Here is a 117,968-nt window from a genome sequence, read left to right on the forward strand (position 1 = left end):
AGCGAACTTTGAAAACCAGCTTGGACAAGGCTAAATGTTGTTGGCCAGAATTTGTACCCCAAATTCTTTGGTCATACCGCACTTCGTATCGAACATCAACAGGAGAACCCCATTCTCACTTACCTTTGGTACAGAGGTAGTTGTCCCAGTTGAGCTTGAGCAAGCAACATTCCGAGTCCAGAACTACGTGCAAAGCGAAAATGACAAACAACTTACCCTCAACTTAGATCTAGTCGAGGAACACAAAAACCAGACTCACTTGAGGAATGTCGCCTACAAGCAGCGCATCTCCAACTACTATGACTCAATAGTCAAACCTCGTTCTTTCAAAGTGGGGACTGGGTATTGAAGAAATGATTACTCTGCGACAGAGTCCCAAGTGAAGGAACACTTAGTCTAAACTGGAATAGACCGTTTGAAGTTGTTGGCATCAGTCGCCCTGGCTCCTACAAGCTTATAAGCTTCGATGGCAAGACCCTTGGCCATCTATGGAACGCTGATCACTTGAAGTACTATTACAAGTAAACTCACATTGTACAAGTGTTAAGCTTCAGCCATTCGGCATCCTATGTAATAAAGACTATTTGGCATGAATTCAATAAATAGGTGATTTAGACAACTCGGTCCTAATCCTCTTACATTCCTAGCAATGAAACACTTGGGTTCAAAGCTTCAACATGAATGCTTCCAACATGAAACAAAGTCTATGTCAACAAGACTATACAAATAAACGAACAGCTTCACATGTATATTCGTTCAATCATACATTCTAACACATTCATACATAAGCCAACTGTGCTTCGAAATGGTTCAACATACTTTGTGTCATTCGACACTTGCTACAATGTGCCTCGACACCTTGCCCTTATTCTCACTAACCAGGCGATGAAATGTGAAGAAGGAACTCATCTTCATGCCACCAACCAGGTGATGAAATGTACAACCTGTACTCTCCTTCAAGCCACCAACCAGGTGATGAAATGTACAACCAAGTGATGAAATGTACAACCCGTACTCTAATATCATTTGGCAACTTGCCATTCATGCCACCAATCAGATGAAGAAGGAACTCATCCTCGTGCCACCAACCAGATGATGAAATATGATGAAGAAACTCACCTTCATACCACCAACCAAGTGATGAAAGCAACTCACCATTCATTCCACCTACCAGAAAACAAGTGGTACAACTTGTACATGTGAACTCCTAGCATTCACAAATAATCAAAAACCCTCAAGCTTAACAACTCAACTAGGAGAACACTTATGCCCAACAAGAGTTATAGTCACCAACAAAGTCTTATTGCAAGCCAACAACAACTTCAGTGCATGGCATACGAAGATCAAGCTATTCAGCCCTCTTGCATTTGCTTCAGACATTTCCCCTCTATAACAATGCAAACACTACAACTCATAGAAAGCTTCACACACTTTTGATCAAGACAGTGTGAAGCAAAACCAATTTATGGTACCAACAAGAGCTTCATCAAAAGAGTTCAACCACAATTCTCAAAAGCTTCACACACTTTTGATCAAGACAGTGTGAAGCAAAACCAATTTATGGTGCCAACAAGAGCTTCATCAATGGAGGACAACCACAATTCTCAAAAGCTTCACACACTCTTGATCAAGACAGTGTGAAGCAAAACCAATTTATGGTGCCAACAAAAGCTTCATCAATGAAGGGCAACTATAACTCGTAGAAAGCTTCACACACTCTTGATCAAGACTATTCGAAACAAATTCAATTTATATGGTTTGTCCAAACCTTCGACTACTACAAGGTGTGGCTTGCATCACAATCTCTTGCTCAACAGTGTGGAAGCAAAATTTGTATATGTTGTCTCTCCCACATTTTCAAATTTCTAGTTTCCAAAAAAAAATAATAATAAATTGGGAAATTCAACAAATTTCTAGTTTTCCAAAAAAAAAAAAAAGGAAATTCAACAAAGCTTCATCAATGGAGGACAACTACAAATTCTCAAAAGCTTCACACTATCTTGATCAAGATAGTGTGAAACAAAATCAATTCATGGTACCCAACAAAGCTTCACCACAAAAGCTTCACCAACAAAAGCTTCATCAATGGAGGACAACTACAAATTCTCAAAAGCTTCAACTCCAAAGTTTCACCTACAAAGCTTCAACTTCAAAGCTTCACCAACAAAAGCTTCATTTACAAAGCTTCACCTCCAAAGCTTCACCTACAAAGCTTCAACACAAAAGCTTCACCCATAAAAGCTTCACCAACAAAAGCTTCACCCACAAAAGCTTCACCCACCACAAAAGCTTCACCCACAAAAACTTCACCCACCACAAAAGCTTCACCTACAAAAGGTTCACCCACCACAAAAGCTTTACCTACAAAATCTTCACTCACAAAAGCTTCACCTACAAAAGCTTCACCTACAAAGTTTCAACACAAAAGCTTCACCTATAAAAGCTTCACACTATCTTGATCAAGATAGTGTGAAGCAAAATCAAGTCATGGTACTCAACAAAGCTTCAACCTCAAAGCTTCACCTATAAAGCTTAAATATATATATTTCGAAAATTAAAAAATTCGAAAAAAAAAAATTGCCTAGGCCTCCTCTTCTTTGGGCCTAACAACTTTCATAACAAATATATATGAATGAGGAGTTTTGGGTTACCACTCAGAAAGGAAATGCCTCATTTGTCAACTCCCTTGACCGAAGACTTGGGGGACTCCTACCATATGCTCTGCATCTTGATACTTTGAAGTCTCACGACCACTCAGTGACTTGGATTTTTCAAGTCTCCAACCGAGAAGTTTTCCTCACTCGGGAAATTAAGGGAGCATTACCTCAACATACATGCTTCACTCACAAAGTTTCAACATACAAGCTTCAACAAAAGAAAAAACTTAAAGAACTTAGTGAAGAAGGCCTTGATGTATTTAACACAATACGTTGAAATGAAGCAAAGCTTGTTTATTGATATCTCCGCTAAGTTACAAATATGTACACATACATGAATCAAAATAAACAAACAAGAGGGAGCCTTCACAAAGGTTGCTCAGAAGAAATCTTATCAGTCTGCAGAGCTCCAGAAATAGGAGGCACCGGAGGGTGATTATTCGGAGCCTCAGTACTAGGCAGAACCCCAGAAGAATGAGGCACCGAAGGTTCATCATTTGGAGCTTCATTATGCGGTACAGCCCCAAAAGACGAAATGAATAAATGCCTTTGGAACAAACCCACAAACCTCTGATGATCAAGTAAAATCTGACCATCAGATTCCTGTAGCTGGTCAAGCTTCCTCTTCATGTTTGTAGCATAGTCATGTGCAAGCATGTGCAACTGTTTATTCTCATGCTTGAGCCATCTGATCTCCTGTTTGAGACTTATCACTTCAGCCACCAATGATTCAACTTGTTATGTTCGAGCAAATAGTCGTTAGGCCATATTAGACACAGAACCTGCATACTGAACACTGAGAGCCAGATAATCCTTAACAGCCAACTCATCAGACCGTTTGGAAAATAGTTTATTATCTTTGAAAGTGAGAAGGTTTCTGGCCACCACCGCAACTGTCATATCATTCTTTATCACAGAGTCCCCAACGGTAAGAGGACCAGTAGAGGATAAGAAGGATGAGCGTCATATGTTGTCTTGAGAGGGCATGGCTGCCTCTTCACCAAAGTTCAAGTCAAAACGACGGTCGGATGGGCCAGACATTCTCAAAAATGATGAAGGAGAAATGAGGTGTAATAAATCTCTGAAGTACAAAAATAAGGGGAAAATTCCTACAAGCAATAACTCTCTGAATGTACTTCTTACACACAATTGGTGCCCCTATAAAAGAAAGGGCAACAGGGCCGTTGGTTCAAAAATCAAAGAGGCACCACTCTCCAGATTTCGAGAAGCAGATTTTCCTAAGTAAAATATGTCGACAATCCTCACACGTAACATCAGCTCCTTGGGTACCACATATAACTTTGCCAAAGATCTTTGATAATGTTTAGACACATAAATTTTGAAGATCCAACTACCCTACTATTACCCACAAGGGTAAAGGAACAGCACCACTGCATGATAACTAAAAAGTCCCAATGTGTGTCAACCTCCGTGCTCCGTGGCAAGGCAGATTGGCAAAAATGCCCAACCTTTACTCACATTCGAGAAAACACTCCCAACATGATTACTTGCTCAAAAATCGAAGAGGCACCGCCCTCCGAATCTCAAGAGCCAAACTCCCAACAGGATTACTTGCTCAAAAATCGAAGAGGCACATCTTTCCGAATCTCGAGAGCCAGACTCCCAATAGTATTACTTGCTCAAAAATCGAAGAGGCACCACTTTCCGAATCTCAAGAGCCAGACTCCCAACATGATTGCTTTCTCAAAAATCGAAGAGGCAGCGTTCTTCGAATCTTGAGAGCCAGATCCCTGATATGATTGCTTGTTCGAAAATCAAAAAGGCACCGCTCTCCGAACTTCGAAAGCTAGATTTCCTTGGATAAAGCTTGTCTGCAATCTTCACACACAACATTAGCTTTTCAGATACCGCAGACCACTTTTTCAAAGTGCTCTGACAAAGTTAAAACACGTGAATCTTGCAGCTCCCATTACATTGCTATGACCGAGAAGGGTAAAGGAATATCGTTACCACTCGCTGTTGAGACAATTCCTATATATGTCGATCTTCATCCTCCACAGCCAGGCAGACCTGCAAATAAAAAAAATGCTCAACTTTTCTTCACATCCGAGATGACACTCTCAGCAGAGTCTCTCGAAATACTCAGCTTTTTTCCCCCCCAATAATACCTCTACAAACAAGCCACACCAGAGCAAGAGTATCTCATATCATCAGGGTTAAAAGCAATAGTATCCTATATCATGTTTTTTCCTTGTCTTTTCTTTTAGCCTTGTTCTTACTAGCAAGACAATGAGAAAGAGAGTAATCAGTCAGCACTTGGAATCAAGCTTCCAGTCAGGAACTGACTGTCTAGAACCTCTTGCCTGATTACTTACCTAACATTGTTCTCGAGTACTCATCTTCAACATCTTATGCTTCTAGATAAGATACCACATCTGCCTGAAGAACAAATAGGGCAAGTAAGAATGATATAAGGAAGCATGTGGAGACAAGCGTAACAGAACACGTGCCGATACATCCACTACTTTGTCAACAGTAAAAGTATCACATATCATCAGGGTCGAACGTACTCTAGATTTGATAGACTTGTTATGACCCTCAAATTCTTAAGTCGGCCTTATACTCTAGATGAAACCAGAAAACCCTCCAGCCCAGTTTAAGAATAAGCATGTGGAAAGTTACTTCTTCAAAAGCAAAAGTATCTCATATCATCTCTTCTCCATATCCTTGTTGCTGTTTACGACACAAGGAGAATGAGAACAATCAACCGGGAGCTAAAGTCGAACATCCGATCCAGGTTGCTTGCTTGGAAGTCTGATTGCTTACCTTATCTATTACCTCATTCAGCAAATCTCCTAACTCGACGACTTGGGGGACTCCTACTATAGGGTTTGTATCGCACTTGACCAAGACCAAAACTACAAGTAAGCTTCAAGTGAAATTGATACATTACCTTGTGCATCTTCATCGGTTAAAGATACCACCCCTGGATGGAGAAAAAGTACTTCCAGAGAAGATGCCACATCTACATATGAGACAGATAAGGCAAGTGAAAATGATACCACACTTCGGTACTTAGAAGTTTCGTGATTACTCAATGGCTTGGATCTTGCAAGTCCCCAATCGATGAGCTTCCCTCACTCAGGAACTTAGGAGAGCACTGTTTGTACCATACTTGACCAATCCCGAAACTACTGAGCACCGATCAACGTTATACCATCAAGGACTCAGAAGAGTTTCCTTCCAACCAGGAGGCCAATCACAGTGCGACACGTATCGACATCAGAAGTCAATCATAGCGCGACACATGTCAACATCATAAGCTAATCACAACACGACATGTGTCAATGTCAGAATGAAACTAGAAACTCTATTCTATAAATATAGATCATTCTCTCACAATATTTCTAAATGTCATTTGTACTAAATCATTCACTAGTACTCACTAAAGGAGAGCTTGAACCTATGTACTTGTGTAAACCCTTCACAATTAATGAGAAATCTTCTACTCCGTAGACGTAGCCAATCTGGGTGAACCACGTACATCTTGTGTTTGCTTCCTTGTCTTTATCCATTTACATACTTATCCACACTAGTGACCGGAGCAATTTAGCGAATGTCACAAACTTAACACTTTCTGTTATACCAAAGTCCTCACTGATTTTGTACATCAACACCTTTAATGAAAACATATCCATTAAACTAACTGGATCCAGATGCAAATGAGACTCTTTAAAATAGAAAAATAAGTGAAATGACTTGAATACATGCTGGAGAAAACATTAAGCAATAGATCTACTAATTTAGAAAACAAACAAAGAGTTTTGGGCAAGATTTCACATTGTCTGGCAAGGTTGAACTTCTTGCAGTCACTTCTCTTTGTATTTACAAGGTTTATATGCTAAAAAGGGATGGATGGTAAACAAGTTTACACAAGGGAATCGATACTACACCATTGAGGGAGATACCAGAGCTTTTATCCTAGATAAGAGATAGCTTTTTCAGAGAACTATCGCTAAAAAAGATTGAATATGGGTTGATTTCAGCTTTTAGATGCAAATTTGGTTTGAAAGCGGAGTTTGTATGTTTGTTTGTTTGATTGATTGGGTGTGTTTGTCCCCGTTGTCCCTTCTTCCTTTTATAGCTCGATTGCTGTAGCTTTTGTTCTTGCCCGAAAGTACTTGGAGGGTAGTGAGTCATCAGCTTTTTACTAGAAATGTCACTGGAAAGTGTTTTTTGGCTGATAGTAGATTAGTCTCCATCACTTGTCACTTCAATTATAGACACGTGGCATGTGTCTCTTAGCTGAGAAAGCCTCAATTTGCTTATGGGTTTGATGCTGGACTTCGGGCAAGTCCTCTTTTAATTGCCATATTTGGGCTTTCCCTCATTCAAGTCCAATGTTCAAATATTAACCCAAACATATATATCTCAAAATTTAAATTTATTTAACAGTAATAAATAGAGTGGTAAATATCACCATCACTTAAAGATGATGAGTAAAAATATTCTCTTAAATATAAAGCACATGGCAATCGTACCCTTGATTCACTTGTCAGTCACTAGCACCTTTTTAGCTTTTTAACTTTTTTATTTTAAATACGAGATAAACAGAAGAAAATGGTAAACGAACACAAAATCACGGGCTGAAAACCGAGCTTTTGTCATCTTTCTCTTTCTTGATAGCACTGATGCTGCTGATCGTGCCTTCGAGAATCTCTCACTCACTCACTCACTCACTCACTCACTCTCTCTCTCTCTCTCTCATCATCTCTACATATCACGAGCCTGAATAGTCACAATTCTCCGCCTCTTTCTTTGCTCAAAACAAAACTTACCCCCACCCCCCATTATATCATCCTCTAAGTTCCCAAGTTCCAGGCATGGATGAGAAGATGCAGAACAACTCTAAACCCTCCTCGGGGCAAGATGCAGAAGCAGAGTCTAAGGACGTTCCAAACATGGAGGAGAAGATGCAGAACATCTCTAAACCCTCCTCAGGGCAAGATGTAGAAGCAAAGTCTAAGGACATTGGAAGCTTTCATAACTCTCTTCAGGTACGTTTTCTGAACTCAACTTTAAAACTATAACCATTTTGTATTTTGTTTCAAGTTTTTAGTGGCGGAGGAAGAATGATGTCAGGGATGTGGAAGAAATGTTTGTGAAATAGTACACAAAACAAAAACTAAAAACCGAAAACAATTTTAAGTATATTCACTCCCAAGTTTTTCTTTAATGCATTCTCTTTATTTTTTTTTTTCAGACGAAAAACAAAATGTTTATCAAATATAACCTATAATTATTGTCTATATTTCTTGTTTGCTTTTGTATTATTTTAACATGGAGGACAAAATGTTTGTCGCATGTAAGCTTTTGATAACATTGAACTTCAAAGATAAACACGTCAAACTCTATACTTTAGAAAATAAAAAACCAACATTGTAACGAGAGAAGGGCACCAACTTATAGTTGTCGGGGTGTTTTTTCAAATTTACTGAATTGTTTTTGTTTGTGTGTTGAAGGAACTGAGAGACCTGCGCTCTCAACTTCACTATGCTGCTGACTACTGTGAATCAACCTTCTTGAACACCAAAGAAAAGAAAGTGTGAGTCCTCTAAACAAACCTAATTTCCAAATACCTCCACATAATGACCATTTTAGCCCTCACCCCATGAACAAGAATCCAACATTTGATCTATTTATTTTAATTTTTCAGAGTGATGGAAAACACCAAAGAGTATATCTGCAGAGCTGTGGTGACTGTTGTTGATCATCTCGGATGCGTTTCCGCCAACATCAACGGCATCGTTTCCGAAGCTAACGCATTTTCGGAGGCTGAGATTCGAATTGATTGCCTCAAACAAGTTGTCACCACCTTATTACATTAATCTAGCTAGCTTATGTTAGTTAATACATTTATTTCGTAATTGCATTAACCACTAACAGTAAACTTTGCTTTGTGGTCAGAGGATGTTCTTATGTGAACAATACAGCCACAAGTTTGCCCTGCCTAGAGTCCGATGGAGGGAGATTATCCCGCGGCATAATGCACGTTTTTTATCTGCACGTAAAATCCGAAACTGCTGTACTACTTGCAAACATGTTCATAAACTCCACTTTTCCCACTTTCTAATTCTTTGTTTTGCGATCAGCTACCAGAGAAGCTGAGAAACCCAATGATACCAGAGAAGCTGAGAAACCCAATGAAGATTCGAGGTAAAGTTTTTTGTCTTTATAATTTCATTGAATTTTTTTTAGATTATTTGGCTGCAGGATATTGTGCATTCAAAAGAAATTTTGAATTTGATGAATTTGATCTATGCAGGGATATTCCTAGAAACGCAGCCTCTCATAAAACCATTGACAAGCAAGAATCTGACCGAGATGTAGCAATGCCGCTTTTCTTGTACACACCGTCTCACAAACCGTCTTTGTCCAAGGGCGAAAACAATTCAGCTTTAGGTAACATGATCTCTATAGTTTTATGAACTATATATATTTAACATAAATTAGCATATATAATGACCCATTCTCAATGTTTAACATCGATTTGTTTTACTGCAGCTCCGGTTCGTGATGGCCTCTCAATCCTGTCTAGAGGCCCAAATCTTACCTTTCATTTCCAGGTGAGTTTTGCACACACGTAAAAGTGTGTTACATTACAATTTCTACAATTAATTCGTCTCCTACTTCTTCCATTATAGCATGTCTCTTGTGTTGTCTTGCAGGAAGCTCGGAAGAATAATGGACGCCTCAAGAAATCTGGGCACGGTAATGACATCTTGTCGCTCATCAGACGAGCGAAAAGAATGGTATGAAAAAAGAGAAGCAGCTATTTGTACCACAGTGTAGATCTGATCTCTTGCTAATAGCAATAGATTATCCCGAAGCTTCTTTCTTCTTTTTCAGTAGTTAAGGATGATTGTTATGGTTGTGTAAATGAAATTGCATTTTACATAGTGAGTTGTATCTGCAAAGTTTATGTTCTTTCGGTTGCATAAAATTTAAACTGAGTGCAAACCAAGCACCAATATCCGGAAGCACGTTTTCAATACGGGATTAACTCCAACATTGCCAATTTCGCATAGAAGAGTGCATTGGTTGGTAAGTATTCGGCATTTCGATCTCACAAGGTTTTAATTTCACTGGGAGACTCTGTCTGACTCTTGCCACCAACCGGAAAAGGGTTGGCAGCAAAGCAGGGGCGGTTCTTGTGGTGATGTTTTATTTTTATGGTCTAGTTGTGACATTTTTAGTTTTATTCGAGTGATAGTCTAATTTAAACTACGGGAGTGAGGATTCAAACTTGGTTGCAGAGGGGGAGGCACATGCTTTAGCCAACTAAAACTACAATCTAGTTGAGATCCGAGAACAGAACTTATCGGACGAAAAATAGGAAACAAAATCATAGAGCCTTTGAGAAAAACTAGAATACATTTATTGTTGTTCTAAAAACCAGCAAAGATCAGAAAAAGCACATCCCAAATCTCAAATGCATCAAAACCCTACTAATTACAAACACTCCAAGAGACTTCCCAATCCTTCAATAGGATGGAAGCACAAGCACACTACTTAGAAATACTAACAAGTTAGCATCCTAGGAAGTATTTCTGTATTTCTCTCTGTCTATCTGCCCCTCTCTCTCCTTTGTCGTCTCTACATTCTTCAATATTTTCCGATCAATGCCGAGCCGTTGGACTTCTTAGACCACTCAACTTCTCAAGCTTCTCCAAGTATGAAAATCTCTTGGTGTTTATGCTAGCAGGAGGTTTGCTCATAATCTTTTCACTGTCTTCTTTGAAGTAGCTCTCCTTGTTGCCCGCCGAGCTATCCTTCTCCATGTCATTCTCTTCGGTTTCAGCATTCCACCCCATGAACTCAAACAGTGTCTTTGTTGGTGTTTCGTCTCCGTCTTCCCTTGAATCCATTGAATGTGTCATGTTTGATAATGATTTTCGAGCTTGAGTATCAGCGTAAAGCACATCTTCAATCATGGACATGATTTTGAAGGCCAAGCTTTCGATCACCCTCGAATAGCTCTCTAGGATAGCGTACCCTACATCCTGCATAGAAATGAAAGAATCGCGGTTATCAGATCTGAAAACAAGTTAACAAACACAAGAAGCAAATATATGTTTGGAGTTTAGCTCTTTACCATATTGAATTGAATTTTGCTTATGTCAAGTGCAGATTGTGGGATTCCTGGGAATTTCTGTTTCAACAGGAGCAAGATGGTCTCTACTCTCTCTTCAAAGAGCTCCCTCTTCTCGAAGCTTACGGCTGAACTCCACGAAGACTTTCCACTCTTGTGGTTCATCTTTTGCTTCCAAATCACAATAGAGGCCTCGATCCTGTCTTTTAGGTCGAGAACTTTGTGCTCTGTGGACAAGTCCATGGAGTCAAAGAACTCCACAGGATCAAAGTGGTCCACTGTTATGCTCTTATAGATCGAATCACCGAGGCTAGCCCTACCGTTCTGTCAAAAGAAAATAAAGTCAACCGCTCTGTTCATAACGAAAACAAAATCTTCGAGACTAATTAGTAAGAGTGCTATGTGCAATACCTTGGGAAGGGATTCAATGTAGTTTTCGGGGATATCCATTTCGGCTAGCACTTGCGCATTGATGGCCATCGCTGCTTTTAGTACTTGGTTCACAGCGTCCTTCTGAGATTGCATCCACCTTCGGCATTCATCTGAAAGCCCTTCGGGGGGAACTTTAACATTGGGTTTCCACCATTTCTCATCATTTCTCTGGGAATTATCCTTTTCAGAATCTTGGGCACCTTTTTTCACATACCAGAACTCACTTGGGGTTCCAAAGCTATCCAGGTGACCCTGTTTTGTATAACCGATTAGCAAAAGGTGTATAATTCTGATATTCTCTAGCTAAACCAGGAAGTCCGTAAGGAATGAAGGTACTTACAACAAGCATTGCATCAAGCTTGCGCAGGGCAGGAACGTTCATGTGCAGATCATTTCTTTGCCGGGTCACCATTATCTATCAGATTAGAAAGAAAGAAAAATTAGAATCTGCAAGTTTTGGAATTTTGAACTACGAGAAAATATATGGCACAGACAAAAGTGAGAGGGAGTTAAAACCTCCATGTTTGTTCCATTCTGCTGCGAAGGGACAAATTCAACGATATGATCTGTCACAGACAAAAGCCAGCCTATTTCATTCATCCACCGTGCTTTTGCATCCGAAGACATAGGCTCTAGTTTCCTTTGTTCTCCGAAAACAGATGCTGCATTGTCATGGAAACAAAGGAGAAAGCAAAGAACACGGAATCAGAATTACCCTCAATCGGATTTCGTATTTTAATTTGTAAATATATTAATGCAATTGCTGTGAGGCATAAATTTATACCTGCTAGATTGGTTATGGCATTTGATAAAGCCAACGCCGAAGAGACGCCCTTTCCACCACCCGACATATCTTCCCCCAAAAGCAACTTAGAGAACCTTTCCTTCATCATTTCCATATCTAAACACACAAAAATATTCATACAAATTATTCAGATGATCTTTCATCTAGCTAGCATTTTGACAACTGACAAGAAATATATATAGCATGTAAAAAGTATATATGCAGCAAAATATTTACCTGAAGGCCTCTTGGATTTAGGACTCTTCATCTTTTCGCCTTCATCTGCACCGGAAGCTACACCCTTATCGCGATTAGGTCCCCACATTCCTTGTGTCTCCACCGGGCCGCCTTCTGGTGTGGTCTTGGGACTCAGTAACTGAGCGGTATCCCTATCTCCCTCGCCGTCCTGCCCATTCTCAAAGGTCGAATTCTGAAGGTGTCTCGGAATCTCAAACATTCGTTTCAACTGGAAAGATCTTGTCTTCTGCATTGTTTGTTGTTGGGATGTAAAAGCTCGGACCATTGTGGAACTCGAAGACCTTAGATTATCCAATCTAAAGTTACAGCAACAATCTTAAAAGTCCGATGAGATTATTGGGAAGAAGAAATAAAAAAGTTCGAAATATTTCTTCACCTTCCTTTCTTGGGAAACAAACAACAACAACGGTGTTGTTGTGTGGGAGAAAGGAGGAGAGGTTTTGAGGGGAGATAGTTTGTTTTTCTTCTCTCCCAACAGAGAGGGATTGAGAGATGTTAGAAGATATGAAAAGGGTTTTTTGGAACTTTTGTTTTTCGACTTCGAAAAGTTTGTTGAGATTGGGAAAAAGAAGCAGAGGTGATTAGTGCAGTTTTCTGTTTCTGCAGCTAAAGAACGTGGGGTGCATAAGTTTTGGAGAAACAAAAACAAAATGTAGGGTTGACGTAATTAAGGTGAATTAATAAGATTAATGGTGTTTGTGTTTCTTGGGGTTGACTTAATTAAGATTAGTGATTTTTTGGGGGGGCTGATTGTGTTTCTTGGATGAATGGTGGTTAATTAATTTTTTTTGTTTTTTTTAAAGTTTGTTTTTATAGAGGGATTGGTTACCCTTTTGATTAACAGTTTCTATACTCTCAATCTACGCGTTTTGACGGTAAAAATGGACAGCCAGTGGTTGTACATTACTATTTTTGACAAGCAATGATCATCGCTAATTCTAAGCTAATTTGACTGGTTTTTGCTAATAATGATTAGTTTACTCCCAAGTATCAAGTCTTAGGGCAAATCCCTTATGTGCTGTTTGGTATTTTCCAATCACCCCATGGCAAAATGGTGTAACGCTAATGTCACGTGATGTTATTAATTGACGGGTTGTTAATATAGGTGGACAAGTTTATATTGTAGAACATGGTATAGCTAAATAAATAAATTAATAATATGTTACAATATTTGTGAATTGATAATACAATGCACAAGAGTGACAGTTACATTAAAAAAAATCTCATTTGTGTCATCCCATATGGTTTGGAAATCATCTTTTTAAGTTCGCTCTAACTTACATATGATTATTTGATCTAGCGGCATTTAGTCTCTACTTTGTTGAAGTATATTCTAAGTTTAAAAATCACGAATGACATTTACCTTAAAAGAAAAACAAAACGCTCAACTTCACTTCTTTAAAGCCTACGACCAAGGGAATCAAGTGGGCATCGATTTGCACCTTGTTGGAAAAAAGTACCGAGTTCAAATCTCACGAACCATTAATCTTTAGTAAAAGAAAACCTTGCAGTTATGGTATCATGATTCATGTGTAAGTAAACACATGATTATTGCTTCATTTGCTTCTTGTAATCATTTGGTTCTGCAGTGCTTTACACGCAAAGATTAGTGTGTGTAAAATTATGGAAGTGTTCCGACTGTTTCTTTCTGGCTTTTTTTATTTAAAAGTTGAAAGACGTGATGGCCACAACACGAACCACCATTTTAATTTCGATGTCTAAAGGAGCTTCACCAGAAGAACAACTGGCGGCAGGCTTCTAAGCTAACAAAGTCAACCATTAGGACTCTTCTGGGTCGCCAAAGTTGATGCCAAGGAATTAAAATTTGTTTAAATAATGGTGAAACTCTGTTCCAATTGCTCCACCAAATAATTAAGCATTCTATATTCCATTAACTAAGAACGTGAATACAAGAAAAACATTCCACTAATTAAGTCCAATTATCAAAAAATTAAAAATTAAAAAAAAATTCCAGAATCATGCCCAACAAACCCTAACAAAGGGCAAAAAAATTGGGCGTAACATCCAAATTTAATCTTCGGACGCCTTTTGTTTTTTGCGAGCCTTCACCTGAATTTCAAGTTTCTTTGGACACCCAACTGAAATTTAAAATATTCCTAAATAACCTAAAGCTACAAATTATTTAGGGAAAAGGAAAAATAATCAAAGCTAAACGATCTTCAGTAACTCAATCAGACTCTGGGAGGAAGAGGGGAAGGAAGGGAAAATTGGATGTTGCAGTGGTAGTGTAATTAAGAGAAAAAAATTATAGGTGAAACTTGATATGAGTTCAATTTTTTGAGTCAATGGTAGGAATAGTGTTACATTTCGGCCCAAGCCCCCACCACATCTCGGACTCGACTCCACCGTAGCACGATATTGTCCGCTTTGAGCCCCGACCACACCCTTACAATTTTGTTTCTGAGAACTCACACGAGAACTTCCCAGTGGGTCACCTATCATGGGATTGCTCTCGAGTGAACTCGTTTAACTTCGGAGTTCCGATGGAACCCGAAGCCAGTGAGCTCCCAAAAAGCCTCATGCTAAATAGAGATGGGAATATACATATAAGGTTTACATGATCCACTCCCTTGACCGATGTGGGATGTAACAATCCATCCCCCTTAGGGGCCCAACGTCCTCGTCGGCACACTTCCGTCCAGGGCTTAGCTCTGATACCAAATTGTCACATCCTGGCCCGGACCCCCACCACATCCTGAGCTTGACTCCGCCGTAGCACGATATTGTCCGCTTTCGGCCCCGACCATGCCCTCACGGTTTTGTTTCTGGGAACTCACACGAGAACTTCACAGTGGATCACAAATCATGGGATTGCTCTCGCGCGAACTCGCATAACTTTGGAGTTCCGATGGAACCCGAAGCCAGTGAGCTCCCAAAAGGCTTCATGCTAGGTAGAAATAGGAATATACATCTAAGGTTTACATGATCCACTCCCCTAGGCGATGTGAGATGTAACAAATAGTCCAGATTATTAAAATAAGTCCAATTTCTTAAATTTAATTATTTTATTATCAATAATTATCTCTTCAATGAAAAAATTTATTGTAAAAATCAAATTTCTTCCTAATTATCTCTTTGATTGTTTCTTTTTATTTATTTATTTGTTATTTCCTGCTCTTCCTTCTACTTTAACCCATTTATAGATTTTATTTTAATTTTTATAATCAACCTATATCACAGGTTAATTGTATTTATCTACCTATATGACAGATTTAATGTGTCATGCTTGTAGGTATATTATGTTTATTCTACCTTTTAGTTAGGTTTCATATCTCATTTATAGGTATAATATACATTCATATATTTGCTACTTAAGTTAGGGTAGAATGTTTTGCATATAGATTTATGTTAGTATATTAGTTTTTTTGTTATAAGATATTAATTAGATATTTTGGAGTTGGAAAATGCATAATATTAAAATATTTTAATTGATTTTTAATATTTTTAGAAAATATTAAATAAGTATAAAAGAAATAAAAACATATAATTAGATAACTGGATACACTCCTAAAAACACTATGTTTTTAGACCTGAATCTAAAAGCCCCAAAAAATTATAGATGTAAACAAAATTTCTCGCAATTAACTAATCCAAACCCAAGCAAAGGAGCCCAACAAAGACAACCCATTTTTCAGTTAGGGCCTTTTTTCATGTACCTGAAATTTGCCAAATACCCCAGCTTAAGAAGGAAATGCAAGTACTTTTATGGCGCGAAGCACAAATGTTGCTGTATATATGTGCCATAAAAGACAAGCAAATGACTCTGGCATCTATAAGATTCATGTTCGACACATAACGTAATCTGAAGAGAATTGCATAATAACTATTTTGAAGTATCAATAATAGCTCTCTTAATTAATTGAAGGGCAGTCGAAACCCACTTAGAGACAAGGTTTTGTGTCACTTCCATTCTTTTATGGCAGCAATATCACGTCGAACTTGAAAATGTTGAGTTGGCTTGCTTGCTTCATGTGAAGGTACTTGGGTTGAAGGGTTCTAATCACTATAAAATTAGGGGTGTGTGGAAGGGTTCTAATCACTATAAAATTAGGAGTGTGCTATCCACACATTTCTTGTTAATTTCTGTCCGTTGATCTTTTTCAATTCATCTGATTCGACGGTCGAAAACCTAAAAGGCGTGAAAAAAGTAAAAAGAAGTGTGTGGATATTACACCCTTAAAATTAATTGGAACTATACTATGAATTTAAAATCCATCTCCCTATTAAATTCTCGAAAGTCTTCATGTATTACACTGTCACACGAAAGTATTGTGCAGTACTAAAACATAATAAACGCAATGCAACCATCGATCTATAGCTAACTCTTTTCAAAAACTTTGGATGGAAAGCTGACTTTAACTTGACTTTTCAATTTTGCCCAATGAAAGTGCCAGTGATGCCTATTTAAAAACTTTGACATAATGTTCAATTTCCCAGAAAGTGAAGAGTACCTGAGTGGTGGGTTAAAATTTAAATTTTCAAAGTTCAAACTATATAACAAGTACTATAAATATTTCAGTGTACTGAGAACATGGTTCAGTACATTAAGTGTTATAATACAAGTGGTTGGATACTTAAAAAAAAATTCAACCACTTATATTATGACATTTAGTGTACCAGACTATATTCTCAGCATATTGAAAAATTTCTCGAAAACATGCATTCTTTATGATATCTCTAAAAAAGGAAACAAAGTTGGTGAAGATTTATTAATTTCATTTATTGGTACAGTACTTTTGCCAATTTGCAGGACTCCTGTGACTGCATTCAAAATCTCTCATTTGGCTACTTTTTGCCACCCACTAATCAATTAGACTATGACTCATGTAACCCTTGGTGGTAATTAAAGGGGATATAATTTAATTGTTCATGTTAACTATCGATTAATGATTATAAGAGGAATGATGGTAATCAATTTATGTCCTTTTTCCAGGTTGTATTCTAAATTATTATAATTTACAAAAGGAAAACTCTCCTGATCAAATAGTTTGTTTTTAAATATTATTTGGTGCCACTTAATTTTACGATTTAGTGATATTTTTCTTCACTAGTAAATGAGAGGTTTTAGGTTCGATTCTCGTTAAAGACGAATTTGAACCACATTACTGTTAGCTCATTGTGAGGCTAAACCCACATTCTTTCCTTAGTATACATAATATCGTTTGTAAAAATAAAATTAAAAAATTGGTAATTTATGGAAAGAAAACCGTCCTAATCAAATAATTTGTTTTTAAATATCTTTTGAATTTAGACTCTAGTGATTATTTTTAGAATTTAGCTCATTTGTTGTCCAAAAACAAAAGAGAGTTGCCTGATTACATTCCCGTGACCTTTCATGTTAAAGGGAGGCTTTCTAAACCCTAATTAATACAAAATAGTCCTATAGTTTTTAGATGCATTGGCTATTTGTGAAATTTGAACTGAACCAATCAACCAACGGTACAAACTCCAAACCCAAGTAATTAGGCTGATGATTATTGTTTTTAATGGTGGAATTCTGATAGAGTAATCAGCAACTAGTTATCTATGTGAAGCTATATAGTTTATTCTTTTTGTCAACTGGAATGACGGTTTGAACTCGAGATATTTTTCAGTATTAAAAAGAAAAGTATCGGTGAATCAGTTAGATAATATGGAACGAGATGGAACATGGTGTTTTAGGAAATGGCCAAACAATAGAAGTTGTTGTGTCATGTATGATTGGTTTTGTTTTTGGGGTTTTCTACTTGTGATGGTTCAAAACTTGTACATTCTTCTGCAGAAGACGCCAAACTGGAATAATTCCGAATTGTTAGGTCATACCTTTACTGAATATACCAAATTTTAAAGAGTGTTTAGTGCATAGCCTTTGAAGAAACTTTCTGGCTTTTGCTTGGATGAATATCTTCCATGGAAGTTGTTAATAGCACTTTAACACGTCACGCTTTACTAATTTGGTATACAAAAAGGGAAGAAATTGGACTTTGAGGATAGCCATGATAATGGGGGCACGTTAAAGACGCTCTTACAAAGAAAAATCTTAAAAAACATTTCATCAAACACCTTACATTTATTCTTCGACAAAAAAAACTCAAATATTAGCGTCAAATTATGTATATTAACCCTATTGTAGCTTCACCACTGTTTCAAAATTGCACTGTGATCATTTTGGAGTTCCACTAACATTTTATTTTTTGTATAATTACTAATTACCTCTTGTTGAAAGTTTCAAGCCGGCCATGGACATGAGAATTAATAACTAAAAAAATATGGATAAAAGTTGAAAGTCGAGACAAATGGATCCCAAAATTAAATGGACACAAACCCCAAACCATACGCAACAAGTTTGAAATGTTACAACACATGCATATATATATATATATATATATATATAGAAATAAAATCTACTACTACTAGTTCGTTTAATTTCATTCACAACCCAAAAACAGAAAAATAAAAAAATACTAATTTCTAATATTCTCCTCCTCCCTCATCAGATCCAAAATTAATGAGTTGGCCGCCCCCGTCTTAATTATATGTTAATCTCACCAACTGAAATCTCTGCATATCTGGGCAAGACTTCAAATCCCAGTTAGGAATTTTCTTTAACATATAATTATGCAAAACATTCCCTAATTAATACAAGTAAACACAAAATTAATGTAAAAATGAGTAAAATGAACAAGTAAGACTAGCACTACGACTAGTAGTTGACATGCACAAAATTAGAACTAGAAAGAGGGTAAATCTTCAAAGAAGATGTCAAATTTTAAACATATATTTTAAGTTTAAAAGCTTATGGCACTTTTAATTTATTTATTTTTTCAAAGTTTTGTTTTCCATATGCCAATTTTAAACTATTTGTTACATTATTTATATTTCATAGTTGTAATAAATATTTTTAGAATAAAAAACAATAAAAATGATAAAAAAATCATTTATTAATCAATTAAAAATGGATTTGATGTTGTTGTAAAATTTGACAACAACCACCTTTACTGCGGTTAAAAAAAAAATGTTGTCTAATTTTTATTGTTATTAATGATGTAGACATTTTGACATCTCTTTGGAGATGCTCTAAATACTAAATCATAGTTTACATACCGTTTATTGTCGGTTTTGTATCTCTATAGTAAGAGAAATATTAAGGAGGCTCTCTCAACAGTGAGACCTTTTATGAACTTCATGTCACTTCATAGTTTAATATCAATTATTATATCAATATTAAACATTATGCATAAAAATAAAATGACAAAGAGTTCATAAAGAAGATAATCCTCTTAGCATTTCTTCCTCCTATAGGAATTGTGTGATTTGGATTTATGTAGGACAAAGGAGTAAAACCAAATGCACCGATTACTGACACCCACAATCTCCTAAACGATTTTCTTGTCTAATAAACAAAAGAAAAAAAAGCACCAAATCTTAGAAACTTGCTTTTGCTGTGAACTTTCAAGCGTGTACACTTTCCACTCAACTTCCTTAAAGTCAAAGCACCAACTGCTCACCTCTGCTCCTGTAATTTGGATCTGAGTCGAGTCACTGCTAGCTAAAGCTCACTTGCAGTTTCTGGGATTTTCAGACAGGTTTTGAATTTGATCAATGCTGAGAAATCAAAGCCTCATAATTCAGGTAAAACAAAAAAATCAGATGTGCATGGATTTTTTCTGGTATTTTGTTTGTTTTTTTATTAGAGCAGTTGTTTCAGGATAGAGTGAATGCTCATAGCCAACTGAGTTACAAGCGGCTTCCAGGTTTTTTTGGGTGATTTGTGCTAATTGGATCATGACATTTGTGCTTTTGTCGATGTTGATATTCTAGTATCTGTCATTATGCAAGATATAGAATTGGGTGGGTGATATATTTTTTATTCAAAACTTCAGTTGATTTTTTATGCTCAGATCTTTCACCTCCAAATTTCAGTAACAGCCTCTCTCTCTCTCTCTCTCTCTCTCTCTCTCTCTGTATGCATGGTTTCTTAGTATCTTCAAGCATCAACGAGAACAATCCAGCATCACATTTGAAATTTTCAAAAACAGAATCTGCCATCTATTGTTTATGCTGGCAGCACCTAATTGTTTATATGGCCTGTCTCAATCCGCAAAACAGAACCAACCAAGTGTAATTCATGTCCGCTACCGGCGATTTTCGGAACAATTGAATAGAATATCCCAGACCACGTACGTTCATGCTCTCTCACATGACGATTTATTTGTAATTTTGAGGGTTTTTAATTGGATTTTAGAGTTCTTGGCAGCATCTGACATGTTCTGACTTTTAGTGACTGTCATTTTGTGTCACAGGATATGCCTCAAGACGGCCTGAGATCCGCTGTGTACAGATCATTTGTCACATGTGACGATCCAAAAGGAGTTGTTGATTGTGGGATGATTAGAAAATCGAAAAGTGGATCCCCGAAAACAGAGCAGAAGAAGATGGAAAGTCGAAGAAAATCGAAGAACTCGAAAACAAGTTTGGATCACAAGGCTGAGAAGGATGTTGTGATCACAGGGGAGTATCAGAGCCCTTCGTCTTTTCAGCTCATGGAAGTGTCCAGAGGAGCTCAGAAGCTGAACCGCACGATTGATTCCTGGTCGAATGGGATTAGGTTTGAAGGGCAGCAGCCGAAAGACATTGCGAAAGACTTGTTGAAAGGAGCTCTTGATCTGCAGGATTCTCTTGTCATGCTCGGCAAGTTGCAAGAAGCTTCACAGTACATGTCTCGCTTGAAACAAAAACACAATTCTGTGACGGAATTCGAAAAACCGCGGTGTTCTGCTGATGGGTTTTCGAGGAGTGGAAATGAAGAGCTTAAGAAGGTGATCAGAGACAGCCTTGCGAGGCAGCAACTGGTGGAAAATACAGAATCTGTCGAAAGGGGGTATAATTTTTTCCCTCGAAGATATATGGATTCGTGTTTGGATACTCCATCCAGTAGCTCAAGCCAGAGTTCTATGTTTCACACCACTAGTGATTCCACCATTGCAACCTCAGCTGCTCCGCAGAAGATGGGGAAAGGCCCGAGTCTGATTGCCAAGCTCATGGGAATAGAAGAGTACCCCTCAAGACCTTCGCAGGCAGCTCGGAGAAAACAGATTGACGAGGGTGAGAAGATTCTTTCAAGTCAGCAGAGACCTACGTTTGACATCGATAGGCCTAAGGTTATGAAGCCTCAAACTTCAGCTCAAAACGTTGATCACGAAAATAGGACTTTGAGGGAAGTTCTTGAAACGATGCGATTTAAAGGACTTTTGAAAGGCAGTTCTGTGGAAGAGCATAGGCCTGATTTCCTTCATTCCAATCACTCGGATTCCGCCCAAAGATTTGCTCGTGATAGCCCTCCCATTGTGCTTATAAGGCCTCTTTCTGTTTCATCGATGGAACTGGAGAAGCCTCGTGCGCCATTGGTTCGGGGAGAGGAAGCTTTCTACACCAAAGAGATGCTAAAAAGTTTGGGAACAAAAGAAGGAGCTTTGAAGTCTGAAAAAATGCACCGAAAGATGAAAGCAGACGGTGCTCCAAGCAAAAGGCTTGACCAGGAAGAAAGAGCTAAAAACCAGAAAGTGGCAGCACAGAAACCCGAAGAAAGAGAGGCCAAGACGAAAGAAAAGGCTTCGAGAAAGTTGAAAGCTTCTCATCCTGCAGATCACAAACCACAGAGGAAGGAGGCAATTGACAAGAAGGTTGATAAGATCCAAAGGGTGACTGCTGTTAGCAGGAATTCACCAGAGAAAGATATAGAGAAATCTAAAAATGTGTTGAGATCTCAAGATCTAGATAAATTGACATCTGCAAAGGCAAGAAAGCATGAATCTGGATCAAACATCCCAAAGAATTCAATTTCTCGGCAACCAAATACTGCCACAATCACAATCTCGAAACGTTCAACTCAGAATGTGGCGTCGAACTCAAACGAGCGGAAAAGGAATCACTTGAGGAAGGAAAAGTCTGCCAAAGAGCCTACAGTACCTAAATCAGTTGTAAGTATTCCTTGTTTCAAAATCTTTTTAGAAAATTTCTTCTTTTTTTATTCAAACAAATATAATTAACTTTTTAGATACTAATGTAGTAATGTTCTATATTGCAGACCAAAAATGTTGTGAGTGAAGAAAGTGAAAAGAGAATTATTATGGACGATAAAAATGACGCTTCTCCGATCAGGTCAAACGCTGATCTTGCAGATGAAAACCCTAAGGAAGAAGAAACAGATGCCTATGGATCTCAAAGTGGAGGTATGGCCTTCTTTAAAAACAAGTAACTGGATTATATAACGTCCAATGTTGACTATCAAGTATGGTTAAAAATTAGAGCGTGCATTGACAAGAAAACGTTGAGTTTTACCGCACCATTTCTTGCTCGTTAGCGCTTTTATAAGGACGTGCATTGACAAGAAAATTAGAGAGTAACATCTCTTATTCGTAAGCAAAACTAGCTAAGGAGTTGCTTAAATTACAAAATCATGAAGAGTAACATTTTTTTTTACAACTCCAAATGTCTAGATGCACACATTAGCTAAATAGTCCTGTAACCTCAATGCGACTAGGAAGAAGATAAATTCATCGTCAGTTTGAGAACATAATCCAGTTTATAAGTTTCTGCTCTAGTATCCACATGGTGATTTCGAGCCTGCATTATCCAGTTTATGAACACATATTTCTTTTCAGGTAACCAAAATTTCAGATTAGTTTTATGTTCATAATATTGATTTTAGTTAACCTGTTTCCTATTTTAACCACAGGACATTGCAGTAATTTCGAAAGTTCTGTATGTGATGCCACACCACTGAGCCCTAAACAAGAAATAGAAACCAAAACTGCAGAAGAAGCTTCAGAACACATGAGTCGGAGTGCAGAGAATGGCAAATCATTTGAAAGTGGAGAAAATTTCCGACATTTTCTATTGAGCAATCCCTCATTTCTTAGTCTTGCGGAGGAGCTTTTTGATCTTAACATGAACAGCCCTACAATCTTACAGACATCTTCCATGTATAATTTTGAGGAATCCGACAGAAGACTATTTCTAGATTGCGCAAACGAGCTCATCGAGTGCAAAAGCGTTCATGATTCGCAAACAGTCAATCTTCTGCTACTAACATGTCAAGGCAAGCCGAGAATTTGCATATCTGTGGACCAATTGGTGGAGGAAGTGTGTTATGGGATTGAGAAGATGCGAAACTACAGCAAGCTTGCCGGTGAGAGGCTTCTTGCGGACAGTCTGTATTTGATGTTGGAGAGCGACATTATGTGCAGAGGAGTAGTGAACGGGGCATGGGATTCGGGTTGGAGAAACGGATTTTCGAGATACGAAGTGGAGCAATTAGTGAGTGACATCGAGAAACTGGTTTTAGATGGATTGATTGAGGAGGTATTTGCATAATTTGTGGTCTACCAATATCATACACTTGCATAGTGTATTTCTGTACATAAAAAGAGTGCTCAGATTACTGAAAAGGGAGTAGAAACTATTGACTGGAATCTTGAAGCTATCAATATCATTGATTTCTAACCTAAAAAGTAAATTTTCCTGGAATATGTAGTGGAAGTAGGGAAAATATTTATGCAAATTCGAGTTGTATCTCTCGCATGTATTGATTTTTGTAATGCTATATCAAAGTTGAAATATTTCTAGATACAATTTATCGTCAAAATTCAATACTACTTCCTTAATAAATCATAAGAATATAAAAGTACGAAATATCGACGTGTCATTACGAACTGGGAAAGCAAAAAACGAAAGAGGCCGATGGCGAAGCTGACGGTGATATGTAGTCCGCTGAGACAGATATGTGATGATGACGATGCATCACCACCTTGATCGTACCTCGCCATAGAACCGAGCAGGATGTGGGTCAAAAGCATAGCCTGCTTGGTTAGCCGGACGGTCCTGTTTTCGTCCAGTGGAATAACGTCCAACGTTTATGAAATATTGCTCCGTATCACCCTGCTGAACATTCGAGAACGAGTTCGTCTGGTGTTGGTTCGGTCAAATAGACGATAAGTGATGCTTCTGCCAATCATGTCAAACGTTGATCATGCAGATGAAAAATCTACGGCAAGGAAACAGAAACCTATGTATCTCAGTGTGGAGGTATGGCCTTCTTGAGTTTTAAGCAACGTGTTATGCAATGTCCAATGTTGACTATTAAATATACATGGTCACATTGATAAAATGAGAACAAGCTATGTTAAAAGAGAATATGGTACCTGATCGATAAGCTGGTTTTGCATATTTTACGCATCCGATTGTCCTAATTATAAACAGCGTTCTGTGTTAGCGCAGAGGGTTTTTTGGTGAACAAGGCAGTTTAACTACTCTGTCCAAAGCATAACCGAGGGTTTTTCGGCTTCAAGTTATAATCGAAACAGAGTTCGGTTTCAAGTTGTAAAAGAATACTCGAAAGCAGGAAGAAGGATAAATTGCACGCAGGTTTGGGTGAATTTCTTTGATGATTTGCCACTAATCAGCACATGATTCTTTTACAGATTACATGGGGTGTACAAAGCAAGGTTTGACCTTTGTCGTCGTCTCTTCCACCAAGTTGAAGGCAAAAAAACCCAAACAGAAGCAAAGGTCCAGCCGTTGGAGAAATGGTGAAAATTGGCAAGGCCGAGAGGATCATGGTGTCAAATATTCAGAAAGACGAGACATTAGCCCACTCCTAACCACACCGATATTGTCCCAACTTAACCACACATTGCTAGGTGGTGTGTTTTATCACAAAAAATCTCGGTGTTATTAGGAGTGGAATCATACGCATATATTGTACTTTATTTTCTCAATTTCCCATTGTAGCACTGCTAACTGTTCACCTTCATCTTTAGTACCACTCATATGATTACTGGGATGAGTCATTGCTTGCTCCTGCCTCGTCGTACAACCAAACTAAATGTGGGTCAAAATGATACAAACGAAGATGCGAATCATGCATATTCATTCATAAATTTGTTTAACCCCTATTTTCTTCACTCTCACGGATTTTTCTGCAGTGTCAACAAAAATACCAACTTTGTCCGCCCTCGGCAAATTGAGCTTGTCATTCGATAACTGTCTCTGCCAGAGGTAACTGTCTTCAAGTGATTCCCTGGATGTTGGTATCGAGGCCCATGTTATCCAGGTGTCCAAAGCAGTACGCTTGGTATAGTTTATAACAGCTCAAGAACACGTCGTACTTCCAGAGTTTTGATTTGGAGGTGAATGAAGATGAAGAGGAGGATTCATGAGCTGTCATCATATTCACTAATGGTTCCAGTCACGACTTTTGAATGGCAGTGCGTTGTTGCAACGCTGGTAATTCTGAAACACCCTACCCAAGTCAAGCTCCTTCAACAAGATACAATCTTATAATCTAGGCGTGAAGATGAGTAACGACATACTGCCGGCCGGAAAGGTGAAAGGAAAGAGAGAAAAAAGGAAAAAAACGAACACGAAACTACAAAGACCATCAAATATCTTATAACAACGACTTCTTAGACTAATAATTCGATGTTTAACGTAAAACCTCTCACTTATATAAGTAGAGAGGAATACAATCTACCGTAATATTAGGTGGTGCTCAACCATAATTCTTAGGAACCGCAAGGAGGCATATGGGGGTGGACTGGGAAGCCCACTGCTAAAAACTATTGCAAAATGCGCATTAGGATTAAACTTCTATTAGCTATCTTTCCTTTAACAGTTTTCATATATAATTGGAAGTGAAATAAAAAAATCTAAAAAGTAAATTGCAAAATGGGTATCAAACAGGCTCTGAGGAAATCTCCTGGTTTTGCCACTAGAGGCAAATGAACCATACAATACACCCAAATGGATGCCATATATACATATATATACAATATTTTGAAAGGACAATGGAGCTAATTTACAGTGTCTTTTTATACGATTTGGACCTGGGTACTGGCTGCAAATTTGCATGCAATGACTTTCTTGGCAGTGATTAGCTAGTACAGCTATTCAACTCTCTCAGTTTCACTCTCTCCAAATGGTAAAGGCCAACAGAGTCAGGCGTCTGGCTGAATGTGGGCTGAGAAAGTAGATGATGAATGATCAGAAGACAAAGAAAGATGTGCAAAAGATTTGCAAAGGTGCGCAAGAGGATCATCGTCCACTGGGTCGGATATCTGCTCTCCAATTTCACGGAGCGCTGGACCCTGTGGCTGGAACAGTACTGGGAGATTCTCAGGACGAGTTTGAGGCTGAGAGTGAGAGTGAGGCTGTCGCAAACGAGGCTGAATATGACGGCCTGCAGGAAGGGTATCAAGAGACAAGGAAAGACGTAAATGCGCAAGGCCAAGAGGATCATGATCATGCACTGCTACTGCTAGTTGTTCTTCTGTACTACTCATAATTTGATTAGTGCTCCGATCACATGCGCCCATTGAGTCAGATATCTGCTCTTCATCTTCATCTTCATCTTCATCTTCATTTAAGTCTTCATCTTCATCTTCATCTTCATCTTCGTCTTCATCTTCATTTAAGTCTTCATCTTCATCTTCATCGGATAGGTAGTCGCGTGGTTCTGCCTCGTCGTCAGTTTCCGACAACCATTCCTCATCTGTATGTGGGTCAGAATCATACATTTCATCACTGGGATCAGAATAATCGTCACCAGATGCGTCATCCCTTGATCCTGCCTCAACATCAGCACCCAACCACCCAAACCAATCTGGATGTGGATCATATTCATACAAATGGGAATGCCAATCATGCATATTTTCCGTCATAAGTTTGTCCCATACTACATTAACCCCAGTTTTCTTCACTCCCACATAAGTGTGAGTAGGTTGTATGTAAATACTAACTCTGTCCCCACCTTGCAAATCGAGAACATCTTGCGACAATTGTCCCTGCCAGAGATATTCGTCTTTACCATCACAGTAATCTGGTACTGAGACATACGTTATGGAGGCCCGCAACTCAGTACGCTTGGTTTTATTCATAACGATAACAGCAAAATGAAATTTAAATTTATAGATTGGCGAGTAAATGAAGAACAAAGTCAACCCTTTAAAATTACGGCCGTCACTTTGAGGAACAGCAAACTCAACTTCCTCGCCCTCATCGACAAACTCGAACCAGTCAGGAACACAATTCCCTTTGAGAAAAATGCCACCATAACCGCAAGAAGTCCATCCCTATACAATGTAATGTAAGTGTCACATAGACGTACATGTGCGTTTGTGGGATAGAAACAAAAAAAGAAGAGTATGTAGAAGATAGAGAAAGGTACCTGCAGGATGCTCCTCCTAAACTCCGCAGTGAGATTGATGCACCCTTCCATGTGAATCCCTACCATGGAGTTCAATGACTTGTCCAAACCTGGCACTTCGGTGAGTTTGGGAGAATCATTGAGAACAAAGTCTATCATAGAAATCTCCGAAAAATCAGGCATGGTTTCCAATGCAGTGCAGTTACGTGCATACAAGAATCTCAAATTTGTTGGTAAATCAGGGATTTCACAAAGATTTCGGCAATTATGTAAGCACAACATTTGAAGCTTTGAAAGACCACTGAGGCTAGGTAGTCTACGAAAACTATTGTCTTGAAGATCCAAATTTTCCAAGGAAATCAGACTCCCAAGATCCTCAGGAACTGCACCATCAACTAAATTGTAGTTTGACAAATGTAGTTGTCTTAAAGAGTTTAAGCCAAGTAAACTCTTCGGTGACACTCTCAGACCACATAGATTTAAATTCACGAGGTTCTTCAATCTTACTATAGAAGATGGTATCTGTCTTATGTCTGTATATTTTGCATTAAGTTTTTTCAATGATACCATCTCCCCTAATCCCTCAGGTAGTTCTCTAAATCTTAAGCAGTGGCTAAGAAGAAGAATCTCAATGGATTTCGACTTATAGAAATCTCCTGGAAGATACATTAGCGCATCGCAGTATTTAAGATTTACCAAAGAAAGCCTTTTAAGATGACCAATGGATGGATGAATCTCGGACAAACTCTTACAGAATTCGAGTATCAATTCTTCAAGATTTGGGAGCCTTGAAAAGTCCGGTGAATTTTTTAGGTCACTGGAAAAACTGAGATCAAGGATTCTCAACTTCTCAAGTGACTGTTACACAAAACAAAAAAATGTGGAAATTAAATCCAAAATGAAGATCTCATCAAACCAAAAAAAAAGTCCAAAAGGAATAGAAACGGAACAAGAAGTGTACCATGGAACCCTCCGAAACTTGTACGAGGTTGCTATACTTGAGGTCTATAGCAACCAGTTTTGGTTGATCAAAAAGGCCGTCTGGTATGGACTTCAAAGGGAATCCAAGCCAACACAACCATACCAACTTTTTGGGGAAACATGTGTACTCTCCCGTAAGCTCTACGTCATTAAGCTGGAGCAATCTCAGTTTCTTCATATTGGTAAATGCTTCTGTACTGAAACTGTCCTTATCAGAACTTCGCAAATCTAGAGTGAGTCCTTCAATTTCTCCGGTTCCCTGTTAAACGAAGGGTTATTAAGTGAAAAAGGTTATTTTATTTGCATGTGAAAAATGCTTACACACATAGAGGGACATATTTGTTAGCCATGTGAAAAATGATTACACACATAGAAGGACATATTTGTTAGACAAATTTTTATAAATGTTTTTGTTAAAAAACAATTGTATGCATTGATAGACCAAAAAAGAAAAAATTGTAATGCAATAAAAAAGTTGTATTGGGAATGTACTTACAGATTTATCTGTCAACACATTTGTTACTTGTTCAAAATCCCACAATCTACTCCATTGTTTAGGGTGACCAGGAAATTCTTCAGAAATTATTCTTCTGCCCATTTCTCGGAGCAAATCATGCATCTTCAATTTGTTATCTTCAACAGTTACAAGGCACCGTTCCCAAAGAATAGTGATTCCTATTCTTGCAAAATAGCCACATCCATCTAATATTTTTGTGACATATATCAAGTCCATTCCAATAAAGAAACAAGATATATCAAGGAATATAGCCTTCTGTGTAACATCTAACTCGTCAAAGCTTATTCTGAGCGTTTTCAGAATTTCTTCTTCAGGTATTTTTTTCAATTTCTCCGATTGGCTTTCCCACTCTTCTTGTGTCCTGTCAATCAATAAAGAACCTAAAACTTTAAGTGCTAATGGCAAACCTCCACAGTAAGAAACAACCTTTTTTGAGAGTTCAAGATATTCTTCGTGAGGATAACAATTTTCGAAGGCATGCCAACTAAAGAGCTCGAGAGCTTCTTCTTCATTCATTTTCTGAGCCAAAAATGTCTTGTCTGCTCGCTTTAGTAAATGTTCATCTCTTGTTGTTATGATAATTCTACTTCCTGGTCCAAACCAATCATGATTTCCAGCTATTGCATTTAGTTGGTCCACTTTATCAATATCATCGATAACAAGAAGTACCTTTCTACGTCGAAGATGTTGTTTTATTACACTGATCCCTGCATTGACACTGTTTATCTGGAACTTTGTGGTTTCTTGCAAGATGTCAGAAACAAGTTTTTCTTGCACATAAACCAGACCAAATTTACGTGCAGTATCGCGAACGTCAGCGAGGAAACTTTTGAACTGGAACTTGTGATGAATTTTGTTATAAATGGCATTGGCAGCTGTTGTTTTACCCAATCCACCCATCCCCCAAATTCCAACAATGACAACGTCATCTGGGCTACCACCATGAATAAGATGACATATAATATCTTGAATGCGATAATCAATTCCAATCGGGTGCTTGGCTACATCTAATTGGGTTATTCTGGGCAGCCATTCTCTGATATTCTCGTCAACAATTTTCTTGATAAGCTTTGCTTCATGCCTGAAAATTCAATTCATAATCATTAGTAACTCAATGAAGGCTCAACTGGAGCTATGTCCATGGGTTAGATTTGTCACATTCTAGCCCGGGCCTCCACCACATCCCGGGTTCGACTCTATCGTAGCACGATATTGTCCGCTTTGAGCCCCAACCACGCCCTCACGGTTTTGTTTATGGGAACTCACACGAAAACTTTCCAGTTGATCACCCATCATGGGATTGCTCTTGCGCGAACTCGCTTAACTTCAGAGTTCTGATGGAATCCAAAGCCAGTGAACTCCCAAAATGCCTCATGCTAGGTAAAAATGGGAATATACATATAAGGCTTACATGATCCACTTCCCTGGGCGATGTGGGATGTTACAAGATTAATTTAATTTAGAATAATCATATCGTTTGTTCATAGAAATCTTAGGTTTGAATCTCATGAATGAAGAGTTCAATACCAATTTATTTCCCTATTCCTTGCATGTCCTCCAAGTATGAAATATTTTGTGACGACGTTGATTTGAGATAAATACAAATGGCCATGCAATTCCCCATTATCAGAAATAACTATCATTTTACCTTTCCAAAATTCTATACATCGCATGTAGCGCGACGTGATGTAAAAAAGATATTTCGCACACGTATGTACAATTAATATATATTTCGTGCAGGAAGGTACTAAGGTTAATTTGTGCCATGGCCAAGGAAAAAAAATACAGTTAATATATATTTGGTTTTACCTACGTTTGTCATTGATATAATATAGGGCCTAAATAAGATCATTCTTTTATTATAATCTAGATGAATTTAAAAATCTGATTTAAGTCCAAAATTCAACATTTATTACCACATCATATAAAATACCTTTGCCTACATTTATTATTTTTGAATTTTTCCATCTAGAATTTCGTACTTAATCAAATCGAATTTAGCAATTTAAAATGAAAGATGTTAAAACCATTATTAATGAATATAAGCTATAAGCTTATTAATTGAATTGCCTCTGAAACTGTTATTTAGTCGCAATTTACCCTCTGAAACTAGTTTTGCCTCATTTTCCTCATAAAACTATCATTTTCAACTCATTTGGTCTCATTTTGCCCAATCCCGTTAAAGAAACATTAAAGTCAAACCTGTAAATCATTAAATTTATTTCTCTTCTTTCATGAACCTTAATTTGTTTTGCCTAGAAGATCAGTCAACTACACTGAAGGGCAAGATGAAGGCAAGACAAAGAGACGTGTAAAAAGTGAAATAACCAAAATACCCTTGCATTCAACGTTTCTTTAACAAAATGGGTTGAAGTGGGACAAAATAGTTGAAAAAAAAAACAATTTCAAGGGACAAAGTGAGACAAAACCAATTTTAGGGGTAAATTAAGATCAAATGGCTGTTTCAAGGGTAAATTCAATTAATAAGCCTAAACTAGTATAACACACATACACAATACACTAAAAAATATTTATAAGCACATAAATATATATAGGGTCATATGTATAGGTGCACAAAATATATACATAGGTGCATATATGTCATTATATATTTTTATGTCAGTATATATTTATATATAGGTTCATATGTATAAGTACACAAAATATGTGCGGGAGCGCGCGCACATATTTGAACGAAAAGAAGTGTTATTGAATGAGATGCAATCTATTGTAACGTGATACTAACTAATAAAACAATGTAATCATTTATCAGTATTGAATACAAATTAAATTAAAAATATTCTATTTTTCATACTCAAAATAAAACAAAACAAAAGTCAATAACTGCTAGCTAGATATGAGATGATATATGAAAAAATGTTGAGGTGATAACCAAAATCAAAATTTAATCTCATACCCAACTTTTGTGAAAAGTCGATCTTATTTAAGGATTATAATCTAATTTCCTTTATAATACGAACCCGATTAAACTAACAATGATATAGAAGGAGATGTATAGTCTGATGAAATAAGCTTACCCATTAGCCGAGTTTTGAAGATGGTGGCCAGACAAATTTGCAGCTTGAGTAAGAGCCTCTCTCCACTGCTTTACTCTTTCTTCCTTAGCTTCACGTTGTTTGTCATCTTTCTCTTCATGGATGCCATCTTCGTGCTTTTGAAATGCTTCGGCTAGACAACCCTCCTGCTTCCTCACAAGTGAAGGGTCGACATCATAGAAGATTGGCAAAACCTCTCGCCCGAGTTTTTCTCTACACTCCATGATCTTCACCAGCTCGTCAAGACACCAACTCGAATCCGCATACCTCTTTGAGAAGACAATGATAGAGATCCTCGCCTCTTCGATTGCCCGGAACAGTTCCTCTTTTATTTGTTCTCCTCTTTTTAGATCGTCCTCGTCAATATAAGCCTGGTATCCCCTGTCTTTTAGTGCAGCATAAAGGTGGCTTGTGAAGCCTTTGCGTGTGTCTTCGCCTCTGAAGCTCAAGAACACGTCGTACTTCCAAAGTTTTGAAGAGGATGAAGAGGAGGCTTGATTGGCTGTCATGGTATGGACTTTTTGGCAATGCAGTGGTTCTATCACAACATAAAAATGGCAGTGCGGGTTGTCTTGCCGAACGGATGATACTGAAATACCCAAGCCAAGTCAACCTTTCTGCAGTCCACAAAAACAGAAAGCCGTCCATAATAATATAATAACTTCGCGTCTAAACTTGGTAAACGACAGCGTCCCGGCCGGTATGGGGGGAAAGAGGAAAGAAACTAGCAGGAAACTTCAGACTACGCATCAATTACAATGAAATAATAATCTTCACTTATAAAATTGATATTAATTATATATATATGTAAGTCTTGTCCAAAAAAAAAAAATATATATATATATATATATATGTAATGTTTGAGAGATATCGTTCAGAGAAACTGGTTTTAGATGAAGTTGAGAAAGTAGTGAATGATATAGAGAAAATTGGTTTTAGATGAACTGATTGAGGAGGCATACATTTGCATAATTTGTTTAGCAATATCAAACAAATATAGTGTATTTGAAGAATGTAAAGTTGCAACTTACAAGATGAGCCCTTAACTTATGTACTAGTCATCATTAGTTAGTAAAAATCACTATACAAGCAAGGGCGCATTTTTGCTCACTACTCGTAAGGTTATCTTTAATTGAGAGGGCTAAAGGTCCAAAAGTTCAAAAATGGCTTGATTTGTCGAAAAATTCATTTCCAACCGATGGTTGTGCTATAATTCTATGGAGCTCACCAAACCAGTATTTGGTCAAATGGGCATCGGGTTGGCCAAATGTAGCCCTCCACTTAGCCTCTCATTTGGGGCCCCTTATACCTCGGAAATAATAGTCACTCAAATCAAATATTTTAAACATACTTAAATGTAGGGTGTATTTTTCTAACCATCCTCAAATGTTGGTAATGGTCACCATCTTATTTATTATCGTTGAATGAATTTAAATTTTGAAATTTATGTATGTTCACAACACAGATTTTGAAATCTAAGCTCATATGACAATGAAAAATAGAATGGTGAGTATTATCATATCTTGAGGGTGATGAGTAAAATTATTCCCTACAAACAAGCCACCAAAGTCTATGCATGTGCTATACAATATATATAATAAATAAAAGTGGTCTAATGAAAAAGCACTTTAGAAACCACTTCTATAGTATTTATCGCTTTTGTTATCTAGAAGCCACTTTTCTCTATAAGCGTTTTACTTGAAAAACACTTCATTAATTAGAAGCCAGTCAAATTTTTTAGTAAAATTCTAAATGCTTTAAAAACGCTTATAACTTTTTCTACCAATATCACCACAAACATTTTCAAGTTTTAATTATCTGAAAGCACTATTAACCACCCTAAAACACTTCAATGAATTAGCCAAATCAGGAGACAAATTAAGTTTTAAAATCGTGAACCTCTCTCTAGTCCAATATTTGACTCAACCAACCAGGGGCATATAAAGTACATCCAACAGTGTCTTTTTATATGACTTGGCCAGTTGGACTGGCTGCAAATTCCAATGCCTTTCTTGGCGGTACAGCTAGCTATAATTCAACTCTATAGTGCATTCTGTAACTTGGGTCGGCATTTGTAAGCATATACTAATACAACCACAGATTAAAAAAAACAAACTATTAACAAAGAAAAAAAGGAGGTAGGAATTTACAAAGAGGCATATGAGAAGCATGCCTATGAGGCTCCACTGATTGAGATAGGGACTCTTAAACTACTTCACTACCATTTTATACAAAAACTCCTCTCTCTCTCTCTCTCTCTCTCTCTCTAGAGTGAAAGTGGTGGAAATAATTCAAGAAGAGGCAGCCTTAAAGACAAGGAAATTGAGGGTCTCCAGAGCAAAATATATGAAAGTTCCAGGTGAATGAGTGAAGAAACAACCGAAGTTAGAGCCCACCACACACTGCCACCCACTCCCATACATCTTGTCAAACTCCTGAAAACGCAAATACTATTAAATAAAAGGAAAATTAATGAAAAATAATTTGGAATTATCAGGATTGAGCTTTTAGTGTAAAAATATGATTTCTCGTTAAAATAAACAGTAGGAAGAGCTTTTCGTTAAAATTCACTTAAATAAAAAAAAAACTAACTATTATTGTAAAATGAAAAAAGATTCGACTTATTTTAGCTATATTTCCTTAATTGATTTTCAAGTAAAATTGAAAAACGAAATAGTTATCGAACCAACCCTAAAGAAAAATCAGTAGTCGCGAAGTATATACCTTCTTGATGTGGGCGGCTATGGATTTGCAATCAAAAACGTCATGGAGATCAAGGGCTTGAGAAGCACAAGCCATGGCTTGCATCTGCATCTTTTCTGGCATGTCTGCTTCCCTTATCGTAGCCTTCCCTTCCAACATCTTTCTTCTTCTTCCGCTTCTTTCTCTCTACCTTTATTAGAATCCCAGATAGATAGATATATAGATTCCTTTGTGCAAGCTAGTGCTTCCACAAATGTTAGAAACTAATTATATGGAAGTCAAGAATCTATGGCTGGCTGCGATTGCGGAGCGCAAGTTATAGAGGGTCCGAGATTGACTAATTTTGTGTGCCCGAACTCGGTAGAAGTTTCAAGCTGGCACGTAGCTCAAGTTTTCTGTACACGTTTTTGTTTGTTTCCACTTCTTTCCCAATCCAACTATTTTTCCGTCCATCTAAATTTTCTTGATTGCTTATTCCTCCAATTATTAGTTTACAACGCCTAGGCTCTAATCTCTACTTGATCATAGAGTCGTGGATGTAGAGAAATACTTTTATGCCCTTCGATCATGACGGTGGTAATATTCAACGGCGGATTCAGCAAAAATTATTCGGAGGATCATGTGTATAAAAAATTACAAACTAAAAAAATAATAACTCAAAAATTATAGTTCCATCGTTTATAATTTATAGAACAAATAATAATACAAGTTATGATTGTTCACGACGCGCTTTTATCATATTTGAAAAAGCTGCATTATGGCTTTATCAATGAAAAAACATTGCTCTCAATTAAACCATCACGCTATCATTCAACCATTGATCTTACATTCGGTTACGCAATGAACTTTTTACAATAAGAAGGCAACTCCTCTTTGAGGCATTTTATCAAGTTGTTGGAGGACACATAAGAAGGGCAACTCCAACCTTCAAAAGAGCAGCATCCAAGTCATCCATACAGATTCATCGAAATTCGGAGTATCAGCTGACCCCCCCTTGTCCCTAGTAGTATCACACATAAATTACGTATTAGATGTCACGATAATATTATTACATGTTAATCATGCATTCTTAAGTACTTTCAATTATCTAACATCTTAAAAAGTATGCACTGAAATATTTATCTGTTAGATACTTAGTCATTAATCTTTGACTACACATACAATCTTTCATTTACGTATTTCGTCGCCAGTCTATTCTAGAGTTTTCACTCAAAATCAATTGTTATATGATTTAAACATGGTATGCACTGAAGTAATGTTATGTAGTCACGTGTGGAAGAACTACAGTCTACAGGACGGTCTGTCATCTAGACCCACTTACGTTACGTGCATGGCTCTGGTAGAAAGGGCGGTCACTAGCAACCTAATCGGCGGAAACTAGCCATCAAATTCGCCTTGGACTCTGACTTCATCCACATCCATTTCAAGCCTGCAGCCTGCATTTCTTACATATTATGAAATCTCCATTGGGCCCATTGGGCCAATGGTGCTAGTTTCATGTCCAAAATCCTCCTTTCTAGGGTTCCTCTTTTCTTGCCCTTTATTTTGGGCCTCATTTCTAAACTTGTTTTTTATTTGAGAAAAGCTTTTACGCTAAAATGGTAATTGAGATTTGCATAACATATCATTTTGATTCATGAGATTGTAAATCAATAGAAATGGTCCCTGAGATTGTCCACCATCCATTATTTTTGTCATTCCGTTAAAAACTTCATTAAGTGTCCCGGAGCTCTTGGCTGAAAGTTTGAGCAATTTTTAAAGCTTCTTAACTCAATCGTTTCTTAACCAAATTCGATCCATAACATATCAAAATGAAGATAGGAAAGTGTAGAACAAGATTAGAGTACCACTAAATACTCTATAGTTGCAAAAATCTCTCAACGAGGAGGGATTTTCAATACTGAGAAGAAAATTATAACTTGGCGAATAAAAGGTCATTTGGAAATACTTATCAATAAAGTATTTGTGTCCGTAACACTTTTATGAAAAAACAATTTGTTGTTTGACAGACAACTAAATAGATGTTTTTACACCATTAAAAATGCTTTTGATATTCGGTAGAGTGTTTGGTGTTAGTATTGCTAGCTTAGTCCATGATGCCCAATTATGTTATATGATGTTCAAAATTCAACACACAAATTTTCAAACATACTTTTCAACTGCTTTAGACTTTAAAAAATGTAACAATCACAAGAAAATGAAATGACCAAGTCCAAGTCCCAAGCCAATTTATGTCTTTCCTTCCTCTACCAAAAATACCAACTTAAGTTCATTTATTTTTGCTTCCCTTCGTTCTTGTACTAATGACATCCCCTATAAGATAAGATCTTTTAATTTGGAAAAGTTATTCATGTATCTACATTGAGCTCCACTTTAATTTAATTGTAGAAATAGGGGTATCAAACTCATAATGTCGAAATTGGTAACACATAGTGAAGACACTATTTCACGTGAACTACAACTTTTTCAGACGCTAATGATACCATTATAAATTCGACATCTCTTTTTACGTCCTTATCGATTTTCAATTCAAGCTCGTTATGAACTCATCCATCCTCTTCGAGTCCGAAATTGAGGTTGAATTTAAAGACCATCCAAATTACACTCCTAATTCAACAACGCTCTTATCTCAATACTTCATTACCAAAAAAGAACACCAAATTGAGGGGCAAAAAATGCTGCCATCCAATCATCAGAAGACACAGCTCATCAAACATCAACATACAGCAAAATTGAGAAACAAATAGAGATTAAGCATTAATTAATCCGCCCATTTTCAAATTAGCGGTACAAACAAATTCCTTGAAGTCCTCGCCTAATTAGAAAAAATGGATTAACTATTTTATTCCTTCATAATCCTCACCCAATTAAAAATTAATTAAATTAATTAATAAAAACAAAATATTTGAAATGCCAAAAATACAAACGAAGCAAAACGAGGATCAGGAGAGCTTCTCTCTAATCAGAGTCCTTCGCTCTTCTGGAATTTCACTGGCAAAAAAGGCCCCGCGTTGCGGCGTTGGAACGGCGTCGTATATTAATTTGGGGTCTGCTGGTGATGGGCGATGAGAAGTCGTCGTCATCGATTGTAATGGCGAGCAGAGACAGAGAACCGCGAGATCGCGAGCTTCTCATTCCCGTGGCGGACTCCGGCGACGAGGATGCATCGTCCAAACCCTCCTCTTCGTCCTCCTCCTCCCACCACACCGGCCGCGAGGTGATTTTAGATTGCTGTTTTATGGGCCTAGGGTTTAGCTTTTTGTTTCACATTATGTTTGGTTGCTGAGAAAATGGAGGAAAATTGGAGGGAAAATCTGAAATTCTTTCATAGGTTGCGAATTGAAGTTAGTGGGTTTGTGTTAATTGTGATTCATGGGTTGATTCTTGTGATTAAATTTCTAATTTTGTGTTTGACTTAGTTTGATGTACTGTATCATGAGGCTAATGCAGAAGCAAACTCAGATTTGGGTCTTGGTTTGTTTGTCAAATTTTCATCAGTTAATTTGGACTTGAAATGTGCTAATTTGGATTTTCAGTGTTACTTTCCGCTCATTGGTTCGAAATTTTGGTACGAGTACGGCTTTATTTCTATCCTCCAGCTTCCAAGTAATTGATTGGGGTATATCTAGACATTTCGATAAGAAATTGAGTGACATCGTTGCGTTTAATTTTAATCAGTTTAAAGGTGTCTCGCAGTAATTTATCAAGAACCGGTTAGTGAGTCAAAAGTTTGTTATTTTTTATGGCCTAAGTTGCCACATAAGTTTGCCCACGTTTTGTGCGTTTGTGCGTTTTTTCTTAATCTTCAGTAAAATCGTTCTGATTTCTAATTATGTCTGTGCAGACGTTTTCCAAAGTTGTTAGAAGTTGGGCATCAAAAAAGTTCATGACAGGATGGTGAATATTTCTTTCTTGTGGCTCCTGTTTTCGTTCAAATCACGTGCATATGCTATTGCATTTGAACCTGTGTGTAAACCATCAATTCTATGTTGTGGGGAGGGTAAATTTCTTTAATGGTCAAAATGTGACGTTAATTTTTTGCACCTGTACAAGTTCTTGGATTTCTGATTACTGTTAAGATTTAGATCTCAGGGTACTTTTTAAGTTTATTAGCTTGAGCCATGAGGTATTCTGAAAGAATGAAGGCTTTGGTAGTGATACGAATTTAAACTTAGAATGTTGGCATGTATCTATAATCTATTTTTCCCTCTTTCTGAACGTAGAAGTATATCATTTGTTTGAGCTCTAGGAGTTTTGTTACAGGCAAAGTAATAGTTGGATAAGATAGAGAACTACCCTCTCGCATGAATTCAAGAAATGCACAACTTAGCTTCTTGACTGAGACCATTTCATGTAAATTTATGCTAATCCTGTATGTTTTGATTTATCTTGGTGCATCCATTTGATGCAGTAGTAACGAGATCATGTATATTATATCATACTAGCTTTGATGTCAACATTTTCTTTGTTCAAGATTGCTTTTTTCTCGTATATATATTATATTGGCTGCTCACTATTTGTTCTTTTACAGTGTGATCCTATTTCCAATAGCGATCACTTTCTATATCACATGGTGGTTCATTCACTTTGTGGATGGCTTCTTCTCTCCAATCTATGCTCAACTTGGAATCAACATTTTTGGTAAGTAGTATTTAGAAATGTACTCCCTTTGTCCCCGTTATTTCGTTGTTATTATTCGAACTTGCATTAGTTATTTGGTAATTGGATTTGACCTTGCTGAGCTAAGTAACTAGTTTATTGTCTCTCTCAATCTAACCTTAGAGACACAAATTTCATTGTGAGAATCTGACTTCAGGAAAGACAGTTCATATCCTTTAGATAAATGAAAACAAGATGCTGTGAAGCTAGAGTTTGACTTTCTTTAACATGCATGCTTTATTGGCCTATTCTTAGAAACAGGTGCTTAATTGCCCTGGTGATCATATATGAGATCTAGAGTATGTAAGCAAAGGAATCAAAGGATGTTGCCATATGATGTAGGACAATAAGAAGAGATGGGAATAAAAGAGAAATCCAGACTAATTCTGGCCTTTGGCATCACAACAAAGGTGTATTGGAATCATCTCAGAAGAGAAGTTAGGAAAAATCTGGCATCACACCGAATATTCCTTGGATTCACTCCAAGTCAACATGTGCTTCACACACAAGCAGAAATTCCAGAACTTCTTTTCGCTAAATCTGATTTTAAAAGCTTTCAAAGTAGATCCTTTTATAGGCTAATTGGTAAATGAATTTGGAAAGATCCACATGAATATACTTTAGGAATTCTAAAGACTAATTTATGACACATTGTATTAATCTTGTAACATAGAGAGTACATGTGTAAAGACTAACTTATAACCTGCAGAGTACGTGTAAACTGCATTTATTACGTAAGAAACTATGACTCTAATGTGTTAACTTGGATCCTGCATCACATATGGTATGGTCAATGTTGATGCACCATATAACACACAACACGTTTTTTTCAGATTCATTATATAATGCCTAGTTTACAGTCAACACATCCTTTTTCAGTGATTCTGTTTTGGTTTGGTTTTACAATGTATAATTGACCTTTCAACTTCCATATACATGTTAGGTCTTGGATTTGTAACTTCCATAACATTCATATTTCTCGTTGGGGTGTTCATGTCATCATGGTTGGGTGCATCTGTCCTGGGCCTTGGTGAGTGGTTTATCAAAAGAATGCCGTTTGTTCGTCATATCTACAATGCCTCCAAGCAGATTAGTTCTGCCATATCCCCGGGTGAGTTCTATAGAAATTTTCGTCCTCTTTGTTTGAATGAATGAATTACGTGGGGCCAATCTATAATCTTTATCCCTATAATTTTAGATCAAAACACACAAGCTTTCAAGGAAGTGGCTATAATAAGGCATCCACGTATTGGTGAATATGCATTCGGGTTCATCACTTCATCCGTTGTCCTACAGGTATGGTAATAATTTTTCATTGTAAAAAACGAGAACACAACGGATGAAATGATGTTGTGCAGCTTGTGCTTTTAAATATAATTGGTTTTTCAGACTGTAATGGTGACTTTATTTCTCCTTGGCTCCAAAATTATTTTGCAGAGTTATTCTGGAGATGAGGAGTTGTGCTGTGTTTATGTTCCCACGAACCATCTTTACATTGGTGATGTATTCCTGGTCAACACCAAGGATGTTATCAGACCAAATTTATCCGTACGGGAGGGAATTGGTGAGTAAGCTTATATCTTCAACTTCATATAGAAATAAAACGGCAGGGATGAATAGACTTGAGCCCTTAGCTTGAATTTACCTACCACATCCGGAAAGTGAAGGGTTAAACCAGAGAGGGAAAATAGTTGCTTTTATCTCCATGAAGTTGTACTTATCATCGATGTGGTATCTTATTTGTTTATCTTTGAATGCAGAAATCGTTGTGTCTGGAGGCATGTCAATGCCCCAGATCCTGTCAACGCTTGATTCGCGGATCGTGCCACTGGAAAGATGAGGGAAGGCATTAGCTTTAGCTAAGTTGCTTCTTTAATTTGATTACCTTTGGTTCTTGAATGTCATCAGACTGGCCTTGCAATCAATGTGGTGCTAGATTATCAGGTGTTAGATTCTGGTGACATTTGTAACATCGGTTTTTTTCCAGTCAAATTTGTTACATCGGTTGTGATGTTAGAATGTAGAATTTGTAGTGTTTGCTTTAAATATAGCTTGATGGATGAAGTGAGGCATATTATAGCCTTTATTTATTTATTTTTGTATTTCAAATTTATAGGTTAATTTATAGCCATGTCGTTTTTAATTTAAATCTTTTGATTCTTGTCATACTAAAGCAATGTTGTAGATTGAAAACAGCAGGTTCTTTGGTTTGTTGAGGAAACTTGATCATTGTTGTGCCACTATATATATAACGGGTCATGGTACATATAATCCAGGACGGACTCAGCCAAACCCAAATAAAATTTTGTTGTAGGGACTTCTGGTTCGATCAGTTGTATTCACCCATGCTCTTGAAATTTAGCGTTCGATTACCCCCAAACTCCCAATCTAGTTTGTGTCAAGGAGCTTGGTCTGATTTGGTGTAATGGTTAACCAAGAATCAACTTTGATGAATTCTCGGGCAAAATCGATGGATATCACTGCATGCTAAATACTTTTGAGCATAAGCACTTCCAAGAAAAGCCCCCCAAAATGGCCTAAAACTTATAATTCCTCTTCTATTCCCAACCCCCACAAAAAAAACCAAAAAAAAAATTCCGTTCCAACCCAAGTTCTAATTTGAACCTAAAACCTAAAAAAAAGCCATATTTAGGCCAAGATTAGTTGTGGAGCCCCTACCCACATTGGTGTGTCTCCCACTTGTCTGCCAATAAAATTGAGCTCACTGGCTCTTTTGGTTGATCAACAACTCACATTCAAATGGGTTGTTAGACCATCTCCAATGGTGGCTTATAACCTAAATTTTCCCCCTTTCCCCCCCCCCCCAAATCCACTCCAACCCAAAACCTAAACCAAACCTAAAGCCTAAAACTTAAAATGAAGGTAAATATAGGTCACAAATTTAGCCCACAAAAACTGCTGGGACCCATGGATGAGAGTGAAAAGTGGACCTTGTCCTGTAGCCAACGGTTACTTTTCTTCATCCGGTGGTGGTGGTAATTGGACCGTTGGTTAATCCAACGGTCCACATTCAATTTTTTTTATTTATATTTATATATTTATTGAATCCAACGGCTTAAATCGAATATAATCAAATCTAATGGTAAAAAAAAAAAATCTAACGGTCCAAATTTAAATCCAAGGGCTAGAATAATCTTAAAATTTATCGGAATTTAAATATTTTTTTCCAATGGCTAGAATAATTTTTTTTTTTAAGTTTATATGGTTTATCATGATTTTCATGTATTGATTTAGTGATTTTTCAAAATTTATCGGAATTTAAATATTTTTAGGTTAAAATGTTCATAAAATTAATTTAGGATAGTCTACATAATTTTTTTTTTAAATTAATTTAAAAAAAATAGCCTTAATTCATTTTTTGATAATCTGGGGCTAAAATTTTAGGCCAAAAGGGTTGAAGTAGAAAATCTGTTTCTGGGCTAAAACCTAAATTTTATGGGCTAAATATTTTTAGGTTTTAGGTCAGGATTGGAGATGGTCTTAGTTATCCAACGGTCCACATTTAATTTAGTTAATATTTTTGTTTTATATTTATAAATTTATTGAATCCAACGACTGAGATCGAATATGATCAAATCTAACTGTAAAAAAAAAATTAACAGCCTAAATTTAAATTCAACGATTAAAATAATTATAAAAAATCATTTAACTCAAAATTCACCCAAAAACTATATAAATACCTATATACTTGTTGAAACATCCATACAAAACTCACTTTTCTCGTACAATTCTTCCAATTTTTCTTTATACCATCTTCCAAAACCATGTGTTTGCTCATGTATCTTGTGTTTATACATCTTTATCATGTGTTTCATATTCCTATAGTGTTTCATGTGTCAGTTTAGTGATTTTTCAATGTTTATCGAAATTTAAATATTTTTAGGTTAAAATGTTCATAAAATTAATTTATGATAGTCTACATAATTTTTTTTAAAAGTTAATTTTTAAAAAAAATGCCTAAATTAATTCTTTAATAATCTGGGGCTAAAATTTTAGGCCAGAAAGGTTAAAGCAGAAAAGTTGTTTCTAGGTTAAATAGGTTAAAACCTAAATTTTTTGGACTAAAAATTTTAGATTTTAGGCCAAGGGTCGGAGATGGTCTAAGAGCTAGTTGGTGGTATATTTTTCTTATTTTCAACAACTCATGATCTCAGTGGAAACTAGATGCCAGAAGACCAAGTTCTCCCTCCAAAATAAAAATCTTTTCAAAAACTCATTCAGGTAAGTTGACGACTTTCTTTCCAAGGTGAGAGATTTTCTCTCTACGCTGAGAGTCCTTCTCAGGGTTTGTGTGAGACTTTTAAACCTAAGCATGTCCTCTTCTCTCCCCTTTCCTTCTTTTCTCCTCGCTCTATTGTTATTTCTCACAAATTTTAACTCCGGTCTGTCCAATTCCTCTATCCCCAAAGGTATTCCTCATCCTGGCTATCCTTTGGTTCGATCTTCAGCCATGTTTCCTATTGAGATCTGTGTAGACTTCCGGTGTTTACACCGACTCGGGTGTTTCCAACACCACCACAAACACCACAACTTTCTCTTTGTTATGTGCCGGTTTCGGCAGCATCGTTCGTGGGTTTCCACAAGCTTCATACTGGTAGTTGGCTTTTCCCACTCAATTGTCGACTATCCCCTGCTTATGGCTATGCTCATGTAGCTTTCGGGGTTGGAGGTGGCATCTGGTGAGGTATTTCTCGGCGACGGTGGACTGGGATTCACTTGGATGGATTGGAAAGCTGATGGTGGAGATGACGGTCAGTTTCTCGACCACTGGGCAGTTCTTTAGGCCTCTGTTTTCATGGGCTCTTTTTCTGTTTGTTTTTAGTCTTAGGCCCTTCTTTGTTTGTTAATAGGTGTTTCTTGGGCCTCATTTTGCTTGTAAATTTGTGGTGATTGTTTAATAAATTCTCCTTTTGACCTAAAAATAAAAAAAACTCATTCAGGCCTCTTCTGTTGCAAGGGCTTTATCATAGGCTGGCCTTTTGTGGAACAGTTGATGTTGGAGCCCAACTTCAACGGTCATAGGATGAGGCGCGCATGTTATAACAAAACACCCACTTGTAGCGTACAATAATCCCAACTCAAAAGCCCCGCCCAAACGCAAAACCCTAGCCCCCAAGGCCTCCGCCACACGTCTTTATAAACACACGAACTCTTCCACTCCAAAGCACACAAAAATATCCACTCGGCCGATTAGGGTTTTCAGCTACTCTGCAATTAAGGTTTCCAGCTTCTCTGCAGTTAGGGTTTTCAGCTATTTCCATCGCCATTTATTCTCTATTTTCTATTTTGTTCCCAATTTTTGTAGATTTGGATTCAAATTTTTGGGGCAATGACGATTCATTGATATAAGGTCTCGTTCGTCGTAACGGCCGTTAAGGCCTTGCCGACCATCCTGCTATATCACCACCCATATTCTGAGTCCCTTTCGTTCCAAAACTCAAAAAATTTAAATCTTTTGTTCTTGATTTTCTTCAAATTAGGGTTTAATTTTAGCTAATCTCTTTTTGTTATACAAAAGATTTGTTTTTCTTGTCAGCTGATGATTAAATTAAATATTTAGACAAGCATATGTCTGAATTTCTCTATGTGGAACAACCTAATCTTCTCTATGAGGCTGATCAAAGGTTTTTTTTTTCCAAATTTTAGGAAGATGAATTTTGTAGTCTTTTTATTTTGTTTGAATTTTTTCTGGGGCATCTTCTTTGTTGGTTTTGGATTTATAAAAATACCCACCAAATTATTTCCAAAAAAAGAAGTGAACAGGGTTTAGGATTTGAGCTCGGCTGCCAATGATGATAGTACGGTTTTCGTGTAATTTATGAAAATTTGTGATTACATATATACCTACTGCCTTCCTTCTGAGGCTGATCTCTTTTTCGAAAACAATAACATACGTTTTTATGAATTTAGCCTAGATTATTTTATCGTTTGTCAATTATGAGTAGTAGGGTCGCGTGATGATTTGACGCATAGTTCAACTGAATCTCTGTGATTAAGCAAATTTCATGTCTTTCGCTCCTATCTGACGACCCTTGTGATTTTTTTCTCTAGTTTTGAATATAAACTTGATATTCGTGTCAAAATTGCGCTTATTTTTTCATCCAATCGATTTTTCCCTTTTGTTTTTCCCTGTTTGCCGAGTGTGGATACGGATTATGCAAATGTTCTCCTGCAACTATCCCGTATTTTGTTGAACCCCTGAGATTATCATGGTACCAAGTGCCATTGTTGTGCATTGTCCTTCATCATTGTGCTCTCATTTGTTTGTTGTGATCTTTTAATTGTATTTGTAAATGCTAGCATGTCTGAGATTGTTGGTGCCGGTATTGTTTACCACTAAATGTCAATCCGTTTCTTCTGCGTGGATTGCTTATCTGATCCCTCCCAAGGCCGAACTGGGTTTTGACCTATGGCAGTAAGATTAATGCTATATCTTGCAACATCAACATTGCTTAATTGTTCGGAATTTGTTCTCTCGAGTATCTCACACTACCTATGGCAGCATCAATCGTTATTCTAATCCTCTGCAACTTGGAGAATTATCGAATTTTCAATAACAAAGCTAACCCCCAATCAAAACCCAGAAAACAGAGATCCAAATTTCCAATAACGAAGAGAAAATTTTGATTATTACGAATAAAAAATACCCTAAAAAGACCCAACTAATTACTAGTGCTCCTCTCCAAGCTCGGGGGTTGTTGAATCCGATCTGAAACCCAGATACAAATTCCAATCTTGTCTGCAACTTAAAAAATGAGACAGAGAAGATGCTCGACTGCAAATCCGCGTCGGACTTGGCCAAAATCAAGGCCTCCAACAATTAATTTCATACTGTGTTCAAGCTGAATCGGTAATTTTGAATTAAAAACCTTTGTAGGTTCAGGTTGTTCTGGGCCGTTTCAATTTGCAGAGGTTCATATCATCTGTGAAGAATAGTGGGACGAAGGAGGCGTAATCAGAGTTTCAGAGAGAGGTTAATTTCCACGACTAATGGAGAAGTGAGAAGAGAGAGAGAAACAGGGAGAAGAGAGAGAGAAACAGGGAGAAGAGATTAATCGATAGTCCAAGCTAATCCTCTACTTCAACAGGGGACTGTCTAAGGCCAGTTAAGGAGGTCCGTTGTCCGAGCGAGTCTGGGTTAATCCGATTTATTGTTAATCATAGATGCACCAAACGTAAGACATTAGTCCGACTTAAGCCAATCCTAGCTAACAAGTTCAATCAAACGCACCCTAAGAGTCTAAGAAATCTCGGACTTCGAAATAAAAAGACAAAAGAGGGTCATCTAAATCGGAATTGGATCCTCGCCGGATGTAATTGTTGGGGATCATAGGGATCAATCCACGTGGATCGTTGATAAAAAATCGTACGGTCACAATTAAATATTTTAAAAATAAAATAATCTCGTTTTACGTGAAAAATATAAAAAAAAATTATGACCGCACGATTTTTGATCAACGGTCTATATGAGTTATCCCTAGGATCCCCATGAATTAGATCCGGCGGATCCAATTCCATCTAAATCTGATAGGGACATCGCATATTAATGGCGTCAATCAGTACCAACCACCCGGACAGCGTCACTTCGTGCGCGCCAAACGTAACACTGTCATAATACTAACCCTGTCAAAAATTCACATGGTTAACGCAGTTAATTAGAGTAATGGATGACTAAAAAATGGAGGCAGATTTTCCGCCCTCCCACTTCTTCTTGTACCCTCTTATTTGTGTGATCACGGTTAAACTACGTTAACTTTTTATATTATTATTTCTTTTTATCTTATTATCTCTATAAAATATATATATATAATGTTGACGTGGCTTAACCGTGACCATACAAAATAGGAGGGCACGGAAAGTGGAGGGCAGAGAATCTACCACGCAGACACTTGATTACCGAAGCTGCAGCTTCGGCACCTCTGAACCTAAATCCAAACCTCACTATATATGCTAACATTCCTCTGACTCCTCCCTCCACCCCAACTCTGTATGTAGCTCTCACTAGAGAGATTTTTCAATGTGATCGATACACGGAATGGTACACTACATGTCATTATACAAATAATGAGATACTGTGCTAAAAAGTTAATAACTTAAAAATTAAAAATTTTCACTATTTCTATTAAAATACGTGATGTATTATTCGTGTAATCAAAATTTTCTCCACTCTCTAACCAACAAAAATATGTGGTTATTCAACTTATTCTGCGGTAGTGGAAGTGCTCCGCTTTACTCAGTGTGCCCACTTCACTAAAACGCCACGCTCTAGAGATAGAGAGAGAGAGAGAGAGAGAGGAGAAAAACACACCGAAAGTCCCTTGAGATCCCTCAGTTTCTGAACCCCCAAAGGCACAAACTTTTCTGTTCATTTTTTGTTCTTTCGTCTTCTTTCTAATTCTGCCATTTCAGTCTGTTTTTCCACCAACCCAGTTGAATTCCGAGCAACCTGACGAAAACCCAGATCAAATTTCATGAAAAGGTTTTGAATTTCCATCTGGGCCTAATCGAATTCAGTTTCTGAGCCGAAAGATACTAGTTTTCTGTTTGACTTGATCAGTTTGCTATTCGTCTTCTTTCCAATTCAAATTTCCGATTAGCTTCCAAATTTCCACCTGGGTCTAATCAAATTTAACATTTTCCACCAAAATCTCTGTTTTTTCTGAGCCAAAAGGCTTACTTTTTCTGTTCCATTTGCTCAGTTGTTCTTCATCTTCTTACCAATTCTGGCATTTTTCTCAGCTTTACAAGTGCCGTTTAATTAACCCAGTCAATTCACAAAACCCAAATCTAATTTCCAATAAATATTCAAAATTTCCAGCTGGGTCTGATTCATCATCTTTCACCAGTTCTGGCATTTTCATCTGTTTAATCAAAATCCAAGCAATCTCATAAAACCCAAATAAAATTACCAAAAAAGCTTTAAAGTTTCCAACTGCGTTCTAAGCAAAATCAGTATCTTCACACATTAAATACCGCACACCCGCTGTAATTATGACGCACGCGAAATCTGACTCAGACGTGACGAGCCTATCCCCATCATCACCCAGATCACCCAAGCGCCCGGTGTACTACGTTCAAAGCCCCTCCAGGGACTCCAACGATGGCGATAAATCCTCCACAGTGCAAGCCACCCCCGCCTTCAACAGCCCCATGGAGTCCCCCTCCCACCCCTCCTACGGCCACCACTCCCGGGCCTCCTCCTCCAGTCGGGTCTCGGGCCCTTTCCGGTCCTCCAATTCCGGTCAGAAGGGTGCCCGGAAGCGCAACGACAAGGGGTGGCCGGAGTGCAATGTGATCGAGGAGGATGGAGATTATGGAGGGCTTTATGGGAATAAAGGGATTCCGAGAAGGTGCCAGATTTGTGTTGCTCTGTTCGGATTTGTTGTGATTTTCTCTGTTTTTTGCTTAATTCTTTGGGGAGCTAGCAGGCCGTACAAGGCAAGGGTTTCTGTTAAGGTATGTTCGGTTGATTATTTTAATGATTTTTGGGTAAAGTAATCTTTTGGGAATGTGTGTTATTAGTTAGGTTAGTGAACTTGGGACCTGGCAAGAACTAGGGAACTCTCCCCGTTGGGGTTCTTTTATGTTGTATATTATCTTGTGTCTATCTCACTCAATATTCGACTGAAGACGATTGAGATGGGAAAAGATTTAGAGATATAGATACAATGGAAATTATTCTCTCGATTTAGAGAGGTAACCAACCCTTTTATTAGGAAATTATTTCCGCGCAACCTTTTTCTTCTCGTGTGCACAATTGTTTATTTGTACCTTGATTTATTTAATTCAGTGGTCAAAATCAAATAGGGGCGGGCATGAAGAGAAAAGGGATATGCCGAGATCACTTTTATTTTTCTTTTGCTGATTTTACTGTCTAATGGTAACTACTTATGTTTCAAATAATCTTCAATGTAAGTGTTTTCAAAACCCTTTTCCTACAGAGCTTGGCTGTCCATAATTTTTATTTCGGGGAAGGATCGGACATGACTGGTGTGCCTACAAAGATGCTGACAATGAACTGTTCAGTGAGGATGACTGTGTACAACCCAGCTACGTTCTTCGGTATCCATGTCAGCTCCACGCCGATTAAACTGATGTATTCAGAGATCGCAGTTGCAACTGGTCAGGTAAGAATTCATACATTTGGGGTGTGATTTGATAACCTGCGCTAATTTCTTCACCTTGTGCTTATTGGTTGCAAATTCGATGCAGTTGAAGAAATACTACCAACCAAGAAAGAGTTACCGGAATGTGACTGTGAACCTCCAAGGGATCAAGGTTCCTTTATACGGGGCTGGGGCAAGCTTAGCAGTATCTGATAACAACGGAGGAGTTCCCATGATGCTCGTGTTTGAAGTCCGGTCGCAAGGGAATGTGGTGGGGAGGCTGGTGAGATCAAAGCACCGAAGGCACGTATCTTGCACCATGGAAGTCGGCTCTCATAGTAGCACACCCATCAACTTAAAAACGAGTTCATGTACTTATAAATGAGCACTGAAGGCGAACCTCTCCGTCTTGTTTGCGCAGTTTCTTCATGGAACGAGCACAGTTTATTACAGTTATAATGGTTATCGGAGTGTGATGGAAGTTAAATTATATGACTGTTGGATCGACGATATCCATCTTATATGACAGTTGATAAGTTAAAAAGAATTTTGCTTTTTGTGTCCAAGTTATTCGTTTATGTATTTTGAAAGTAAAGCTGGAGTGACAGAGCAGATTTTGAAATGAGATTAAGTTACGTAAATCAAGCGTCGATTAACAATGTACACTAATTATAATGAACTAGGGCCTTCCAAAAATTTGCCCGTATGCGTGTTTCTTTAGAACAGAGATGTTACCTGAGATCCAAGGCAAAAAATGAAACAATTTCAAGTGACGAGCCAGAAGAAACTTTGTACGGTTACTAATTCAATGATACACCTTCCATTAGCTGAGACGCTGGAATGCCTTCCTGACCTTCCTTTAGCTGAGACGTTGGAATACTCTCCGGCTTGTCAGCAGCACAGCCCGTCTCATGAACTGTTGCACCGATCCTCTTTGGTGGCCAATACCGAAACAGGGATCTTCCTAAAATATTCTTGGTTGGCAATGGACCCCTAAACATTTTCAAAACTTGAACAAGCAATCAACCGGAGGAACTAAAAGATAAGAGGTAAATCAAGGGTCTTAAAACTAAACATATCTCGCATTTCTGCACTTGGGTTTTAGAAACATTACCATACGTGTGAGTCGTAGCTGTTGTTTCGATTGTCACCCATCACGAAAACTGAGTTCTCTGGCACACGCTGTGCAACATAAACACGAATAAAAAGATGCAAAGGTTACATTCTTTTATAAAAGATCTAAAACATGGAAACCACCATATCACCTCACAACAACAACAACAACAACAACAACAACAAAGCCTTTTCCCACTAAGTGGGGTCGGCTATATGAATCCTAGAACGCCATTGCGCTCGGTTTTGTGTCATGTCCTCCGTTAGAACCAAGTACTCTAAGTCTTTTCTTAGAGTCTCTTCCAAAGTTTTCCTAGGTCTTCCTCTACCCCTTTGGCCCTGAACCTCTGTCCCGTAGTCACATCTTCGAACCGGAGCGTCAGTAGGCCTTCTTTGCACATGTCCAAATCACCGGAACCGATTTTCTCTCATCTTTCCTTCAATTTCGGCCACTCCTACTTTACCTCGAATATCCTCATTTCCAATCTTATCATTTCTTGTGTGCCCACACATCCCACGAAGCATCCTCGTCTCCGCCACACCCATTTTGTGTACGTGTTGATGCTTCACCGCCCAACATTCTGTGCCATACAACATCGCTGGCCTTATTGCCGTCCTATAAAATTTTCCCTTGAGCTTCAGTGGCCTACGACGGTTACACAACCCGCCGGATGCACTCTTACACTTCATCTATCCAACTTCTATTCTATGGTTGAGATCTCTCTAATTCTCCGTTCTCTTGCACGATATATCCTAGGTAGCGAAAACGGTCTCTTTTTGTGATCTTCGCTAGATTGCTCCGATCATTAGTGTGGATAAGTATATAAATGGATATAGATAGGAAAGCAAACACAAGATGTACGTGGTTCACCCAGATTGGCTACGTCCACGGAATAGAGGAGTTCTCATTAATTGTGAAGGGTTTACACAAGTACATAGGTTCAAGCTTTCCTTTAGTGAGTACAGGTGAATGATTTAGTACAAATGACATTAGGAAATATTGTGGGAGAATGATCTCGTAATCACGAAACTTCTAAGTATCGGAATGTGGTATCGTCTTGACTTGCCTTATCTGTCTCACAGGTAGATGTGGCATCTTCTCTGGAAGTACTCTTCCTCCATCCAGGGGTGGTATCTGTAACTGGTGGAGATGCACAAGGTAATGTATCAATTTCACTTGAAGCTTACTTGTAGTTTCAGGCTTGGTCAAGCGCGATACAAACCATGTAGTAGGAGTCCCTCAAGTTGCCGAGCTAGGGGATTTGCTGAAAGAGGTGACAGACAAGGTAAGCAATCAGAGCTCCGGCTGATTGTTCACATTCTCCCTATCTTGCAGGCAGCATGAAGGATAAAGAGAAGAAAAATGAGAAGAGATGATATGGGATACTTTTGCTTTTGAAGAAGTAACTTTCCACAGGCTTATTCTTGAACTGAGCTGGAGGGTTTTCTGGTTTCCTCCAGAGTATAAGGCCGACTGAAGAATTTGAGGGTCAAAACAAGTCCATCAAATCTAGAGTACGTTCGACCCTACTGATATGGGATACTTTTGCTTTGACAGAGTAATGGATGTATCGGCACGTGTGCTGTTACGCTTGTCTCCACATGCTTCCTTGTATCCTTCTCACTTGCCCTATCTGTTCCTCAGGCAGATGCGGTATCTTCCCTGGAAGCATAAGATGTTGAAGATGAGTACTCGAGAGCAATGCCAGGTAAGTAAGTTCCAGGCAGTCAGTTCCTGGCTGGAAGCTTGATTCCAAGTGCTGACTGATTGCTCTCTTTCTCCTTGTCTTGCAGGTAAGAACAAGGCCAAAGGAAAAGACAGGGAAAAAGCATGATATGGGATACTCTTGCTTTTAACCCTGATGATATGAGATATTCTTGCTCTAGTATAACTTGTTTGCAGAGGTATTATCGGGGGGAAAGAAAGCTGAATATTTCGAAAGGCTTCGTTGAGAGTGCCCTCTCATATATGAGGAAGGGTTGAGCATTTTTGCAGGTCTGTCTGTCCGTTGGGGATGGAGGTTGACATATATAGGAGTCTCCTTAACAACAAGTAGTAATGCTATTCCTTTACCCTGTCAGAGCACTTTGAAAAAGTGGTCTGTGGTATGTGGAAAGCTGATGTTGCGTGTGAAGATTACAGACAGCTTTATCCAAGGAGATCCGGCTCTTGTAGTTGGGAAAGTGTTGCCTCTTCGGTTTTCGAACAAGCAATCCTATCAGGGATCTGGCTCTCGAGATTCGGAGAACGATGTCTCTTCGATTTTTGAGAAAGCAATCCTGCTGGGGGTCTGGCTCTCGAGATTCGGAGAGCGGTGTCTCTTCGATTTTTGAGAAGGTAATCATGTTGGGAGTCTGGCTCTCGAGATTCGGGGGGCGGTGCCTCTTCGATTTTGGAGCAAGCAATCTTGTTGGGAGTGTTTTCTCGAATGTGAGTAAAGGTTGGGCATGTTTGCTAGTCTACCTTGCCACGAAGCACAGAGGTTGACACACAGGGACTTTCCAATTATCCAGCAATGGTACTGTTCCTTTACCCTCTCTTCGATTTTTGAGAAAGTAGTCATGTTGGGAGTCTGGCTCTCGAGATTCGGAGGACGGTGCCTCTTCGATTTTGGAGCAAGCAATCTTGTTGGGAGTGTTTTCTCGAATGTGAGTAAAGGTTGGGCATGTTTACTAGTCTACCTTGCCACGAAGCACAGAGGTTGACACACAGGGACTTTCCAATTATCCAGCAGTGATACTGTTCCTTTACCCTTGTGGGTAATAATATGGGGTAGCTAGACCTTCAAAATTTATGTGTCTAAACTTTGTTAGTGCTGTTTCTTTGCTATTCTTTTACCCGTCTTGGTCAGAGCGATGTAGTGGAAGCTGCAAGCTTCACGTGCTCAACTTTGGCAGAGAACTTTGGCAAAGTTATCTGTGATACACATGAGCTACTATTGCGTGTGGGAAGTGGGTGATTGAACAGTAAGACTCATGTGCTTTCTACTTCACCAGAAGTCTTCGACAGAATGCCCATAATTTCCGCAAAGCTGAGTGTGCGTGTGACAGGTGCTGCCAAGGCTGGAAAAGTAGGTGCCTCTTCGATTTCTGAGATCGGCCCTCGTGGTCTCTGAGCAGCCCAACTTTTGAGAAAGCAAGCGCCTCTTCGATTTCTGAGATCGGCCTTCGTGGTCTTTGAGCAGCCCAACTTTTGAGAAAGCAGACGCCTCTTCGATTTCTGAGATCGACCCTCGTGGTCTCTGAGCAGCCCAGCTTTTGAGAAAGCAAACGCCTCTTCGATTTCTGAGCAGGCGCCTCTTCGATTTCTGAAGCTCCGTCGAGTGCAGATTTTTATAGGGGCTGGCATTAAGTTCCAAAGCACACTTGAATCTCCACCAGTAGAAGCTCCATTCTTACACTTCTAAGATCTTGATTTGTTCGACCTCTTCTCTCTTCAACACCTTTGAAAATGTCTGGCCCCTCCGACCGTCGTTTTGACTTGAACCTTGTTGAAGAGGCAGCCCCGCCTTCTCCAGACAACATATGGCGCCCATTCTTCGTCTCCCCTACTGGTCCTCTTACCGTTGGGGATTCCGTTATGAAGAATGATATGACCGCTGCGGTGGTGGCCAGGAACCTTCTCACTCCCAAAGATAACAAACTACTTTCCAAACGATCTGATGAGTTAGCTGTTAAGGATTCTCTGGCTCTCAGTGTTCAGTGTGCAGGTTCTGTGTCTAATATGGCCCAACGCCTATTTGCTCGAACCCGCCAAGTTGAATCATTGGCGGCTGAAGTGATGAGTCTCAAACAGGAGATTAGAGGGCTCAAGCATGAGAATAAACAGTTGCACCGTCTCGCACATGACTATGCTACAAACATGAAGAGGAAGCTGGACCAGATGAAGGAATCTGATGGTCAGGTTTTACTTGATCATCAGAGATTTGTGGGTTTGTTCCAAAGGCATTTATTGCCTTCGTCTTCTGGGGCTGTACCGCGTAATGAAGCTCCAAATGATCAACCTCTGATGCCTCATCCTTCTAGGGTTCTGTCCAGTACTGAGGCTCCGAATGATCCCCCTCCGGTGCCTTCTCTTTCTGGGGCTCTACCGACTGCTGCGACTTCTCCTAAGCAACCTTTGTGAAGGCTCTCTCTTGTTTGTTTATTTTGACTCATGTATATGTACATATTTGTAGCTTATCGGGGATATCAATAAATAAGCTTTCCTTCATTTCAACGTATTGTGTTAAATACACCAAAGCCTTCTTCTCTAAGTTCTTTGAATTTTCTTTTGTTGGAGCTTTGTGAGTGGAGCATGTAGGTTGAGGTAGTGTTCCCTTAATTTCCTGAGTGAGGAAAACTTCTCGGTTGGAGACTTGGAAAATCCAAGTCACTGAGTGGGATCGGCTACATGAATCTTAGAACGCCATTGTGCTCGGTCCTGTGTCATGTCCTTCGTTAGATCCAAGTACTCTAAGTCTTTTCTTAGAGTCTCTTCCAAAGTTTTCTTAGGTCTTCCTCTACCCCTTCGGCCCTGAACCTCTGTCCCATAGTCGCATCTTCTAATCGGAGCGTCAGTAGGCCTTCTTTGCACATGTCCAAACCACCGTAACCGATTTTCTCTCATCTTTCCTTCAATTTCGGCTACTCCTACTTTACCCCGGATATCCTCATTCCTAATCTTATCCTTTCTCGTGTGCCCACACATCCAACGAAGCATCCTCATCTCCGCTACACCCATTTTGTGTACGTGTTGATGCTTCACCGCCCAACATTCTGTGCCATACAGCATCGCCGGCCTTATTGCCGTCCTATAAAATTTTCCCTTGAGCTTCAGTGGCATACGGCGGTCACACAACACGCCGGATGCACTCTTCCACTTCATCCATCCAGCTTGTATTATATGGTTGAGATCTCCATCTAATTCTCCGTTCTTTTGCAAGATAGATCCTAGGTAACGAAAACGATCGCTCTTTGGTATTTCTTGATCACCGATCCTCACCCCTAACTCGTTTTGGCCTCCATTTGCACTGAACTTGCACTCCATATATTCTGTCTTTGATCGGCTTAGGCGAAGACCTTTAGATTCCAACACTTCTTTCCAAAGGTTAAGCTTTGCATTTACCCCTTCCTGAGTTTCATCTATCAACACTATATCGTCTGCGAAAAGCATACACCAAGGAATATCATCTTGAATATGTCCTGTTAACTCATCCATTACCAACGCAAAAAGGTAAGGACTTAAGGATGAGCCTTGATGTAATCCTACAGTTATGGGAAAGCTTTCAGTTTGTCCTTCATGAGTTCTTACGGCAGTCTTTGCTCCTTCATACATATCCTTTATAGCTTGGATATATGCTACTCGTACTCCTTTCTTCTCTAAAATCCTCCAAAGAATGTCTCTTGGGACCCTATCGTACGCTTTCTCCAAATCTATAAAGACCATGTGTAAATCCTTTTTCCCATCTCTATATCTTTCCATCAATCTTCGTAAGAGATAGATTGCCTCCATGGTTGAGCGCCCTGGCATGAACCCGAATTGGTTGTCCGAAACCCGTGTCTCTTGCCTCAATCTATGCTCAATGACTCTCTCCCAAAGCTTCATTGTATGACTCATTAGCTTAATACCCCTATAGTTCATGCAATTTTGTACGTCGCCCTTATTCTTGTAGATAGGCACTAAAGTGCTTGTTCGCCACTCATTTGGCATCTTCTTCGTTTTCAAAATCCTATTGAAAAGGTCAGTGAGCCATGTTATACCTGTCTCTCCCAAAACTTTCCACACTTCGATTGGTATCTCGTCTGGGCCTATTGCTTTTCTTTGCTTCATCTTCTTCAAAGCTACAACCACTTCTTCCTTCCGGATTCGACGATAAAAAGAGTAGTTTCTACACTCTTCTGAGTTACTCAACTCCCCTAAAGAAGCACTCCTTTCATGTCCTTCATTGAAAAGATTATGAAAATAACCTCTCCATCTGTCTTTAACCGCATTCTCTGTAGCAAGAACTTTTCCATCCTCATCCTTGATGCACCTCACTTGGTTTAGGTCCCTTGTCTTCTTTTCCCTTGCTCTAGCTAGTTTATAGATATCCAACTCTCCTTCTTTGGTATCTAGTCGTTTATACATATCGTCGTAAGCCGCTAACTTAGCTTCTCTCACAGCTTTCTTCGCCTCTTGCTTCGCTTTTCTATACCTTTCACCATTTTCATCAGTCCTATCCTTGTATAAGGCTTTACAACATTCCTTCTTAGCCTTCACCTTTGTTTGTACCTCCTCATTCCACCACCAAGATTCCTTTTAAACCACCATATCACCTCAAATAAATAAAATTAAAAGGTATGGGTAGATAAAATGTCATAACATATTTCTTACAATAGGAGTCATATTATATGCAGGTGGTTCAAGGATGAATTTTTCATTTCTCTCCACTCCATTTACTATGAGCTTCCCATTGCGCACCTGCAAACAGTCATCGGTTTTTGTAGTTAGGTTCCTAAAATTTAGATATCAACGACAGATAAAAGACAACTTTCTAGACAGACATACAGAAACCGTCACTGTATATTATAAATCTACTAACTTTCAAAGCAAATCGGAATTAAATTTGCATATCTAGATTGCATAGCACTCGTTCTTAACAAAATCTTAATTTAGATTTCTCGTCATACAGTAGAGAATGTATACTGGTCTCATAAACCTCTTGGTCGACATAGGGAAAACAGAAAGTACCACCACCATATTATGACATGCAAAAATGCCAGTCTCACCTCTACAGTATCACCTTCCTTGGCAACAATTCGTTTAATGAAGACATCGTCTTCAGTATATCCTACTTGCTGGAGAACTGGTGGACTTTTAAAGATAGCTACATCATTGGCACATGGCTTTCTGAGATAATATGAAACCTGACAATTTTAAGCAGAAGATACGTTATCATTGATGAACAAACAAAATCGCATACATGTTGGATATCCCACATCGGTGAGTGAAAAAAGAAAGAAAGAGTTTAAGTATGATCACCCCATTCTAACTAATACCGAGGCCTTTTTATGATAAAACCCCACACCTGATGGATTAGGCAGGTGGTAATTATCAAGTTGGGGACAATATCGGTGTTGTTGGAGTGGGCCAAAAATCTAACAATACAAGTGCACACAAATCTGATCAATCTAGCTTGAAATTAGCTTTATGAGAAATCTGTCACTGTGTATAAAATGCCTTTCCACTATGTTCTCAATTGCCTATGTGCCCCGGAAGCATTTTTTCTTGCTAAACCTCGCGCCCCTGAAAGTTTAACCCTCATGTGTCATCCCCTTCTTTATCATCCTGCTTATGTAACCTCACCCTCTCAACATTGCATGTCAAGAAAATGGCAACTCCGTTTTTCCCCGGGTAGTACAAGGCCCCTGAAAGTTTAACCCTCATCTGTCATCCCCTTCTTTATCATCCTTCTTATGTAACCTCACCCTCTCAAACATGGCATATCAAGAAAATGGTAACTCCGTTTTTCCCCGGGTAGTACAAGACCGATGCATAAACTGGTCATCCAAATTCAATGACTCCATCCAAATTCTAATTTCCGAAATCCTAATTGTAATCACTAATTAAGTTCAAACTCAAGCTTCATCTAAATATGCAGCTAAGTAGCAATGTTGCCATTACAATTCAGACTTCTAAAGCGAAACCAATAGGTTTAAAACCTCAGCAAAAAGAAACCATACAGCATAAGCAATACATTCACCAGAAAAATAAATAAAAATCTGACCTTTTCTGCTACAATTCGATCTCCCACGTCCAAAGTAGGATACATTGACAACGAAGGAATGAACCTCGGCTCAGCTATGAAACTCCGAAACGCCAGGGACACTGCAATCGCCGCAAACACCGTTTTTGCATCGCCGGAAGTGATACTGATCCATTCCGGAAAAGGCCCACTCTTCTTCTCCACCTGCTCATCATCCCCTCCGCCATCACCACCGCCTCCTCCGCCACCATCACCACCCCCACTGCCCAAAACCGCCTTCGTTTCGTCGCCGGAGTCCTCCAGAGCATTGCAAGCAAGTTTTCTGAGATGGGTTTTACAATTTGGGAGCTTAAATCGTCGAAAGTTAAGGGCTTTGAAGTTGGTTTTTGAAATTGGGTGGAGATTGAGGACTTTGAAATTAGGGGTTTGGATTGGGGTGGATGAATGGGTAGGGTTGAAGTTAGGGTTTTGGAGGGAAGGTGACGGAGGGAAGACGTGTAGAGAGAGCATCTCTCTTTTTGTTTCAAAGCTAGCTACTCATTCAAACCAATCTCTGCAGATTTCGTAGCTTTTGGGTAATCTTCTCTTCTTTTTTCTTTTTTTTTTTCTTTTGGAATTTTAATTTTTGTTTTGGGTTTGGAAAAGTTTGATCCTGCTACTTGTACATAATTTGCCCCTTTCTTGTTTGTGGGTCCTACGGCAGTGTAAAACGAGTTTTTGACCCTAACTAGTATTGTCAGAGATGCTCTAAAGCCGTACCTGTTATTTTTTCGTTTGTTACATGGGTTAATTTGTTTTTGTAATAGCTTCTGTCCGTGCAGTATGTTACTAGGTTGCATTTAGATATCCAGATGTAGATTTTTTTGCCTTGAATTATGAACACATATGGTATATGTTACACATCTCATGTAGCAAATTACACAATTTCAGAACAAATTCATCAGCAACACCAGTAGGAATGGAAGTATAAATGTGCTGTAACACAATCAGCAGCTCTGATTAGCAAAAGAAGCATCCCCACTCTTGAATTCAAGAGTCAGAACCAAGGAATCCTCCCGATCACCTCGACCGCCTTTGTTTCCTCGTTTATATATTTACACCACCGGACATGTATGTACGAAATGCCTGAACATCCCAACTTGACACTGAAACTGCCTTCTACATATAATCAGTGGCTGCTGGACTTTAAGCGCGGGCGATGTAGTATGCGTAAGACACATGGTTTTGGTAGCACTGTGCTGCATACTTTCAGCTGAAAACTCAAACCCTCTCACAAGCATATGACCTCGTATGTTGGCAGCAGAACCGCCGCTATCAGAAACTACTACTCCAGGTATCTGCAAAACATTAGGATAAGAAGTACTTAAGTTTTGTTTCCTACTAATGATCTCCAAGCTCTGATCAGGTATCTTGTCCCTCCTATTTTCTTTGCCCGAATCATTTAAGACTCTCATGGCTTCGGTCACTAAGCCTATCGCACGCCAAGCTTCAGCCACGAGCTGGATAGTCCTCTTAGTAGGATGAACTCCCTTCTCTTCCATTATATCGAGTAAATCTTCTGCTAGCCATGGTTGCCTAGCCTCTCCATATCCCCATATAAGGGTTTCAAAAGTTTTCAAATTCGGGGTGATTCCCATTTCGCACATTTTCTCATAGACACTCCAAGCATGCTCCATTTTTCCAGCAGTGCACCACCCGCTTATGATGGTTGTGAAGATTACAACATTTGGGTACACGCCATATTTTCCCATGGATGTCATAAGTGACTCGGCCTTCTCAGGCTCACCGGCACGCACATAGCCTTTTGCAAGAATGCTGAATGCATGGATGTCAGGTTCTATGTCGGATTTTATCATGTCATTGAAGACCTCCTGGCATTTTTCCATGAGTCCTGCTGAGCTCCATCCATCCATTATGGTGCTAAATGTTATTACATCTGGTTTTATTCCAAATTCTTCCATCGACGTTAGTACCTGTGAAGTTAAGGTCTTTATGTAAGTAAAATTTCTGTGAGAAAGTGAGAAACTGAGTGCTAAAGCATCAAAGGTAAAAACTCACCTCGTCAACTCCATCAGTATCGGTAATGTCCAGAAATCCCTTGATAAGAGAGTTAAAAACAACAAGATTCGGCTGCACGCCGAGATCCTTCATTCTGTATACAAACCTCAAGGCATCTGTCATGCTACCTTCTTTACAGTAGCCATTTACAATGATGCCACAAGTTCGCTCGTTGGGGTTAACATTGTTGTTCTGCATCTCGAACATCAGCCTTTCAGCCATATATGTCTCTCCATTCTCGGCATAAGCCCTTGCCAACGTGTTGTAAGTGACCACATCGGGTTGAATACCAGATGCAACCATCTTATACACCACATTCCAGGCTTGATTCATTTTCCCCTCGCTACACCAGGCTCTAACAATAATATTATACGTCCTGTCATTCGGTTTTGTATTCTCATCCTGCAACATAAGCTCTAGCAGTTTTAAGGCTTCTTCAGGCTTACCGACAATTCCATACCCTTTGATAAGAGTGTTAAAAGTGCTGGTTGTGGGCTTACATCCACTCTCCTCCATTTTCTGAAAGATTTTCATGGCATCGTCGATATTTCCAGACTCAGAGGAAGCATTGATCATGGCATTAAAAAGTATTGAATCGGGCTTCATACCATTCTCCTCCACTTGAGAGAGGAGCGAGGGAATAGACTTGAAACGCCTCAGGCGCGTCAAGGCAGCTACAAGAGTTGTGTATGTTATAAGAGTTGGCCTGTGTCCTTCTTCTACTAAACTCTTGAAAACGGAATGGGCCTCATGAGGCTTCCTTTTTGCAATCAAAGCATTCATCAATTTCGTTCTTGAACGAACAACTTGGCAACTACTCTTGCCCAAACATACAAGGCAGCAGGATTGGATCCCTGAATCTACCGGAGTTGATCCCTTCTGGAAGGAATGTGGCTCCTAGGTAGTTCACATTTGATCAGAATTAGATCATTTACCATATTTAATTAACCACACACACGCATAAACTACGCCTAATGTACATCAACAAAGGTCTACGAAAGAACAACGCATTGTCAGCCTAATTAGTAGTGCAGATTAAGGAAGAAACAGAATGCACATTGATTGAACCATAAACTTACATAAGCTGCAACATATCAAGCAAACATACTACATTCAAGCAAACTGACTACTACGCTAATACGATATGATACCGCGAGTAAAGATGGTTCGTTGCCTCCAACGGAATCGTTACCTCTTGGAGTCTACCCATGAGCTGAGCCCCTAACAGCTCCAAACTCTCCCAGTTCTTTTCTCCACCGCTTCCTCAATTTCGCAAGTAACTTCCTTGATCAAATTCAGATTTTGATTTCCAGTCCATACCTGTAAAGGCCAAGTTTAAGGCATGAACATTCACTGTATCGGAAATTTCCATAGATTTTGAGACATCCACTTTCTAATCGATATATACCACTGCAGGCAGGGAAGAGGGAACAGTAACCAAAAATTCAGTTAACAAGAACCATTTTCATGAAATGAAAGTCCTAAATTCGAAATCCCAAACGCAACAGGCTTGTAGTTCAATTGATTAAGAACAATCATTTCTGTAGTCGAGGTCTCAAGTTCAATTTCCGCTCCCAAAAAACGCTTATATATAAAATAAAATAAACCCAATCAATCCAACGAAAGAGAAACAAAAAATGGGTAAAAGAATCCAGCCCAAACATCCAAACCCACATCTTTCAAAAATCAAATATTCATGCAATTAAAAGGGTTTCTGAAAACCATCATAGTTATCTTAACCAATGCTTAAGGACATTAATAGTTCAATTTGAGCTCTCCACACAGCAACTAAGTAAAACTCAAAGCTACAAACTTTAAAACAAAAAATTAAACATATTATAAATCCAATTAACTTAAATAATTAAGCATTTACCTATTGAGCTGACAGTGGCAGAGGTTGGAGAGGGAGGTGGAGCTGCATGGTTGGCTGCTAAATGTGCATGTAAGCCTGTGTAAAAGTGGAAGGGCTGGAATTGTAGTCTAGCGGTGTGAGTGTTGTGGCATCCATTGCAGATTCTTATCCACAAATATTAGTGAGAAATTCTGGATAAAATTTTGAGGATGTTAAAGCATGGACAAATATATTAGAAATTTATAATTTATTTATTTAGTGGTTGAAATTACAAGGACCACAATATTGGAGGCAGATTCTCTGTCCTCCCACTTTCCGTGCCTTCTGTTTGTGTGATCACACTTAAGCCACGTCAACATTTTATATTACTATTCATTTTTATCTTATTATCTTTATAAAAAATATATAAAATGTTGACGTGGCTTAACCGCGACCACACAAAATAGAAGGGCATAGGAAGTTGGAGGGCAGATAATCTGCCTCCCACAATATTATTTTCCTTTTGTGGTTTTTTCTTTTTCATTTTGGACATTATTTTGTACCACTTGAGTTCAAACCTACGTGGTCATTTCCCGTTGTCTATTTTCTAAGACTTCCTTGTTGTCTGCAAGATTTTTAGGGGAAGAGAGATTGATTGACAATTAACTCAAGTATACCCATCTAACTCTTAACAAATATCAAATCAAAATCAATACCTATAACCAAAGAGAAAAGGTGAAAACTTACGTGTGTTTGATTTTTTCTCGTTAATTAGAGTAGTTTCGAATATCATATTATTGTTCATTACTATTAAAAGGACTTATAGTAATTTAGACAAGAATGTGAAGTTAAAGTAGAATATCAAAATTTTCACAACATATATTATTTTTCTCGTAGATGGATATATTGATTCAATGATAGTATATTTATATATTATTTTTCCTTCAATTTTGATCAAAATTCGATTTTAATATTGGCAAGTCAAAGAAATCACTATTAGCAAAAATAAATCAAACCCCAAACAAAAGACTCTCCCTCGCTCCAAGGTTTACAAAATCAAGAACACGAGATTAGATTATATATTTATATAATATATATATATATATATATATATATATACATTTTTAGAATAAAAGATATTATCTCATAATAATTGTAAGAAATTGATATGCAATAGATTGTATTTACTCAAGAGGTGGAGTCACCAATTTATAGTTACAGAAGCATCCCAATATGGTTCCTACAATCAAGCTAAGTCAACTGCAAATAAGGAAACAAATCATTTACAATATTTGACAGATTCTACATTCCATTCTTAGCTCGATCTTCTTCAACACTCCCCCTCAAGTTGGAGTGTATGTTTATAACACCCAACTTGCTAAGAAGCACTTCAAACTGTGTCGAGCTTAATGGCTTGGTGAACAAATCAGCCGGCTGGTTTTCAGTTCGAATATGAGCTGTCCGAATCATCCCTTGTTGAATCTTCTCTCGAACCAGGTGGCAATCTATCTCTATGTGTTTGGTTCTCTCATGAAACACCGGATTCGATGCTATGTGTATAGCCGCCTGATTGTCACAGAATAGGGTCACGGGCCGTGTGTGATCAACTCCCAAATCCTTCAAAATATTCTTCAACCATGTGATTTCGCAGCAAGTGGTAGCCATCGAACGATACTCGGCTTCTGCACTTGAACTCGACACTGTCGTCTGTTTCTTGGTCTTCCAAGAAACTGGTGCTTGCCCAAGCAAAATGCAGTATCCCGTGATTGATCTCCTTGTGTCTTTGCAACGTGCCCAATCTGCATCACAGAATGCCCGCAATTGAAGTGATCCTGTAGACGGGAGCAGAATACCTTGACCCGGTGTATGCTTAATATACTTAAGCACTTTATAGGCTGCTTCCAAATGCGGTTGCCGTGGCTTGTCCATAAACTGACTTAGCACATGCACGGCGTAAGTCAGGTCCGGCCTAGTTATAGTCAAATATATCAATCTTCCAACCATTCTTCTGTATGCCGAAGCATCATCTAATAACCTTCCATTGGATTGTGTGAGTGATAAATTTTGTTCCATAGGGAACCGAGAAGGTTTGACCCCTAAGAATCCAGCATCATCCAAAATCTCCAAGGCATATTTACGTTGCGACAAACTGATTCCATGCCGTGACCTGGCAACTTCGATGCCAAGGAAATACTTCAGCCGTCCCAAATCCTTAAGCTTGAATTGGTTGGCTAAAAATGATTTCGTGTTCTCTATGTCCTCCAAATTGTTCCCTGCCAATATGACATCATCAACATATACGAGTAATGCCAGGAGGTTACCTTGACGACTTCGGACGAACAGAGAGTAGTCGGATCGTGACTGTTGAAATCCCGCAGCTTTGAGGGCAGTAGACAGCTTGATAAACCACTGCCTAGACGCCTGTTTTAAACCGTACAACGACTTGTGCAATTTGCAGACCCTATGCTCCCCCTTTCGTCCGAAACCCGGAGGCAAAGACATGAACACCTCCTCATTAAGATCACCATTTAAAAACGCGTTGTTCACATCCAATTGGTGGAGATGCCAACCACGCAGAGAGGCCACACTGAGCAGGACACGGACTGTCACCAGTTTGGCAACTGGAGCAAAGGTTTCCCTGTAATCAATCCCTTCAACTTGACTGTATCCCTTTGCCACTAAGCGGCCTTTGTGGCGTTCGACTGTACCATCAGCCTTCAATTTCACCTTATACACCCATTTACAGCCGATCGGCCGTTTATGAGGTGGCAACGGCACCAAGCTCCAAGTCCCATTGGCCTGCAGGGCATCAATTTCAGATTTCATGGCAGCACGCCAGTGTGGGTGTTGGACGGCCGGAGAGAAACTGGCAGGTTCTTTGAGGTGGGTAAGTGTGGCAAGGTATGTTTTGTGGGTGTGAGAAAGATGATCATAAGACAAGGAATGAGAAAGTGGGTGAGCCGTACCTGAACGAGCAACCAAGTTCGTTGATGACGATGGTGCGGTCCTTGAGGGGAGGCTAGTCTCGAGGTGAAAGTCCTGCAAATAGGCAGGCCGCCGAGTGGTGCGACCGCCGCGGCGCGGAGCTGGGGTGAGAGGTGGGGGGGACGGAGCAGGTAGGTCGGCAGTGGGTGAAAGTGGTAAAGGGATAAGGGGAGATGTGGGTGTGGGGGGGGAAGAAACAGGGGAAGATGGGGGTAGATCCGTGGGTGGGTCGAGTAAAGGAGACTCGGGTGGGCCGGTGGGTAGGGGTGGCCCATCAAGAGAGGAAGGCAGGTCCATGTCGAAATGTGAGGAGGGGCCAGGATGAGAGGATGAAAAAGTGTGTAAATTGGGCGGATCAGTGGATGCAGCGGAGTAGGGAGGAAGTAAGAAAGGAAAGGTATTTTCAAAGAAACTCACATCACGAGAAACAAGGACCTTTTGTTGACTAAGATCAAAAACGCGATATCCTTTTTGACCATGGGGATATCCCAGAAAAATGCACCGAGAGGCTCTTGGATCAAATTTGGAACGATTTTGGGTATGGGTAGAAGTAAAACACAAGCAACCAAAAACACGCAAATGGGAATAATTGGGAGAGCGGTGAAATAACTTCTCATACGGGGTTTTGCCACCAAGGAGAGGAGTAGGGGTTCGATTTATGAGATAGGCGGACGTGAGAATGGCGTCCCCCCAAAAACGAGGTGGAAGCCCGGCCTGAATAAGCAATGCACGCGCCATATTTAACAAGTGTCTATGTTTTCTTTCAGCAACCCCATTTTGTTGTGGAGTGTTGACACAACTAGTTTGATGGATTATCCCTTTATCCGCATAGAAGCTCCCAAGTTTGAATTCAGGGCCATTGTCACTACGTATGATCTTAATTGGGGAATCAAATTGAGTGGCAATCATATTGATGAAATTAACTAGAAGAGTCCTAGCATCAGACTTGTGTTTCATAAGGTAAATCCATGTGCATCGAGTGTAGTCATCAACAATAGTAAGAAAATATTTTGCACCCGAAATGGAAGCAATTTTATAACCACCCCATATATCAATATGAATTAAATCAAAACAAGAATGAGTAGTAATTGAACTTGAAGGAAAAGGAAGTTTGGTTTGTTTAGCTAAAGGACAAATTGCACACTTGTCAGTATCACAAGAGGCTTGTTTAAAATGGGAAAAAGAGAATAAGGGAAGAACTCTGGAAGATGGGTGTCCAAGACGTTGGTGCCAAAGGGTTGGGTTGGATTTTTGTGCCTGATTGCATGTTCCTTTCTTGGTGTGATCGAGATAATAGAGGCCCTCCCGTTCAATTCCCGTCCCAATCATCATCCCCGAACGTAGGTCCTGTATAATACAAAATTGGTTCAAAAAGATGGTTATACAAGATGAATTGGCTAACTTGCTAATTGAAATTAAATTCAATTTGAAATACGGGACACACAAAACGTTCTCAAGGATGAGAGTGGGGGACAAGATGACTTTGCCAATGTGGGTCACTTGGGCCACAGACCCATTTGGCATTTCTACAGTGTGATTAGTGACCGGCCTTGAAGTAGAAAATAGGTTGGGATCATAGATCATATGGTCCGTGCAGCCACTGTCCAAAATCCAAGTACTCTGTTTGCCATTAGAGTTAAGTGAAAAAGCTTTACCTGAAAGTTCTTCATGGGTTGTGGAATTACCAACATGATTAGCGGAGGAAGACTTGCTTTGCAGCACACTCAATATTTGTTTGCATTCTTCAGCAGTGAATGGGAATTTCATCTCCTTCCTTTCCGTCAGACAAGCTGCTGCTTGGTTCCCCTTGGAAATCACGATACCATGATCAGCCTCGGCTGCTGCTGCCTTCTTTTTGCGGCAATAGTCGGCCGTATGACCCTTCCATCCGCAAAATGCACACTTTAGGTGTGCACGGCAATTCTTGGCAGTGTGATTTGTTTTGTTGCACTTGGTGCACTTCAACTCACCTTTTTCTCCTTCGGTTTCATGGCTGGATCTCTTCACGGCAAACACGGCCGCATCTGGTTGTGCTTGGGCTTTATTCGCTGTTACTTCCGATTGTTTTTCATGTCGTAGTACAAGAGAGTATGCTTTGTTCACGGTTGGTAAAGGATCCTGCAGTAAAGTGTTGCTACGAACACTTGCATATGAGTCACTGAGACCCATAAGAAACTTCATGGTCTTCTGCGTGTCCAAGTATGCAGCCACTTCCTTGACCGATCCACAGGTGCAAATCGGGAAGGTGCACAAAGCATCACGTTCGTCCCATAGTCCTTTTAATTTCGTGAAGTAAGATCCCACAGACATACTTCCCTGCACACAATCATGAATCTCGTTCTCGATATTGAACAGTTGAACCACGTTCACATGTGAGAACCTCTCCTGCAATTCCAGCCACATCTGCCTAGCATTCTTGCAATTAATCACGCTGCTGGCGATGTCTTTCGACATCGACCCTAGCAGCCAAGTTTGGACTAATTTATTGCAGCGATTCCACTGCTGCCATTCATTTGGATCCTGTCCATTCGGCTCCACGATCGAACCGTCCACGAGTCCGATTTTGTTTTTGACCGTTAAGGCCATAGTCATGGATTGTCTCCATGTGCTGTAATTATCTTCGACCAAAGGCTGCGGCACAAGGATAGCACCGGGTTGGTCTGAATGATGAAGGTATAGTTGGTGATTGGGATTATCCCACTTGGTTCCCGAAGCCGTGTCTGATGGTTTGTTCTCTGCCATGGAAGTCGGCTAGGGTTGTGTTGCCCAGATCAATGCTCTAGTACCATGTAAGAAATTGATATGCAATAGATTGTATTTACTCAAGAGGTGGAGTCACCAATTTATAGTTACAGAAGCATCCCAATATGGTTCCTACAATCAAGCTAAGTCAACTGCAAATAAGGAAACAAATCATTTACAATATTTGACAGATTCTACATTCCATAATAATAATAATAATAATGTGATTTAAATGTATTTTTATCGAGAATCAAACAGAATATTTTTTTTAAATATCATTACATCGTACTAAATAACAATATTAAATTATTAATCAGGCTTACCACCTAAAGATTTTACCTTCATATAAAAAAGCCCACCAACTTCTCCACCGTTTGCCGCCTCTCCGCACTCCCACAGACACACAGCAGAGAGTCGCAGCCACCAGAAATGATGTTGAAGCTCTGGAAATGGTACCAGAACTGCCTCTCCTTCCATCCACTCAAAACCCAGGTCATCAGCTCCGGCGTCCTCTGGGGCGTCGGCGACGTTGCCGCCCAGTACGTCACTCACTCCAACGCAAGAAAGCGCCTTCAACTTTCTGTGAGTTGTTTTTTTTTTGTTTTTTTCCTAATTTTGCAACCGGAACCTGTAATTTCATTTCTTCGATTCAATTTCTTGTTTTCGGGAACTGGGTAGCTGTAAATTTCTCCTTTTGAGTTGGGTTTTTCGGAAAAAGTTGTGTAATTTTTTGCATTGCTTTGTTGAATTGTTATTTACATGTTTTAGCTTCCATGGAAGTGTAGTTTCATGTTATCTGTTCGAAATCATTAACTGTTTTTTCAGAAGTAGATTAATTGTTTGTTTGAACTCATGAATCTGTTCTTCAGAATTAGACAACATTGATTATGGATCTGTTTCGATGTCTGATAGAACTCGATACCTTCACCAGTTTTAGAAGGTATCACTTATCACCCCGAATAAGGATAATAAAGAGTGTAGATAATAGAATGATTGACTGGCTGTCAACTTGTGGTGGATTTTCTGTAATGGCCAAATTGTATGTTGCTCCAATAGATGAATGCCGTTACAGAAAAACGGATGTCATCACAACAGGAGCTGATTGCTCATGACATTATACTCTATGATTATCTTCTACCATTTGCAAATAACCTTCTTATTTTTAGCTATGACCATGTCCTTGACAAAATTATGTAATAGAAATGCATCATAATTCAACCCGTGGTATTTGCTCACACCTTGTTTGAGTTATAACCACATAGAGGAACCTTGTTTGAATCATTTTTCTTCTTCTTTATTTTGCTTTTCAGCCGCAGTGGAACCTTGCTTCGTTACAGAATAAGGCATTGTATTACTATTTGATAGAGTTCTCTTGCTCAGATAGTGCATAATGTACATGCTCCTTTATACATTTGTCTCCGTGTTGATTGGACGTCAAGGAACTACTTTTATCATGTGCAGGAAAGATATATTTCAGTTTCACTAACCAAGTCTTTCAAAATGAAAAATTAACTGAGGAGTTCAGGTACCCCTGAAGTAGGTCCTTCTGTGCGTGCGTGGTAATGCCTCTGCATGTGTGAACATGAGTATGGGTTTCCAGTGTGGCTCCTTTTATATGGTTCTATAATGTAGAGTGTAACTACTAACCCTTGATGCCCTTTTTCTATCCACTTATTTGTTCCCAAACTTTGTTAACTGTTGGACTTAAAATCAAAGGATGCAGCTGAATTTTGGACCAGAACCTGATTGATTTTTAATTCTAGTCGTTTTTGGTGTTTGTTGTTCACTTCAGTTCAAGTCATTGTGTGTGGTGAAACGGTAATAGCATTTTGTCCATCAACTACTTTCTCTGCTCATATGATGAAAATCTATACTTCATGTCACAGGATAGAGACGCAGACTTCAAAGTTAACTGGAAACGCGTAGCCATCACAAGCACATTTGGGTTTGCCTTTGTTGGACCAGTTGGGCATTTCTGGTTTGTTTTACCTAATCGTGTCTTTTCCCTCCAGGTCACCTGATCTGATCTGTCTGCCACCTGTATGATATATACAAATAAAAAGAAAAGGTATAATGTTGCTTGCTTATAGGTACGAAGGCCTGGACAAGTTTATAAAGCTGAAGCTTCACCTACAACCTAAGTCAGCGCGGTTTGTTGCTGCTAAAGTGGCAATGGATGGCCTTATCTTTGGCCCCTTGGATTTGTTGGTGTTTTTCACTTACATGGGATTTTGCACGGGCAAGAATTCTGTTCAAGTGAAGGAAGATTTGAAGAGAGATTTCCTACCAGCCCTTGCTTTGGAGGGTGGTGTGTGGCCAATTGTTCAGATTGCGAATTTCCGATATGTTCCTGTGAGGTACCAACTCCTCTATGTAAACATGTTCTGCCTGTTAGACAGCGCCTTTTTGTCATGGGTCGAGCAGCAAAAGGATGCTGCTTGGAAGCAGTGGTTCACATCTTTTACTTCGTTTAAGGAACGAGGAGGTCAGGGAAAATTATGATGTCCACCAATTTTCTATTCTTTACCTTCACTTCTTTGGTTTAGAGTAGTGCAAGATGGAGAAAAGTATGTGCTTAAGACAGAAAGCATCATGAACCCTCCTGAGACCATCAACCGCTGGTTTTCGACGTTGGGGTTGTGGGAGTGTGATGTAATTGTTTTCAAGTTGTATGTGTTCAATAACAGTTTTACAATGAAATGAAAAACACAGTTTAACTTCCTCAATTTCCCGCCTTTTTCTCTGTATTCTTCTTCATAAGTAGATTTACGCATCGTATATTGACTCAAGAAATACTTTTTTTAGCGTACAAAATGTTTCCCCAATGGAAATTTTGGGTTTGAAGCTTGCTGGGGTAAAATACATGTAAGCCAGCCAACTATGCAAATTGTAACATATCTAAATGCAGTACAAAAATTGGGGTTTGAAGCTTGCTGGGGTGATATATTGACTCCAACGTTCCGCTGAATTGGAAAGTACAGCGACTGGATGACTAGATGAACGAAGTATGACCTCCGCCAAGTGGTACTTTCGGCTTGAATGTTGCAGATGTTGCTAAGCGTGGGCAGTGTTTGAAGCTAATGCTCTGAAAAATAAAGGTTGTTACTTGTTAGGAAACAGGTTACGCAACTACAGACCGCCATAATAAATATACGAAAACTAAGAGGCTATCCTTTCAGAACTTGGATATACGAAAACTTACTGGGATGCTTAGCAGTAGTCCTTCACCGTTGACTAGGACAGGCAAGCCTCTTCTTGCAGCGAGAGGGATGAACCTCAGGGATACAAGAGCTCTTTGTGCCGAGAGCCTTGCATAATCTAGACACTTGTTCGTCTTCTCTTCTGTTTGCTCTAGCCCGTTATCGAGAGAATGTCTTTGTTCTTGAAAGTTTTCCGAGGTCTGACACTTCGACAAGTTGGCAAGATACAGCCAATCAGGTTCAATCATGTTGCGCACCTCAACTACCGTGTCATGACCAAAACCACAAGATCTGCAACAACAGTAGCGACTTTCTGCCTCCAAAACCCCATCAAGATTTGCTTCCTCGGAAGTTGCATCGTCAGTATCTTCCTCACTCAAATTCCACGTGACAAAGAACCGGTCCATGAAGCAACATATTTGCCCAGGTTGAAGTTGTTCGCTCCGTGATGTACTAGCAGATTTGACTCCATGCTCTGACTTGTAGTCAGCCGCGACTTTACTAGACTTGAAATTCTTAATCTCTTCCTGGTGCAATAAAAGGATATTTGTTTGGGTTGACTCGCTAATCATACCGAGTTTCCTGGCTCCGGTTAGAATCGATTCAGGATTTCCTTCCAAGAAATGAACATCTGATTTATTTGGAACCAAAGAATCTGCATACGATATGCTATCTGATATAATTTGCTCTATCTCATCTGGAGTACTGTGTTCCTGTTCAATCTGAAAGTGTAATCGGGATAGTCCCACTTTTAAAGGTAGAGGACTATCGACAGAAACACAAACTAGAGCTTTCAGGCCTCTAGAACCAGGAGCCGGAGAAATGTAACAGCCAGCTGCAGTAAAGGAGGTCTGCAGAAGAGGTAAAACAGAATGATATTTCAATGAAACCAAAAGTAATAGCAGATACAGCTGTTGAAACATATTATGAAAGGTAACTCTCATGTTAATAAATAACATATATTCATTTGCAAACTGACTGAAGTAGTTTTACATCCGTGAATTGTGATGCACATCAAGTTGGTAAGTATCAATGAGAAAGCAGACGTACCTTGCATGGTAAAGTACTCATGTAATTCAAAAGCAATTTTGAAGTGCCACCTCTAATTGGCCTGTTCCTTTGTGAGATGAACTGGAAACGGCATGAACATAAATTCGTCAAAAGGATATATGTTTCTAACATTAACACCGAACAACTTGTATGGTAATATCTGATGTACCTTCAAAACCAAAGCAATAAACTTTGTCATGCATATGTCCTCGATTTCTGATTGGTTAAGAATCTCCAAATCAATAACAGCATATCCAAGCTGCAGGCAGCAGTATCAAATAAATTTCTTAAACATATTCCGAAATCTTTACACCATTGTCAAATGAAAAGTTGGCTACAATAGCTATCAGTTATCAGAAGGTAGAAACAGTACATATGAACACTCAAATGATGCTTACATCCGTAAAAGTCACTGCTTGACTTATCAAATTACTGCAAATTTGATCAACGTATCTGCGTATTTTGCGACAGGCAGCAATAAGTGCTTGTAGCTCCGACCTGAATGCACCTGGAAGGAAAAGGAAAAGGAAAAGACATTAGTAGTATGAACATGTGTTTGCAAACAAGAAATGTAGCCACAGAACTCTTGCATGGAGAAACAATTGAGAATTATTATGTAACTCACATGTTGAGTCCTTTAAGTACAATCGAATTCTGTTACGAGCATATAACTGGCTTTGATTCGTTGGATCTTCCACCCAGACCTGATTACTTCCTTCACATATCTTCAGAAATTGTGCAAGAAAATAAGTCAAATTGGTTCAAAATACAAATTCGAGAAAAATGTATAATTAATAGATACATGCCTAGCTCTATCGCACCAACCTTGTACATATCTTCTTTCACAAGATCCAAGAGTGGACGTACAACAAGAATACCATGGTTTCTGGAAACTTCGGCACAAGAATGGGTATGCGTAGAGAAAATTTGAGATGTGAAAGGCATACCAGCAAGTCCAAGAACACCGCTATTGCGAGATAGTCTGAGAACAAATAACTCAGCCTGGAACAAGCCTGGAAAGTTGAAATCAATACAGACGAGGAATAATACCATAACCACTATAGCATCAGCTGATAGATACTTTCAGTTTTGAAACTACTAGTTTTAACCTCTTTTTTTTAAAACAAGTAACTTGTAAATGCCTCACACACGTGTGCAAACACAGATACTGCAACAGAAAGAAAGGTAGACTAAACGGTTGTTGGACAAACCTGGTCATCAGCATGATGTGCAATAAGTAACACACCAATCCGGTTCTGGATGCAGATGTTCTGAAACATTTCGTACCTGACATTCAAAACCCAATTTTAAGAAAAATCGTAAAAATGAACAATTTTCCATCACCCAGTTAAACCACAAATGTAATGAACCATAAGACACCTCATGTCACGGGCTGCTTCTTGCAAGTGACCTTGTTTTGGGTGACCATCTGGCCAATCACAGCAGGCAATGCAACTTCTGATTCCTACACAAAGTTCAAATTGGCTAATCTTTCTTGTACCGAAAATCTTAAAACAGAATTCACTGTGTTAAAAACCGAAGGCACCAAAACAACATATCAGCAGCAGCAACTGAAAAGTACCCATTTTCGAGACCCGATTGGAGACAGTGTTGGCCTCCTCTTTGCTCTCAGCGCGCAGCCCATGATCCACAATTATTGCTAAAAGCCCGTCAATGAAGCCGCCATTGTCACATTTCGCACTAAAGTCTTGAGCTTTCCAGTGGGCAGATAAAACGCATAACGCCATGCTGTCTGGACCTCCAGAAACTCCAATAGCTACAGATTAAAACCAACGAAACAAGCAAAATAAGACCCTTTTTATTTTCCAAGAACAATCAAATGGCCAGTTTGCGATTGCTTCTGAAATTGATAAAAGTGCTTTCTAGTGGCTAAAAGCACTTCTAATTATGTTTGACAGGAAAGCTCAAAAGCGCTTCTCGGTCATAGAAGCAGCTTCGAGGGAAGCACGTGCTTTGTGCCAAATGTAAAAAAGCACTTTGATTTTGAACACAAATCTCTACATGTTTATAACAAAAGAACTTATAGCGGCAGCACTTATGAGTAGAAGTTCTTCGTACAAAAGCAATCCCAAATGAGCCCGAAATTTGGAGAGTAAAACAAGCGACATCGAGCCCATAAAATGAAAAAAAAAAAAAGCAAGGTAATAATTTGCAGAAAACAGGGAGAGAAAAGTAATATAGACCGAGGCGGTGGTGGGGTTTGAGGCCGGCCATGGCCATTCGTTTGGCGAAAGCTTCCTTGTACTTGGCCACGTCGACGACTGCGGCGGCCGGGGCTGCTTGGGAGGACGAGCACTTGCAGAGAACTTGGCGGGACATGAACGGAAGTTTCCATGTCGTTAGGGGTATTCGGGGAATGGCAAAAAGCAAGGTCTGGGTACTGGTTTGAGAGGGTAGGATTACCGCTCGCGCCATTTACAAACCTTCAAGCTTTTGAGTGGGTTTTGCTCTTTTTACAGATAGCGTTTGGAGATGGATGCGGCGGTATGCGGAGCCGTTGTCGTCGAAACGCAGCGTTTAAACTAACAACAGAAAATAAATAGGCTAAATTTCACTTTAGTCCTTGTCGATTTCCCCATTTTCCAATTTGGTCGATGTGGTTTCAATTTTGGTGATTTTACTCTTGTTGTTTGGTACTCTTGCAATTCTAGACCACATCCAAATTTTTCATCCAATTGCTTGAAGGATAACAGACGCACTTTACGCACCTTACATGGAAGGCTACTTATGTTTTTTTGAGCTATTTACATTGGAATTAGGGCGCACTTGAATTACAAATTTGTATCAAACTTCATTCAGCATATTTAAAGAATTAAAACTCAATTTTAGACAAATAATTGTTCTCAAAACGAGTCATAGTCTAATGTCAAAATAAAAGAAATGAGAAAATAGATGTCTGAAATATTCATTAATACCCTTCAATGTGAAAAACACAATTTTTTTGGGGTAAATCTCAGTTTACAATTCTCAAGTTTCATAGTTTTCAACATTTGGTATATATTAACACATGGTGCCTAATCATTGTCCACTTGAGCGTCACGTCATCAGTCAACAATAGACTTAACAGCCAACTTAACTGATGTACGAGACTGTCTCAAAATTAAGATTTGTGGTATGATTTTGGGACGAAAAAAACTTTTTGTACCAAATGTTGAAAATCACAAAACTTCAGAATAGTAAACTGAGGCTAACCTTTTTTTTTTAATCAAGCAATTAGACGAAAATTTGAATGTGGCCTTGAACTACAAGTGAATACCAAACTATAAGGATCAAAAGTGAAGGTCCATTCGACCAAAAACAAAAATTGATGGGCCGTTCAACAAATAGTAGAATTTGGTGGCTAGATGTGGTATGAAAAGAAATTAAATTATTGATAGAAAAATCTTTATTCTTTTATTATTTACGTAAATTAGACAAAGTACAAAAAAACCAAGACAATTTAAACTGAAGATTAACAGAGACTATCCGGTTTGACCAAAAAAACAGAGACTCTCCGGACCGACCGGCATTCTCTTTCTCCGATGCGGGACCTTTCCCGCCAAATCAATGAATCCTCAGCTCCGCCAATCTCCATAGCACCGCCGTCACCATGACCGCTCCTCCTCGCGCCGCTACGTCATCACTCTCTTTTCTCTTCGTCGTCATCGCCGTTTCCATTTCCATCTCCATCTCTCTCCTCCGCTTCAAACCCCAAAATTCCCCAACCCTAAACGTAAACCTTCCCCCAAATTCGTCGCGTCCCGAGACCAACCGCCAAAACTACGTCGTTCGATTCGTGGAATACAGGAGGGCGGAGGAGCTCCGAGAGTATTTGAAATCGAGCGTGCGATCCGATGGGTGGGATTGGATCGAGAGGAACAACCCGGCGAAGAAGTACCCGACGGATTTCGGGTTGGTTTGGATTGAAGAATCGTCGAGAGAGACGGTGGTTTCAGAAATTGGGAGCTTGGGAATGGTGAAGGATGTGAATGCCGATGTGAGGTATGGGAGGGGTTTACTTGCTGAGGGAAAGAGGGACAAAGTTGGGGCTTTTGTCGATGGGGAGAAGCGGCCGGGGAAGATTTTGACGGCGATGTCGTTCAGTGAAGCCGGCGGCGATGCATTTTACTCGGCCGCAAGTAATTCTTCGGTTAGCTGGAGAAGGCAGCTCATGTCTCAGGTGGGTTTTGGGGATTTTGTGTAAAGTTTAGGAAAAAGTAAGAAACTTGAAATTGGGATTTTTGATGTTTATTAATGATTGTTTATCGTATTAGTTTGAGTAAGTTAGAAGTGTTTCCTAATTGGGTTTTCGTGGGTGTTAAAGATTCCGAAAACGAAATGGAGTTTTGGTGTGTTTTTGTTTTGTAGTTAGTGTTGCAGTGGAAGCTTACAATGCAGAGCGCCAATTTCTTAAACTACCAAAAGCACATATGACGATTTCTAACTCGATAATTGCAGGACATATTGACTGCATTACTTTGTTATTTTTTCAATGAAACTTGTATATTGACATGGAGACATCATTCTTTATGTGTCTCAAAAGCAGGCGGTTTTGGAATTAAGTTTTGAGAAAGTTCCAGCAGTGTTCCTCGTTTGCTTGATTCTTGGATAGTTCCCTAGTGTTTTATCCTTAACTCACCCTCTTAGGTGAATTTTATTCTTGCAGAGATCTCAAGTTACTTCAATGTTTGGGGCGGAGTCCCTTTGGGAAAAAGGATATGCTGGTGCCAAAGTTAAAATGGCCATCTTTGACACTGGAATTCGAGCAGATCACCCGCATTTTCGTAATATCAAGGTAATTTCCTAGGGGAAAAGAGGTTGGAGTCTTTTTCCCTTGTGTGTTTTTTCAGTCTGTTAATTGGCATTATTTACCCTAATACATGTTTGTTTGATTCCAATAAAATTTTGCGGTGTTATATGGTTTTAAATTTTGAGCAATTATGCAGGAGCGCACAAACTGGACAAATGAAGATACTTTGAATGACAACCTTGGGCATGGGACATTTGTTGCTGGTGTTATTGCTGGTGTAGATGCTGAGTGTCTTGGTTTTGCTCCTGACACAGAGATTTATGCTTTTCGTGTGTTTACAGATGCACAGGTAATGACATTGGGCAATGGAAGAATTATTGGCATGATATTATGACTAGACTAGAATAGCATACCAAGGGAAAAATACAAAGTAACATTCATATTTCACGTTCTATCCCATAGGTGGGCGAAGTGTGTTTTACGTTGCACATATATGCATTGTTGATTCATTAATATGACTTTATAAGATATCGTTTTGGACGAAGTGAATATGACTTTATAAGATATCGTTTTGGACGAAGTGATTTGGAGGCGAGATTTAGTAAACTTTGTGTTCGGCCTATGATATATAAGCCAAGCTATAACTTGAAATACTTGGCTTCATGGTGTTTCATTTGGTTAATCAAATTTAGAAAAATTATGAGAAGCTTGTATTCAGCTTATTGCAGGTATCATATACATCATGGTTCCTTGACGCATTCAACTATGCAATTGCGACCAATATGGATGTGCTAAATCTGAGTATAGGTGGACCTGATTACTTGGACCTCCCATTTGTAGAGAAGGTAAGGCTTCTTTGTTGTTTTCCATATTGCGTAAGTGTGGTGGCTTTTGATCTTCATCAATGATTGCATTCAGACAATTGTGGGCATATACTATACTTTTGCTTTTGAATCATGAAACGTATTTTGCTGCTGATTTGCTCATCAGGTTTGGGAAATAACGGCAAACAACATAATTATGGTTTCGGCAATTGGAAATGACGGTCCGCTTTACGGAACTCTAAACAATCCAGCAGACCAAAGTGATGTCATTGGCGTTGGTGGCATTGACTACAGTGATCACATTGCTTCTTTCTCGTCACGTGGCATGAGTACATGGGAGATGCCTCATGGGTAATCTAATCTTTTCTTCTGTACTGCGTATTGTGATTGCTTTATTTTTCCTTCCCAAGGTTTTTAACTGATCTTGAGACATATCCAATCCTTTGTTATTCCTTTAGCTGTACAAGCTATCGTTGTTATAACATTGAATGTGCAAAGCATGAACTATTTGAGTTTTCTTCATACAGTTATGGTCGGCTGAAGCCTGATGTTGTTGCATATGGACGGGACATCATGGGATCCAAGATCAGTACAGGCTGTAAAAGCTTATCAGGCACAAGTGTGGCAAGTCCTGTGGTTGCTGGTATGGTATGTCTTCTTGTCAGTGTTATCCCTGTGAGCAATAGGAAGGATATATTAAATCCAGCAAGCATGAAACAAGCACTGGTTGAGGGTGCTGCGAAGCTTTCTGGTCCGAATATGTATGAGCAGGGTGCAGGCAGGGTTGATCTGTAAGTTCTCCTGAATTATAGTCCCCTTGCTTTTTGCCTTAATATCCAGCATTGACATTTATGGATTTTTAATCTACTTTTTTACTTTTTGGTCAGGTTAGAATCATACGAAATCCTCAAGAGCTACCAACCTCGTGCCAGCATCTTCCCTAGCACTCTCGATTATACAGATTGCCCTTACTCTTGGCCCTTCTGTCGTCAGCCCCTTTATGCAGGTGCCATGCCTGTTATCTTTAATGCTACCATTCTAAATGGAATGGGTGTAATAGGCTACGTTGAAAGTCCACCCACATGGCATCCTTCGGATGATGTAGGAAATCTTTTAAGCATTCACTTTACTTATTCTGAAGTTATTTGGCCTTGGACTGGTTATTTAGCTCTTCACATGCAAATTAAGGAAGAAGGTGCACAATTTTCTGGAGAGATTGGAGGCAATGTTACTCTTAGGGTGTACAGTCCTCCAGCTCTAGGAGAGACGGATATTCGGATTAGTACTTGTGTGCTTCAGTTGAAATTAAATATTGTCCCAACTCCGCCAAGATCGAAACGAGTTTTGTGGGATCAGTTTCACAGCATTAAATACCCTCCAGGTTATATCCCCAGAGATTCTTTGGATGTTCGTAATGACATTCTTGACTGGCATGGGGATCACCTGCATACGAATTTTCACATTATGTTCAACATGTTACGAGACGCTGGGTATTATGTCGAAACACTCGGTTCGCCATTTACTTGCTTTGATGCTCTCCGTTATGGGACACTTCTTCTTGTAGATCTTGAAGAAGAGTACTTTCGGGAGGAGATTGAAAAGCTGCAAGATGATGTACTTAATTCTGGACTGGGATTAGTGGTGTTTTCTGAATGGTATAATGTGGACACAATGGTGAAGATGAGATTCTTTGATGATAACACACGGAGCTGGTGGACTCCAGTCACTGGTGGCGCAAATGTTCCAGCATTGAATGACCTTTTAGCTCCGTTTGGGATTGCATTTGGAGATAAGATTCTGAATGGTGATTTTTCTATTAATGGTGAGCATAGTCGATATGCATCTGGAACGAATATAGTGAGGTTTCCACGAGGTGGTTATGTGCACAAGTTCCCTTTCATGGATAGCTCTGAGAGTGGGGCCACTCAAAATGTACTTCGGACTCCTGAGATGACCACGGTGAGCTCAAAGGCTACTTAATTAATTTTTTCCCTACTTTTTTAATAATTGAAGTCAATCATGATTCATATGTGATGGTGATTATGATGCCTGTTGATCAATGCAGGCAGATTCTCCCATTCTTGGTCTTGTTGAGGTGGGTGAAGGTCGTGTTGTAGTCTATGGAGACTCTAACTGTTTGGACAGCAGCCATATGGTGACAAATTGTTATTGGCTCTTGAGGAAAATATTAGATTTCACCGGTGGAAACATCAAAGACCCCGTGCTTTTCTCAAACTCGGTTAAACAAAGTTCACCTTTACATATGGAAGACAACCAATTACCATCTCGTAGAACTGATGTGAATTTCTCTACATATTCTTCTGTTGTGGGAAAGGAATTGATGTGTGGGAATGACTCCGTGTTTGAAATCTGGGGGACTAAAGGTTACAGTTCACAGGTCAGGGGAACAAACAGAAGACTACCGGGATATTCCGTGGTTGACTTGGATAGAGGTTTAAATTCTAAAGCCGATACTTCCAATTCAAAACGTACCAAATTGAGTGTGGAAAGTAGAAGTGATCCTTTGGGATACTTGGGCCTGTTCTATGGGGACGAGGTAAGCCAGAATGGTTAGAAAACGATATTTTCCGCTATTCCTTTTAACTGTCACAACATACTATCACACGGTTACAAGATGCTGAAAGTTTCCTGTAATCCTTCCTGCAGCTTGACATGCCTGTGCTAGTTCCTACTCATTGGCTTGTTCCTGCAATCATTCTTGGAACTGGTAAGTGATCATTTAGTCCTCCAATTCCTGAAAAGAAGCATATACATGTTTTTTTCCTTTCGGATAGTCGGTTACTGATAAATTACTTGGCTACTATTTATAGGACTTTTGGTATTTTTGAGCTTTTGGAGAATCCGACAGAAACGACGGCGGCGAAGGAAAGGATCTGGTTCCGGTCGGTATTCTAATTTGTAGTTCCGGAGGATTTTTCTTTTCCGGTAGCCCTTTTTGTGGCGTTCTTGTAATAGTGTCACACTACCAAAAGAATTTCTTTGTGACAGGAATCAGTAATACGAGTCTTCTTGTCCGGTTCACAGGAAATGATTTTGTATTTGTAAGGAATTTGATACAACAAATTTTGCTTTCCTTTAATCGACTGTATTTATGCTAATCAAGAGTTTTAGGCAAGAATTTTATAACCGTTCTTGTTGGGATATCTTGCATTTGGTTCATACCAACCCCAAACTCGTGAAGCTGCCTTTCAAATGCAGAAAGTATAACGTGACCTTTGGAACACGTCTATGCAGCTGCATGGCTTCTTGTGTGAGGCCACTGGACGTCGAGGGCTACGGGTGTGGTGAGAGGGGGTGGTGACAAACATCAAGTCTGGGTGTCTGTCGACTCTAGAATTTGTCTACCCTCACGACTCCCTCCCTATTTTTGTATAACCGAGACATCGTGGTTATGCGTCGACAAAACCGTTAGATCAGATTCAACAGTTAAATATGCATCGACATTGAGTATACGAAGGTAATCAAGGAAAATTCGGAACACAACTTGAAACCAGTGGTGTCTGGAAAAATTGTAATGCTAAGAAACTATTACAAGAGATGTTTGGGAATAATATGTGAAAGAAGAAAGATTAACCACAAATAAAAGAATTGGTTAAGAATCTTTTGTTGACTGTTGCATAAGCGCTGGCTATATACACTGTAAAACCGAAAACCGAAAACTCGATTATTTCGAAGAGGGGAAAAAACAGATTGAACTGGTGCTATAACAAGCTGTGTTCTAGAAATCAATGTTGATAAAGAGAAGTGTTAAGAATATGGGAAGGGGTTAACTCTTTACAGGAAAAAAAATTTGTGCACTGGCCGTTAAGAGGTTCCGCTGCTAAAACCGTGGTTGTTTTTCTTTATCCTTCCCAACTCCATTTCTCTGGTGGTTTGGCGGCTTTGGCCTTCCCCGCTGCTTGAGCCGGATGGATACAAACCGTAATCGCTTGTGGGTGCGCTATACTCGCTACTAGCACCGTACTCCTGGCTTCCTAATGCCATCTTCCTGAACTTTTTCATGTCCTCTTTGTATTGGCTTGTGTCGTAGTCTGAGCTCCCGTGAGAGCTATAGACATTGCTCTGCCCAGGCCGGATTCCTTCATTGAGATCAGAAAGAGACACGTCGCCCTCTAAAGCTCGGACAACCTGCGTGTATCGAGTAAATATGGTCAGAAGACACATTACAGAACCCTGGTAGGTCTTGAAAACCTTGCTTGTCCAATGGATGCAGATCAACTAAGATCCATGACATCTAGAAGATTCATTCGCGGAAATTAAGCTCTTACTTAAGAAAATTTACCTGACTCATTCGAGGTCGACGCCGTGCAGAATGACGTACACAAGCTGCAGCACAAGCAACCATGCGAGCCATCTCATTGGGGTCGTAACTGTTTTGAAGCTTAGGGTCAACCAGTTCATCAAAGTTTCTTTCTTCCAACGCTCGATTTAGCACAGGCCTTGCCTGCAATTCCACAACTCTCTCATTAGTCGTCATTCTCTAAAAAAACCAACCACAGTTCACAAGTTATTCACAGACAATGTGACTTATTACTCACCCAGTCTACCAAACTATCCTCCATGTAAGTTTGAGATGCATCAACAGGCCGGCGTCCAGTAATCAACTCCAAAAGCATAACACCAAAGGAGTAAACATCTGACTTGTCAGTGAGTTTTCCACTTGAAGCATATTCCGGAGCTAGATACCTGAAGGTAGCAAGCATGTAAGAATAATACGATATCTGGTTACCACACCAAACAACGTTTACAAGAGTCTCAACCTGAGACCTCTCAATCAATCTTGATAAAAGCCTGGCCATACTTTGGGTCAATCTTAAACTAAAATCATTACGATAACTAAGTCCATTGGGAATTTCAATATGAAAGCAATGGGTTTCACAACTCTTACCCAAAAGTCCCCATCACTCGGGTGGAAATGTGAGTATTAACATCGGACGAAAACTTGGCAAGTCCAAAATCCGCAACCTGAGCCAAAGACGGTGAATCTCAGTTTATACAGAACTAAAATTCCTTGACATGATCACCCAATCATCTTAAAATAAATCATATAGTACAGATCAAATCTGAGCACGATATATGCACAGTCCATACCTTTGCCTCAAACTTGAAATCCAAAAGTATATTAGCTGCTTTAATATCACGATGAATGATTTTTGGATGACCTGCATAACATTTACAGATTATTATGATGTAAAATCCAGAGTTCCGATGTCAAGGACCAATTTAAAGTAATTATTTTCAAGTGACCTTGTGTGTGTGCACGAACATGGATAACTTACAGTCTTCGTGAAGATATGCTATTCCTTTGGCAGATCCTAAAGCAATTTTTAGTCTTGTTGACCAATCCATGGTAGGTCGCCCTTTTCCTGCGGTATGAATATTCTATCAGATCCTTGTAACCAGAAGAATGCACCAACATCGCCACGGTAAAAACAATCAAGCAACGGTCTATCAACTACCTTTTTTTTTATTATTATTATTATTATTATTATTAAGGGGAGGGGAGAGGGTTCGAAACTATTATAATAATTTAGGGGAGGGGGAGTTTCGAACCCGGGACACATGGATGGAAACCCAGCACCCTATAACACACTATCCACTAGGATATTGGACCACATGCGAAATTCAATATTATATGTGTGTGTGTACACCAAAGACAAATAGATTCACTGTTTTAATTTTGATTATAAAGGTGTTTAATTGTTTATAATCACAAATTCAATATTATGTGCTTCAAAAACAAACGTACCATGTAAGTGAAACTCCATAGTATTATTGGGAACAAACTCATAAACCAGTAGTCTCTCGGATCCAGTCATGCAATATCCAACCAGTGAAACAAGATGTCTATGATGTACACGGCTAATAATTTCAACTTCTGCCTGGAATTCACGTTCCCCTTGCCCACTTCCAGCTTTCAGCTGCTTGACCGCTACTTCCTTCCCATTTGGAAGGACTCCTTTGTGTACGTATCCAAATCCACCTTGACCAAGAAGATTGGAATCCGAGAAGCCTTCAGTTGCCAATGCTAGTTCCTCATATGTGAATGTGCTTTTAGAAAATCCCAAGGTATAGCCTGGTGGAGGTGGTGGTGGGGGTAGATCACCCCCTGAATAATTGGAACCAGAACCTCCACTGCTGCTTGTGAAAGGTGGTGGTGGTGCTGCTCCCGGACTTGGATTATATTGTGGTGAGTGTGGTGGCCGTGATGCTACTGGTGGTGGCGGAGATGGCTTTGGCATCATTGTGACTGCATGATTACCAGGCGGAGGAGCATTTTGTTGATTACCAGGCGGAGGAGCATTTTGTTGCCACTCATGCGAAGGACCACCGTATGGGTCAACTGGAAAATACCAACAAACACTCGGATATCAGTATTCAATTCGACCTGGATAATTCACAGCAATAATACGTCTTTGCACAAAATAATAATATACGGAGGATTCATCGGCAGTAAAAGGCAAAACCTTCCTCAGAAACACATTCTTTCAAACTCGAATAAATTAATGAACGCTAGAAACAAAAACAACAAGACAAACCACAAAAGAAAAACCATAAAAGAACACAACATATTATAAAATGTGAGACTAAAATTCATAACTCAAGTCAGAGTACTACAGGCTGGAAATGTTTCTAACTGATGCTTAACACGATATGGTAACGACAATAAAAACATGCTTTACCAGATTCCCCAGTACTTCATACTAGTTCATAAAATCAGACATGCAGATGTCACGAATTCAGATATTCGACGAAAAACATCAACAACAATGCAAATCAATGACAACCTTTGAGGGAGAAATGCAGAAGAGCATTTTCTAATCCAATGACCAGATCCAAAATCCCGAAAAATCTTAGTCAAAAACCATTTCACGAAGGCCCGTTTGATAACCATTTCGTTTTTTGTTCTTAATTTTCACTCAATCGAAACTTCAAAAACTCAAAAAGTCTAATCATATCCATCAAATTTTACAAGCAGAGCAATCAAAACGTTCCAAATGAAATTAAATTTAAACCCAACTCAAAAGAAACAACAAACCCAGATCGAAAATGTTAAAAAATAAAAAAACCAAAGGAAAGTTGATACCTTTGGGCCCAGGAGGCGGCGGCGGAGGCATATAATACTCTTCATCACTTCTTCTCCTTTTCTTCTTCTTACTGCAACAAATGCAGAGAAGACTCAGCACCGCTAAGATCGCCACAGCCCCGATGGCAATCCCGATTATAACCCCCGTGTCCAAGCCTGAAGATGGTGGCGACGGCGACGAAGACGATTGAGGCGGAGGCGGAGGACTTTTTGACGGGGTAGAAGGCGTAGAACCCGAACCAGTCGGCGGAGGAGGAGATGGGGTGGTTGATTTCGGAGGTGGAGGAGATGGGGTGGTTGATTTCGGCGGTGGAGGAGAGGGAGTGGTTGATGTCGGCGGAGATGCAGAAGAGGCCGGAGATGGAGTTGTCGATGGTGGTGTGGGTGTGGTCGAAGACGGTGGTGGTGGTGACGACGGAGTGGCTGGTGGTGGCGCGCTCGGGGTCGCTGGTGGCGGTGCGCTCGGGGTCGATGGAGGCGGTGCGCTAGGAGTCGCAGAAGGCGCCGGAGCTGTGGGTGGTGGTGGCGGCGAGGTTGTGCTGGTCGACGGCGCCGGAGCCGACATTGTTTGATGTAAAATTCAGACAAATCTAATGACCTGGGAAATAGTCCTCTGGGCCTCCGCCGAATCAAAAGCTTCGATCTTTTTCCACTTTCTCTCTCTAGAAAAAGTAGAGAGAGAGAGAGAGAATGTTGAGTGGCTTTAATGGAGAAAGTAGAGAGGAGGGAGAGGGAGACAAACAGAGACAGATGGCGTTTGCTTTTTGGTTTGGGGAATTAAAAGAAGGTATTTTTGTTGCCTTTTTTTCTTTCTGCTTTTTTAGAAATTTAAAACTTCATAAATTCGTAGCAATAAGAATTCCTCAGTAACATGGTTGGAGGGAGAGAGAGATCATCGTCTGTGCTCTGCTGTTACTGCGCTGGGAGGAGGGAGAGAGAGAGAGAGAGAGATTGAGTAGCCGGGGTTTTGGCACCGAGTGGGAAGCTTGGTCTTGTGGACTTATGCAGTGGGCCCTACATGATTGGCCCCCGCGTTTCTCCGTCTTTTACTCGGCCGGGATTATAAATTCTTTGGATTTTTGTTCTCTTTTGTTTCGGTTGCTGGTGAAATGGGACCGCTTTTGTTTTTTATTCCTTAAGTGAGTACTTTTTTTGTTTTTTTTTTCGTTGTTCTTGCACGATATTCGTATTTGATGTGTTCCAAATTTATTTTTATTAATTGTTTTAGTAATACGAGATAAAACAATTTTTTAGATTAAATGGTTTAATTAAATGATATGATTTTTATAATTAAATAATTATTTAAATATTGATTAACTTGTTATTTTCTACTAATAATATATTATTTAGTTTACAAATTTAATTTAAAATTTTAATTTCTCTTTATTTTTTGTTTTTTGTGTATAATAGTCAATTTTTGAAATAAAATTATTTGGTTGTCTGCATATACTTTTCAATTAGATATTGTGCACTTATTTTTAGTGAACACCATGATATGATATGCCACATATGGAAAAGTGGAAAAAAGAAACAAAAAGATGAGTGAGGTATTTTGCTATCTAATCACACCACATGCACACCCAATTCGCATTGAAAATTTTGTATCCAAATACAAATTAGGAAGGGTGATAATGTTCTTACCCAATTCCGAATTTTTTTTCTTCTCTAACCTTGTATGTCATGCCAGATTTTTAGCAATTTGTGCCCATTTTGCATTTTCATCAATGTTGAAATTCGTAAGTTATATACAATTTTGATATACTGTTAAAATTATTTTATAGAATACCTATATACTAATTGTATGGTACAAAAACACCTAAAAACTATAGGAAATTCAGCAAAACCTAAGATTATCTACCATGAACTTTTTCCCTTGGAAATGTCATAAGATTCACAAACCATACTTTTTTTTAGAGAGAGAGAAGGAGAGTAGTTGATAATACATTAGGGCAGTTCTGCTAAAGTGGGATTGATTCACTTAACTAGTTTCCAGACATAGTTCTAGATCATGAAAATTCCAAACAAGAAAGGAACAAGAGAGACAGAACAACTGGTTTGGTTTGAACTTTGATCTATTTGCAGCTGCTTCCCCTGCCACAATTGCTGAGCGTCGCTCCATCGTTTTTAACCTAATTATTTTTATTTGGGATAAGGAGGAACTGGTGCATGCATTTATATACAGTGCAGTAGTTGATGCATAGGTTAAGTCAGCAAAACAAGGGTCGCATTTTGTAACACTGCCTCGAGAGGAAAAGGCACATGAAGAATAAAATATAAGGAGTTTTAACGAAACAATTTTGGTATCGTTTACTCTTAACGAAAAAACATATTTTACCTTTTCATAGTACTATTCACTACACATTTATTTGTTATTTTTCATTAAAATTAAAGTTTTTATTTTATACTTTTCATTAGTTTTCCTTAAAATATATGATTAACAACTTAAGCTTTATAATTAATTGTCATGGAAAGTGAAAAGTATACTATTATCGATCTTACATCGTGTTAGGGTTTTTTATTATTTAGGTATAAAGTGATAAGTAGGATTTGAACCTAATATCAACACTCAATCACTTGTTATTTCATTTTTTTCAATAATCCGTTGTTCTTCTATTCCAATACTTCTGAGCAAGACATGAGTAACCTAAAATATAAATTTATCGTTCACTCATATTATAACACGTGATTTAATCATACAACTATTGCCGTATCAAACAACACAATAGGGGCTCGTTTATAAGTGTTTTAAAAAATGACTGAAAGTGTTTTTGGTGAAAATGTTTTTAAAATCAATTCCTAGTAAAAATACAAGTAAATTCTGAAAAAAGAACTTTAAAATGCTTTTTGAACTCAAAAAATCATTATCTTTTGTGACCAAACGAGCTCTTTATCTTTTGTAAACAAAACGAGTGTCCATAGCTTATTTCTTTTATAAAAATTATAGAAACAAGATTCAAGGCAAGTATGCAATATGTCTAATGTCTTTTCCCTTTATATATTAAAAAGGAGAATTATATATGGGTCAAGGCATAGAGAATACCAATATGAAAGTGAGTTTTACAAATTAACCCTATCAATAACGTTACTCAGATAGCATAAAAGAAGGCAATACGTTGTGAATTAGTCAAGGATTAGGTGTTCCTAATTTATCTGATTTGGAATTTTAATCCTTTTGTGGCATATATATATATATATAGAGGTAGCTGTTACTCTAAACCCACACCAGCTGGACACCAACACCTAAACCCACACTCAACCAAGTTGACAACCGCATGCTTCCTACATAACAGAGGGATATGGTATGCTTGATAATCGTCTTCTAAAATGAGCGTTGAATTCTAATTGAAAGTATTAATCTGCATTTTATATTCTCTTTAAGAATATATGTTTTTTACTTGCTAAAGTACTTTAAGAATAGTTTACCAAAAAAAAAAAGTACTTTAAGAATAAAGAGTTGAACTTGCAGACGTAAAGATAACCACATTGATTATATATAGTAGATATAAATATGCCTCCTCCCTCCCATGCATCCGTATTTGAATCCATGTTTAAGTTAGCGCTTATATAAAAATTAAAAAAAATAAAAGTTAGAAGTCTTTTCAGTAAATACAATGAATTGTTTTACTGAAACTAAAAGTTTCTCAGCATGTTTGAGTTGCATTTAAGTAGATTATCAATGCATTTTGAAAGATTCACCTAATGTACAACGTCATTTCTTGAACAGTTTTATCTTCTACAACGATAACAATGCAAGATTAAGTTCCTAAAACCTATATGCTTTGATCAACTAATTAACTTTCTCAGTTGTAAATTTTCAAGTCATGGAATAACTTTAACGGTTTAAATATGAGAAGCCAAGTGGCATGCAAAACCCTAGATAGTTGTCCATATATATATCGAAGGCAGATTGTCTGTCATCCTGTTATGGTGCCTTCCTATCCTCTCATATTTATACGGTCACGGTTAAGTCACGTCAACATTTTATATTTCTATTACTTTTTGTCTTATTATTCTATAAAAAATTCAATATAAAATGTTGACGTGACTTAACCTTGACCGCACAAATAAGATGAGATGGAAATGGCACCATAACAAGAGGGCAGACAATATGCCTCCATATGTATCCATGCATGGACCATGGTTGGAAGGGAGTATGATTCTCTCCCCTCTTTTTTTTTTCCTTCCATTCCCTCCCCTTCTAATTGAAATGTCACAATTAAACTACGTCAATATTTTATATTAATTTTTTATAACAAAAGAAAGATAAAATAAAAAAATGTGAGATGATGGAATAAAAGTGAATGAAAAGAGAAAGAGTGAGAATCCTAATCCGGCAGGGAGAACTGGTCCGATATTCGTATGGCGTGCAACGGCAGGTAGCACAAATTGCAGGCGGCTAGTCAATTCCGAAAAAATGAGCAGCAACACTTGGTCAAATCAAATGTCACATCCTTTACGTCCGCAATTAGTGGATTTGCGTCGATTATTTCATGTTTAATTCATTTTAATTAGTTTGATTAATATACCATTGTTTGTCTAAACTCTACTTCAGGAAGCTTCCTAAGTCTCTCACTATGTATTTTTCTGTTACACCAAACATACAATCATAAACCGATCTTTGTTTTAAGCTTTCAGTTCAAAGCCAAGGTCAAAATTGTACCCTAATCCAAATGATGCCTTACAAGTTGTGTTAGAAAATGTCATTCTCACATGGTTGGATCCATCGCGAGGACTATGGTGTAGTTAGTCATGGCGAGTATTGTGGAGTTAGTCATGGCGTATTGTGTCCGACTTTCTCACATAATGCGAGCAATAGATTATGTCTGGGTTTATCCATTTATATGTCAATCGTATACAAATTGAGTCTTATAATTATGCAAGTTTTGAATTGTGCAACACGTCGTGTTTGAAATAAAAACTTTAAATTTTATTAGGGTGTAAGAAAATTTATATTAATTAAGATCATCTCCAACCGAATTAGGGATAAAGAGCTCTCTTTAGCCCTATAGTCATTCAAGAAAATATATTTTAATGAACAGTATCAGACCATATTTCATACAATCTCTAACCGAGGGGGCCAAAGAGTCATAAGCCAAACATAATTTATTATTACAATTTAAATATTACATCAACTTAAATTTAAAAACTACAACTTAAATATTAAAGACTACAATATTTGGAATTTGTTATTACTTTTTTTTTTACTTTTACCAACAAAAAAAAAATTCAAATCCAACGGCTGCTAGCGTCAGCTAGCCGTTGGCATTTGAATTTGGGCCGGCCCAGGGCTGGTTGGCTGGCTTATTTGGGCCAGTCGGTTGGCCTGATTTGGTGTTGGCCCGATGGGGACCACGAGCCATTTGGCCAAGTCCTCAGTTAGAGACGATTTTCGTGTCATTTTAGATTATTTTTAATCCTCTGGTCGGATTGGTTGGAAATGGCCTAAGAGAAAGAAAGGTGTTTGGTTAGGGCAAAAGCCATGACAATGACAACACAAGTAATTTGACAGTAAAAGAAAATTGAGTGGGACGAGAAGCAAAGCTGCTGGCAATTTGCTTCAAAATATAGTGATGACCTGGTGGAAGATGTATGTTCGGTTTTCAAACATGTATACTATCAAAGACCCGTGAACATTTTACATCACAATTTCATGTGTGTGTGCATGTACACACGCATATATATATATATATATATATATATATATATATTATACTTTTTTGGTTTTATATATATAAAAATACACACTATCTAAAACAAATTAAAAATTAACAAAAATGTGGGGTTGAAATTTGAATGAGAGAGAGGTTGAATTTGCCCTGGCCTCGCATGGGGATGGTTCATTATAGAGATGTACTATCCACACACTTCTTTTTATTTCTCAAACATCATTTATTAGTTTCTGTATGTTGATCTTCTTCAATTCATCTAATCCGACGATCGAAAATTAAAAAGGTTGTGTGAGAAGTAAAAAATGGTGTATAGATATCACATCCCTTTATTCTAATCAACTTCTCATAATTAGTGCCATGACATTGACTTTTATTTTATTTTGACTAAAGTGGAAGAAATATAAAGATATATGTCAAATTAAAATATTTTTTAGTTATTTAAGAAAATTAAGTGCGTCCATAATTAGTAGTAAAATAATGAATTAAGTGAAAAAAAAATAAAAGAACCATGTAGGCCTGATATTAAAATAAACCAAAACAAAATTGACGTTACCTTCATATTTTAGTCGTGAAGCGGAGAATATCATTTCATGTAGGACTTTTAACATTATTTTTAAAACTAGAAAATCACATTTTTATTAAACAGTTCACGTAATATTTTTGACATTTCTCTAAAGATGCTCTTAGCTCAATCCAGCTATATACTTTATTTTATTTATTTCCAATAAGTATTGTTACGTTTCTTTTTATGGCAATTAAACACCATAACCAAAGCCGTCCTCCTTAACCAACAGGCTTTTAAATATGCTTTAAAGTCTTCCTTGCTTATTTAACATCACTAATAAAATAATTTATGTATTTGGCCAACTTGGCTAAGTTCAGATTTGCAAAAGCGATAAATACATTTATCGTAAGTGTTTGAGATTAGCCTAAGCGGAGAAGGTGAGTAGATGTTCATCGAAAACATGAACACCGTACAAGAAGAAGGAAGAGAGACAATGGCAGAGCTGACTTTACGGTGCATCTTTTCGATTTACGCCTTGGCAGCATTGCTACTCTTAGCATGTACAAATTGGAATCAAATATTACCATGAACTACTCTAGTTTTTACATGATTTTGCATATAGAACCACCCACAAAGCTCGGATTTGTAAACGATGCGTAGCAGTCAAATCGATTTACGATGATCTACAATGAATGCTTTAAAATGATTAGTGTCCAATCGATGCAGGTAGAAAAATGGTACCCTGCATCATCGGTTGCATACGTTGTTCTGAGCAATGTGTCTGGTCTGGTCCGGTCCTTCATAACTAGTATCTGCCTGAGGTATTTCCTAGTGGTTTCAGTTTTGAGTTGTTGCGAAAAACTCAAGTACCAGGCAAGTTGCTGCTGGTGCTAGAGAGGATGATGAAGGCACAGACTACAGAGAGTGAGAAGACAGACACCCAAGTGTTCTCTGTGTACATATCCATTGCATCAGTGAAGTAAAAACGGGTGCGGTTTTCTGCCCAGTTCCGAAGCCGGTCTGCTTCTGCTGCGTACAGTGCCTTGCCCTGCAAGTTATACCAGAATCAGTTTTCGATTGTTTGCAACTACGGATATCTATCGATCATGGCACTGCACTGTTGGCATGACCATAAGTCCCAGATTATACGAACCTAAAGCATCACTAATTTAACTATTTAAGTATTTGAAGAACTCGATTTGTCACAATGCATACAAGTGCAGTAACATCGCATATCTTACACTTCACAACAAAAGTCAAATAATTACCTGTTCATCAAACCAGCGACCACGTCGCAGCCATGCGGTTACTAAAGCAAGTAAGATCCTAGGAGGTGTCAAGTAATTGATGGCCTTTCCTGTTCCCTTCACAACTCGCATCCGTGGAACTAAAGTTCTAGCTACTGTTTCAGGAAGCTCGCATATGAAGTTAAACATTTGTTTATTCTTCAAAGAAGAGCCACTGAAAACAAGCAATAATTCATCAGATCCTAGCACGAACAAAACCTTTTTCAAAGAAGATTAAAAACTTTAATATTCGGCTCATGAGGTGAACAACCTCTTTTAACAAGATTACATCCTGAAAATAAAAATTCATCAAGTGTACCTCAGAAGCAGATCTGTAAGAACCATGCCTGGAGATGCTGTGTGCACTCCTACTTTGGACCGCTTGCACTCCTTTAAAAGTGATGATTGAAGCTGTCTAAGACCACACTTCGTTGATCCATAGCTAAAGTTTGAGGAGATAAAATAGCATAAGTATCAACGTATAATTGTCACCGATCAGAAATCACAATTGCGAAAAATAGGTGACTGTTCAGCCTCTTCCCTCAAAAGAAAAGGCTATTATCCATCAACAAGGCAAGGCACTCACACAGCTGTCAAAGGGGTACTTGATCCCCCAGAGCCTGCTCCATCCATATTAAATATATGCCCACCTTTGACCTGATTCATCATTATACGCATTGCTTCTCGAGTGCAAAGTATAGACCCAACCAGGTTTGTCGAGACAATCTGACATAAGATTAGAAGGTTTAAGCTAGATAGTGAACCATTTTGAAATGATTATGCATTGTCAAAATCCTGAAGAACAAATTTCTAGTCACATGAATGTGATCATGTTTTTAATACAGACTCGTGCACATGGGTGCTAGGGTGTGCCTGGAGTTAGGAAGAGAGAGAGAGAGAGAGAGAGAGAGAGAGAGAGAGAGAGAGAGAGAGAGAGAGAGAGTGCGCGGTCTATTGCACTCTCTTCACATAAGAACCACAACATAGAGCTATTGTTTTTGCAAATACCTGCTTAATGTCTTCGTCTGTAAACTGAAGCAAGGGTCTAAATCCTTTATTAGCCCCAGCATTGTTTATCTGTGAAAGAGGTTACAAATTAGATAGTTACAAAGTGATAAGTATCTAATCGATGGTTTCAAAAGATTACCCAAATGTCAATATGACCGAGTTCACTAACAGCAAAATTTGCCAGTTTCTGCACATCGCCGGCTTCACAAACATCACATGCTACGCCAACTACTTTTGCATGTTTCAGGTTCTTGGATAACCCGCCTGCACTGTTTATACCTTCCCTTAGGTTTTCCTCAAGCTCTCTGACAGTTGCTTGTACAGACTCGGGGCTGCCTTGACATGATTCAGTAATCAGTGGCAGTAGTACTATTTATAACACCATAACCATGGCATAAACCTGTACACAAGTTTATACACAAACACATATCATAAATTCAAAATCTAAGTATCACCTTCGAGAAGCGACAACCACACGATCTCCAGAAAGAAGAAATTCACGAGCAAGTGCTTTTCCAAGTCCCCTTGTGCTGTACCAGCCAATCAAAAGACGCAAAAGACATGTAAATCATACTTTTATGCTCTCTTGAAGCCATTATATATGAAAATATTATACTAGATCAATTTTCGTGATACCACAGAATTAAAAAGCCTCCTCCACCAGTCCCACAACTCCTTACACAATTTATTAAGAAGAAGAGCAAGCGAGAGAGAGTATCTACCTTCCACTGATGACAACATTTCGTGGACCAGCTCGACAGTGATCCTCTAAAACCATGTTAGATCCAACCATAGTTCCGATAATAATTCCACCAAGCCAGCTATACCAAACTAGCTCATTCAAATCACTGTCTCCACCTTCGAAAAAACATCCAATAAATTAGAAGTCTACATATGGAACATTACATTTCGGACAGATAATATGAAACCAAATAGTAACATGCTTCTAACCTGACAACTGAAACCCAATTGCTAGTATAACTCCTGTGCTCATCATGGTCACAATATATCTTCCGATTTGAACGGCAGCCTATTTTTAAAGACACTTAGAAGCATGTCAGAATCCTGATAAACAAGACAACCTTGAAACGATCTATCATTCTTTGAAAGATGTCTTTCATAAATCTCACTGAAAAAAAAAAAAAGACAAAATCTTGAGGCATAAACTTCGTAGTACAGTCTTGCTTCCCTAAAGTTCAGTGATGAAAGATAAATCTTGAGGGGTTAACTTCATTTCTCTTTTCATTTGTTGATAAGAATTCGAATAACAACCCTAACAGAACAATCATTTTGAAAAAGTTCAGTTTCCTCCTTGGATTTTCTCAGCAACCAAACAACCAAAAAAAAAAAAGTTTATGAAAGCTTCAAGCTTCAAAATTTAAAATCTGAATCATTTTCCTCCTAGGATTTTCCCACCCAAAAAATGTTTCAAACTTCAAGGTCTAAAATCCCAAACAAACTTTTCTTTGCTTGGATTTTCTCAGAAACCAAACAAAAAATAAACAAATACATGCTCCAACTAAACAAATCATAATTAATTAACTCATAAAACTGCTAATTAAACGAAAACAAAAACCAGCAAAAACATTACTTACAGATTGACAGACCTCCTCCAACTTGGCTACCGCGTTCCTGTACTCCTCCCCATCTCTAAACCCCACACCAAAACCCCCCAAAACACTAGATTTCAAAGATTTCAAAATCCCAGTCCCACCTCCCTTCTTCAAATTCCCGCGCTTTCTCGCACTTTCCTCCTCTCCCTCCTCCGCACCCCCTCCGTTATCCTCCCCCCTGAACGACCTGCACGGTTTCAAGGAAAACCCATTTCGCCCCGCGGGCAGCAGCCCCCCGGACCGCCGAAAACCCGACCCGATTATCAACTCCGGGCCGGTTCCGCGGTGGATCTTGAAGTTGAAGTGTTCCAAGCTCTGTGGGCATACGTGGAGCCTCGCAACCATGGCCATTGCAGATAACAACACAGTGGCTGAAAGTGCCTGAAAATGTGGCTCCAATATCTCTCTACCGAATTTTCGGTCCAAAAATCATCTAATTTAATTTAATCTAATTTGTTTAAAAGACTGATGGAAAACTTACGTTAAATAATAAAATTTAAATTTAAAATTTGGGCTGTTGGGTGACGGAAATTGTCTTGTTGCGGCGTAAGATATTATTCGCGGGAGATTTGGGGAGGAGAGTGGCAGCGTGCGCGCAAGGAGGTGCGTGATGACCACAAGTTAGGGGAACCTCATCTGCCCAGTGATTGGGTGACACGTGTCGCTGTATGTCTGTGTCATCGTGTCGCTTTTGCGTTGGCTAGATGGGAAGATCAAAGACGAGTCTTGTGAAACACGGCTCTGATTGAGTGGTGTAATGGCAACTGCTGACCGTTGGATTAGCAAGGGAAGTTTAACACATCATCGACTCGGGCCCAAGTTGTATATTTAAGACAGATTAGGCCCAACCATTTGCAGTTATGTTGGATTGGGCCAAACCATGAATTGGTCTTATTTAAACTTTCTTCTTTCGATCCAGCCCTAACTTTTCCGAGCCCGATCCATGTCCTTAAAAAGTTAATTTCTGCCTCTTGGTCTTTTTGAATTCATCTGATCTGACGGCCGAAAATTAGAAGGGTGTGTGAAAAGTAAAAAGAAGCGTGTAGATATCACATCCCAAGTAATATTGCTCATCTCTTCCTTCTTCCTTCTCCCTACTTCAATACATACGTAGAACTCATCCAAAATGCACAAAAACGTATCAAAATGTGATCAATAATAAATTTAAGAGATGTCATTAGTTTGTACATTTATTTTTTCTTTCTATCCTTTAAATTAAATAAATCAAAAGAGTACGAGAATTGAAAAAGAATCAAATCAAATGACGAAAACAATACAAAAGGTAAAAACAGATGTATAAATACCTATCGGAATGAGCCGTGGATTTTTCACAAGAGTAAAAGAAGGGAACGACAGTTTGTGCTGGGCTCACAAGGCTCACGTGTTCTCAAGAATAATATTACCATTATTGTGTGTTTTTTAGTTTCTTGGTAAAACATTATATGTCTTATTTTAATGTTCGGTGATTATGATAATGGAATGAAGAATCATGGATTCATTATTCTAATTAACCAGTTAAGCAAATAAATCACCTTCACCCATTTTATTTGCTGTCACCATCCATGTCCATGAAAAGCCATTGTTGGAATTGGGTTTGTCAATTTCTTGCCTTTAAAAAAAATTTGTTGTTATTAACCGAAAGTAGAGAATTCAAAACTATTAGAATAATTTAAGAAATGAGGATTTTTCTTGTGTTTATATTGTATATTGCTAAAAATTTAAGTGCAGTAATACGGATGAGTCACATGCTAATGTAAGTTCGCCATGCACCCACCTCTCGAGTGTATGCTTCGACATGAATTACACAAGGCTAAATTGATACACTAGAAATATTTGATAAAATTCCTACCTCCTCTAACGATACCTAAACCCGCAAATATTAATGAATATTTTCAAATTCCTGTTCTAGATCTATGATCTTTGTTTTAAAAAATTTAAGAAATAGCTTTTTGTCTTTTGATTGGAGTTATTAGTGAACAATAAAAGTTAAATCGTGAAAATAAAATTTTCAAAAACAATTGTTCAAACATAATCACAAAAACTAAAAAGACCTTAATTCAGCTGATAAAAACTATCATTTTCTTTCCGTAAAATATTTGACTTAAAGTGAAACTTCGTTCAAACTGCAAAAGCTTTAGCCAATAAAAATGATTCCTTTTAGGAAAAACCTATAGAAACCTAGATGAAAAATGGAGCTCTAGGGATTACCTTTGAGGATTTAAGAAAAAGTGCTAAAAGTGTAAAAAGCCAAAAAAATAAACGCGCATACTTCTTTTGTCCAAAAACATATAATATAAACGCGCATGCCTTGTTTGACGCCTCCAAAATCTATCACTCTCTAAAACCTCTCTCCCCGGTTTTTTCTCAATTCATTTTCGACCATCTTTCTTTTGTCTGTTGTCTGAGAAGGGGAGAGAGAGAGAGAGAGAGTTAGCAAGAACCCACAAGTATACAGGGGGGAAGGAAGGATGCAGAGGCACCCAGATCAACGGTCGAGATCCGCCAGGCCCACCACCATCCACGGCTTCGCTCAGTCCGGCGACCTTCTTGGCTTCCAGAAGCTGCTTCGGGAAACCCCATCTCTTCTCAACGAAAAAAATGCCGTTGTAAGATATCCTTCTCTTGTAAATTTGAATTCACTAAATGGGGTTTTTCATTAGTTCGATTTCGTGTCGAAAGCTGACGTCTTTGAAATTCTGGGTGCATTTTGTTTGATGGGTTTTGGAATTCTGGAATGCTTGCCAATTGGGTTGTGAAAATTCAACCCGTTTGATCATGTTTCTTTACCACTTTAATGTAGCATTTGGCTTCTTTGATGGTTAATGTACTAGATTTTCTTGTATTTATAATTGTATGCGGATGTCGGTGCATAAAGGAAGGGAAGTATCGATCTTTTTCTTGGTAAATATATTGTGGTAGAGTCTGTAAAATGGAATGTAGTTGTGGATTATGTACCGTTTGATGTTTTGGGTGGATTGAAGAGAGGCAATTGGGCTGGATCTAAGTGTGTTAAACTGTTCGATGACGGATAAGACAGTTTCTTTTCAGGGTTGTCATTACTGGTAGATGAGCATTTTCCCTACTTGGTTAAGTTAATTGACTTTCATTGCTAAATGGTCTGTGTTGCTAAATTGAAGATCCGATCCCATACCGTATTTAGTTTTTTGTAGGCAAATACTTTTCTTTGGCCAGTTCATAAACCTTAATTTTTATAACTACAGAAAGGGTAGTTCAAGAAAGGAATAAAGAAATGTGAGATTAGGAGGTTTTCTTTGAAGTTCTGGTTAGTAAAACGGCAGGGCATTTCTTTTATAATTTGGTGATAATTATGTAGGATAGTATCACTACCATTGGATGTGAATATCAAGTAAGGTTATCTTATCCTCTAATGAATCATTTGTTTCCCTGAATGCAGATGCAACAAACTCCACTTCATGTTTCTGCTGGTTACAACAGGGGTGACATGGTTAAATTCCTTCTTGATTGGCAAGGGCCGGGTGAAGTTGAGTTGGAAGCCAAGAACATGGTAGGTAAAATGTTTATTCTCATGTCTGAATTTTGTATTACCTCAATTGTTTTGAAACTCAATTTTGAAACTGAATTTGTTGTGTATTAATAGATTTCTTATTTGATTTTGGGTGTTAATAACATGTTGAGCTTTGCAGTACGGAGAAACACCATTGCACATGGCAGCAAAGAATGGATGCAATGATGCTGCACGGTTGCTTCTTGTCCATGGTGCTTTTATAGAAGCCAAGGCAAATGTAAGTTTTGTTTCACCCAAGTCAGTTTCTGTTGAGTTTTGGATTTCTAACCATCGTGTCAATGTGCTACTCATGTTTAAAAAGTCTCTGCCTCTGTCCATGCAGAATGGAATGACACCACTACACCTTGCTGTGTGGTACTCACTTACAGCTGAAGAGTTCTCGACTGTCAAAACATTACTAGAGTACAATGCTGATTGCAGTGCTAAGGACGATGTATTGCTCATTTCATTTGCTTGCAACATTCAATTTACTCAAGGATAACATCTAAGTATATGCTAATGCTGTCGCCTTTGAATTGTAGGAGGGCATGACTCCTATACATCACTTATCTAAGGGCCGTGCAAATGGAAAGTTGCGGGAACTATTACAGTGGCACTATGAAGAGCAGAGGAGAAAAAAAGCAATTGAAGCATGCAGTGAAACTAAAGCTAAGATGGATGAACTTGAAAGTGAGTTATCAAATATTGTTGGTTTGCATGAGCTCAAGGTACAACTACGGAAATGGGCAAAGGGGATGCTTTTGGATGAGAGGCGTAAGGCCCTTGGGCTGAAAGTTGGTGTGAGGAGACCGCCTCATATGGCTTTTCTTGGAAATCCTGGAACTGGTAAGTGATGATTGGATCATGAAACCTATTTCTTTAAAGACAAATTGTAATATACCACTAGCGTTTTCATAAGAGTAAAAAGAAAAAAAGAGGAATATGCTTTGTTGGGTTATATCTTTGTAGTATCATTATGATAGATATGGTTATTGCTTTCAACAGGTAAGACCATGGTAGCTCGAATTCTTGGAAGATTACTCCATATGGTAGGAATTCTACCTACTGATAAGGTAACAGAAGTACAGAGGACCGATTTGGTTGGGGAATTCGTTGGTCACACTGGACCCAAAACTAGGAGGAAGGTAAGACAATGATCTTTTTGGAACTATTTATGTTCTAATTTCACACCTCTAGGACGTGAGTGCTCTTCTGTGACACCCTAATTGTAATATTCTGCACAGATTAAAGACGCAGAGGGAGGAATCCTTTTTGTTGATGAAGCTTATCGACTAATACCCATGCAGAAGGCAGACGATAAAGACTATGGCTTGGAAGCATTGGAAGAGATCATGTCTGTCATGGATAGTGGAAAAATCGTAGTCATATTTGCAGGATATAGCGAACCAATGAAACGTGTAATTGCTTCAAATGAAGGTTTCTGTCGACGTGTGACCAAGTTTTTCAATTTTAGTGACTTCACTTCAGAAGACCTAGCAAAGATCCTCCATATCAAGATGCATAATCAGACAGAGGAGAGCTTGTTGTATGGATTTCAGTTACACTCTTCGTGCAGTATAGAAGCTGTTGCAGATCTGATTCGAAGAGAGACAACAGAAAAGCAGTGCAAGGAGATGAATGGAGGTTTAGTGGATACGATGTTAGTGAATGCTAGAGAGAGTTTGGATCTTAGGCTGGATTTTGATTGTATAGATACAGACGAACTTAGAACGATCACCCTAGAGGATTTACAAGCAGGCCTTCGGATTTTGTCACAGTGAGGCAGATGTGGCGTAAATTTTGAAATAAAACAAAAGAAAACGATCATGAAATCATAAGCATGCAGAGAAAGCTTTGCAGGTGTACCTCAGATTGCTTTGAAATATTCGTTTCTCCAGCTCTCGTTCAATATCTACGCGTGGTCACGATGTTCGGCTGCGGTTTACTGCTGGAGATATAGTGGTTTTCAGGATATTCAGAAATGATTTGATTACTTGTTGGCAGGTATTGGTGTAATTGACATTTTTTCTGTGATAGTAGAAAAACCGTTGTTAAAAAGCTTTCAAATTTCAATTGCTTGTTTAAAGTTAATGAGTAAAGAGATATATATTTCACTTGCCCGTCCCCTTCATAGAGGAATATTTTTGCTCACCACTTTTTAAGTGATGATAATGCTCACCATTTTTTTTATTTTCGTTAGATGAGTTTCGTCAGGCTTATGCGTAGAGGATTAATACAAATCTTAAAATTTAAATTCATTCAAGAGTAATAAATAGGGTGATGAGTATTACTATCATTTATGGATATATCAATACTTACATATTAATTTTTTATTTTAATTATCATTTTTTTCTTCATATTTTCCATAAAAAAATCCCATGAGGTTCAACCACCTCCCCTTTCACTCCATCGACAAACTCCATTTCCTCGGTGTTTTGTTTATCCAAACAACCCCAAGTCTCTCTCTCTCTGTAGAGACTAGAGAGAGAAAGCATGGTCTCAGCTTCTCTCTCAATTCTCTCCTCCTCCTCGTCGTTTCCCTCCAACTCCACCACTCGCTCCGATGCTTCCTCCACCTCCACCACCTTCAAGGCCAGGCCTTTCGAATCCTCCAAACGGACCCTCAGATTCCCCAAATCCTCAAGGCTCCTTCCTTTCAAGGTCTTCGGCTCTTCCTCTGTCAGCCCAATTGAGGACGGCTCCGCCGAGCAGTTTTTGCAGACCAATTCGATTGCGGATTTCATGAGGTTCAAAAGCGGTGACGATGGCGGCACCGGGGAGCTGCAGACGGCGGTTGTCAGCTACAAAAAGCGGTTCCCTTGGTCGCTTTTGAGGCCGTTTCTTCAGGTATTGCGTGTAAAGTTGGATTCTTTGAGTTGGGTTCTTTTGTTTTGTAAGCGGGCTTGGTTTGTAACTTTTGAGTTTGTTCTTGTTTGGTGTTGTAGGTTGATTTGGTTTCGACAATTCACATCGCGGATAAAGAGTATGTATCTTCGAACAATCGTTGTGATTTTTATTGCTTCTTCGTTTTTAAGTAGTTTTGCAGTTAGCAGAATTGTTTGATTGTTAGTGAAATATATGAACTAAATAAATGCGATGCTAGTTGTTTGAGAGATGAATTTGGGAAGGGTAGCTTTCGTGTAAGTTTTATACGTAACGCTTTCAGGAAAAAGTATTGTACTTTGGATATTAGAGTGCTAATGAATGCAGCACAAAAGTGCAAGAGACTTTCAGAAATGGTGCTAGGAAACTGTCTCAACCAAATTTTATTTAATTTCCAGGTACTTTGAGACCCTCCAGAAGGAACTTGAGTCCTATGATTGTGTCCTGTATGAGATGGTGACTAGCCGGGAGAGTTTAGAGAACAGACGATTCCTTGCTGCCACAAAAAGGCTAAAAGCCAAAGGCTCCCGCTCAAGAGGATTTAACATCCTGGGATGCATTCAGCGACAGATGGCTCGAGTTCTGGCGCTTGATTTCCAATTAGACTGTCTTGATTACGAGTCTGAGAATTGGTACCATGCAGATCTCGACTTCGAGACTTTCAAATTGCTTCAGGTATGTATCTTCTCTTTCCTTTTTGGAGGCCGTAAAATGCTCGAGGATCATTGGTGCATCTGATGCCATTGTCATTTCTTTCAGGAAGAAAAGGGTGAAAGCTTCTTCACGTTTGCGAGAGATATGACTGTTAGATCCACGAAAGCCATGATTCAAACAGTTTCAGTTCCAGAAGGCCTTGGTCCCTGGAGATCCAAGCTTTTGTGGGCCGCACGTGTGCTTCCGATGCCACTTGTTGGCCTTCTCATTATCGGAGGTGTTTGTGCAGACGCGGGCAGTCAGCAGTCGGAATTTCCAGAACTAGAAGCCTTGTCTAGGCTTGATTTTGGTGCTGCGATGAAGGTCTTCTTGGCCAAGAGGCTAACATCTGAGTAAATATTTTCCATGAGTTTCGCTTTCCGTCACTTGGTCTGTATGTACGGATTTTCATAACTGATCAAACCAATTGTCAATTGGGTTTTTAATCTCAAGGGGTGCTGTGAATTGGTGCTAAATTTTGAGTAGGAAAGTTGTTAGCGTGCAGGAAACTCAAAACTAACACGCATGTATTACTTGGTTAAGATTCACGCAGGCTACAGCCGATGTAGAAGAGAGCTCTGTGATTATTGGTGAGAGAAACAGAGCTGCCATAGATGCTCTCCGAAAAGCAATCGACAGTGGGAGCAACAAGATTGCAATACTATACGGAGGGGGTCACATGCCAGACCTGGGGAGACGATTGCAAGAGTTGGAGCTCATCCCTACTGAGGCACAATGGGTTTCCGCATGGTCCATAAGGAAGCAGGATCTGGAGAGAAGTTCCCTTCCATTTCTGAAGAAGATGGCGGAAGTATCAGGTTGGCCCTTGAACCGCTACCAGACTTTGGCATTGCTCATATTTTCCACGGTACTTGCACTGGATCTATGGTTTTGGGAGCTCTTTTTCGGCACCGCTGTGAACTGGACGTACCAACTTGCTTCACAAGTTACTGAATATATCGACAGTGCAGGGATGATCTTGTAGAAATAGTCTCCGAATCCCATTGCCCTGATTCTTTATATGTAAATACAGTAAAAATCTCTGATTGATATACTGTACTGTTTGGCCAGGCCATTACTGTATGTAAAGAGCAAACCTCAGACTGGCCAACTCCAACCAATTTTAATGGAAATTAAGAACAGTTATACATCATTTGCTGTAATTCTTTCGGTTTCGGTCGCGGTTTCAGGTTCACAGTTTCAAGCGCACAAAAAACCATTCTAACCATCCATATCCATTGTTCTTGATGGATTACGAAAATTTACAAACCAGAACTATTGCTGAAATGTAAACACAAAGATCTAGCTTATCATTCATAGCCAAAACTCTGATGGAAGCTCATGATCTACTTAAAACGACGAAGACGACACCGAGGCTCTCTTCTTTCTTGGAGCAGCCTCAGTACCTGCGATTCACAAACACCACAGAAAAATTCTTAAACTGGAAAATCACGACCACAATCACATAAAATTAAAAATTCTCGTCGCAGGATGTCCCTTTTTTAAGCTGATTAGTGGAGGCAACGAAGGATGATGACATTTTCGGATGCGGCTGGAAGGGAAGCCGCAGGAGGCGCAGCGGCTCTTCCGGAGGTGAAAGCTCCGCCGCCCGCACCGCACGCACAGCGTGTGGGTCTTGTTCCTCCTTTTCCCGAAGCTCGCCGTGCCTTTGCTCTGTTTAGTTCCACAGAAAAACAGAGGAAAATCAAACAAAGTACATCGAAAAGTTTCAATATTTATGGAAAACAAAATAATTTTCATACGTAATATCAAATTAGTAACAGAAAAACTCACCATTTTTGGTAATTGGAGAATTTTGAAGCTTATCGCAGTGGGAGGCTGAGCTATGGAGTTTTGTGCTTCACAGTTCAAAGCTTGGCGGTGAAGTTCGGTTTCTTATGCTTTGAATTTTTGTTTACGAAAATGCCCTCACCGTGATACTAAATTACTTGATGGAATGGCGCGGTTTTAGCATGACAGCATCAGGCAATGCACTGTAAATTTGTTCTTTTCAGTTTGGCTTTAAATTGTCAATTTTGTTCAAATGAAAGGGTTATTTTATATTTCTTTTTTATTTATTTTTAATAGATTGAAGCGATTTGTTTTTCAAGTAATTAACATCATTCACACTTGTATTTGAAGTTGAAGTTTTGTGTTATGCTCCTTTTTATTAGCTATCACTTGTCTAATAAAATAAAACAATAAGGTTGGATCGTGTGACGATTTAGTTCTTCCTTTTTTATTTTATTTTTTATTGACTGAGTGACTAGTATTATATATTATTAAATTTTTATCAAGAACGGATGGTTGACATGGTGCTGATAGCATGCTAAAAGTAAAATGTATCAACTTTTCACAATGGAGATGTATGTCAGTACAAATATCGACATCATTAACAAAGGTAGACATCATATACACAGCATTTTCGAAAAAATGCCAAGCAAATGATGGATGTCATAGCACATGGTCCAAATGCTCCAAGCACATGTCGATTCACTCTTTGATTTGAAATACGGAGGAATATTCCTCTACTATTTGTGTTCACACACATATTTTATCTTTATTTACTAGTCACTCTCGATCGAATTCTGATGCAGGTTGATTTCTTATCACTTTTTCTTCCAAAATCTACATGAGAATATGCTTAAAGGTAGCGTTTTTCAAACTATGATTTTCTCTTTCGTTTTATTTTCACTCTTTCAATTCAACAGCTAAAAAGAAGGCTAAAAAGAAGGCAAGCGGATAAAAGAGAAGTGCAGAAATTTTTATCTTTGATAAAACTAGTATTCATCACTGAATGATGGAAGTCTACTGTAAGAGCTTACCACATCATTCTACTTAATGTTACTTGATCATAGATTAGATGATTATATTCTAATGCAGTATCATAACCAAATTACAGGTGCGGTAGGCCCTACGGTCACACACTTGTTTAACTTTCATACATAATGAAGTTGGAGTCATAGAATGATAATGATTTATATGAAATGACAACGTCAAATAACAATATTTTAAAATAATCACGTAATATCAAATAAAAAAAATTAAAATACAGGACATTATTTTATCATCCGGATGACCTCTCTAATGCCAAAATTGGGATTCACAATAATGATCCAGAAAATCTTCTTGGCAATTTTTTTTTTAAGGGAAAATTAGAACCCCTACAACTTTTTTATATCTTTTAGACTAAACATTTGTGCCTTTTTAAAATTTGATTAAAGTGCTTTGACTAATAGACACCTCACAATTTTCTGTTAAATTAAATTACATATCATTATTGTATTTTCTTAAAATAAAATGTTAATTATTAATTTCTAAATTATCCTCTTATGTTTTTTATACGTTTTTCCCCTTATTTAGTGGAGTATTAGTTATTAACTCTATTATCCCTTTTTCCAATTATAATTTTTTGATCAAAATAATTTTTTTGTTCTACAAACATTAATATTATCTATTTTTGTCAAATGGTTCGTTTTATTGATTTTTTTTTTCCAAATGGTTGGCGATCCAACAAAGCACTGTGTAATTTTTCAAACTATTTTTCTTTGTTTTTTATTTTTTATTTTTTATTTTTACTTATAGTTGTTGACAAACTATTATTAGGTACAACATATTATGTGTATACTGCCGTTAGGTACGTTTTAATTTGTAAAAAACATTGATTGGTACGTTTATTTGCAGTTTTGGTACGTTTGATTTGGTACATATTGTTGATATTGGTATATTACTTTTGATTTTGGTACGTTTGATTTCATACACTTTATTTATTGGTACGTTTATATTGTTGTTAGTCCTATTTTCTCTTAATGTATTGATATAAAAAATTATATTGGTACATTTAATTTTGTGAGATCTAAAAATATTTTCAACCCTTTTGGGAATAAAATATTAAATCGTAGATAATCATTGCTAAATTGTAGGAAGCATTGTGAAAATAAATTGTATTTAACTAGGGTTTTTTTGTTTACAATTATCTCCAAAGGGGGAGAAGGTAATCAAAATGCTAGATTATAGGAAGTTTGGTTCAATACGCTGTGCACTTTTTTGGCGTAAGATTAAGAAATATGGAGTAGTGGCAGATCATGTAATTTTGGTATAAAAAATGATTAATTCTAATATATGTGGCAACAAAATGATGAGAAGAAGAGTTTAATCAAATCTCTAAAAGGTATAACTGTTTAGTCTATAAAATTCAAAAATAAGGCACCTATATCAAAACGTCCATTTTTTTAATTTGTTATATTATCTATAAAATATGAAACAAAACACATATGCTTAATCTTAAATTTGTTACATTATCTGTGAGATATGAAACAAAACGCATACTGTATTTGCTGCGTGGCTGTGCTGGCTTGGTCCAACTCGAGGAAGCAGAGTCTATTCGTTTCAGACCCACCATTTTGGCAGCATACGGTACAGGCGTGTGGAGACAGCGTGTCCAGTCCCACTTTCACAAAAGCACCTTTTTTCAAAAGCACTTATTATCATTCCTTTTCTAATATTACCATTTTACTATTAGGTTAGAGTAAATATAGTAAATATGATAGCAAATTCGTTAGCTGATTTACGACATATTTAACTCGACTTTGTGTCTAATTCTCTAATTTTGCCTATATGTGGCTGTGGAGATTTGTTATGTTGTTTGGAATATCAGAATCCGTCGAGCTTCTTCTTTGTAATTTTTTTCTGACATAAAAAACAAACAAAAAAAAAATGTTGTCTTTTACCTTAATACCGTATATAAAAAATTCCATACACATCCCCTTATTCAAACGTGTATATCTTCTTCCAAATTAGATTGCCATTTGCTCCTGCTATGGAGCCAAGTAAGAAGGACCACCTCCATCCTCTGCTTGCTGATGATTCAGAATCTTCATCGCAGGCAGATCATCGATGTGAACCCGAAAAGCCGAAAGCACCGGAAGTTCATACGCAGCCCGGTCTCAACAAATATGCTCTTGCCGGTGCTATATTGGCTTCCACAAACTCTGTTCTATTGGGCTATGGTAACTAGTTACCCTCAATTCCTTAAAAATTTCCTCTAAATTTGAAAATACCACCTTATTTTTTCCTACGTAATCATGGAAATGATTATCAAACAAATACAATTTAACACATTTGTAGAAGTTTTCTTTTTCGTGTTTTTATGAGTTATTTTTGTACATGTCAAATTGTGATTTGTAGGAATGATAACAAAAAATACGCTTTGAATTATGTTACACAAAATTAATAACTAAAGGATGATTATATTTAGGGTTTTTGTTGTTTGCTAAGAACTTTTCTGTTTGTAGATATTGGGGTGATGAGTGGAGCTTCTCTTTTTAACAGAGAGGACTTCAATCTTTCATCAACGCAAGTAGAAATCTTGGTTGGTTCTCTAAATGTATGTTCATTGATCGGATCACTTGCCTCCGGCAAGACGTCGGATATTATCGGCAGGCGTTACACTATAGTCCTGGCTGCGTTAACATTTTTAATAGGTGCACTTCTAATGGGACTAGCACCATCCTTCCCATTTCTCTTAGCCGGTAGACTTGTGGCCGGAATCGGAGTAGGCTACTCCCTCATGATTGCCCCAGTTTACGTAGCCGAGCTCTCGCCAGCCCTCACCCGAGGGTTTCTCACCTCTCTCCCGGAGGTGTTCATCAACGGCGGAATACTGCTCGGGTATATCTCCAACTATGCTTTATCAGGCATCCCACAAAACATGAATTGGAGACTTATGCTTGGACTTGCAGCTTTGCCTGCTATTGCTGTTGCATTGGGTGTGCTAGCAATGCCTGAGTCCCCTAGGTATTTTCTTAGTCAATATGTTTTTTTTTTTTTTTTTGAGTACAATATGTTTCGTATTTTTAAACCTTGATAGTTCCACTGGTATCGATGATACTTCTATTTTTTGATACAACGATATTTTACTCTGCATAGATGGTTGGTCATGAAAGGCCGGCTTGACGAAGCGACGCAGGTTTTGATAAGAACATCTGAAACCAAAGAGGAAGCTGAATTGAGGCTCAAAGAGATAGCAAAAGCTGCCTCGTTGTTGCATGCTAGTACCTCTTCAAACAACTGGCATGGACAAGGGGTGTGGAGAGAGTTACTAGTGAGGCCCACGAAGCCGATCCGCCGCATTCTAATAGCTGCCATCGGAGTCAACTTCTTCATGCAAGCCTCAGGCAATGACGCGGTCGTGTACTATAGCCCAGAGGTATTCCGAGACGCCGGAATTCACAACAAGAGGCATCTTGTGGGTGTCACAATCCTCATGGGCATTGCCAAGACTTTCTTTGTTTTGGTTTCGGCACTCTTCCTGGACCGGTACGGACGACGACCCCTTTTGCTGTTAGGCTCTTTCGGCATGGCGATCTCATTGGCGGCTTTGGGATTTGGGTCCAAGTTTCTTGAGTACTCGAGTGAGAGGCCTGAATGGGCTATTGCGCTTTGTGTGATGGCTGTTTGTTCTGCGGCTTCTTTCTTCTCGATTGGCCTTGGGCCCATCACATGGGTATATTCGTCGGAAATATTTCCCATGAGGTTGAGGGCCCAAGGCTCGAGCTTGGCCATCGGAGTGAACAGATTGGTGAGTGGGTTAGTGGCCATGACATTTCTGAGCATTTCTAGGGAGATTACATTCGGAGGGATGTTTTTTGCGCTTGCAGGAGTAATGTTGGTTGGCACTATTTTCTTTTACATCAATTTGCCAGAAACCAAAGGGAAGAGCTTAGAAGAAATTGGGGCTCTATTTGAGGACGAGAGGGACGAGCATCAAATGCTTCTTTCTTAGCTGCAAAAACTGTTCACATTGACTGCGGGGAGCTGTGAAAGTGAGTTGGAAAATGAGTTAGGATTAAATTATATTAATCGCTGGATTTTTTTTTCTCATTGTAATAGAAAAAAAAAAGATGTACAAACTGCATATTCAACTTTTCCAATGGGCAATTAGTTCTCAAGGCATCTAATGTCAAATGGGTTGCAAAAATGATGTGTTATTTGGATACCAACTCTTATTTTGTTGAACTATTTTATATTCAGCATTTAGTTGTGTTACTTGGATACTACTTTCTCAAATTCAAATCCCAAAATTACTAAGTAGTTAACAGTATTATATACACTAAGAGGGAGATACTTGCACAACATGTCTCATCATCAGTTCTTCGCTCCTTTAGAAACAATTTAGAAGTGATTAAGAGATAGTCAAAATTACTTTATAATATTTTACAAAACTTTTAAGTGCTTTAAATGAGAACATAATAACGTAAAGTGGTTATTTGTCCAAAAAATATCACGTAAATTAACTTTGCGGAAAAGTGCTTCTTCCTATAAGTAACTTTTTTTTTAATATCCTATAAGTAATCTTATTTCTTTAAATAATAACAAACAAGTAAAACGCTCTCAAAATTTCTTTACAAAAAAGAAAATTGAACCCTTAAACTTAATAGATGACGTTCTTCTTGAAGAATGCACTCTTTCTTGCTATTCCAATGAAACTGATATCATTTTTCCCAAAAAAAAAAGGTAAAAGAAATAAGAAGTCTTTATGAAAGAAGTTGAACTATATTCCTTATTTCCTAAAAAGAGCTTTTTGTTTGTTTTTCTCCTTTTCTTTTTATCAAATCTTTAATAGGAAACCGAATGAAATGAGATCAACCCAAAGAAAATTGAACGATATAGTAAGCCCACATGGGATATGGGATTGGGCATCGTGGCTGTGTTGCGCCGATGTTTCATTCTTTTCAATTGGGCTCGGGCCCATAACATGGGTAAATACCCATCTTGGTGAGCGGGTGGTGTCGATGACAATTCTAACTATCTCTAACAATATAACACTTGGTGTAATGTTTTTCGTGCTGGCGGGAACAATGGTGGTTGGAATGGTGTTCTTTTACTTCTTTCTGCCGTAGACAAGAGGCAAGACATTAGAAGAAATGGGGACGATTTTTTAAGACAAAGATACAACAAATGTGAATAGGGTGAGGGAAATGAGAGAGATGTAGTGAGTGTTGCTTCTATTTTGACTCTTACTATCAATTAAAATATGAGATTTGTTATATATCGTTGTATAAAGAAAAATTCAAGTTTATTTCACACGGCTTGTTTTAGGTTCGATTTCTGGCGCTGGTGAATTACACAATGGTGGCTAAGGGTAGACTAAAGTGCTTCTATGAATCTTCCTGGTCACCAAAAGAGTTTTAAAAAAAATGTTATTTACACTATCGAGATTGTGTTTTAATCGTGTTACTAGATATCAACGTGAAAAAACCAACAATTAGAAGTTGCTTATAAATAGGAAGGAAGGGTGGTGGATAAATTCATAACGACATGACATAATAACATGGTCATTATTTTAGAGAGACACGTTAACGGTCCATAACAAAACCACACCAATAGTGTGGGATTTATACTAAAGTCGCTGAGTAACTTGAAGTAAAACCACACAATATAAATCACGTATAATTCTTGTATTCTTCAACAAAAATGAATGATAAACAATTCGTGCACGATGCACGAAAATTGGTGGTCAATGGAGATTGTTAATTAAGTATATCAGATTAGATTAGAACACACTAATCTCCAATATTAAACTACGTACAATTGCATAAACAGTCTGTTCACAAGTAAAAAAAGAAGAAAAGAATAAAGAAGTTGGACAAAGACAAGAGGATGACAAACAACTAAGACAAAAAAGGTTGTTCTTCACGGGTGGATAAAAATTAAAAACCCCGTGCTTGCACACGCAACTGTAACCATGCAAAATGAGTTTGATTGATTTGAGTTACTCGACATGGTAAAAATTCCTAGCAACTTTCATGAACTTTGTTTCTTTGCCATCTTGTTGTGCCTATATTTGGGTCCAAATCTTTCTTTTCTGTGATTAATTTTGAAATGCCTGTCCATATTTACCAATCAGTACCCAACAATCCATATCTTGAATGGGATGCGTTTGCCAAATTGCCAAATTTGTAACTTGGAACAATTAGCATCGATGTGAAGACCAACATTAATTGTTCATTGCCCAAAAAAGATCAACACTGTTTAGGGTTGAGCTGTTTTATGAATTAATTAAAATTAAACAGAGGTACGAATTAACTTTAACGATTGATCATCTTTTTTCAAGTTCAAATTAACGGAATTAGACAGACGTAAGTCAGTATTAGCCAAAGTGTTGCTTGTTTTTATAAATACTATACACATAAAAACTAAACCCTAAAGCTTGTTCATCTTGTTTTCAGTTAATTAACCAGAATTAGATCCAAATCAGTATGAATGATCCAAAACTTGGCTTGTGTTTATAGAAACTCCAAATAAACTTAAGATTGCAACTAAGCCCTAAAGATTGCTCATCTTGTTTCCAGTCCAAATTAACTTATTAAAGATTGTTCATCTTGTTTCGTATTAAAATTTACTCTAAGATTTGTTCATCATTTTTCGGGTTCAAATTCACTAAAATTAGACAGAAATTAGCCAGAATTAGCTAGGGTTTGGCTTGCTGAACCCTAAAGATTAATCATCTTGTTTTCAGTCTGAATTAACTAGATTTAAACACATATGAGTCTGAATTAGCTAAAACTTGGCTTGTTTTAGCGACACCACATAAATTAAGATTGCAACTTCCAATGAGGGTGATGAGTGTTATGCAAGCTTTGGCTCATAGCTTGGTTCATTGCCCTTGTCCTTTTTTACTCCAACCCTATCCCTTTGGGGCAATCGTGGAAATAATAACCACCATTTTCACCCAAAAGTCATACTCAAAATGTCAAACACTAGCCCCTCTCGCAAGTGCAGATCGATTTTTTATTTTTTATTTTGAAATTTTGAGAGCCTGGACTTTTTAATCATAAGAAGAGCATGAAAGCAAGTGTAAATGGATGAGGAAATCTATGTCGTGGCAATAAGTTTCTTCTTGTCAAAGAGCAAACTTCTACATAAAAAATGAATCCCATCTGCAGAAGACTGTCTGTTAGCTCTTGGTTGCATGGGAGCGCTAGCATTGGTAGTAAAGGTTAAGAACCTGCGCTCCCCAATCTGTACTTTAGCTGTTGGAAGCTTCTAAGACTTTGAGATCCTCTTCTTCAAATATACATACATACATATATATATATATATGTGTGTGTGTGTGTGTGTGTGCGTGTGTGTGTATGCCGCTAGGGTTTCTTTGTTTTAAAATTGTGACGTACGTAGTATTCAATACATGAAAATCTTCATGTTCTTTGGTTCAAGCTAAGAGTTTTAGGTCCTCTCAATTTGTCTTCTAACCAGTGGACGAATTGGAAGCAGACACGAACATGTTGACAACAGATATAAACCAAATATTCAGATTGAAAACATCAAAAAGCCCGAGAAATAATAATATTTCCCATATACAACATGGAAAAGGTGACGATATAACCTTTGTCCTCCAGTCTGAATCTCATATTTCAAACATCTCTCTCTTATGAAAATATGCATGTTACCAGGGTTGGTGGTGGGTTCCCAACCTGCATGTTTGTGAGGTTTACCACTTTCTAGGGCATTCTTTTTTATGCAACGACGTCTGCTCATAGAAACTCTTCCAATTTCAAGAGCTAAATGAGAACTTGCATATGGACGAATATATATGGTTTTGAAGAATATTGTACATACGTTGTCTGGTCTTTTGGCAAAGAAAAATTTATTATTAAAATTGTACAATGGCGGAGCCAGAGAATTTTTTATGGGTGGGCTAGCTAAAAAAATTACCCTAAAATCAAATGATTATTTTTTGTTTTGCTATATACATATTGTATGCAAAAATTTAAGTTTAACTTATGTATTTGTATACTTAAAATTTACTTAGCATGAACTCAATAAGCTTCGCATTTGCAAACCGCAAAAATTACAATGAATCATCAAATTTACATATATTTAGATGCAAACACAAGAAGAAGATAAAAAAAATTGACATCTCAATTACAATCACACAACTAGCACAAATCAAAACAACGAAAGTAGATGTAAAGGCAATCTTGAAAAAAATTGATTGAAACTAATGTAAAGCCGCTGAATCAAAGCAGAATAATCTTTAACAAAACGTCATCACAATTTCCATGATAAGTTTTATATTTCTAGTTGTGCTAAATACTCGAAGGATTAGTTTCATTAAAAAATAATTTTTCTTGCAGTTTTTTTTTGTCTATTATATTAGACTATGCACTAAAATATACATACATTTGCCACAAACTCTCCCTGAGCTACAACCCACCGTAGCCTTTGGTGTGGCTACGTCGACATAGATTACGCAAGCGGAGAACCTATTATTCAGACTTCAAAATAATACTTTATGATGAATGAAAATTCAACTTTTTTAGAACGTGGATAACAATTTTTAATCATCAATAAAACTAAACTATTAGGTACTGAGCACATAGTGCTCTCTACATGCATGGTAAGTGGTTGAATGGAGCCAGGGCTGCGCTACAAATATGTTGGCTAATGACCCTCCCATTTCCATGCTTCATTCATCTGTGTGTTTAATTAAACGTACTTACCAGCATAGAGAGCCCACTGTATATTAAGAAAAAAGAAAAGGACCAACCTGTTCTCTAATTAAAAATACGAAATGCTAGAGAGATTAAAATTTTCAATTAAATTTTACAAATTAAATGATATGGTTGTTGATAATTGGATTATCACTTAAGTGCTTACTTATTTCCTATTGGTGACACATCATTTAATTTGTAAATTTAGTTTAAAATTTTAGTCTCCCTAGTCATTAAGACAATCCATCACTTGCTAAGCCAAGAATTGATAGTATCTATAATTTCTTCATCGTGATTAATTCATGAAGTGCATATAGTTCAGTACATAGGTTTTTATTACTTCCTTGTAACATAGTCATCAATTAATCTAACTTGGAATTGGATAATGTAAACGTAACAATGTCTTGGAAAAAAAAGTAAAAACTACACTAGAATGTCATGAAGCCAAATGACATCACAGATAACATTAATCATAAAACGTCTACAAGATGGAAGAGCTTGCTCGGAGAAATTGAATTCAAATTGCATAATAAACCCAAACAAGTGAAATCATGTCTCATGAAACATATACAATTATTTAGTGTCACATTCATAATTCATTCTCAAGGCAAGATTCAAATTGGTTGAAACTAAAATACAGGTAAAGAGAAAATAAAACATTATTATTACACTGGCAATATTTCACTTTTAGCTAATTTAAACTGTGAGGAGAAAGTTGGACTTGGATACAAAAGGAGATCGCATTCGTTCTAACGATTACTTTAGCATCTACGAAAATAAAATAAAATGTGGCTACGAGGTCAACAACAGGCAGTATATAATCAAATAATCAAAACCAGTGTGTCTTGTTAGATGACAAAGGAGAGGACAAAACCAGCAAAAAGTTTCCTCAGACAACTGTTAAAATATCATTTAAAACACTCCCACTTTCGGTTTCTCATGCATTTATATCCCTCTCATCCAAACTCCTCCATCTCTCTCTAGAAATTCAGTTCTCCTTCTCCATAGCTCTCTGCTAGGGCAATGGAAAACCGATTCAAATTCAAGCTCTCAAACATGTTCCGATCCTCATTCGGCTCCTGCAGGACCCGAAACTTGTCTGACGTGATCGAAAAATCCGTCTTCTTGCCTGAAAACCAGCAAGACGTGCAAACCGCTCCGCCTCCTAAACAGCCGGCAGCTCTACCGTTTCCTTCCATTTGCAGACCCAAATGCTCCGACTCAAACCAACCCGTTATCTCTATCAAAGATGTAATGCTACCAAGACGCAAGATTTTTGAAAAGTACCCTCCTTTTGTGAAACCCTTTATTCCCGACGGCCACACATGCCCTCCAGCCTCGCCGATCTCGCAGCCGTTAAACCCCTTCTACAACCACCATGAAAAAAGCTCGAAACAGAGAAAAATCAGAGACAAGAAGAAGACGAAGGCGAGGAATTCAAAGAAGAACAAATCCAACGGCGATTTTTTCCCGTTCAGTACGTCTTCTTTCGATAGCAATACCTACAGAGGGTGGTGGTCGAGCAGTGACGATGAGACAGACACTCTGTTTTCTTCAAAGAGCCACTCCTCCGGACCCCGCTTGCGCCGCCGTTCCCGGCCAAACGGGAGCAGCAGCAGCCGCAGAAGAGAGAGCTCCGACGTGGGTCTGCTTCCGTTGCAAGGAAGAGTGAAGGACAGCTTTGCTGTGGTGAAGAAGTCGAGCGATCCGTACAACGACTTCAGGACGTCAATGGTGGAGATGATCTTCGAGAAGCAGATATTTTCGGCGAAGGATCTCGAACAGCTTCTGCAGTGTTTTCTGTCGTTGAATTCGACACACCATCACAGGGTGATTATTGAGGTTTTTACTGAAATTTGGGAAGCCTTGTTTTCCAACTGGGGATCTTGAAAAAAAAAACGGAAAAAAAGAAAGAAGAAAACTCTCCGTTTTCTCTGCTTATTACTCGGTTTTCTCTGTAATATGTGTTTTCTAGTGGATTAATTATTAGTTAGAATCTAACTTAACGGGAAAGATGTTTCAAGTTCGAATCTCATATTTCCGTCGATAAAAAAATTAATATGTAATTTATTTCCTTTTTCTTTCTTAGTAAAAGTGGTTTCTATATTATTGTATATTTTCTACTGATGATTTCTTGGTTTTCTTTTGTTCTTTTTATGATTTGACAGAAAACGTAAAACAAAAACAATTCGGATTTGAAAATATGAAGCAGGAAAAAAGATTGTGGAGTGGAAGTTCATTGATGCTTTTTGAAAAACAGATTGGTCGAGGAAAAAGGGTTTGAATGTTTCCATTACTTTTTTGAGTGTTGGATGACAACTTTTACAACTAGAACACTTGAAAGACGGGGAAAGCAGGTGGTTATATCACATAAAGTTGCAATAATTTTTTGTGTGGTTGGACTTTTTTGAATTTCCATGCCAAAGAAAGAATACAAAAAGATAAATCCAGATTCCAAAATCCTCTGGATAAAATGTCCTTTTATCGAACATTATTTTGGGGAAAATGACCATCTCTGAATCTCTTCGTTTTAATCCATCAAATCAGAGAATTTATGTTATTGAAATTTGATCTAACGGTTATTTACATGAATTTACTTTAAAAGGTATAATAACTTTAATCATTTGATTAAATTTTCATGACACGAATCCTGTGATTTGGTGGATTACGAGGAATGAATCTGATCTCTTTTCTTATTTTTGTACTACACACAGAGGCTAGCTTCTCCCTAACCTAAAAAGACTAGGGTCAACTTGAAGCTTTGGTGGGGTTCCTTTGAATCTTCTAGCGATTTTGCAAATTACAATTTTGTTATTATTTATGAAAAAGCGATACGACGGAGAAGAATCCAAAAGCATAACATTTGAACGCTCTTAAAAAGTTCAGGGACCATTTAACGAAATTTTATAATTGAATGATCAAAATAATGTATGGTAAACAATTTTAGGAACCAAAGTTATGTGTTATGAAAATTTCAGAAACCATTTTGACTAAAAAAACTTTTTTTCATGGATCACAAATTTGAATGACAAATGCGTGTACTTATCGCTTACACCATTGCCGCTGGCTTCTATTGTGTTCATATGATAATAATCCACTTGGATTCTATGTTTAGGAGATTACAAATACAAAAAATTAATTGGTGATTATTGGCACAATGCCAATGGACAAGAAAAATAAATTTGTTTGGGTTTGTTTGGAAGTAATTAGCGTTTTTAGCGAAAGTGTTTTTAAGTTTCTAAAATATTTGACGTATATTTTAAAAGAAACATCAGTTATATACTTCTTGCATGAAGTACATTTTCTAAATTTACTTGTATTTTTACTAAGAATTAATTTTAAAAGCACATTCCGTCATTTTAAATTTATTTTCAAATGCACCCTTAATATTTGCAACTTGTTATGCAAAGAGACACTATATATTATTGGGAGTAGGTGAATCTATTTTTGTTGTGCTGTCATACCACATCTGTTTAATTAATAGAATCAAATTTGATTCCTTTATTATATATTGAAAACAGAGACAAAACATAACCAGTATAGCACACCCTAGTACCCTACCACCCTAACATCAAATCTAGTTTTAGGTTTGCAGTAAGTAGCTTCATTCCCATTCTATCCAACATTCTTCAGCATTCAAACCAAGCTTCATACATACCAAGAGATATCGATACTTGATCATCTAAATTTAAATCAATTATTTGTCTCTTAATAAATAAATAAAATAACTCGAAAGTGTGTCTCATTTGTGTTAGTTGTTTGGTTAGGAGGATCTAAATCAGTTTTAATTGGCAGACTCATAATATGAGCAAACATGAAAACTCAAAACAATGTCCCATCTTCGTAATTTGCTAATCACAGCTTTTTATTATGAACAAACATGAAAACTCACAAAAGTATTCTTCTTATATGATTATTGAAACGATTATATGATTATTGAAACGAATACGCATTACGCGTATGTGTTATTAGTATGTTAATGTAAATAATTAACCAGATAAATTATTGTGGTTCAAATTGATCGAACTTTACCTAAAATGGTATAAATTAGGCAATAATGTTACATGAATAGTCAATTAATTGATACATGAACGAATGTGAGGACACATTCCATTCCAAAAGGTTCTTGAAAACTGAAATGTCAAGTAATTGTTTGCAGCAGCAGCAGCTTTTCTTTTGAAAACTGATACGTCCGTTTCAAAGCTAGATAGGGCAAATGGGTTTTGCCTATTAACTAAAAATTGAAATGAAAGACAAGACACAATGGAAGGAGAAAATATAGGGATCAGAGATTTTGAAGCAAAAGTGGGGACCTTGTGGTAGAATGTGATATCTTGGAAATTCGAACCTCACACGTATTTTAGAAAATACGGTGTTATCCATATATTTTTTATTATTTTTTATACACAT

General features: G+C 38.4%; 18 protein-coding genes, 1 long non-coding RNA gene and 3 other non-coding genes across 29 annotated transcripts; 13 read left to right on the plus strand and 9 right to left on the minus strand.

Moving 5' to 3' along the window:
- Positions 1–7,292: 7,292 nt before the first annotated feature.
- On the plus strand, positions 7,293–9,605 carry LOC126602467 (probable protein ABIL5). The gene is made up of 8 exons (XM_050269348.1): positions 7,293–7,675; positions 8,141–8,223; positions 8,335–8,482; positions 8,586–8,685; positions 8,771–8,834; positions 8,944–9,080; positions 9,183–9,244; positions 9,347–9,605. The coding sequence occupies exons 1-8, from the start codon at positions 7,502–7,504 to the stop codon at positions 9,434–9,436; spliced, it is 858 nt and encodes a 285-aa protein (XP_050125305.1). The 5' UTR covers positions 7,293–7,501; the 3' UTR covers positions 9,437–9,605.
- A 428-nt stretch (positions 9,606–10,033) lies between these two features.
- On the minus strand, positions 10,034–12,996 carry LOC126602461 (rho guanine nucleotide exchange factor 8-like). The gene is made up of 7 exons (XM_050269339.1): positions 12,224–12,996; positions 11,987–12,103; positions 11,719–11,864; positions 11,543–11,617; positions 11,182–11,454; positions 10,774–11,094; positions 10,034–10,681 (listed from the first exon to the last, which is right to left on the minus strand). The coding sequence occupies exons 1-7, from the start codon at positions 12,507–12,509 to the stop codon at positions 10,298–10,300; spliced, it is 1,602 nt and encodes a 533-aa protein (XP_050125296.1). The 5' UTR covers positions 12,510–12,996; the 3' UTR covers positions 10,034–10,297.
- Positions 12,997–19,606: 6,610 nt separating this feature from the next.
- Positions 19,607–23,878, plus strand: LOC126602457 (uncharacterized). Of its 3 annotated transcripts, XM_050269333.1 has the most exons (6): positions 19,607–19,876; positions 19,953–20,095; positions 20,354–20,424; positions 20,548–22,224; positions 22,332–22,476; positions 22,983–23,878. In XM_050269333.1, the coding sequence occupies exons 4-6, from the start codon at positions 20,551–20,553 to the stop codon at positions 23,618–23,620; spliced, it is 2,457 nt and encodes an 818-aa protein (XP_050125290.1). In that variant the 5' UTR covers positions 19,607–19,876; positions 19,953–20,095; positions 20,354–20,424; positions 20,548–20,550; the 3' UTR covers positions 23,621–23,878. The 3 variants fall into 3 exon arrangements, with proteins under 3 accessions (XP_050125290.1, XP_050125289.1, XP_050125288.1); XM_050269332.1 differs by lacking the exon at positions 19,953–20,095 and having other exon boundaries at positions 20,313–20,424; XM_050269331.1 differs by lacking the exon at positions 19,953–20,095.
- Positions 23,879–25,944: 2,066 nt separating this feature from the next.
- LOC126602455 (uncharacterized) lies at positions 25,945–35,009 on the minus strand. 4 transcript variants are annotated; one of them, XM_050269328.1, is made up of 6 exons: positions 34,728–34,875; positions 31,986–32,620; positions 28,927–30,028; positions 28,411–28,689; positions 27,471–28,307; positions 25,945–27,375 (listed from the first exon to the last, which is right to left on the minus strand). In XM_050269328.1, the coding sequence occupies exons 2-6, from the start codon at positions 32,510–32,512 to the stop codon at positions 26,242–26,244; spliced, it is 3,879 nt and encodes a 1,292-aa protein (XP_050125285.1). In that variant the 5' UTR covers positions 32,513–32,620; positions 34,728–34,875; the 3' UTR covers positions 25,945–26,241. The 4 variants fall into 4 exon arrangements, 3 of the variants coding, with proteins under 3 accessions (XP_050125285.1, XP_050125286.1, XP_050125287.1); XR_007616122.1 differs by having other exon boundaries at positions 27,186–27,375; positions 27,471–27,565; XM_050269329.1 differs by lacking the exons at positions 28,927–30,028; positions 34,728–34,875 and having other exon boundaries at positions 31,986–32,125.
- Positions 35,010–37,621: 2,612 nt separating this feature from the next.
- Positions 37,622–41,514, plus strand: LOC126602468 (protein CONTINUOUS VASCULAR RING 1-like). The gene is made up of 7 exons (XM_050269349.1): positions 37,622–37,923; positions 38,551–38,603; positions 39,238–39,347; positions 40,309–40,476; positions 40,564–40,661; positions 40,803–40,929; positions 41,126–41,514. Exons 1-7 carry the CDS (start codon positions 37,765–37,767, stop codon positions 41,203–41,205), a joined length of 795 nt encoding a protein of 264 aa, XP_050125306.1. The 5' UTR covers positions 37,622–37,764; the 3' UTR covers positions 41,206–41,514.
- Positions 41,515–44,710: 3,196 nt separating this feature from the next.
- On the plus strand, positions 44,711–44,808 carry LOC126606105 (small nucleolar RNA Z43). Its single transcript, XR_007617127.1, has one exon. It is a non-coding gene; the product is annotated as a small nucleolar RNA Z43 (small nucleolar RNA).
- Positions 44,809–45,170: 362 nt separating this feature from the next.
- Positions 45,171–45,252, plus strand: LOC126606112 (small nucleolar RNA U83). The gene has a single exon (XR_007617129.1). It is a non-coding gene; the product is annotated as a small nucleolar RNA U83 (small nucleolar RNA).
- A 79-nt stretch (positions 45,253–45,331) lies between these two features.
- Positions 45,332–45,420, plus strand: LOC126606102 (small nucleolar RNA snR60/Z15/Z230/Z193/J17). Its single transcript, XR_007617124.1, has one exon. It is a non-coding gene; the product is annotated as a small nucleolar RNA snR60/Z15/Z230/Z193/J17 (small nucleolar RNA).
- Positions 45,421–47,598: 2,178 nt separating this feature from the next.
- Positions 47,599–50,058, plus strand: LOC126602466 (uncharacterized). The gene is made up of 3 exons (XM_050269347.1): positions 47,599–48,842; positions 49,328–49,513; positions 49,599–50,058. The coding sequence occupies exons 1-3, from the start codon at positions 48,378–48,380 to the stop codon at positions 49,875–49,877; spliced, it is 930 nt and encodes a 309-aa protein (XP_050125304.1). The 5' UTR covers positions 47,599–48,377; the 3' UTR covers positions 49,878–50,058.
- A 48-nt stretch (positions 50,059–50,106) lies between these two features.
- Positions 50,107–59,039, minus strand: LOC126602465 (chloroplast processing peptidase-like). Of its 2 annotated transcripts, none has more exons than XM_050269344.1 (5): positions 58,354–59,039; positions 57,356–57,493; positions 56,961–57,047; positions 50,607–50,674; positions 50,107–50,485 (listed from the first exon to the last, which is right to left on the minus strand). In XM_050269344.1, exons 1-5 carry the CDS (start codon positions 58,840–58,842, stop codon positions 50,293–50,295), a joined length of 975 nt encoding a protein of 324 aa, XP_050125301.1. In that variant the 5' UTR covers positions 58,843–59,039; the 3' UTR covers positions 50,107–50,292. The 2 variants fall into 2 exon arrangements, with proteins under 2 accessions (XP_050125301.1, XP_050125302.1); XM_050269345.1 differs by having other exon boundaries at positions 50,107–50,501.
- Positions 59,040–59,170: 131 nt separating this feature from the next.
- LOC126602459 (pentatricopeptide repeat-containing protein At5g21222-like) lies at positions 59,171–62,429 on the minus strand. Its single transcript, XM_050269336.1, has 4 exons — positions 62,264–62,429; positions 61,583–61,710; positions 60,391–61,287; positions 59,171–60,305 (listed from the first exon to the last, which is right to left on the minus strand). Exons 2-4 carry the CDS (start codon positions 61,598–61,600, stop codon positions 59,427–59,429), a joined length of 1,794 nt encoding a protein of 597 aa, XP_050125293.1. The 5' UTR covers positions 61,601–61,710; positions 62,264–62,429; the 3' UTR covers positions 59,171–59,426.
- A 3,180-nt stretch (positions 62,430–65,609) lies between these two features.
- Positions 65,610–68,000, minus strand: LOC126605314 (uncharacterized). Its single transcript, XM_050272687.1, has 2 exons — positions 66,862–68,000; positions 65,610–66,553 (listed from the first exon to the last, which is right to left on the minus strand). The coding sequence occupies exons 1-2, from the start codon at positions 67,946–67,948 to the stop codon at positions 66,516–66,518; spliced, it is 1,125 nt and encodes a 374-aa protein (XP_050128644.1). The 5' UTR covers positions 67,949–68,000; the 3' UTR covers positions 65,610–66,515.
- A 285-nt stretch (positions 68,001–68,285) lies between these two features.
- On the plus strand, positions 68,286–70,674 carry LOC126605317 (uncharacterized). The gene is made up of 3 exons (XM_050272690.1): positions 68,286–68,530; positions 69,835–69,926; positions 70,039–70,674. The coding sequence occupies exons 1-3, from the start codon at positions 68,378–68,380 to the stop codon at positions 70,448–70,450; spliced, it is 657 nt and encodes a 218-aa protein (XP_050128647.1). The 5' UTR covers positions 68,286–68,377; the 3' UTR covers positions 70,451–70,674.
- On the minus strand, positions 70,667–74,711 carry LOC126605306 (uncharacterized). Its single transcript, XM_050272678.1, has 11 exons — positions 74,403–74,711; positions 73,781–73,975; positions 73,579–73,663; positions 73,410–73,485; positions 73,024–73,200; positions 72,824–72,923; positions 72,597–72,706; positions 72,368–72,457; positions 72,199–72,279; positions 71,151–71,999; positions 70,667–71,033 (listed from the first exon to the last, which is right to left on the minus strand). Exons 1-11 carry the CDS (start codon positions 74,632–74,634, stop codon positions 70,941–70,943), a joined length of 2,088 nt encoding a protein of 695 aa, XP_050128635.1. The 5' UTR covers positions 74,635–74,711; the 3' UTR covers positions 70,667–70,940.
- A 950-nt stretch (positions 74,712–75,661) lies between these two features.
- Positions 75,662–80,891, plus strand: LOC126605305 (subtilisin-like protease SBT6.1). Its single transcript, XM_050272677.1, has 10 exons — positions 75,662–76,378; positions 76,865–76,993; positions 77,145–77,297; positions 77,677–77,793; positions 77,939–78,123; positions 78,300–78,563; positions 78,660–79,731; positions 79,838–80,329; positions 80,440–80,500; positions 80,604–80,891. The coding sequence occupies exons 1-10, from the start codon at positions 75,809–75,811 to the stop codon at positions 80,693–80,695; spliced, it is 3,135 nt and encodes a 1,044-aa protein (XP_050128634.1). The 5' UTR covers positions 75,662–75,808; the 3' UTR covers positions 80,696–80,891.
- Positions 80,892–81,362: 471 nt separating this feature from the next.
- LOC126605307 (proline-rich receptor-like protein kinase PERK1) lies at positions 81,363–85,841 on the minus strand. The gene is made up of 8 exons (XM_050272679.1): positions 84,881–85,841; positions 83,543–84,136; positions 83,073–83,159; positions 82,885–82,955; positions 82,682–82,758; positions 82,332–82,479; positions 82,076–82,237; positions 81,363–81,921 (listed from the first exon to the last, which is right to left on the minus strand). Exons 1-8 carry the CDS (start codon positions 85,443–85,445, stop codon positions 81,598–81,600), a joined length of 2,028 nt encoding a protein of 675 aa, XP_050128636.1. The 5' UTR covers positions 85,446–85,841; the 3' UTR covers positions 81,363–81,597.
- A 5,716-nt stretch (positions 85,842–91,557) lies between these two features.
- Positions 91,558–95,540, minus strand: LOC126605308 (probable chlorophyll(ide) b reductase NYC1, chloroplastic). Its single transcript, XM_050272680.1, has 10 exons — positions 94,944–95,540; positions 94,300–94,378; positions 94,071–94,206; positions 93,804–93,878; positions 93,488–93,680; positions 93,349–93,417; positions 92,927–93,066; positions 92,660–92,782; positions 92,323–92,515; positions 91,558–92,102 (listed from the first exon to the last, which is right to left on the minus strand). Exons 1-10 carry the CDS (start codon positions 95,310–95,312, stop codon positions 91,917–91,919), a joined length of 1,563 nt encoding a protein of 520 aa, XP_050128637.1. The 5' UTR covers positions 95,313–95,540; the 3' UTR covers positions 91,558–91,916.
- Positions 95,541–97,282: 1,742 nt separating this feature from the next.
- Positions 97,283–100,604, plus strand: LOC126605310 (protein CfxQ homolog). Of its 2 annotated transcripts, XM_050272682.1 has the most exons (7): positions 97,283–97,567; positions 98,377–98,487; positions 98,627–98,725; positions 98,831–98,941; positions 99,030–99,333; positions 99,493–99,632; positions 99,732–100,604. In XM_050272682.1, the coding sequence occupies exons 1-7, from the start codon at positions 97,430–97,432 to the stop codon at positions 100,266–100,268; spliced, it is 1,440 nt and encodes a 479-aa protein (XP_050128639.1). In that variant the 5' UTR covers positions 97,283–97,429; the 3' UTR covers positions 100,269–100,604. The 2 variants fall into 2 exon arrangements, with proteins under 2 accessions (XP_050128639.1, XP_050128640.1); XM_050272683.1 differs by lacking the exon at positions 97,283–97,567 and having other exon boundaries at positions 98,377–98,491.
- Positions 100,605–100,841: 237 nt separating this feature from the next.
- LOC126605312 (uncharacterized) lies at positions 100,842–103,216 on the plus strand. The gene is made up of 5 exons (XM_050272684.1): positions 100,842–101,334; positions 101,433–101,470; positions 101,769–102,045; positions 102,130–102,416; positions 102,607–103,216. The coding sequence occupies exons 1-5, from the start codon at positions 100,981–100,983 to the stop codon at positions 103,046–103,048; spliced, it is 1,398 nt and encodes a 465-aa protein (XP_050128641.1). The 5' UTR covers positions 100,842–100,980; the 3' UTR covers positions 103,049–103,216.
- Positions 103,217–103,261: 45 nt separating this feature from the next.
- On the minus strand, positions 103,262–103,935 carry LOC126605319 (uncharacterized). The gene is made up of 2 exons (XR_007616912.1): positions 103,858–103,935; positions 103,262–103,737 (listed from the first exon to the last, which is right to left on the minus strand). It is a non-coding gene; the product is annotated as an uncharacterized LOC126605319 (long non-coding RNA).
- A 2,891-nt stretch (positions 103,936–106,826) lies between these two features.
- Positions 106,827–109,042, plus strand: LOC126605309 (polyol transporter 5-like). Its single transcript, XM_050272681.1, has 3 exons — positions 106,827–107,072; positions 107,358–107,859; positions 107,992–109,042. The coding sequence occupies exons 1-3, from the start codon at positions 106,883–106,885 to the stop codon at positions 108,845–108,847; spliced, it is 1,548 nt and encodes a 515-aa protein (XP_050128638.1). The 5' UTR covers positions 106,827–106,882; the 3' UTR covers positions 108,848–109,042.
- A 5,434-nt stretch (positions 109,043–114,476) lies between these two features.
- Positions 114,477–115,672, plus strand: LOC126605315 (transcription repressor OFP8-like). Its single transcript, XM_050272688.1, has one exon. It carries the CDS (start codon positions 114,582–114,584, stop codon positions 115,446–115,448), a length of 867 nt encoding a protein of 288 aa, XP_050128645.1. The 5' UTR covers positions 114,477–114,581; the 3' UTR covers positions 115,449–115,672.
- The last annotated feature ends 2,296 nt before the right edge of the window (positions 115,673–117,968 follow it).

The sequence above is a fragment of the Malus sylvestris genome, chromosome 15, assembly GCF_916048215.2.
Source record: "Malus sylvestris chromosome 15, drMalSylv7.2, whole genome shotgun sequence".
Lineage (NCBI taxonomy): Eukaryota > Viridiplantae > Streptophyta > Magnoliopsida > Rosales > Rosaceae > Malus > Malus sylvestris.

Excerpts from the sequence above, each read along its gene's own strand:
- LOC126602467 (XM_050269348.1), top strand. The coding sequence starts at position 7,502 with ATGGATGAGAAGATGCAGAACAACTCTAAACCCTCCTCGGGGCAAGAT. Across the intron at positions 8,224-8,334 it reads AACACCAAAGAAAAGAAAGT|AGTGATGGAAAACACCAAAG; the intron begins GTGAGTCCTCTA and ends TTAATTTTTCAG. Across the intron at positions 8,483-8,585 it reads GAATTGATTGCCTCAAACAA|AGGATGTTCTTATGTGAACA; the intron begins GTTGTCACCACC and ends CTTTGTGGTCAG.
- LOC126602461 (XM_050269339.1), bottom strand. The coding sequence starts at position 12,509 with ATGGTCCGAGCTTTTACATCCCAACAACAAACAATGCAGAAGACAAGA. Across the intron at positions 11,455-11,542 it reads AGCTTGATGCAATGCTTGTT|GGTCACCTGGATAGCTTTGG; the intron begins GTAAGTACCTTC and ends TATACAAAACAG. Across the intron at positions 11,095-11,181 it reads ACATTGAATCCCTTCCCAAG|AACGGTAGGGCTAGCCTCGG; the intron begins GTATTGCACATA and ends TTCTTTTGACAG.
- LOC126602457 (XM_050269333.1), top strand. The coding sequence starts at position 20,551 with ATGCCTCAAGACGGCCTGAGATCCGCTGTGTACAGATCATTTGTCACA. Across the intron at positions 22,225-22,331 it reads CTACAGTACCTAAATCAGTT|ACCAAAAATGTTGTGAGTGA; the intron begins GTAAGTATTCCT and ends TCTATATTGCAG. Across the intron at positions 22,477-22,982 it reads CTATGGATCTCAAAGTGGAG|GACATTGCAGTAATTTCGAA; the intron begins GTATGGCCTTCT and ends TTTTAACCACAG.
- LOC126602455 (XM_050269328.1), bottom strand. The coding sequence starts at position 32,512 with ATGACAGCCAATCAAGCCTCCTCTTCATCCTCTTCAAAACTTTGGAAG. Across the intron at positions 30,029-31,985 it reads CTTCAAAACTCGGCTAATGG|GCATGAAGCAAAGCTTATCA; the intron begins GTAAGCTTATTT and ends TTGAATTTTCAG. Across the intron at positions 28,690-28,926 it reads ATGTGTTGACAGATAAATCT|GGAACCGGAGAAATTGAAGG; the intron begins GTAAGTACATTC and ends TTCGTTTAACAG.
- LOC126602468 (XM_050269349.1), top strand. The coding sequence starts at position 37,765 with ATGGGCGATGAGAAGTCGTCGTCATCGATTGTAATGGCGAGCAGAGAC. Across the intron at positions 38,604-39,237 it reads AAAAAGTTCATGACAGGATG|TGTGATCCTATTTCCAATAG; the intron begins GTGAATATTTCT and ends GTTCTTTTACAG. Across the intron at positions 39,348-40,308 it reads ACTTGGAATCAACATTTTTG|GTCTTGGATTTGTAACTTCC; the intron begins GTAAGTAGTATT and ends TATACATGTTAG.
- LOC126602466 (XM_050269347.1), top strand. The coding sequence starts at position 48,378 with ATGACGCACGCGAAATCTGACTCAGACGTGACGAGCCTATCCCCATCA. Across the intron at positions 48,843-49,327 it reads AGGCAAGGGTTTCTGTTAAG|AGCTTGGCTGTCCATAATTT; the intron begins GTATGTTCGGTT and ends CTTTTCCTACAG. Across the intron at positions 49,514-49,598 it reads TCGCAGTTGCAACTGGTCAG|TTGAAGAAATACTACCAACC; the intron begins GTAAGAATTCAT and ends AATTCGATGCAG.
- LOC126602465 (XM_050269344.1), bottom strand. The coding sequence starts at position 58,842 with ATGCTCTCTCTACACGTCTTCCCTCCGTCACCTTCCCTCCAAAACCCT. Across the intron at positions 57,048-57,355 it reads AGGAAGGTGATACTGTAGAG|GTGCGCAATGGGAAGCTCAT; the intron begins GTGAGACTGGCA and ends GACTGTTTGCAG. Across the intron at positions 50,486-50,606 it reads AGCTACGACTCACACGTATG|GGGTCCATTGCCAACCAAGA; the intron begins GTAATGTTTCTA and ends GAAAATGTTTAG.
- LOC126602459 (XM_050269336.1), bottom strand. Across the intron at positions 60,306-60,390 it reads ATACTGATGGAGTTGACGAG|GTACTAACGTCGATGGAAGA; the intron begins GTGAGTTTTTAC and ends TTAACTTCACAG.
- LOC126605314 (XM_050272687.1), bottom strand. The coding sequence starts at position 67,948 with ATGGCAGAGAACAAACCATCAGACACGGCTTCGGGAACCAAGTGGGAT. Across the intron at positions 66,554-66,861 it reads AACCCATGAAGAACTTTCAG|GACCTACGTTCGGGGATGAT; the intron begins GTAAAGCTTTTT and ends TGTATTATACAG.
- LOC126605317 (XM_050272690.1), top strand. The coding sequence starts at position 68,378 with ATGATGTTGAAGCTCTGGAAATGGTACCAGAACTGCCTCTCCTTCCAT. Across the intron at positions 68,531-69,834 it reads GAAAGCGCCTTCAACTTTCT|GATAGAGACGCAGACTTCAA; the intron begins GTGAGTTGTTTT and ends TTCATGTCACAG. Across the intron at positions 69,927-70,038 it reads GGACCAGTTGGGCATTTCTG|GTACGAAGGCCTGGACAAGT; the intron begins GTTTGTTTTACC and ends GCTTGCTTATAG.
- LOC126605306 (XM_050272678.1), bottom strand. The coding sequence starts at position 74,634 with ATGGCGCGAGCGGTAATCCTACCCTCTCAAACCAGTACCCAGACCTTG. Across the intron at positions 73,201-73,409 it reads CACATCATGCTGATGACCAG|GCTGAGTTATTTGTTCTCAG; the intron begins GTTTGTCCAACA and ends GGCTTGTTCCAG. Across the intron at positions 72,000-72,198 it reads TGAGTACTTTACCATGCAAG|ACCTCCTTTACTGCAGCTGG; the intron begins GTACGTCTGCTT and ends CCTCTTCTGCAG.
- LOC126605305 (XM_050272677.1), top strand. The coding sequence starts at position 75,809 with ATGACCGCTCCTCCTCGCGCCGCTACGTCATCACTCTCTTTTCTCTTC. Across the intron at positions 78,124-78,299 it reads ACATGGGAGATGCCTCATGG|TTATGGTCGGCTGAAGCCTG; the intron begins GTAATCTAATCT and ends TTCTTCATACAG. Across the intron at positions 80,501-80,603 it reads TGCAATCATTCTTGGAACTG|GACTTTTGGTATTTTTGAGC; the intron begins GTAAGTGATCAT and ends TACTATTTATAG.
- LOC126605307 (XM_050272679.1), bottom strand. The coding sequence starts at position 85,445 with ATGTCGGCTCCGGCGCCGTCGACCAGCACAACCTCGCCGCCACCACCA. Across the intron at positions 82,759-82,884 it reads ATTTCAAGTTTGAGGCAAAG|GTTGCGGATTTTGGACTTGC; the intron begins GTATGGACTGTG and ends TCTTTGGCTCAG. Across the intron at positions 81,922-82,075 it reads GTCGACCTCGAATGAGTCAG|GTTGTCCGAGCTTTAGAGGG; the intron begins GTAAATTTTCTT and ends CGATACACGCAG.
- LOC126605308 (XM_050272680.1), bottom strand. The coding sequence starts at position 95,312 with ATGGCCATGGTTGCGAGGCTCCACGTATGCCCACAGAGCTTGGAACAC. Across the intron at positions 94,207-94,299 it reads AATTGGGTTTCAGTTGTCAG|GTGGAGACAGTGATTTGAAT; the intron begins GTTAGAAGCATG and ends GTTTTTTCGAAG. Across the intron at positions 92,103-92,322 it reads GTCGCTGGTTTGATGAACAG|GGCAAGGCACTGTACGCAGC; the intron begins GTAATTATTTGA and ends TATAACTTGCAG.
- LOC126605310 (XM_050272682.1), top strand. The coding sequence starts at position 97,430 with ATGCAGAGGCACCCAGATCAACGGTCGAGATCCGCCAGGCCCACCACC. Across the intron at positions 99,334-99,492 it reads TCTTGGAAATCCTGGAACTG|GTAAGACCATGGTAGCTCGA; the intron begins GTAAGTGATGAT and ends TGCTTTCAACAG. Across the intron at positions 99,633-99,731 it reads GACCCAAAACTAGGAGGAAG|ATTAAAGACGCAGAGGGAGG; the intron begins GTAAGACAATGA and ends TATTCTGCACAG.
- LOC126605312 (XM_050272684.1), top strand. The coding sequence starts at position 100,981 with ATGGTCTCAGCTTCTCTCTCAATTCTCTCCTCCTCCTCGTCGTTTCCC. Across the intron at positions 101,471-101,768 it reads ATTCACATCGCGGATAAAGA|GTACTTTGAGACCCTCCAGA; the intron begins GTATGTATCTTC and ends TTTAATTTCCAG. Across the intron at positions 102,417-102,606 it reads GCCAAGAGGCTAACATCTGA|ATTCACGCAGGCTACAGCCG; the intron begins GTAAATATTTTC and ends TACTTGGTTAAG.
- LOC126605309 (XM_050272681.1), top strand. The coding sequence starts at position 106,883 with ATGGAGCCAAGTAAGAAGGACCACCTCCATCCTCTGCTTGCTGATGAT. Across the intron at positions 107,073-107,357 it reads CTCTGTTCTATTGGGCTATG|ATATTGGGGTGATGAGTGGA; the intron begins GTAACTAGTTAC and ends TTCTGTTTGTAG. Across the intron at positions 107,860-107,991 it reads GCAATGCCTGAGTCCCCTAG|ATGGTTGGTCATGAAAGGCC; the intron begins GTATTTTCTTAG and ends TACTCTGCATAG.
- LOC126605315 (XM_050272688.1), top strand. The coding sequence starts at position 114,582 with ATGGAAAACCGATTCAAATTCAAGCTCTCAAACATGTTCCGATCCTCA.